Source organism: Diospyros lotus, chromosome 8 (genome assembly GCF_014633365.1).
Source record: "Diospyros lotus cultivar Yz01 chromosome 8, ASM1463336v1, whole genome shotgun sequence".
Classification (NCBI taxonomy): Eukaryota; Viridiplantae; Streptophyta; class Magnoliopsida; order Ericales; family Ebenaceae; genus Diospyros; species Diospyros lotus.
Genome location: NC_068345.1, coordinates 3,343,901 through 3,487,732, shown reverse-complemented (window position 1 = coordinate 3,487,732; position 143,832 = coordinate 3,343,901). Strand labels below are relative to the sequence as shown.

General features: G+C 36.2%; 12 protein-coding genes and 2 pseudogenes across 20 annotated transcripts in view; 7 read left to right on the top strand and 7 right to left on the bottom strand.

Moving 5' to 3' along the window:
• Positions 1-12,716, top strand: part of LOC127808960 (carboxypeptidase SOL1) — a 90,221-nt gene extending 77,505 nt beyond the window's left edge. For all 3 annotated transcript variants that reach the window (XM_052347713.1, XM_052347712.1, XM_052347714.1), the window contains one exon: positions 12,335-12,716. In XM_052347713.1, coding sequence (XP_052203673.1) covers positions 12,335-12,651 — 317 coding nt within the window. In that variant the 3' untranslated portion in view covers positions 12,652-12,716. The remainder of the gene's footprint in view (positions 1-12,334) is intronic.
• A 2,313-nt stretch (positions 12,717-15,029) lies between these two features.
• Positions 15,030-20,949, bottom strand: LOC127808768 (tryptophan aminotransferase-related protein 4-like). The gene is made up of 5 exons (XM_052347374.1): positions 20,596-20,949; positions 19,954-20,248; positions 19,521-19,816; positions 16,009-16,289; positions 15,030-15,553 (listed from the first exon to the last, which is right to left on the bottom strand). Exons 1-5 carry the CDS (start codon positions 20,877-20,879, stop codon positions 15,339-15,341), a joined length of 1,371 nt encoding a protein of 456 aa, XP_052203334.1. The 5' UTR covers positions 20,880-20,949; the 3' UTR covers positions 15,030-15,338.
• A 4,204-nt stretch (positions 20,950-25,153) lies between these two features.
• Positions 25,154-28,153, bottom strand: LOC127807717 (tryptophan aminotransferase-related protein 4-like; annotated as a pseudogene).
• Positions 28,154-36,798: 8,645 nt separating this feature from the next.
• LOC127807923 (probable choline kinase 3) lies at positions 36,799-42,053 on the top strand (annotated as a pseudogene).
• Positions 42,054-42,286: 233 nt separating this feature from the next.
• On the bottom strand, positions 42,287-63,168 carry LOC127807921 (uncharacterized). 4 transcript variants are annotated; one of them, XM_052346154.1, is made up of 10 exons: positions 62,984-63,167; positions 62,845-62,906; positions 62,235-62,354; positions 62,018-62,117; positions 61,808-61,888; positions 61,536-61,585; positions 61,294-61,444; positions 61,153-61,209; positions 47,325-47,446; positions 42,287-42,512 (listed from the first exon to the last, which is right to left on the bottom strand). In XM_052346154.1, the coding sequence occupies exons 1-10, from the start codon at positions 63,074-63,076 to the stop codon at positions 42,449-42,451; spliced, it is 900 nt and encodes a 299-aa protein (XP_052202114.1). In that variant the 5' UTR covers positions 63,077-63,167; the 3' UTR covers positions 42,287-42,448. The 4 variants fall into 4 exon arrangements, with proteins under 4 accessions (XP_052202114.1, XP_052202112.1, XP_052202111.1 ...); XM_052346152.1 differs by lacking the exon at positions 42,287-42,512 and adding an exon at positions 46,895-47,221 and having other exon boundaries at positions 61,294-61,412; positions 61,808-61,895; positions 62,041-62,117; positions 62,984-63,168; XM_052346151.1 differs by lacking the exon at positions 42,287-42,512 and adding an exon at positions 46,895-47,221 and having other exon boundaries at positions 62,984-63,164.
• An 891-nt stretch (positions 63,169-64,059) lies between these two features.
• On the bottom strand, positions 64,060-85,348 carry LOC127807480 (type IV inositol polyphosphate 5-phosphatase 3-like). 3 transcript variants are annotated; one of them, XM_052345349.1, is made up of 11 exons: positions 85,127-85,337; positions 84,846-85,002; positions 84,628-84,702; positions 83,619-83,691; positions 83,394-83,498; positions 82,241-83,111; positions 78,659-78,843; positions 70,969-71,077; positions 66,795-66,937; positions 65,767-65,977; positions 64,060-64,722 (listed from the first exon to the last, which is right to left on the bottom strand). In XM_052345349.1, the coding sequence occupies exons 1-10, from the start codon at positions 85,163-85,165 to the stop codon at positions 65,779-65,781; spliced, it is 1,956 nt and encodes a 651-aa protein (XP_052201309.1). In that variant the 5' UTR covers positions 85,166-85,337; the 3' UTR covers positions 64,060-64,722; positions 65,767-65,778. The 3 variants fall into 3 exon arrangements, 2 of the variants coding, with proteins under 2 accessions (XP_052201309.1, XP_052201310.1); XM_052345350.1 differs by having other exon boundaries at positions 84,846-84,957; positions 85,127-85,335; XR_008024693.1 differs by lacking the exons at positions 64,060-64,722; positions 65,767-65,977 and adding an exon at positions 77,279-77,483 and having other exon boundaries at positions 66,921-66,937; positions 85,127-85,348.
• Positions 85,349-98,355: 13,007 nt separating this feature from the next.
• Positions 98,356-102,415, top strand: LOC127807179 (LRR receptor-like serine/threonine-protein kinase RGI5). The gene is made up of 2 exons (XM_052344840.1): positions 98,356-101,588; positions 101,702-102,415. Exons 1-2 carry the CDS (start codon positions 98,750-98,752, stop codon positions 102,082-102,084), a joined length of 3,222 nt encoding a protein of 1,073 aa, XP_052200800.1. The 5' UTR covers positions 98,356-98,749; the 3' UTR covers positions 102,085-102,415.
• Positions 102,416-107,914: 5,499 nt separating this feature from the next.
• LOC127808150 (embryogenesis-like protein) lies at positions 107,915-108,986 on the bottom strand. Its single transcript, XM_052346555.1, has one exon. It carries the CDS (start codon positions 108,908-108,910, stop codon positions 108,419-108,421), a length of 492 nt encoding a protein of 163 aa, XP_052202515.1. The 5' UTR covers positions 108,911-108,986; the 3' UTR covers positions 107,915-108,418.
• A 588-nt stretch (positions 108,987-109,574) lies between these two features.
• On the bottom strand, positions 109,575-121,513 carry LOC127808321 (DEAD-box ATP-dependent RNA helicase 39). 2 transcript variants are annotated; one of them, XM_052346818.1, is made up of 10 exons: positions 120,874-121,513; positions 119,928-120,023; positions 119,657-119,845; positions 119,401-119,541; positions 114,371-114,511; positions 113,038-113,180; positions 112,392-112,521; positions 112,234-112,282; positions 110,426-110,953; positions 109,575-110,215 (listed from the first exon to the last, which is right to left on the bottom strand). In XM_052346818.1, the coding sequence occupies exons 1-9, from the start codon at positions 121,444-121,446 to the stop codon at positions 110,466-110,468; spliced, it is 1,950 nt and encodes a 649-aa protein (XP_052202778.1). In that variant the 5' UTR covers positions 121,447-121,513; the 3' UTR covers positions 109,575-110,215; positions 110,426-110,465. The 2 variants fall into 2 exon arrangements, with proteins under 2 accessions (XP_052202778.1, XP_052202777.1); XM_052346817.1 differs by lacking the exon at positions 109,575-110,215 and having other exon boundaries at positions 110,293-110,953.
• Positions 109,842-110,225, top strand: LOC127807716 (uncharacterized). Its single transcript, XM_052345755.1, has one exon. The coding sequence runs from the start codon at positions 109,842-109,844 to the stop codon at positions 110,223-110,225; it is 384 nt and encodes a 127-aa protein (XP_052201715.1).
• Positions 121,514-122,864: 1,351 nt separating the features above from the next.
• LOC127807715 (subtilisin-like protease 4) lies at positions 122,865-125,144 on the top strand. Its single transcript, XM_052345754.1, has one exon. The coding sequence runs from the start codon at positions 122,865-122,867 to the stop codon at positions 125,142-125,144; it is 2,280 nt and encodes a 759-aa protein (XP_052201714.1).
• A 2,504-nt stretch (positions 125,145-127,648) lies between these two features.
• On the top strand, positions 127,649-130,629 carry LOC127808341 (uncharacterized). The gene is made up of 4 exons (XM_052346849.1): positions 127,649-127,768; positions 127,856-128,150; positions 128,229-128,390; positions 129,978-130,629. The coding sequence occupies exons 1-4, from the start codon at positions 127,715-127,717 to the stop codon at positions 130,430-130,432; spliced, it is 966 nt and encodes a 321-aa protein (XP_052202809.1). The 5' UTR covers positions 127,649-127,714; the 3' UTR covers positions 130,433-130,629.
• A 1,961-nt stretch (positions 130,630-132,590) lies between these two features.
• Positions 132,591-137,855, bottom strand: LOC127808762 (uncharacterized). The gene is made up of 2 exons (XM_052347362.1): positions 137,432-137,855; positions 132,591-133,040 (listed from the first exon to the last, which is right to left on the bottom strand). Exons 1-2 carry the CDS (start codon positions 137,816-137,818, stop codon positions 132,828-132,830), a joined length of 600 nt encoding a protein of 199 aa, XP_052203322.1. The 5' UTR covers positions 137,819-137,855; the 3' UTR covers positions 132,591-132,827.
• A 1,609-nt stretch (positions 137,856-139,464) lies between these two features.
• Positions 139,465-143,447, top strand: LOC127808684 (MA3 DOMAIN-CONTAINING TRANSLATION REGULATORY FACTOR 2-like). The gene is made up of 4 exons (XM_052347252.1): positions 139,465-139,650; positions 139,973-140,433; positions 140,771-140,865; positions 141,087-143,447. Exons 2-4 carry the CDS (start codon positions 140,205-140,207, stop codon positions 142,902-142,904), a joined length of 2,142 nt encoding a protein of 713 aa, XP_052203212.1. The 5' UTR covers positions 139,465-139,650; positions 139,973-140,204; the 3' UTR covers positions 142,905-143,447.
• The last annotated feature ends 385 nt before the right edge of the window (positions 143,448-143,832 follow it).

Sequence of the window (143,832 nt, the reverse complement as noted above, 5' to 3'; positions counted from 1 at the left end):
TAGAGCATGGAAGAAAAAGAAGCTGAGAAAAGACTAGAAGACTGCCATCTACTAATATTTTGCTGAATCAGGTAAATGTAGTTAAGCAAGTGAAAGGATGGAATGAAAGAAGTTTTATAGTAAAACAGGTAGGCGAAGAACAAAAAAAATTGGTAAAACATTCTCAGAGTTGACATGAGATATAATGACCTTATAGAAGATGTGATCATGAATTCAGATGGTCAAAGAGTTAGAACTTATGGAGTCAGCTATACTCAATAGGACTAAGGTTTCTAGTTCTTGTAGGTAACCACAGTCAAGCCTAGAAGCTTGGAAGATAATTCCATACTCTTACAAGTTACAGCCATAAGGCATGCAGAGACCAGTGGCATCACATTCGATTCACATAATAAACCTTTGCATGTAGCAGATGTGGCTGTGGGATTGAGAGGAAGGAGAAGAGGGAATCCTTTTGAATTTCATTCAGCAGCCACTACTCTGTTGCTTGTGAATCTAGAAGATGACAAGTGATGGGTGCAGCACTCATTTTTTTTTTTCCTTTGGCTTTCTACCATCATAGTAAGTTCTCCAAGATTTACTAAGCTCTTGTAGAGGCCATGAAGAACCTTCTTGCAACTTTCTTTCTCAATAGGACACAATCTCTCATGGACTACTCGTGGATATGTGGCGATTTGAACTCCTCTAGGCTTGATTTTCAAAGGTGTTCGAAGGTTTATCCAATCTTCTTATAGATTTGGATTCCATCATAGCTTTTTTCCCAAATCTCAGATTTATCCTATTTGTTATCAAATTCCCTTCAAATAATATTTGTTTATCTTTCTGATTTATCTTCGTAATATGTTTTTGATTTTAATCCTAATACTTTCAAAAACTCCTCTATAATTATCATTATCCAAAAGCTAGCTTCTGAACTCAATTTTTTCTTCATTCAAATTTGGACCTCTTGGTGAATAATCATACTCTGGTTAGGACTCTAATGGAACATAATTAATAAAAGTTAAGTAGAATATAAACCATAATTATTGGGTTCTCTCTTATCCCCTGGACTTGCGATTCGGTTACACATTCCAAATCATGGTTGTTTTACATCTCGGGATTGCAAGGAGCGTTATTCGAATCCCCAAGAATGGGGATCCCAAGTTGTGCATGAGTTTAGTGTCAAGTCTTCGAGGAGAGACTTGGAGTTACTGTGAGTTTAGAAGACTCGAGAGAGAAAGAGAGAGAATTTGGAGGGAAAAGGAAAAGAGAGAAGAATTGATTTTAGAGAGAGAGATTATCATTCAAACCGGATAACTCCCATCCTCCAATACATGGTCTTATATAGGCTCTTCCCACGGCATATGATCAAAACTGTGAAGCTCCTCTCTAACTACTTACATGCAAGTGGCCATGTGGCTACTTTTATTACAAAAAATTCAATAATACCCTCTGTTCCTAACATTTCCCCACCCCTAGAAACAATTCTTGTCCCCAAGAATTTAAAGTAACCCTGTAGCTTGTGGGAACTGATTGAGTGACTCCGGCAGGTACTCCCATGTCGTGTGGTTGGGATCTTTCTATGTCCATCTCACCAGCACTTGAGTCAATGGCACTGAGCCTTGATATAATACCCTTTTATCCATAATAGTTTGGGGTTCTACTACTTCTCCTTCCTCTTCATTCATCTATGGTAGGTCAGGACTGATATTATCATGGGGCTCAATAAACTTCTTTAGGAGGGATACGTGGAACACCGGGTGCACGTTGACTCCTTCAGGTAATCTCAGTTTGTAGGCACCCTTCCTAATCTTTGACTCCACCTCATAGGGCCTGAAGTACTTGGGGCTTTGTTTAGATGTTGGGATGGTTGTAAAAGGCTGTTGTAAGAACCTTTTCAACCTTAAGAAGACCCTATCCCCCACCTGTTTCATCCGGTTTTGAGCTATGCTCAGCTCCTTCTTGAGTATCCTCAGAACTTCCTGCCTCTACTGGAGATACTGTCCCACTGTGGTCATGGTGGCTATGGCACTAGATAGGGCTGGAATTAGAGGGGGCTTGTACCCAAATACTGCTTCGAGAGGGCTGGAATTAGAGGGGGCTTGTACCCAAATACTGCTTCGAGAGGGCTTCTGTTAATGGCACTATGGTGGCTTAAATTGTACCACCATCGGGCTAAAGACAACCATTTATGCCAGCTCTTAGGTTTAGTTTGACACATGCATCTCAAGTAGCCCTCCAAACATTGGTTGACTCTCAGTTTGGCCATGTGTAATCCCACTCCCAATCCCTTAAACAGCTCATGCCAGAAAGTACTCATAAAAATCTTGTCGCTATCAGAGATAATTGACTTTGGCATGCCATGGATCTTCACCACCGAGTCCATAAACACCCTTGCTACCTCCTGTGCATTAAAGGGACGGGTTAGATTGATGAAGTGTGCGAACTTGGTTAGTCTATCCACCACTATCATTACCACATTCCGCCCTTCTAATTTTGGTAACCCTTCAACAAAGTCCATGGATACTCCCTCCCATGCTTGCTCTAGAATTTCTAGGGGTTGTAGAAGACTTGGGTAGGATACATTGTCATGCTTGCACCTCTGACAGATTGAACATGATAAAGACAAAGTTCACTACTTCCTTTTTCTGTCTTGGCCAAAAAAATAAGTCTCACTTTGTGGTAGGTTGCCCTGATGCCTGAATGTCCTCCCATTAGTGATTCATGTAAGGTCGTTAGTATCTTCTTCCTTAATGCTTTGTTATCACCCACCATCACTCTTCCCTTGAATTGCATTCCATTAGTAAGGGTGTACCCTGAAGGTCCTAATGACTGCACTACTAGACTTGCCATTAGGTCTCTGATCCATGGTGTCTGCTCATAGCTTCCAACCACTTCTTTCATCCACTTTGGAATTACTGCTGATATTGCTTAACATTGTCCAACCTCTTCCTTCCTTGATAGAGCATCTGCCACTACATTTTCCTTTCCTCTTCGGTACTCAATGGAATAGTCCAACCCCATCAGCTTTGAGATCCCTTTCCTCTGTAGCTGAGTGTGCAGTTTTTGCTGGGATAAAAATTGCAGACTCTCGTTGTCAGTTTTAATTATAAAAGGGTTGGCTTCCAGGTAGTGCCTTCATTTCTCAGTAACCCCCAATATTGCCAGTAACTCCTTATCATACACTCAAACCCAAATGCTTGGGAGCTAGTGCCCGATTAATGTAAGCTAGGGGTCTTCCCTCCTGCATTAACACAACCCCTATTCCCTTGTCACTTGTGTCTGTCTCCACCACGAACTTCTTGGAGAAATCTAGGAGGGCTAGCCCAAGGGCCTCTGTCATGGCTTACTTGAGGGTCAGAAATGCATCCTCTGCCCAGGAATTCCACTGAAAACTGTCTTTCATGAGAGCTCTGTAAGGGGCTTGCTAATGAGCCCATAATTGTACACAAACTTCTTGTAATATCCCGTCAAACCCAGGAATCCCCCTTAGCTCCCTTATTGACTGTGGTCTAGGCCACTCAACCATAGCTACAATTTTTTGAGGTTGGTCCTCACCCCTTCCCCTGAAATAAATAATGTGGCCTAAGTACTCCATCTCTTTTTGAGCAAATGTACACTTGGATAGCATAACATACAGTTTGTTAGAATTCAAGACCTCAAATGTCATTTTTAGGTGGGTTAAGTGCTAGTCAAATTCTTGGCTATATACAAGGATATTATCAAAGAAAACTAGGATGAATTTCCTTAGGTAAGGCTGAAATACTTGGTTCATCAAGGCCTGAAAGGTAGCTGGTGCATTGGTGAGCCCAAAAGGCATCACCATAAATTCGTATAGTCCTTGATGAGTACGGAAGGCTATCTTATGTATATTAGGGGGTGACATCCGGATTTGATGATATCCAGATCTTAGGTCCAATTTAGAACAGATTTTGGCCCCATGTAACTCATCTAAACAGTCATCAATGAGGGGTATGTCACGACCCTAGGGGTGAATCAATAAATGGCCGTTAATAAATACTTGTATGTGTTGTTAGTTGCTAACTAGATGGGGGTTAAGTGGTTAGGGAATTAGTTTACTGTTTTGGCTATTATGTTAGTTAGTTGTTATATTGTTAAGAATGCTGATTGCTGGAAGCTCTATAAGAGACCTACAGCAGTATGAGGAAGGGCATCAAAGAATAATGACAAGTCCTTTTCTTTCAATCCTCTCTCTCTTTCTCTCTTTTTTCCCTTAATCTGTTCTCTCTCTCCCTCTAATTCTGTTCTTCTTCTTCTAAATTCCAATTCAAACCTTAGGACATCCTAGGGTCTTGACAAGTGGTATCAGAGCCAATGTTCTTGGCTGTGGATCCCACTAATTCCAGTAGTGATTTTGACGATTCCGGCGACAAAGAATCCAGTAGTGGACCCAAATTTTAGCGGGTTCAGTTGGGGCGCGACATTGGAATTTATGAGTGAGCAAGTCCGGCTCAATTACAGGAGCAAAACGGACAGACAAAAGCAAGTGACCTAGGTTGACAGACGTAAGCAAGGCGCGACCCAAGACGAGGCAGTACGACAGACGCGAAGCTGGTGCAATTGCAAGAGGCGGTCTTGATTAAAGCTTACAGACAGAAGTGAAGCGGGTGAAGCAATCTGAGTTTGGGGTGGAATTGACCAAGTTGCTGGAGATAATTCAAGAAGCGGCAAGTTCGGTGACTCTGAAACAATTAATTCCATCAGAGTTAGAGGCTTGCAGCCTTTGGATGGTGATTGGGTGAGTGAAGGCATGGCGTGGAAGCAGGCCCGGGTGATCTTGAATTCCTTGGTGCAATTCTTGGCAATGATTCCAACAAATTCTGACTTCTAATCAGGCGATTGTGGGTTCTAGTCTTGAAGACGGAGTGGAGCAGCGGACCAGAATTTCCTATTTGACTTTGGAAAACGACTTGGCCTTCCAACGGTGTGCTTCCGACGACTCTTAAGAGCGAGTTTGAAGCTATCAAAACCCAGCCCAAATTCCGCAGGACTCTAGTTCGAATTGTGGAGGGCGATTCTTACCGTAGTGAGAAAACAAAGCAGACCCAAGGAATTCCGGCCGAATTCCTTTGACCCAAGAACTGGGCGATTGCAATTGGGTCCAACACAGTGAGACGAGCGAGCCCAGCAGTGTTCTTGGCATCAGACGAGGTCCAAGAAAGGATCTTGGAGGTGGACAAGAGCGCGCAAGCGACTCGGTGCAGTAGGCGAGCCAAAACAACGGTGATATTGGGCGAATTCAGAGCCAAGCTATCCTCGGCCACTGACTTGGATCTGGACGATTCAGGAAGGGGGTTACCGAAGTGGAATTCTTGGCTATCTGTCCTGGGCGATTGCTGTGAGGCAATTTCGGATGAAATTTCAGTGAAGCTGATAATAGCTCAACTTGAAGGCAGTACAAACTCGACCAAACTTGGGAAGGGAAGTTACGCACCAAAAAGCGGTTTTAGAAGCAAGCCATGGACACAAGATTTGAAGAAACATGCGCTAAAATCAACAGACAATTGGATGAGATTATGATCATGGTGGCTAAACGATTTCAGATTTGCCTTCCAGCTGAGTTACTTTCTAAGGAGTCTGGGGATCCGATTATTCAAAGGAAGAGGTTAGAACCGGCGACAGGTGGAGATCTTGACATTACTCGTCCATGGAGTCAGCTTTCAGAGATAAAGGAAAGCTCTATATCCATAGTAGGGCCAGTTCGAGCAAGCAATGGAAGCATACCTATTGCTTCCAGTTGGTAGACAGTAGGTGGAGTAAAATTAAACCAGGTTAGAGATGAGAGATACAGTGAAGAACTCAATAATCTAAAACAAGAAGGCTCTGTAACAAATTACAAGGTCAGGTTTGAGGAATGGAAAGTGCTGATGCTCAACTCCCATCCAACCTTGAATGAGTCTTACTTTGTGTCGAAATTTACTAATGGTCTTGACGATGCGCTAAGAATTAATGTGCAAATATGCTGTCCTACTACAGTGGAACAAGCGGCGGAGAAGGCAAGGCTGCATGAATTGGCATTAGAATCCATTTACAGAAAACATGGACTGCAACCGGAAAATTATCATAAGAGCAGCTCGCAAATTTGTAATAGACCACATGAAGCTAAAGGAGTTTTGACGGAACAATCTAGATCGGAACAACTTTACATTAGCTCCAAGGAAGCTGATACTGAAGTTGTTGAGGGTGGACAAGCAACCGATGAGGATTCAGACCAAAGACAAAAACTAAAGGCTAAGGGCATGAATGGTTCTAAGGAAGCAGAGTCAAAGAGTATGGTTTCTTTGCCTTTGGTTTTGGAAAAGACTGAGGAGTCACAGATTCGGAAGATGAAGGAACAAAAGGGTGCTGCCATTTGGTTCATGAGTTTTGATATTGTGGAAGAGGGGGTTGCTGGCATCTAGTTCGGGAGATGGGACATTGGAGAAGGGAGCCTTGACATGGCAATCCTTGGAGTCTACATTTTATTTTTGCAAGAAAAACAAAAGCAACAAAGCGTGAGAGAAGACAGGCCAAAGCTTCGAAGGAGAAAGAAAGCAAGGAGAAAGAGGAGAGGACTAAACCAGATTGTTAAGGTTGGAATTGGCTGAAGAACAACGTAAGTAGTTGTCAATTCTTGGGGACAAGAATTGTTTGAAGGGGAGGGGATTGTCACGACCCTAGGGGTGAATCAATAAATGGTTGTTAATAAATACTTGTATGTGTTGTTAGTTGCTAACTAGATGGGGGTTAAGTGGTTAGAGAATTAGTTTACTGTTTTGGCTATTATGTTAGTTAGTTGTTATATTGTTAAGAATGCTGATTGCTGGAAGCTCTATAAGAGACCTACAGCAGTATGAGGAAGGGCATCAAAGAATAATGACAAGTCCTTTTCTTTCAATCCTCTCTCTCTTTCTCTCTTTTTTCCCTTAATCTGTTCTCTCTCTCCCTCTAATTCTGTTCTTCTTCTTCTAAATTCCAATTCAAACCTTAGGACATCCTAGGGTCTTGACAGGGTATAAGGAATTTGTTTTTGATGGTATTGGAGTTGAGTTGACGGTAGTCAACACAAAACTTCCATGTCCCATCTTTTTTCATGAGTAAGACGAGGGATGCAAAGAGGCATTGGCTAGGGCGTATGATGGTTGAGGAGAGCATGCTAGCCACTTGTTTTTCAATCTCCGCTTTTTGTATGGGAGAGTATCTATAGGCTCTCAAGTTCACTAGTTTAGAGTGAGGTTTAAAGAATATCGAATGGTCTAAGGTTCTTTGGGGTGGTAGGGTGTGAGGTTCAACAAAGAGATCATGAAATTCCTTTAACATTAAAGTTAAGCTATTCGGAAGTGGTACCTGAGTGGTGGATTGGAGTAGTGCCCAGCTTCCTTTCCATCGAAGATTATTTTCTGTATCCCTGCCCTCTGGTTCATGCTCTTCCAATGCATGGATTGAATACAATTGGGCTATCTGATGCCTTTACTCTTCATCCATCTCTGTAGTTTCTCTCCCCTTATCCATTTGCATTCTCCTTGCTCCGTGGTCCCTTTCAAAATGAGCTTAGAATTTCCCCTTTCCACTGTGACCTCTAGTTTATTGAAGTCAAAGGTGAGAGGACTAATAGTCTTCATCCAATCCACCCCCAACACTATGTCACAACCGCCTAATTCTAGCACCCTCAGGTCAGCTTGGAATGCATGTCCTTGCATCTCTCAACAAAACCCTTCATACCTTTTATGGCTATGCATCTTACTCCAGTTGGCCATTGTCACCGAGAGAGCAGTTGTAGCTGTTCATCTGCACTTCAATTCCATGGCAGTAGCTTCATTTAAGAAGCTATGTGTTGTAACATTTGTATTAGATTAGATTAAATGTAATCATGTACTTTGTATTGCTGCATATTTTAATTCCTGATTTAGTGTTAGATTTAATTGTTCTTCTAGAAGGTCTGTTTCTAGAAGAAGGTTGCCAGCTTTATGTGTTAGTTATTCGGTTAGGCGGTCGGTTAGTTTTATTCCTTGTGCTCCGCCACCCCTATATCCTATAAATAGGGGTCGTGGATAGGTTTGTATGAGAGAGAGTCTTAGTGTGCCAGAAATCGTGAAGGATTGTTTCCGATTTACTGTCTTGAGTTGGGATTGAGTGCGAGAGGCTGGGAGTGGCTGGTTCTTAGCTTGTATTCCCTATTTTCCCTATAGCTTTCAGTGTATATGGGCGGGAGGGATTAAGTTCTCGTTGTAATCATCCTTGGTGGTTTCAAGATAGTGGATTTCAGTGGCTCCTAAGCAATCTGGATGTAGGTCTTGGATTTCAAGACTGAACCAGGATAAATCTTGTTGTTTTCTCGTGTGGATGAGTTGCTTGCTTTTCTGTTCTTTGTTATCAGTATATTCTTGAGTTAGGAAGCTGGTTGGGTTGAGAGAATAGAGTGGAAAGCTGTGAGATACTCTAACACTATGGATGCTATCACTGTCGATCAATACTAATAACCTCTTTTGTCCCACCTGCCCTTGCATCTTTATGATTTGACTCGTAGGTCCTCCTTTCAAAGCATGGAAGGAAATTTCTCCTCCCTCATGCTCTTTTTCTTCCTCCCTCACTAGTCCAACTACCACTTGAGTCACCTCCTCCTCCTCCTCTAGACTGTCTGCATTAGGCTCCTCCTCCCCTTCCATGTTAAGGAGTTGCCTCCTGCACTGGTGCCCGGCATGATTACTTCTCATCACATTTAAAACACAGCGCCATAAGTCGCCTTTGCTCCATGGTTGTAGCATAGGGAGGTAGAGAGCTAACCTTAGGACCCCCAAAAGGCCCTCCCAATAATAACGGTATGTTATTCCCTCCTGCAGGGTAATTAAGAATTGGCATTGGTCTAGTAGCCACACTATTCCTTTTGAATATTGCCTCCAGCGTCAATTCTTACAACCTAGCCTTTTTTGTCGCTTGTCTAACCGTTGTCGGCATCATCATTTTTACTATGGACCTCAACTCATCCTTGAGGCCACTAATGAAGCTGGATACGAAGTATTGATTGGTGAGAATTGGTTGAGCACTCCACATCATGGCTCCTAACTCCTCAAACTTCTCCTGATATTCGGCCACCGACCCTTCTTGTTTGAGTTTATTAAACTCCTCTATCACATCTGCCATATTTCGTTCCCTGAAGCGAATACACGATTTTTTTGCAAAATCGACCCATTTAGCCTCCATTCCCCTTAATCTATAGCACCCTTGAAACCAAGCATCAGTCGTATCATTTAGATAGGCTGTGGCCAAATTGATCCGCTGATTTTCAGCGATTTGATAGAACTGAAAGAACTTCTCACACCTCTGGAACCACCACCTAGGCTTGGATCCTTCGAAGAGAGGAATTCCCCATTTCTGTGACTCCTTGGGGTTGGGGAAGAATTCCCGCTCACGCCATGCCAGCTTTCGAAATTGAATGGGGAGGAAATTTTGGCGGCAACTGAAATTGAGGGAGAACGGACAACATGCTGACCACACTGCCTATCCGTTACCCGAACTGATCTAACACCTCCCTTTGTCTCACCAATTCTCTCTAAACTCCTTCTCGGGAAGACGTCATCTCCTCCCTCCCTTAATTCATCGCAGATCGCCCTGGTCTCTTCCTTGCTTTGTGCTACTACTTCCTGCGTTTGAGTCATTTTGAACTCCATTACTTCCAGGCGATTCTCCAGTTATTTCAATTGAGTTCCTTTTGCCATCTTTGTCTCTGATCACTTCGCCTCAATCCTACCAATTATACTAACTACCGCGCTCGGAATCACAGCCGAGGATGACCTGCTCTGATACCAATTGTCAAGTCTCCGAGGAGAGACTTGAAGTTACCGTGAGTTTAAAAGATGAGAGAGAGAGAGAGAGAGAGAGAGAGAGAGAGAGAATTTGGGGGGAAAAGGAAAAGAGAGAAGAATTGAATGCAGAGGGAAAGAGATTATCATTCAAAGCAGATAACTCCCATCCTCCAATACATGGCCTTATATAGGCTCTTCTCACGGCATATGATCATAATTGTGAGGCTCCTCTCTAACTACTTACATGCAAGTGGCCATGTGGCTACTTTTATTACAAAAATTTCAATAATACCCTCGGTTCCTAACATTTAGTTAAAACAATTAAAAACTAAGGAAGAGACTTAAAGTTAGAATAATTTTAAGGAAAAGTAATTATGAGATAAACCCAAAAAATAAGGTAATATTTACGTTTAGAGTAATATTTTCCAAATATTTTCTTTTTTGCCCTCCGTTACATACAATAAAGCATATTGCTTAAAGGGTTACAAAGTTTTAGCCAAAATAAAAGGGAGGATCCAAGGCTTTTCAATATAGCATAGTGTTAGAATTTTATCTCATCATTCGCTCACTAGAGGGTTTGCCTCAAAAAAGGGCATATGGCATAAAACTTAGCCACAATATTCTTCTGCATGGATTTGCATTGTCGATGTGACTTAGAAGTCAATTGGCATAATGAATGTTGTGCCACCGATTCTAACTTTGTTAGGATAAGGTGTAGTAGATGATAAATTTTATATTTAACATGATTAGAAGTCTTCATTTAGATATAGGAATGAGGAATTTTTTACCATAATAGCATTCATTTATTTAGATATAGGAATGGGTTGTTCTCTTATATAAATTAAAATCACCATCCTCAATTTGATTTTTATTCAAAAGTACTAAATAGTCACAAATTTTAAAGATTTATTTTCTTTAATAGAGAAGCAAATTAGTCGTTGTGAAGAAAAAGTAAGAGAAAACAAAAAAGAAGGGGAAAGTGACGTTTGAAAGTTTGAAACAGCCTGGAAGATGGAAAGCCATCTCCCTAACCTCCTTGCTAAAGGTAATCTCCAATCCTCCATCCAGCCACATAGCCTTGCAGAAATGGTCTCACGTGTTTGCTAAAGGTCTGTGGAAGGGGATTACTGAAAAACCTTAAAGCTATGGAACAGTAGTCCTTATTTTAATTTTTAAAGCTTAAGTGAATAAATGAATTATTTTATTAAAAGTTTATATAAACTTCTATTTATGAACTCTGATGATGAGATCTGAAAATCTTAATTACTTTTTTGTGTTTTAATTAGTTTTGCAATGATGAAATTTGAACCATTTAGTTAGTGATTCGTGCTTTTATGTTATTTTACTATTTTTTGAATGCAATTTTAATTAGTGTTCACAAAGCCTGAACAGTTGTGATTCTTGTGAACAGTGGCATCATTAATTTATTATATTTCACATATGAATTTCTGAACCAAGTACGACCAATGACCACCAATTGAACTAGTGAAAAAGTATGCTGACCGATTTGATGACCAGTCCCATTTTAACAACTACTCATCAAAGGAGGATGTGTTAGTTGATCATTGATAGGGGAAACACCATGAATGTGGTTTGGGTATGCCTTTACTAGATTGAACTTTTTTTTGTGTGTGTGTAAATTACTAGGTTGAACTTTAAGTTAGAGCCCTGTCTTAAGTTGCCTTGGGTACGTATGAATAAACCAAACATGGAATTGAATGGGAAAAAAGTACTTGCAGCGAGTGAGAGGAAGTACCAAGAACATATGGAGTGAGTTTTCCACCCTTGGTTAGTATAGAAAGCTGAAGAAAGGAAAATGGAGAGAGAGAGAGAGATTAAACTTCTTGAAATCATTTTCTACACAAATGCACACTGTCTAGTTATGAAGTTGTACACAGTTAACCCTAATTCTCAGCCAGTGAGGTATAAAACAATCATTTTCTTCTCAAAATTTTCAGTTTGAAAGTATTTTCACTTGAAGAGTATATTTTACCTGTTTTCCTTATGTATGATAATGTACTAAACTCAACTAAGCCTTTCTCTCACCTATTTTGGTTGGCCTACTGGATCCTTTTCCTCTATTCCCATCTGTCAAGGGCTATAATGTCATTTAGATCACGATGCGTGTTGTCTTGCTTTACTTTCCTAGTATTATCTCAATGCAACTTAGTTTTGCACTCCCATATTCTCTAGGATTACCCTGAAAAGGAGATAGTCATTTCTCTAAATAGGGACATCTATTGGTCTTGTCACAAAATTGATTATCTTTTTGTGTTTGTTTCATAGTACTTTTGCATCAAATAAATGTGTCCTGCAAGTTGCAGAACATCAAGCAATGGAAGACTTGATGTCATATGATAAAAAGAAATTGATTTTGATTGGTCTTGGTTGATCGCTATTTATGTGGCCAGCCATTGCATGTGCATGTCTTTGTACTTGACCTTGGGGCATATCTAAAGGCAGTTTGTATGTCTCTACCTTATGTTGCTTTAAATTCTGAGGCCTGGTTTGATGGATTGAACTTTAATTTGGATCCTAATGATTTTAACCTGCAGTGGTAGCCACAATGCCTGGTTACAGATCAAAGAGCACATCCATTTTATTGGGAAATGAAGCGGCAGGAGCAGTAGATTTTATTCTTGATCCAGAAGTTGCTTCAGTGGGGAATCAACTACGTTGTGGCTGTGACTGCAGCTGTGACAACATGAGCAGGCACAAATTGTTACTCTTTTGGTCAGGTCCCCAATTGGAACTTTCATTTATTGGAATTTTTCTTCTAATGTTCCTTTGTTTTTTGTTGAAGAGGAGAACAATATTTAGTTATTTCAAACATAGACAGTCAATAGGACCCAGAAGGTCTAGTGCAGCCTGAGTCTGTCTGTACATGACGCTTAACAAAGATGATTATTTTTATTTAATGGCCATTAGTTTCCTCAATACTTTGGTTATCTTCTTCCCTGTAGCTGCTATTCAATTGTTTATGCTGAATGTGGAGTTGGATAGGGGTAGATGCCCTGATATGGAGTGCTGCATATTTTTGTATACCAAGTCCTTTTTCTTGGTAATCTAAGGGGGAAAAAAAAGGCTTTTTCTCTAGACTGTTTGGATTATGCCAACCCTGTTCGGCCATTATGCTCCTCATGGGTCCAACTGCTGGACCATTCCCTCATGTTTCCAAGGGCTGCCAGAAACCTGGAAATTAATGCTCGCACTGGTAGATCTCTTGTGAGTTTTGGTATTTTTTTGTTTTTTTGTTTTTTTTTTTTGGCTGTAAATAATATGCATAGTTAGCAAAAAGTTGTATTTGGTTGGTTAGTTACTCGTAAAAATTTGATGTGCATGATGCTTTAATTTAGGGACGGATGCAAAGTGGGGGCAAAAACTTTAATATTAGATGAATTTTTAGATTTGTTATTTATTTGATCTCTTAGATTCTACTATCCTATCTCAAAAAAAAAAAAAAAAACATAACAGTTTTCTTAATTTCAAATATGCCATTAAGAAAGCTTCTAAAAGAAGCTTTTGGTTTTTTACTCCTCTCTACTCATTGGGTTACTTACTGTATCTCTTCATCTTCAACTTTCAGACTTTTGTATTATTTTTTTATTTTTCATTTCTTTTCAATCCAGTTTGACAGTCTCCTACTCTTCACTCTTCTTTTCATCAACAATATCAACAACTTCACTACTATTGATATTGTTTTAACAAATTCTGATAAATTAATAGTATGTTCATAGATATTTATTATAAAAGTTTGCACTCAATAGAAAAAATTTCTACATCCATCCCTGCTTTAACTATTACAAGCATTGATCAGTATCATTATCTTTGCACATCTATTACGTGTAACCAGAGCCGGCCCTGGGCCAGGGCCACAGCCAGGGCCCACAATTGAGGGGGCCAATTTTTTTTTAAAACTTATGTGTATATGTGTATAAAAAATTAAAAAAAGAAGTTGCCACTTGTACGGTGTCAAAAGAAGATTTCATTGCTATTTTTATTTTATTGGCACATGTGATGATTGTTTTTGCTTTGATTAATTGTGGATGATGAAAGTAGGGGTGTTAATGGTTTGGATTGGTCCGATTCTATAAGAATCCAGTAACCAAACTATTTTTAACGGTTTTGAAAAAATAAGAACCGTAACCGAACTATTACATATATAAAATCAAATTATGACCAATCCGTCACATTGGACAGGTTTCGGTTCGATTTTGGTTCTATCCAATTAACATTTAGTTTCTAAACATTTTCATAAAATATAAAATTACAAACAAATTTGTTAATTAAAATAAACCCATAACTTCATTAATGCTTCAAGTCTTGAAGTAAAAATAGAACAAAATAATTCATAAACTATCTCATCAAATGAGATTACATCGACCATTTAGTATAGCAATAACGTATAAAAGCCTAAAAATAAAAAAGTTTGCGAATCTCGCTAGTTTCCTAAGAAGTGATATTATTTATGCATATGTATATATATATATTCAAAAAATTATAATATATATAAGTATAATATCGGTTCTGGTTCGATTTGAACCATAGTTTGAAAAAAAAAAATCAGTAACCAAACCAAATATATCGGTTCTTAATTTTAGAACTAGAACCTAACCATTGAACTATAAAACTAATCCAAAAGGCACGGTTTGGTCCAATTCACTGATTTTTGAATATTTTTTGATAATCTTAGGTGAAAGGAAGATTGATAAAATCAAGAAATGCTTACGGAGATTCGGGAGGAAGTATGTAGACTCAAATATGTAGTTTTCGTTTTTTAATGTAATATTTACAATGTAGAGTACTCTTTTTCCTTCGTTTGGGATTTTGTCCCATTAAATTTTCCCCAAACAAAGTTTTAATGAGGCCCCAAATTATTATTCTTTATCTTTTGTAAATTCTTATAATTTTAATAAAATTAATTAATTAATATTTTTTATTTTTTTATTTAATTTATATAAAGAGGCACACTCGAAAAAATTTGCCCCGGGCCTCTGAAAACCCAGGACCGGCTCTGCATGTAACGTGTCCAATTCAAGTTCTATTAAAGGAGGGATAGTAGAGAACCATTTTGAATTACACGAGTACTAAGTAGTTGAGAGAGGCACAAGAACTGATCATCAGAAAATCAAATTGAAACTCTTTTTCTTTCTTCTCTGTCTGGGATGGTATATATAATAATGGCTGTCTGATTCGAGATGAACATACCTCAGTTCCTGGAAAATGATATATTTACAGAAGCTGGGAATGTAGAAAATGTCCCCAAATTGATTTCATATGTTACAAGCAAGCTGGGAATTTTATTTTGATATATAATTGATGGGTGGATGCCACCCTAGACATGATGACAATACAATACAGTACATTGCATCGAGTTGACAAACAAGGTTATTTGAGCTGCTTCCAATCAACAGATGGTTGATTAAGATCTTCATTTCTTCACATACTAGTTTAGCAGCCATCTTTCCATCGGAGGCTGATTTGTTGAGTTGAAAACAAAGTTATTTGGGCTGCTTGCAATCAACGGATGAATGATTAAGAGCAACCATCTTCATTTCTTCACATACTGGATTTAGCACCGTCTTCCCCAGAGACTAAGTTGGTTAATCGGCTCAATAACAGGTCGAAATCATCTTGGCTCCTGAGGAGGCTGAGGCGTGTATGTCTATTTTCGACACCGTACTTTTTACCTTCCCGGCCCAAGATATTGGCCGCATGGAGGACTGCACTGCAGTCATCCTCCTCTTCCCTTTCACACTTCAACCATGCATAAGCTGCCATAAGCTCAGAATTCTTAGCTTTAGAATTTTGAACGATATATAGGAGCTTGCTTGGCTGTATCTTGAAAGGACCTAGAGCTAAGGTTGAAGGACCAAGTAAACTATGTATCTCTGTCAAAACTCCTAAGGTCGGGAATGGTTAAGATTGAAGAACTAGGTTGCTCAAGTAATGAATGCATTTTGTGGTTCCACAGAGCATTTAAGTTGTTGGGTACAAATTTTCTTCGTATGTTGAAAGATCCTAGGTCCAAGTGGAAGGTAAGTGAGTAAAAGTGTCAAATGGGGTCATGCCAGGCATGGCCTGGCTCATTGGGTCGTGCTAGGTGGGGCTGTTCAAAAGCCGGCATGGCCCAGGGGCTATGATGGCATGGGGCAGCCGTTCAAGTGGTAGCAGGACTGCTACACACTCGGCATGGCTTGTTTGACATCTTTGTAAGTGTGAGTATTACCTGGAGACGGCCCCCGGACTTCTTGGAAGAAAGTGCAGTACTGAGGTGCAGTGGGCTGCAGGGAAAAACGCGTTGAAGTGGACAATGCTCTTCTAAGCTTCTCCCATCGAGTGCTCATTTTTCTGTAAGCAAATTCAAATATTTCCCTTCCATCCCCTTCTAGTACTGCTTTCAGAAGCTTCAGAGCCCTTAACTGAGTATCCCTTGAAACCCCCAGTTCAGACGTTTCTATGTACTGCAGCATCCTCTGGTAAACTGCCTCATCCTTAATCACTGCCCATCTGAACAAGGATTAACAGTTCTTGATGACTTCTATTTTATTGTCACTATAGCTGCAAACTAGTGTAGTTAGTTGAGCATACAATCACATAAAGGAACAGAAATCTTAGGGACAAAAGACATATGAACAAATTAGGGGTGTTCATGGTGCGGTTTGGCCGGTCTAAATCATTTTTAACAAGCCAAACCGCTAATGCGATTTTCTGATCAAACCAGACCGCGGTCTGGTTTGGTGCAATTTATCGCGGTTTGAAAATAACTATTAACAACATATAATATAGTATAAAAATATTAGAAAGAATAATTATATATTATTATAAACTATTATAATTTGTTAACAATTATAATAGTTATATATTATTATAAACTTGTTATATATTATTATAAAATTTTTATAATAATAGGGGTTGTTAGGGTGATTTTTATAATAATATATTTTTTTTTTATATTTTCTTGGACGGTTTGGTTTTAAACCAAACCGCCAACCATACAAACCGCAAACCGTGCGGTTTGTATAACCACCAAACCGTTTTGGACCGCAAAAAAAAAAAATCGACCGGTTCGATTCGGTTTGGTTTGGTTTGGCCGGTTCCCGCGGTATACTGGTTTTTTTGAACACCCCTAGAACAAACAACACTGATTTCACAAAAGAAAGATGTGGGATCTTCTTGAAGAGACCGGTTCTGTTGGGCGAAATTATGTTGAACGGTTGGAAATCATTTGCCATTGAAGAATTGTGGGCAAGTTTGTGAGAGCTGTTGGGATTTTCAGCTCATTCTTAATTAGTCTTGATGATTTCCTAATAAGTTACTTTCCTATTCCTAATATTGGTTTCTTGTTTAGTTTGTGATCTATTTTCTAGTTAGTTTTCACTATTTGTTAGGCAAGAAAACTTAGCCTTGGTGAGCAAGGAAACAAACTATAAATATATGATGTTTTATTGTTATTCAAGTGTGAGCAAGAGACTAGTGAGAGTTAGGAATTGAGTGTAATTGGGATTTGCATTTAGAGAGAGAATATTGAGCTTTATTACATAATGATATTTTTTTCTGTCATCTTAGGCCGCGGTTTTTCCCTTTTTTATTAGGGTTTTTCACAAAAAAATCTCGTGTTTGAGTGCAATTGGATATTTTATTTTTCATTTTATTTTTCTCTATTTTCTTGACATTATCTGACTAGGAATGCCTTTCTTTTCCCAACAAGTAGTATCAAAGATTTGGTTATTGGTATGCAAAAGATATGTTAAGCATTATGAAGTTTGATTTTAAAAAGTTTGATGGGAAGATCAATTTTGGCTTGTGGCAATTACAAATCAAGGATATCTTGATCCAATATGGGTTACACAAGGTGTTGAAGGGCAAACTAACTCCTAAAGGCTTTGAAAAATTTGGTAAAAAAACGGCTGGTGCTAGTTTTGGAAAATCAATGATGAGCGATAGTGATTGGGAGGAACTTGATTTGAAGGCTGCAAGTACAATCGATTATGCCTAGCCAATAATGTTTTTGCTAATGTTCAAGGAATATTTGATGCGAAGGAACTTTGGGTGAGGCTTGAAGAATTGTGTCAAATAAAAAGCATCTGCAATTGATTTTATCGGAAGGAGTGGTTTCACAAATTGTGAATGACTCAAGATATGAAAATTTATGATCATTTGAGGGCGCTTAATGGAATTGTTGCTAAACTAGAATCAATGGGAGTTACAATAGATGATGAGAACAAAGCATTGAAACTCATCTAGTCATTTCCATCTTCCTATGCACACATGAAGTCTATCTTGATGCATGGGGTTCAACTATAAGTTTTGAGGAGATGGCAAATAAATTAATTTATGAGAAAATGAGTCTGAGAAGTAAAGATAAAACTTTTGAGGATTTAGCATTTGTTAGAAATTGGAAGGAGAACTCCAAGAAAAAAGCGATCTGCTAGAAGTGCAAACAATCTGATCATATAAAAAGGGATTGTTGTGCTGATGGAACAAGTTTGGCAAAGGGCTCCAAAGATTGTGACACTGGAAGTTCATTATTGTGGGAGACCTCTAAAGATATGGCATATACATCTTCATGGTATGTTGCTAGACTACAAAAGTTGTCATGAAAGAGGATGTGATACTTCTAGTAGGTCCATAAGTTTGCACACGAGCATTGGCTTGGCAGTGATGTAAGGTGTGTGGTGGAAATGATGTCAATGGTTGAAGAACTCCCAAGAAAGCCAAGCATGGGGGTTACACCATAGTTTTTAGCAAGGTATTTTTTGACATTGTATTGTGAAAATCTTAGGGCGGTATGTGCCTAACTGGTTGTACCTTTTATGGTGAGATACGATAATCTTGGTGATAAAGGTTATGGTGATTATCGGTAATAGATAGTCATAGTTGTCATCAGAGAATGAACGGATGTTTTTTAAGAATTCTTGTTGAGGTGGTGGTTTGTTGGGATTTTCAACACACAATCCTAATTAGTCTTGATGATTTCCTAATAAGTTATTTTCCTATTCTTAATGTTAGTTTCTTATTTAGTTTGTGATTCTATTTCCTAATTAGTTTCCATTACTTAGCCTTTTTAAGTAAGGAAACAAACTATAAATATGATGCTTATTGTTATTGAAGTGTGAGCAAATTACTTGTGAGAGATTAGTAAGAGATAGGAATTGAGTGTAATTGAGATTTGGGTTTAGAAAAAAAAAAATTTGAGTTTTGTAGTTGTAAATTTTATTACATAGTAATATTCTTCTTTGTCGTTTTAATAGTCATAATTTTTTTTTTTTTTTAGAGTTTTTCATGAAAAAATCTCTTATATTTGAGTGTGATTGAATTTTTTATTTTTCATCTTATTTTTCTTTATTTTCTTAACATTATCTGAAAGGCCTATTTTTTTTTTTTTTTTTCCGATCTATGGATTGACATTACCATGATCATAGGATCCTTGGGTTCAAAGGGTGGGGCCCTAATAGGGATTTAATTTAGAGTCATATTTTATGTATATTTTGGGCTATACAAGGTATATAAATGACATAAATACCTCTCGCCTCATTGCCCTCACCATCTTGGGTGAGGGCATTTTAGACATTGGTATATCATTGTGTAGTCCAAGGTGTACATGATGATATACCAATAACATTTTTTTTAATTTAGTTAGGAGTAATGAACAGTCAGGTGTCTTGACTTAAATTCTGTGTAGGCGATCATATAAGAACACATCCACTGGGCAGTCGAAGAAGAAGAAGAAGTTAATACCCAAGTCTGCTGCCAGCATGGCCGGTGAGCTTAGAGGTGGTAAAAATCATGAGGTCTTCATCTGCCGGAGCTGGAATTGCTGTGAAATGGGGCCAGTAATAGGCATGATCATGAATTGTCTTCACTAGTGGGCCTTGCAGAACAGCCTTGTTCAACTGGCAGTCAGGGTTATTTGGCGAAGTCACAAACTCAATCACGTTTGCAGCTGCCATGTCTGATGAGTTCTTCCACAAATTTGCGTCTCCCTCGAACCTAAAATCAACCGATCTGAAGTACTCTGTTTGGATTTCATAAAGCTGTGAAAGAAACCATAACTGTCGGATTGGACCATTTTGGCAATTAATGAAAGGTTCTTAACACTTCTCCAAGAGTGATTACGCGTCTAGAAGCCATAATTTGGATCATTTTGACAAAAGATTACTAGTTAACATACCGGGTAATAAGGGGCTGCAGCCACAACTCTTGCAGGAGAAGATGAATTCTCAGGGGAAAGGGCATAAACTGCAGCACTGAGAAGTTGGGTTGAGCCAACCCCAAAGACGATGTGTCTTCCTTCTGTGACAGCGTTCTTGGCTATTGCATGCACTCTGCGAATGAGCTTCTCGAGCTCGCTCGAAATCGTAGAGAGATCGCCAAACGAATAGCTCATACGGTGCCATCCTGACACCAACACCGCACTGCTGGCTGCGTGCTGCACCCAGAAGGGCTCCAAGAACAGGGGGTCTCCCCTGCAATCAGCAAACAATTGTGAATGGAAAGGCAGTTTTAATGGAAGTTGATGGGTTATTTGTTGACTCTGCAATATGATCTGCCTGTTAGGCATCGAATAGAAGAAGAATAATGTTTTTTTGTCTAGAAGAATACATTGAATCACTAGAACAACTCCAGGTTGAGGTTTGAGCTCTTCCAACATTTTTTATCTTGATCTTGTCCTTGTCCTGGTTAAATCCTCGTTGCAAATTGGAAAGATTTTGTGTGTACCACATGGGTCTAGATTCTAGAATACAAAATTAAGCCCACTTCTTCGTAAAAGGGGAAACATCAGGCTAGAGAGAGAGAGAGAGAGAGAGAGTACCCATCTGCATTTGCAAGGCATTCAGGCAAGAAGAGAGAGCAATCAGGGCCTCCATAGCAAGAGTTACACTCACAGACATGCTTGCCATCAACCACCGGCCCATCTAAGAAGGCTCTTCCATGGCCGGAGCATGAAACTCCGGCCACCACCTCCGCCTCCGCCGCCGCCCTCTGGCTCCAGCCTGGCTGCTTCCGGCTGGCGCCCACATACAGATTCACCAAGAAGAAGAGATTAACAGCCACAGAACAGGCCAGGCCCGCCCCGTAGATGGAGCTCTTCTTCATATTCGGCCACCCTCAGTGTCTTCTTGTCGGATTCCTGAGATTCAGAAAGAGAGAGAAGAAAAGAAAATGCACTGGCATCATACATACATACATATATATATATATAATAATGAAAGTAGAATGCAAATTGCTTTCCTCATCTGTGCAATTGACAATTCATTCATAAATATCAGCAATTCAACACTTACCGCCAAGAGGTTGAAGAATCATCTAGTGAATAGTGAGGATGAAATCGACTCACAAGACAAGGATCCCCACCCCCACCCCCACCCCACGAGGATTTGGAATGATATTTTGGAGCATTGATAGTGAGCTACGAGTGTGTGTTAGATGAAGTCTCACGCAACGCAATCGGATCCAATCCCATTTTTCAAGCCAAATACCATTCTATTCCTCAACCGGGAAAGGACATGGTAGTTGGGGCACCTCTTGTAGCTGTCGCATCCCTTGATTCGTATGGGGGACGGAATCTTTGTATTGAATGTGGCTGCGGTTCAGGATTAACTGTCAATAGACTTGTCTTCAATATCCACCCAGGCGACGGATTGAATTATCATGAGTTAATATTTATATAAATAAATTATAAATTTAATTATTTATTCTGCACGGTAAAATAAAATCTCCACTTACGCTTTATCTCCTATGTCAAAATCAAAAGTACGAGTGATGGGGACTGCATAAGAACGATAATGCCAAAAATTGACTTTAACAAACACTAAGTCATCATTGCACCATCTATTTGGAGTGGGAGCATTTTGATTTTATATAAATTCTATCAAATCCTTTTATTCTTTATTTATGGCATTGTTTTTTAAACATTAAATATGAAATTATTTGATGTTTAAGTTATATAGAGATAGAAAATGAATACGATACGAAATAAAAATTAAAAAAAATATATTATTTCTTAAAAAAGTAAGAGGTAAATACATTGAGTAAACGTGTGAATAAAAAATATGAATTTTTTTTACAAATATAATTTTTAATAAAAAATAATTACAAATTCCATTATCTATGAATAATGATATAATAATTAAAAAATAAATAATAAATCTAAAAAAATAAAATAATCAAGTCTTTCTTTATTTGAGTAAACATAGAGAGTTAATGTAGGAAACACGTTTCAATTTTTTTTTTTTTTTTAATTTTCAAAATAGCTTCAAAACATATTTTTGGAGTTTCTTGAGGCTTTGGGATACGAAACATTTTTGAAATAGTTTCAGCATTATTTTGGCATTCCGTGCATCAGAGGTTGATGTAGACTTGGCGTTTATTTATATTTTCATATTTGTTTTTAACTTTAAATTTCAATATTTCCCCTTAAACTTTATGTTTGAATTTTAAAAGCATATGCATAAATACAAACTAGATATAAATATTTAAATGCCAATGGACAAGCCTCTTTTTCAAATAGATATAAATGTTAATATGAGAATTAAAATTCAAAAATAAATTTTAAGGTTAAAGATATTTTGAAAATATATATATATATATAATCTAATATAATAAATAAAATGAGCCCATCAATGTATCAAGTTTGAAGGGTTGTTGGTAAGGTCGTAAATGAATCAAACTATTCATGAGCGACTCAATGTTCGACTCGATAAAATATCATTTGAGTTCATTCGTTAAGATAAACGGATCGAATTTAAATATAACTTTGAAACTCAATTTGTAAACAATTTGATTTTGAACTCAGTAAAATTCAGATTGTTAAAATTCTCGAACATGCTCGATTAGAGACTTTTGAATACTAATAGGTTCAATTAAAAGTTCATAATTACGCTCGATTAGAAGTTCACAAATAGTTTTTGAACAAGTTTGTTTATAAATACATTAATATATTTATATATAATTTTATAAATATATTATTTAACATAAAGTTATCAAACTCTAAATTATTATAATAATAAAGTTAACTTGAATATATTTAAAGTTATTTTATATATTGATTTAATTATTTAATATAATATAATATATGTATATGTAATAAATAAAATAAATAAATTTAAATAAAATAGTAAGTTCTGGCGAGTCCAAACCTACTGGTGAGCCCGATCTCAGCTTGTCAACTTTTTGACAAGTCGAGTTTGACCTCGAGTTTAAGCCTAGAAATTATCTTGCAAGCTGAATCTAAACTCAACAAAACTTGATTCAATTTGACTCGAATCAATTCAATTATAACCCTACCGGTAGAGGCCACGCGAGAATGACTTGAGCTATTTAACATCCCTAAATTAAGCTAACTTCTAAGATCCCTTTTTAGCTTTGGGTTAGCCTTCCCAATTTGGGCTAATTCTTTTCCCCTGGCCAGCTCGGGTTAAAATTTGGGCTAAATCCTAAATTTTAACCTTTTGGGCCTTGTCATCTAAGACTTGGGCCTAAGCTTAAATTAATTTGTGAACTTCCATTTAGACCTAATTTAAGGTCTACTTTTTATTTGAACTTGGGCTCCAAATAGCCCAGTACATTTATTACTTTGGGCTTCCGTTAAGCGCACTTTCAAATTATTTTTCTAATCCAATTTTAAGTCCAAAATTGCCTCAACTTTTTTCTTTTTCTATCCAAATTCACTTGACTTAGCCACTAAATACACTTAATTATGATATTTTTTAGTTACATTGTATTTTTATATTTTATACATTTATATTAGCGTGATATAAAGTATAATACATTAATACATGAGTCACTAAATATATCACAACTGAATATATTCAAATAACATTCCAATATAACAATCCACTAAATGATATGTTTTTTTAGCCTATTTAGCTTACATTACAGTCTAATGTAAACCTTTTTTATTTTTTTTATTAACGAGGGTTTGAGGACTAATTACCATCTAATTTGTGCAACAATTGTGCTCTCTTCTAATTCTTTTCAATTCTAAGATAATCTTAGCAATTCTTGAGCTTGAGCTTTACGGACTATTTTTCTTGGCTGCCATACTTAAGTCAATCACTATGTTCGAAAAGGATGCATTAGCGATGCAATAAATATTATACTTGACTCTTAAAAAATAATACCCTTATATAAGTAAAAATTGAAGAGTCAAAGAATAAGATAATATTACGTAAATGGTCGAATTTAATCCATCCTAGGCAAGCCAACTATGGGTTTGGACTTGAGCCATGCCCTCTTTTGTACTCCTTGCTTGGGTAGCCTTAGGTTTGGTTTTCCGATAGGTTCAATCCTTATCTCGTTTTATTAAGTTTTCAGATTAAATTTGAGTTATTCTATGCTTTGAAATTTATTCCCAATAATTGGAGAATATCATCTTTACTTGCATTATACCTCAAAAACATGCCTTTTTTTTGTGTGTGTGTGAGATTGGTTTATTAGAATTATTTTCAGAATTTGTATTTTCATAAATAATTGCAAATATTAATTAAAGATTAATATATTTACAAAATAAAATTATATTATATCATATGAAATTAGATAAATTCTAATTACTATATGAAGAAAAGGCAAAGACAAATATTCATGTTATGTGATTAATTTATGGGCGCTATTATTAACACACCAATTCAATTTGGGCATTAGGAGGCACTAAAATGTTTGAAAATACAAAAATAACCTTCTTTTAAAGAGAAAATTTTGGCTAAAGTGCATCGAATGGATGAGGAGAAGGGTATTTTTGTATTTTTAAATATTTTATTTTTATATTTTATATTTTGTAATAAATGAATTATTGTAATTTAATTTTTGTTACTATAACCACTAGATTTTAATTTTGGTTATAATTGAATCATTTTTTTTTATTTTCTCTCAAATTCTATTAATAAAAATTGACATAATATGCATTGATATAATTAACCTAAAAAATTACTCAATATTAGAATTAACATAAACCTCATAATCTAGTAATTTTAAAGTTTATATTAATGTATATTGTGTGTTAGGGATCGTAAACAAAATTTGATAAAAAATCAAAATAAAAATTAGTTATAACAAAAATTAAAGTTTAGTGACTAATTTGTTACAAAACCTAAAATGTTAGCAACTAATAGTATAATTTATTCTTATTTTAAGCCAAAATATTTAAAAATATAATGCATTTATGCCCCCGAAAATGAGAATACTCGGGGACTGAACAATAGGTAATAAATGTAAGATTAGCGGCGAAGCTAAAACCTTATAATAAGTTTAATAATTATTATTAGACAAACTAAAGTGTAAAAGACAAATTTGTCACAAAACATAAAGTTTATTAACAAATATTGTCTATTTAAGATTTAAAATTTAGAATTTAGGATCCGTTGTCATTTATACTAAACCGGAGTAATTTTAACAACGTGAGTTTTGCCAATTGTTTCAAGTATTCCATCAGAAACGACGGCCGCCATTGTTGAGTTGAACATTAATTTCTTCGAGAGCAAAGCCCCAAGCCTGCGGAGCAATAAATCGAAGTCATCTTGGCTCTTCACCAGGCTCAATCGCACGAACCGGCTCTCGACGCCGAACGCCGGGCCTGCTCGGCCGGCGACGTTGCCGGCCTTCAGCTCTGCATGACAATCCTCTTCTTCCGGCCTTTCACACTTGATCCATGCAAAAGCTGCATCATTGCACACACACACACATATATATATATATATAATAATTAGGTTAAGCTAATAGGCAAGTTGGTGCAATCAATTAAGGATCGGATTACCTGGAGAGGGTGTTCTGGTTTTCCCGGAAAATGTACAGTGCTGGGGGGGCAGTTGGTGCAAAGAGAAGTGTTTGGAAGACGAGAAAATCTTGACCAACTTTTCCCAGCGATGCTTCATCGTTTCATATCCGAATTCGAATATTTCTCTGCCATTTCCTTGGAGCAGTACTAGTTCCAGAAGCTTGAAAGCTCGCAGCTGGGTTTCCCGGGCAGTGCCATAGGTGTTCAGTTCCATATACGATACCATTCTCTCATACACTGTCTTATCCCTTACAATTGCCCACCTATACATGGACACAGATAATTTATACATGCATAACAGTAATTTTGCACCTATAATAAATCAGTTTTACTCTAGTTATGGACTCCCTTGCGTTAAAAAAGAGGAGATTATTGACTTTATGAACCTCTAGGTTTCTTTTTTAGGGTGGGTCGAGGTAATATGCAAGGGTTTGGGGTTTTGTTCGACTTATCCCTTATGAATATCCATGCACAAGGACTTACAAATATATGAATCGGGTTAAGACTCTATCTAAAGGTTGGCCATCGTAGCCTCAAGAAATGACCTTAACTTTGGTCTTTTCATAGGCTGAACCTTAATTAGATCAATTCAAAGTTTTTTTTTCTACTTTTAACACTAGTTGAGACACCCTTTGGGGTTAAGGCACGTAGAATGGTTAAGAAGTAGAGAAGAATATAGGTCTAAAATTTTATGTGATGGTATAAAATCTCCTTAAGGTTAAAAGAAAAATTCAATAAACAACTACAATACTATATATGTCTTTGTTGTATGGCTTTAACACATTGAATAATGTTATTTGTACATATAGGATTTTTACTAGTGAGTTTACAGGTAACTTGAAGGACCATTTTGCCCATTTCTCTCCCCCTCTCAATGACTATTTTGTCCCTTCCCCCTCCAACAACCTCTCATCTCTCTCTCATTTTTCTCATTGTCATCGTCGCAACTGACCATCTGCCGCCAACCCTCTTGTTGTCGTTCTTCGCCTCAACTGCCTCGCCTCTTCTAGCCAATGCAACCTCGTCGCTTTACCACCTCGCCTCCTTATTGCTGCATCATCTAGCAACTAGCTTGCCTCTCGTTGTTGCCTCGCCGCTACATCAAGGTTCTGATGCAACGACGAGAGGCGAGCTGGTTGTTGGAGGATGCAGCAGCGAGGAGGCAAGGCAGCAACGACGAGGTAACAAGGTTGTAGCGGTGAGAGAAGATGAGGTAGCTAAGGCGATGAATGACAGCGAGAGGGGCGACAACAAGTGGTCGGTTGCAACAGCGAGGGAAAATGAGAGAGATGGGGGAGAGAAAGAGAAGGGGTGAATAAAAATCGCGATATATCACGATATTTTGATGTCAAAATATCGCAATATATTGCCATGTACACTCATCTGTCAAACTCTCTCTGTACAAATAGCATTACTCTAATACATTATATATGTAGTTAATTAAAAATAAAATATGCCATACAAATAGAACATCTGCAAAATGCAAAATATAAGAACTGAGTGTTATAGAGAATGTACAACTAAATAAAAAAAATATTTAATTGAAAACTAAATTATACTGTAATAATGTTGGAGTTATTATTAGAAATAATATTTACACTACATTATTAAGATGATTTCAACGTAATATAGAAGAGGATTAATATATTTGAAAAAGTTGGTAGTGGGTATGTAAGTGTGTGTGGGTAAAATAATCCAACATGTAGTATGATACTTTTTGTTTTTCAACCTTAACTTTTCTAAGTGCAATCACCGATCATGAGTTCTCGGGACATCATTGTTCTTAGGTTATAAAGTCGATCGATTCGATTGATATACCAAGTTTTCATTCTAAAAAGTGGTCGATAAATAGAATTGATTCTGACCCAAATCTGCTACCGGCGTGACCGGTGATCTTAGAGAGTGTAAATAACATGAGATCTTCATCCGACGGCGCCGGAATCGGAGTATAATGCGGCCAATAGTAGGCAAGGTCATGGATTCTCTTCACAGATGGCCCTAATTCAGGAACTGCCTTCTTCAATTCACCGTCAGGATTGTTTGGTGAAGTCACGAACTCGATGAAATTCACCAACGGATCTGCCTCCTTCTTCTTCCATGAAGCTGCATCTCCGGCGAACTCATACTTGCCGGATTCAAGAGCTCCGTCTGTGATTTATACACCTGAAATGCATGTGTGTAAATAGAAGAAAACCCTAACATTTGCCTCGGACCCTTGTAAATCCCGAACAAGATCTAGTACCCAGCTAGGATCAAGATAGTAGCTAGCGCCTTACCCTTTTTACCAAGCAAAACAAGGAATCTGGGTGGTGAAATTTCTTACTGGGTAATAGGGGGCTGAAGCGACAACCTTCGCCGGCGCCGGAGAAGATGACGAAAGAGCATGCACGGCTGCGTTAAGGAGTTGCGTGGAGCCCGCACCAAAGATGATAAATCTTCCTTCTGTAACTGCATTTCCCACAGTAGCATGCAGCTCGCGAATCTGTCCTTCGAGTTGCTTCGAGATGAGAGAGCCATCGGCGAAGTCGTAATCCATCCGATGCCACCCAGATATAACAATGGCGCTGCCGGCGGCGTGCTTCATCCAGAAGGGCTCCAAGAACATCGGGTTCCCACTGACGACGAAGAAAAAACTAGATTAATTGATTAATGATCAGTTTTTCCCAGAGATCAACTAATGGATGATGGAACAACGAAGTAGAGTTAAATCAATTAAGTTATATTCACCTGTCGGCGTCTGCGATGCAGCCGGGAAGTAGCTGGGAGCAGTCCGGGCCGCCGAAGCAGGCGTTGCACTCGCAAACGGGTTTTCCGTGAAGTAGGAGGCCGTCCAAGAAGGCCCTGCCGTGGCCGGAGCATGAAATGGAGGCCACGGCTTCCGCCTCCGCCGCAGCTCTTCTGGTCCAGTGGTGCCCGCCGTGAGTGACGGAGAGTTTCAGAAAGAAGAAGAGGTTGAGCAGCATGGAGCAGCTCACAAACAGTGGCAACCACTTGTTGGGGCTTTGAAATACTACTGCATTATCCATCTTCTTCCTTCATCTGCTCTCTCTCTCTCTCTCTCTATCTGCATCTCAATTTATATCATTGCACAACACCACCTACAGTTGATTAATTTAAGGGCAAATTGCAAATAAAAACTCTAATCTTTTCTTGAATTTATAAATTTATCTAAACATTGCTAATTATATCCTAATTAACTTAATTAAGTGTAATTTTATTTAATATCCAAAATCAATTTGAGAGGTGTGTGTCATTATTGACATAACAGACCATTTATCATAAAAAAATATATATGAATGTGCCTCATATGTAAAAAAAATAAAATAAAATAAAATTGTATATGTGGGTCCCACAGATATATATACATGTGGGTTATACTCATATTTTTTTTTTATGACAAGTGGTGTGTAATATCAGCAATGACACACGTCTTCTAAATTAATTTTAAGTATTGGATAAAATTACATCCAATTGAGATAAAATTATCAAAATTAAAACAGTTAGATAAATTTATAAATGCGCAAAAAAAATTGAGTTTTTTAACTATTTGCCCGCAATTTAAGGGTTGTCTTGATTAATTTATATAGTATCATGAATAATTTTAGAAAATTTAAAATTTATTAGGCTAATTTTAAATTTCAAAAAGTGTAAGGCCACGTGACCAAATTACTTTTCAAAGTTGTCACTCTTAGTGTGACATCCTTGTATTTATATTTTAAATACATTAGAGGGTGTCTATTGTGCTTGTATTAGTAAAAACAAATATAAAATTTTACACGAAATCCAGGAGGTATTGTTTGGTGGTTATAATTTAATTTTTATTTTTTAAATAAATCAATCCTAATTGGTGACTATATAAGCTAATCAACATTTATTTAAATTTCAGAATACAATGTTGGACTTGGTTTAAATTTATTATAATATCTAATAAATAACTAATAAAGGGTATTTTTTAAATAAAATTTTGGAAAAGGGAATTTTAAGTAGTTTAGGGCTTCAATATATAAAAAATGATTGTTTATTTGAGATGATCATTCTTGTATGTCTCTCGATACTCGTGTTCTTGATTATGTATGGGAGATAAATCGTAAATGTGAGATTTCATCTCACTGCACAGATTATGATCGAACTCATGACCCATCGAACTGACACTGATATATTATTTACCCAACTACTCCATTTATGTCCCGAGAGCAAAAATGACTGTTTACTTAAATAATAGAATATATAAACATAGTAAGAGATAAATTGACCATATATCTCTAAATTTTTGTCTTTTAGTCCCACCACACTTTGAATTTTAAAATTTTCAAAATTAGTGCCGACACTTTCTCAAATGGCCAAGTTCAGATGTCTCGGTTGATTTGGCTAATTTTAAAAAAAGTCACGACTAAATAAAGTTAATTTTAAAATTTACAAAATATCAAAGCTACGTAATCAAAATTAAAAAGTTTTCTAGTCAATTTACCCAGTACGTATAGTATTATACAAAAAATCACACATAAACTTTCAAAATTACATAATTTTGATTGCAATTTAATTACCCTTTAGAGTTAATTTGGGTATTCTAATTATAGATTATTATTATTATTATGAAAGAGAAATCAAAGACACTTTAACAATGAATTGGGTCTGTCTGTGCTCTATGAATAATAAAATGATGAGGAGACAAAGACCTTAAGGAGCAGGTCCACTGATTAATATACTTATTAGCTGCTATATATTTAATTACATGTGATCATTTGAACATCAATGGGAAAAGAACATTTTCTCTTTTATTATTATTTTCTATAGGAGGAGGAGAGATGGGATCACTCACATGGCAATTTCTTCACCATAATCATAAGAGTTTTGTTCATACTTTAGTTGAAGTGTAAATTAAGATTAACAGTTCGTAACAATTATGATTTAATTAAACTCATCAAGATTATTTCTTTAATTTTAGGGCAGCCCAAACAAAGACTTGGCAAGTCATTATATATTGAGGGAAATGAAGGTCAAGATCTCAATCACCAAACCCTTAATTATCCAACCATGCTTTTAAACCAAGTAGTTACCTGTGTTAGTTAATTAAGGACACTAAGAAAACATCATATATAGAGTTACAAAAAAAAATAAAAAAAATCATATAATTACAAGTAAGATAGGGAAAATTTGGTTAGATTTTAAAAATCTCAAAGCCGTACGTTGCTTAAGGAATCCACATGGTCTGAAACTTTGGTTAGATTTGATCGAATAAATCAATTGTTTTTCAAGTTCGATGCTAATTAGTCCCACCTATATATGGTTAGCTTAGCTGGTCGCAACCCCTTTTAGATTAGTTTTATTATATGTCACAATTACGTATGTTGAACTATGTCACTCTTTGCTAATTAAGGAATTTAATACTATATATATAGTTTTATGCTAGCTAATAATTAATTTACACTTCAACAACTTTCCTCTCCAACTTAATTAGTCACCTTCTATTTTTAGTTTGTCACCTTTCTTGTTTATTTATTTTGCATTACTTTTAACCGCTAAAATGGTAATTGAAGCGATTAATATTATGGTTGATAATTTTTTTAAGGTCAAGGGTTTAGTTTGATAATGCGATGAACTTGGTAGTTTTTAAATTCACGGTGTTTACACAATTGTCTCATAAAATATATTAGCAGTGTTTACATAACCCTGTTTTGATGATTAAAAATTCGAATGATTTAAAAATTTTTGACATTTATCTGACATATAATATATATAGTATGACTTCATTCAAATGTCAAAATATATGCACCTGCAAGAATTATGGGTACTTTAGGGGCATATAAACGTTGGAGTGCCCTTAATTCTTGTATTCCTTCTTTTAATTAAAAGAAAAAAAAAAAAAAACATGACTTGTGCCGGTAAGTTACTTTATTTGCATGAACTATATAAAACTACCAACTGGCCATGCAAGTTGGTTGGACGGTGTCATGGAACAAAGACTTGGTTTATAAACTCCAAACTAAGGGTTGTTGAAACTATATTTTGTTCCTAAATTACATTGCAAATTAAACCTACCTTAATTAAATCATAGTTTAGTGGGATATTATATATAAGGTGATTAGGTCCTTCCATCGACTTAAGACTCGCATGTTGCATTTTTTTTTTTTTTTTTGTATATGAGATTAGCCCAATTTGAAAGAATATTTATTAAGATTGTCCGAGTTACTTACATCAAAACTTAAAAAGATCGACTTTAACTTCATTTAGGATGTCTCCTAATTTAATTAATTCTAGAGAGATTATTTAAGAGATTTGAGAAATTCTCACTAGACTTTAATGATAGTATCATTAAATGAATAAATTCATAATAAATTGGTGAGTGACAGGAGCTGACGTCAAGCATCACATGATATCTACCACCTCAGTGGCTCAATATTGCATTTTTTTAGCAAGATTGCACGTAATTAATTGGAATGATGACTGAGTAAATAAATAAATAATGGTTGCTATTGAACCGTTGTGTAAATTGAAAAAATAAGTGAATAATTATAAAATATAATTGGGGTTTGGTATAATATGTTTTATTAAATTTTTTATTAGTTTTTTCATTTTTTATCTTATAATAAAAATCTATCTAGGATTAATTTAGATATTCATAAAAAAAATTCCATAAAAATATTTAACCCATTCCCATAATGTAGATCTTAAAATAAAATTGTTTGAAAGGTTTTAGGTATTTAAAACTATCACGGGTCATTAACTTTTTAATACTTAAAACTCATCTGATTTGTTTTGGACTTAAAATCAACAAAAAAATTAATGAAAAATAAATATTGTGCCAAACCTTAAACAAAATGCATCTCTACTACTCACAACCAAAGTGGTAATCTTGGGATGACCCTCCTTGTGAGGTCCCAAGGCTTGATTCCTTAATTTTGTTGGAGAAAATAAATTATGGGATGTGTCTCAATGAGGTAAAGATTCAAACTTGCGATTGACTAAAATAACACCGACATATCACGATCCATCCTTTGACATTGGAACCATGTCCTAGGGAGCACCAAAGTGGTAATCTTAGTCGGTAGGAAGATTTTTAAATGATTGAATATTCTTAATTACGAAATTTATTTGTAGGAAGTAGAAATGGACTTATCTTTGCCTAAAATTAGTTATGACTCAAATTAAACATTTACGATACAAAGTCCTTATATATAGTTACTCTCAAGAAGGTTGCTCTACTAATTAATTGCTCGATCTCATCCTTTTGTTTAATAAAAGAATGTGTATATCTATCTACCCTTTTAGACTTGCAGTCCAATCATTATAGGAGTTGTGTATATATCATGTTAATTTTAAGCTGCCATAACCATTTAAGAGTTGGGTTTTATTCTTTAAATTTAGATTTGGCCATTTGCAATGATGTGAGAGGCTTTTCGAATTTGAATTTAGGGTTTGAATTGAGCATTTGTAATTATTCTTCGAATCTCAATTGGAATTGAGGTGAATTTGCTATATAACTGAGGTTAATGTAATTAAAATATTATTGACAGTATTAAGGAAACATCTATCATATATAATATCTAAGGTGTTTTAGATTCGAGAAGTATAATATCTTATATAATCTGTATAATAGTTATTTTAAAGTACACCCTTAAATTTAGTTGACTAAATTTGATTAATTAGGAGTGCTACAAATTTTTCGAATATTTTGATAACAATAATATTATAGGCACAACATAGAATAAATGAATAATAGAAAAATAAGTCATGCATGCTCAAAAAAATAAAAAAATAAAAAACACAGAAAATAGAAAAAAGACTATATTAGTTTGGCAAACCTCACTAATCACTGAAATGAAAATATATATATATATATATATATATCTTTGAAAATATTGACGAGATAACAAATCATAGCCTATCACATGTCTTTATTTGAAGGAATGAGATGTTGACACGCCTTCATTTATCCAACTCTAATTCAAAAGATAAGTCAACATAATTCAATTCTTGAATCTCAATATTAGAAAATAAAACGCTTATCTAAAAGATTTGTTGTTATCTCAATTTGGCTTGGCGAATTTTTCTTTAGCCCAAAATAGCTTAGTTCAAGAATTTCAGAAAAAACTTTTTTGAGTGTCCCATCTCCCTATGCTTACATAAAAATTAGGATCCCCTTAGGTAAAGCATTTAAGTCGATCGTATTGTTCATTATATACTTGTTGCTCACATTCTTTACTAACTTGAGCATCAGAGACTACAACAGGAAATATATTCTCATTTTTTCTTACAAATACTTATATTTAGACAAACTTAATTTGTGATCAATCCCAAACGTTGTCACGTATTAGAAAAAACATGCCCTACAATTTATTGGTAGTGTCATGATGGACTACCTAAGCAATGGTTGATCAAATATTGGAGGTGTTCAAATTAGACAAAAAAACATTACATTGAATCTAAAATTACCTTTCAATTTAGTATTCAATCCCAGCACTTACTTCTTAATTTTGTACTATAAATCGAAATTCAATAGATAACTAAAATTTTTGAATTCTCTTAACATTTAAATTTTTTAAAATACTTTTATATTTTTTAATTTAAAAAATAAAATGTGATTGCTTTTAAACAACTGTCCAAACGATAGTAGAACGCAGGTGGCGGGGGTTGTGGAGGGGTAAGCCTTTTACTTAATTTATGATGGATAATTTCACGTTTCGTTCTTGAAATTTGTTTAAATTATATTAATTATTTTGTATTTTAAAATAATATTATTTTTTGTAATTAATAATCACACAATACATATCCCATTACTAATAATAAAGGTGATTAATTTTGTTAAGAAGCCTAAAATACTCCTACAATTATATAAAAGCAAAAAACAAAAAATATTCAGAATTGCTAGTTTGCTCGAACCTTATTAGAAAATAAAAAATCGTCGAAATCTAGAAATCTAAGTTCTGGTTTTGAACCCATATTTCTATGTTCTTACTTTCGAGGATGAAAGAAAGAAAGAAAGTCAAAGATTTCAAATTTGAAACTTTAAACTTAGATCCCAAATTCAAAATCGAATTGGCCTTTAAAGGTTTAAACTTAGAAATCTAGGTTAGAAGCCTTTAAACATAATTTTTGGATTTTTTCCTTCTTAGATGAGAGAGAGAATGTTGCGAGGCTTCGAGATTCTAAGTTATTAATTCTGACATTTGAAGACAAAAGAGATAACAATATAAAGAGATAGAGAAACAAAGATGGATAGAACAATAGATGGAGAGATTTGTAGCCTTTCTCCATTGGCATATTTGTTATTCTTTATCACTCTCCTATCATGCAAGTTATCGAAAAAGGTTACAAACCTCTCCAATCCCTATGAAAGAAACTATTGTGACCGGGTTCTAGATCTAGAATTTATTGGGGCTTGTGGGTTTAAAATCAAATCTGAAATCTCTCAATAGATCGTGAAGAGATAACAGAAATCATACTGAAAGAGAAAATAAAGATTAAAGAGTTTTTATAGAGAAAATAGAGGAGAAGTGGTAGTGGATGGTCAGTGTCCTCTTCAAAGGAAAAAAAATAAAAAGAGAAAAAAAAAAAGAAAGAAAAAAAAGAGAAAGACATGATAATTTAAATATAAAAACAAAATGATCACTTTATCAAAACTATTAAGTTGAAAGGAAGTGATATTTAAAAAAAATACAGAGATGATTAGTACAACTTAAGTATACTTTAGGAATGCTGTGAAATTTATCCATTTATTAATTAACATTGATTTACTTTAAACACAAAAAAGAAAAAAAAAAGAAAAATACCTATTATAAATATTTTTCTTATTGTATCTTCATACAATAATTAAAAATATAATAAATTATTATTACTGTATTGATATAACAATTTAATAAAAAAAATTCTTATTGTTTTATGTTATACTATATGATTTTTCTTATAAATTAAAGTATCATATATAAATTTATAATAATTTTATTTAAAACTGATAATAAATCTATTTATTATTATGAACTATTATTAATTCTGAATAGAATAATTATGAATTTAGATAAAATTATTATAAATTTTTATATATTACATTAATTTATAAGAATTATTTTATTAAATTTTATTTATATACATAACATTTCTAAGAGTTAAAAAAAATCTAAGGGTTAAAAGATTAATATTTTTAAAATTAGTTTTGGAAATATAATAAAGTGAGAATTTTTTTATAAAAAAAAAAGAGTAAAATTGTCAAAAAAAAACAATGAGAACTACGTCTCTTGCCCGTTTAGGCCGGTAATTCCACCCCTTGGACTTTCCCGGGAAACTTTCCGTCCACACGTGGCGAGCTCTCAATGGATCGAATCACAAGCAACGGCACTCGCTTCAATGCGGGTTGGTTTTTCTCGAACCGCAGAACTTCGGCATTTTTCAGCACAATTATCCCACAGAATCTTTGGGCACTTTATCTGGAGAGAAAGAGAAACGCAGATTCTATTTCTTGGTCTATTTTATTGATAAATCTGCATTGCTTTTGCTTTGGAATTTGATTTCTCTCAGGCTTCGGTGGTCAAGAACTCCGGCGACCGGATTGCTCATCCTCTGCGACTCCGTCTGGTTTTCAGGCGAGTTCCTGAATTTTCGTTCTGTTCAATTCATCTGGGTCTGTTTAATATGCGAAATTCTCAACTGGGTATCTTTTGTTACGTTTATGCATACATGAACAATCCCCCCTTAGTTGCAGCTAAATTAGAAAAATTATAATTTTTAGCTTATCAGATTATAGTTTTTAAAACTTAGAATAAGTTGTGAAAATATTTATTACAACTTTTCAGAAGTTGTAGTTAAACAGTTATGGTGTTTGATACCATAAACTGTAAAATAGTTTATTTTTGTATAATTATCTATAATATCCTCAGTAGTTATAGAATGAAAATAGAGATGGGTGAAGAAGAGAGATGCTTGATTGCGTGAACAAGAGAGTAATTCTTTGTTAAAAATAGAAGCAAAATTGTCACAAAAATATTATTAAAATATGACCGTTTAATCAGAAATTATAAAAGTTGGGGTATCCCTTTTAAAAGTTAGTAGAAACTATAAGTTAGAATTCTACAAACTAGAACAAACACTACATTCTCATTTTTTTTAAGTTAGAAATTAAAAATTACAGCTTTTAAGCTACAACAAACAGGCCCAATGACAAATGAAAATGGTTTTGACCCAGTTTTGTCAGCTTTTGAGTAAGTTAGTGTTGAAACCAACTGAACAATCAACCATTTCTGTTGTCGAGCATTTTAATTTCTTTCTCTTGTTGCTGAAGAATCTGCGATTGAAGTTTGATTTGTGCCCTCAAATTAGGATCTGATGGCAGTCGAGGCAAATGGATTCATCGTTCCAGAAGAATTGATGCAGATATTGTTGGCCCTGGCCTCAAATTGGGGGGACTTGATTGATGAGAGTTCATTGAAGGTGGTTCACTTGAGCGGGGCCATGACTAATGTGGTTTACAGGATCAGTTGGCCTACAAGGAAGTTGAAGAACGATTCCAGAACGGTTTTGGTTCGGATTTATGGGGGAGGTTCTGAGCTTTTCTTCAACCGGGATGAGGAAATCCAGACTTTCGAGTGCCTCTCGAGGCTTGGCCTCGGCCCCCGGGCTTCTCGGGCGATTCCCGGAGGGAAGGGTGGAAGAGTTCGTTCATGCTAGGGTAACAACATATCAAGTATTTATTTCACACAGTCGGTTTAATCAATGGTGTAGAACAAATTCAATTGGAATTATGAGTTCATTTGTTGAATAGATACATGAACTCCTAATTCCAATTGAGTCACTGATGCTTCTGTTATCTGCCATAGAAGTAGACTGCAATTAATGTTGCATGATTTCATTGCTCATAAAAGTTTTTGTTCATCTTTTTGTTACAATAGCTACATTGATAATCACAAAAAAAAAAAAAAAAAAAATTGAGCCCTCCAGTAGTGGAGTTTTGTTATGAACTAGATCTTGTTCATGAGAAGGTTTTTGAATCTACATGAATCAAATTACCTGATTTATTTTTATATTTTTTGCTATCTCGCTTTGGATTTGCAGACTCTATCGGCTGGTGATCTTCGCGACCCTCCCATATCTGCTTCAATAGCAGCTAAGTTGAGGGAGTTTCACAGTCTGGACGTGTCCGGATCTAAGACAGTAGTCCTTTGGAACAGAATGAGGTATATATGTATTCCCTATCAAAGTTATAAGAGCCTTGCAAAAGATAAAGACTGTACATAGAAATAATTGCTTAGAGATCTAGTAGTCCACCACAGAAAATGAAATTAAGACTTGATATATTGTTATTGGAAATATAATTATAATCGATGTAAGATTTTCCATCAGAAAATGGTTGAGTGAGGCCAAGAGCTTGTGCACCATTGAACGTGCAAAGGAGTTCTGCTTGGATGCTTTTGAGGAAGAGATTTGCACATTGGAAAAGGAGGTGTCCAGTAGCCACCAAGATCTTGGATTTTGCCACAATGACTTGCAATATGGTAACATAATGATCCATGAACAAACAAGATCAATCACTTTAATTGTAAGTCCTCCACTCCACTAATTTATGGTTAATTCACTGTTCTATGGCTATTGCATGAAATCATTGACAAGTTTCTTCTTCTTACCCAATTAATTTTCCAGAGATTTCCTTGCTGTGATAGTGAGTCAGAATCTATCATTTCATATGCAGAGCAAATAGCTTCAAAAAATCAAATAATGATTTTGAAAACAAATAGCTATAAGCATAATATAAGCATAAGAGTAAGAGCAACTCTAGGGGGAATGTCATCCGGGGTGTCGACCCTATAACTATCAAAATGGCACTCCAGATTAAAAATTCTCCACTTCAACGGGAGTGGCAAATGGGGTTACAAAATAGCAACAATTTTCTTGCGGTGCCATTTATTTTTCCAACATCTAAAGAGAGAAAAAAGGAGAGGTTTAATTTCCAACGGTAAAATCCAACGACTATATTTTAACTTCTATACATACATATATTACCTGAAACAAGAATTTTTAGGTGAGGTGAGCGACGGAGCGAGAGAGAGCCAGAAAGGCAGCGATCGACCAACTAGCGATGGAGGGCCGAAGGGGCTAGCTAGCGAGGGTGAGGCCGAGGCCGAGGCTGCGACGTCGGCGAGCAATGGAGTGAGAGAGTTGAGAAAGGCAACAAGCGAGAGCAAGGCAAGTGACCAAGGGAGAGAGCCGATGAGGGCGAGGCAACGACTAGTGAGAGTGAGCAACGATCGACCGAGGGCGAGAGGCGGCAAGTCGTCGAGGGGAAGGAAAATATAGAGAGAGAGGTGCAAAAGAGAAAGGGGAAGGGGAAGGGGAAGGGGAACGGGAAGGAGATAGAGGTATATATATAATTAATTTTAATTTAAAATAAATATTTTTATTTTAGTTAATTGTTAGAATTTAAATATTTTTATTTCAGTTTTTGTAATTTAATTTGAATTTTTAATTTGATTTAATTTTTAAATTTAAATTTTTTTTAATTAAGGGTTATTTTATTTATTTTTTAATTGATTATTTTATATTCATTCTTTAAATTGATTATAACTTTTTATTTTTAAGATGAATTCATAATTTGACAGTTCTATTGCTGATTTGCTTATAAGCGACATCAAATTTTTTTTTTTTTTTTTTTTATAGATGGATTCTCAATTTGAAATTTTGACTGTAAAAATATATTCGTTAAATTATGACCGTTATCGGTTAAAATATAATAGTTAAGTTTAATTACATTTTTAATAAAAAATATTAAAATAATACCCCTATTTTGACGCCTGTCATTAGAGTAGATTTATAATTTAGGAATACCATAACACTATTCAAAGTTATAAATGGGTAATTTAGCACCTCAAAATGACACTCCCCCTTAGTTGCTCTAAGACTGAAAAGAACCTGCTAGGGTTTTAAAGGATTTCAGCCATCTGATCTGAGCCTTGCAGTTCTTCTGAATATAATCAATTTCCCTTTTTACATCTGATGAAGTTCCCTCTGTAAAAACTGATTTATTCTTCTTTGCAGGATTATGAGTATGCCAGTTACAACCCTATAGCCTATGACCTTGCAAATCACTTCTGTGAAATGGTAGCAAACTATCACTCTGATAAACCTCATCTTCTGAACTACAGTGCATACCCTGGTAAGTTATTGTCGTAACCACAACTGTCGCACTGTGGGTAGTATGACCGGAGGAGAATTCCAAGTCAAAACTTAAGGAACATAAATCCCAAAATCAATCCATCTATTACATGTAGAATACATATTATGGGTCTTAAGCTCACCACTCCACCTAATCGTTCAGGTGATCAACAAGACTCTTAGAGTTGGATTTAGATCGGGGGATTCTCAATGAACTCAATAGGGCCATTTGATTGTGGGACACTTCCTTGATTATATTGGCATTGATAAATCATTATTGGCTCTTAAATGACCCGTGTTGGATGGATTTTAGGCTTTATATTCCTTGAATTTCGGCTTGGAGTTCACTTGTCCGACGTTTCTATCTGCAAGAGGGGGTGTGACAACATCTGTTACTAACTACTTTTCCTTACAATAGAATTGGATTATTCTGCAGACTTTAGCCTAATTAAATTTCTCTTCATATTCAGGTTTGGAAGAGCGCCGTAGATTCGTTCGAGCATATCTCAGTTCTTCAGGTTAGTCAATTTCTTCATGTGTTCATAATTTGGGTGTTTAGGAGAGACAGATAGAGATCGATTCCAAAATTGTATCAAGTCAAGGATGAATCAATGGCTTCTTCTGGTGTATAGATGGAACTCTTGTTTGATTTCTTGTGAGAATGATGACAGAGAGGATGAGGATTTAGATATCTTTTTTTGACACGTAAGATTACACCATTTGAGATTTAGTTGGAGAATAACTAAGCTCACGGGATTTGAACTTAAGACTACACACCCACCAACACTATGATCTACCGCTAAGGGGTTGATCAATTTGATTGAAGGCAACCCTCAGAGTGTAGGCATCTAATTGTCTTCTGAACTGGTAGATATTTGATTCACAGAGGTTCCTTTTGAAATTATTGTGATTGTTATGAGAAGGCCCATCATCTCAAATCTCCATCACTCTTTTCCAGGTCATCAACCCAGTGACACTGAAGTGGAGCAGCTCGTGGATGATGCGGAGTACTATACATTGCCAAACCATTTGTTTTGGGGTTTGTGGGGAATTATCTCTGTGAGTGATTGCTGCTTTTTTCTTTTGTTTTGGTTAATAATAGTTTTGGGCAGTTATCAAAAATTATAATAACAATAATATAATAATACTAAATTTGGGAAAATTGTTTTTTAATGAATTTGTATTATTAACATGACTTTTAAAAGTTAATTGGTATATTATAATGTCATGTTGCCGACTCTAACTTAGTAAAGATGATAACCTCATCTTTAATTAAGAATTTATAGTAAGTATCCTTGAGATGAGGAGGCATCTTAAGGTAATGATTTGGGTAATATTAGTCGTAGTTATTAACCTTGTCAAGATTGTCTATCTTTTAGAGATTCATATATCACATTCGAAGATGAGTAAAAACAAGATTTACAATTTAGTTTTACGAACAAAAACATCAATTCTAAACATAAACATCAATCCTAAGACTTACTAGTTTTGAAGAACTTATTGATGCATACGGACAGCTCAGTAGATATTCACTTAATCACATAGGAAAACAAAACCAAGGATGAGTTTTGGTTAGTTTATAATTATTCCTTTTTTATTTATTTTTATATGGTTTCAGCAATTAAAGCAAAACCAAGGATGAGTTGCCGATATGCATCAATAAGTTCTTCAAATTGGCAAGCTTCGGAATTGCCTGCCTGGTGTTTTTGTTTACACAGGATGGAAAGATGATAAATTGTATTTACGACTCTAAAAAATATTGAAACTCCCTCCAAGGACCTGAAAGGAGGGAGCCTTGATAGTAATGATAAGATTGCTCATTTGTGTAAAATCTCGAATTTTGAGTGATAAAAGTAGCCTCTTTGCAAAGCAAAGGGTAAGGCTGCATACAAAAATCAATCCTCCCCCAACTCTCACAAAGTAAATAGCCATTACACATGCAAATAATCAACTACTTCCTAAACCATTATCTGCTATGCAGGCTTATGTGAACAACATAGAGTTTGACTACATGGAGTATGCAAGGCAGAGGTTTCAGCAGTACTGGTTGAGGAAGACTCATCTCTTGGGAGCCTAACCTGAAGATGTTCTAAATGGCCTTTTTTTTCTGGTCAGTCAATTGTATGATTTATGTAGATACGGCATCCCTAGTGTTCTAGTAATTGATGATGCATTTTGTACTCTTCCTATGATCCATTGGCCTTTTAAGCCATAGAAAGGTAAATTTTGTCATTCATCTGCCATAGAATTTACATGTATCCAACAAATAAAACCGTTACAATTTCAATTGAATCATTCATATTCTGTATGAAACTACTGCCCTCTCCTGTAAATTTGTATAAAAAATAAAATGTTTCCTTATCACTTCAGTTTATGAAGGAAGAGAGGACGAAGAACAAAGATCCTTAACAAATGGGATCGACAGCAACATGACAGCCTCCGGTGGTTGCAAATGGCAAGTGGTTAGGGGCTTCAACTCAATCGAAATAAAATGCACCACAGTTTGTCTTTTGGATCATTGTTCCGCTAGGGGATGTTATCCACTGTCGGTCCCAAACCCAGATAAAGGGGGAGGGTTGCGTTAGATAGCCGACAACAAGCGTAAAACTTAGTCGGATCCAAATATAAATTCTAAATAAATTATCTGTTGGGGCGTAACCCATATAGAAGTCTAGAATTCATGTAACCAACCCCACATAGTGGGATAAATAATGGATATGTTATTGCTGTTGTTGTTGTTATACAGTTGGTCTTTGGGCTACAAAGCCAACCAGATTATGGTATCTGCACCCTGCTCACTTGTTCTAAGTTTTCCTGAAAACCTGGAACAGCAGTTATGCCAAGTGAACTGCAGCCCATTTTTCAGTCAGTGCCACCTATCAAATAAATATAAATGTTATATGCACAATCGGTAGCTCTCATCTTTAAGCCCTGACAAATGGTTCAAGTAAGTGGGATTAAGAATGAGGACAAATGGTTTAAGTAAACCTGAATCTTGTATTCTGCCACTTTATGAACTGAGAACATATTTCCATTTTCTTCTAGGATTTATCCAATATCTAGAAAAGAAGCACCATTTTTAACTAACCCCCCCTGCCTACACTCTGTGTAGGGCAAAAGAAGAAGAAGAAGAAGAAAGAGTAAGAAAGAAGTTTATCCCTCTGGCACAAAGATTAAGGCACTTGGGCGTCCTGGGTGGAAGAAAGCCATGAAGTACCAACTCAAATATTGTTTATAAGGCTGTAGGTCTATAATGCAGTTGGTTAGGATAAAAACATAATAGTACAAATCGCGCTAAATTGGCAGGGTGCAGGTTGAGTTGAGAGAGGTTTGGTTTATTTCACTAGGGAGTAGGGAGCCTGGTATATTAACTGTGAATAGAACTTTGTATCTTCAAATATATATATTGATAAGTTTTATGTCTTTGAAGTAGAGCCCCCTCAACTAGTTACTTCTGTTACACTTACCTACTTGCTATTTTACAACCCCCATTCACAATCATGCCCAAAAAGCCAATGAAAGAAAACAAAGAAAAAGGAGGGCCAACAAAACATGCCACATTGTATGTGGTTAAAACATTTACTAGTACACTGTTTCTTCTATGTACTGTACCTACTTCTCAATAGAGAAGCATATATATGATATCACTAATGCAAGCAAATGAAACTATAAAAGCCATCATAGCTCAAGATTCGAGATGCAGTGAAAAAGAATTAACTTATTTACCATGCATAGGAGTGTTGATAGAAGATGCAAAAAGATCACATAGAAGTTTGTTTCCCACTGTTGATAAGAAGATTATGCTAATATATGCATGTAGAAAAGTATAACCAGCACGGATCCCAGTCATTTCATACAACAATCACAAATCTTAATGCCACTAGGTGGTGTTGGCTGCGTGGATTCAAGACCTCTTGCCATCTCCATCCATGGCCATGTTTTGTAGTAGCCATTTCATATTGGTATTTAATGTCAGGCCACTTTATTTGACAATTATAATTATTTTTCCTAATATCTATTTCTATTTTCAGAGAAAAGTTGAGCCATGTTTTTGAATGTCAAGCCATTTCATACCCCCCCCCCCCCTCTTTTTTTGTGATAAGGAAAGCAGCAACAACAAAGGCCCAACATTATTTAGTGAATCTCTCACAGCAAATGAGAGTTTCCTACATGCAAGAGTGTAGAAATATTAGGGAACAAAACCAAGAGGATAGAAATGTAACATTTCCATAAATTAAAGATGGATAAAAGCCAATATCCAAGTCCTAATGATAAATCAATTTCATAAAAAATTACTATTGGCTTTTAAGTTAGTTTGGGGAATTCTTTATATTTCTACCCTCTTGATACTTTTTTTCTAATATTGCCATGCATTCTCTTGCACACAAAAAACTCTCATTTCTATAAGAGAATCCCTAATTAATGTTTGCCCTTTAAAAGATTTTTCCCCTAACTAAGGAATAATGTTTATCAAATTGCCACAAAAATTGCTAAGTAGAGTAACTATGAATTTGTTAGTTTAAAATTGTTCCCTTCTTGTTTTTCATTTTTATGTGAATAACTAAATGTTTATCAATTAAGTATAATCGAGAATAAGCCATCGACAAGCATCAATATAAGTTTTCTTCAAACTGGTGATCTTAGGAATTTTGTGTGCGTGTATATTTTTTTGTTCAAATAAGACAAAAAGATAGTAGATTGCTTTACTTCATGAAACTAAATTTTAAATGTTATATAATTTTTACTAAACTTCGATTGTGATGTAGGGATGATTATCATGACCGTAATAACTACACTACCACAAATATTGGCTAAATAACTTCCTTCTGAGGCCACTAGTCACCTCAAGGATACAGAATACTCACGATCTAGTAATCCTCAACTAGGGAAGAAATTACAAGAAAAATCTTATTTTTTTAGACTATAAAATATTGAAACTCCCTAAAACCAGGAAAAATACTTGATTAAAATATTTTCCAAGCACTATTATAATTTCCATTTCAAACCCCTAAAGAGAGCACAAGCCTTGATAGCAACAACAAGGTTGCTCCTTAGTGACTTAAAAGACAAGGGTTTTAGTGGTGAAGACAGCCTCTTACACACAGGAATCGATCCCCACCCCCCAAAAAAAGCTCTCACAAAGTAAAGAGCCTCATACACTAGAGACTCCCTCTTTTATAAGCTTGTCTGCAAATAATCAGCTACAGCCTGAACCAATATCTGCTATGAAGTCTTACGTGAACAAAACATAGAATGAGTACAATGAGTATGCAAGGCAGAAGTTTGAGCAGTATGGGTAGAGGAAGACAGATTTCTTGGAAGCCTAGAGTGCGAGTATTTTGAATCCTTGAGGAGGCCTATCGAGGTTGTGATTTGGCTAATATCTATCGTAGTGTAGTTATTAACCTGGCTAAGATTTACTACTTTCAAGACCCACCCACCTTACAGTTGAAGATAAATAAAACAATAGAACCTTTGCAATTTAGTTCTGAGAACCAAAGCAATCTGTCATCTTCTCATATTATGTAAACAAAACAATATCTATGAGCACACAATTCCAAATCATGTTGGTTTGAAGAACTCATTGATGCATATGGACAGCTCCCATCCCTGGTTCTACTTTAATTCATAGACATGCAATTGTCCACTTAAAAAAAAGGGGAAAAAAAATCGTAAACTAACAAACCCATAATTACTTTGCTTAGCAATTCCCGTGGCATTTGGATCAACATTATTTCTTAAACCATAAACAAAATCTCTCAAAGAACCAACATCATTTAGTGAATCACTCACAGCAAACAATAAGGTTTTCTACATATACACCCAAGAGTATAGAAATATTAGGAAACAAAACCAAGAGGATAGAAATGTAACATTTCCATAAACTAAAGATGGATAAAAGCTAATATCCAAGCCCTAATGATAAATTGATTTCATAAAAAATTAGTCTTGGCTTTTATCTTAATTTAGGGCATTATTTACATTTCTACCCTCTTGATACTTTTTTCTAATATTGTCATGCACTCTCACACACGGAAAACTTTCTCCTTTGCTATAAGAGATTCACGAATTAATGTTGGTCCTTTAAAAGATTTTGCTAGCGGTTTAAAGAATAACGATCACCAAAATGCCACATGAATCACCAAGCAGAGTAAAAATGAGTTTGTTAATTTCAAATTGTTACCCTCTTGTTTTTTATTTTTATGTGGATAACTGAATGTTTGTCATTTAAAGTATAACCAAGAATGCGCTGTCCACAAGCATCATTGTAAGTTTTCTTCAAACTGGCAATCTTACAAATTTTGTGTGCATATATATATTTTTTGTTTACATAAGAGGAAAAGATAGTAGATTGTTTTATTTCATGAAACTAAATTTTAAATGTTATATAATTTTTACTTAACTTCAAGTGTGATGCAGGGATGTCATAAAAATTGTCAATCATAATTTACTTAATAACTAGGCTACGACAAATATTGGCCAAATAACTCCTTTCTGAGGCCAATAGCCACCTCAATAATACAGTATACTCTCACTCTAGTAATCCTAATTAGAGAAGATATTACCAGGAAAACCTTATTTTTTGTGACTGCAAATTATTGGAACTCCCTCAACAAGGAAAAATACTTGATTAAAATATTTTCCAAGTTCTATTATAGTTTCCATTTCAAACCCCTAAAGAAAGGACAAGCCTTGATGGCAATGACAAGGTTGCTCCTTTGTGATTTAAAAGACCCAAGTTTTAATGGCGAAGACAGCCTCTTTGCAAAGCAAAGCATAAGGCCGTGTGCAAAAACGATTGTCCCCCAACTCTCATAAAGTGAATAGCCTCATACACTCGAGACGACCTGTTTAATAAGCTTTTCTGAAAATAATCAGCTACTGCCAAAACCAATATCTGCTATGCAGGCTTTATGGAAACAACATATAGTATGCATGGCAGAGGTTTTAGCAGTACTGGTTCAGGAAGACAGATCATTTGGGAGCCTGTCCTAAAGATGGTGTAAAAGGCCAAGTTAAAAGCATGAAATAATGTTTCGTTTTCTTGCCAAGTCAAGAGTATTGTTTATGTAGATATGTCATCCCCATTGTTTTTAGTAAATCATGAAATGGTAGTGATTGATGATGCATTTGTACTACCCTTGTACAAATGCCATAGAAAGACAGGTAAATTTTGTCATTTATCTGCCTTACAATATACATGTATGCAATAAATAATATGATTGCAATTTCTATTATATCATTCACATTCAGTATGAAACTACTGTCTTCTCCTGTAAATTTGTGTCGAAATTAAAATGTTTGCCATATCATTTTGGTTTATGAAGGAAGAGAGGACAAATAATGAAGATTTTTAATAATGGGATCGATAGCAACATGAGAGCCTCCGGTGGCTGCAAACGGCAGGTGTTTAGGAGCTTCAGCTCTATCAAAATAAAATGCACCAGACACCAGTTTGTCTTTTGCCTGCAAAGCCAACCAGATCAGAGTATCTGCACCTTGCTCACTTGTTCTAAGTTTTCCTGAAAACCTGGAACAGTAGTTATGCCATGTGAACTCTTTCTGTACCATCATCATATTGTACAATTATGAGAAATCGGTTTTTCTTAAAATCCAGATGACAAGCTTCTTACGATTTTGAAAAGCCAGGCAGGCTCCTAGCTACCCCTGGTGTCTCAGCCCATCCCGGGTGCATTGAGTAGAATCCAATCCCTTTGTCCTTGTACAGTTCGGCCCATTTTTCAGTCAGTGCGACCTATTAAATAAATATCAATGTTAATATATACAATTGGTTGCTCTCATCTTTAAGCCTCACAAATGGTTCACGTAAGTGGGATTAAGGATGAGGACAAGTAGTTTGAGTAAACCTAAATCTTGCATCCTGACATTTTATTAACTTAGGAAAGATATTTCCATTTTCTGCTAGGATTTATCCAACATCTAGAAAAGAAGCACCCTTTTTTAACTACCCCCTGCCTACACTCTGCGTGGGACAAAAGAAGAAGAAGAAAGTAAAAAAGAAGTTTATCCTTCTCACACTAGGATAAAAACACTTGGGCAGTGGAAGAAAGCCAACAAAAACCAACTCAAGTTTTTTTTATTAACGAGGCTGCAGGCCTATAATGCAATTGGTTAGGATAAAAACACAATAGAGAAATCGCAATAAATTGGCAAGATGCAGGTCGAGTTAGGGAGCCTGGTGCTGCAAGTAGAACTTTGTATCTTCAAATTTATATCTTATGTCTTTGACTTAGAGCCCTGCCCTGGTTATTTTTGTTACACTTCCCTATTTGCTATTTTACAACCCCCACTCACAACCATGCCCAAAAAGCCAATGAGAGAAAACATAGGGGGAAAAAGGCCAAATGAAAAGTTATTACACATAACTAGTATATTGTTTCTTCTATCTACTTTACCTACTTCTCCAAAGAGAGGCATATATGATACAACAAAGTCAAACGTGTGAAACTGCAAAAGCCATCATAGCCCAAGATTTCAATACGGTGAAAGGTATAGCTTAGTAGCCATGCATATCAGTATCAGGCTTGATAGAAAATGAAGAGACGGCATAGAGGTCTGTCTTTTGCTGTTGCTAAGAGATTATGCTAATACATGCACAGAGCAAAGAATAACCAGCATGGGTGCTAGCCATTTAATACGACAACAATCACAACCTGTAATCGCACTAGGTGGGGTCAGTTACATGAATTCTATACCTCCAGCCATTTCTATCCAATGGCCACATCCAGGAAGTTTCTTAACACCAGTTTTTTTTTTTTGTTTTTGTTGAAGTTAGGATCAGATGTTAGTTTTTACCAAGCTAGCATCTGATGTTACCAAGCCTGGTCCAAGCAAGACCGGAAAGGTCAACTGGCTAGTCTATGCCAAAACTTAGCAAAATTCTGCTAAAGTGCTGGGCTTCCAGGTCTTAGGTTGGCCAAAACCAGTGGCGGAGCCACATGCAGCCAAGGGTGGGCAGTTGCCCACCCTGGATTTTTAAAAAAATTATTATATATAATAATTTAATATATATATTTTAAATGCCCACCCTGAATTTTTAGAAAATTCTAAATTTTGGATATATTAGTCGATGAAAATAAGGGTATCGGGTGATTGCCTCTTATTGCCAAAAACCACCGGCCACGATGGCTGGTGGCAATTCCCAGTCTATTTATGCGCATTGGGTTTGGCCAAAAGTTTAAGCTTAGATTTATGAAATTTGGCCGTTAGATTTTATTGGTTTTTTGTGTATGTTGATTGATGGGATTAAGGGTGTTGAGTGATTGCCTCTGATCGTCGAAAACCATCGGTCATGGTGGCTGGTGGCGACTACTAGTGCTTTTTTCAGTATTGGCTGAAAATTAAAAATAAGATACATGAAAATTTGACCCACTTTTCTTTTGTATATGTTAACCTCCCTTGATCATTTCTTTAACTATGTTTTAATTAAAGGGATCAATTTTTTTTATTTTTTGTTTTAAATTTGTCAATTACATATTTGAAACTATGGCAGAAAACATATTTTCTATCATAAAGTTTGTTAAGATTCGACTACGTAATTGAATTGGAGATTAATGATTGAATGATAGTCTCTCATGAAGTTTATCAAGACTTGGCTACGCAATTAAATTAGAGATTAATGATTGAACGACAACTTAGTTGTGTATATTAAAAAATAAATATTTAATAAAATTAATAATGATATTATTATGCGACATTATTAAAATATGAAAATACGTCGATTGTATAATTTATTGATATATATATTTTAATATTATATTATTTTTAATTTTTTTATATTATTTAATTTTAGACATAATTTAGAGTTTTAAGGTTTAATTTTTGCCCATCCTACCTAAAATTTCTGGCTCCGCCACTGGCCAAAACACAGCAAAATTTTGCTAATTGTTGGCATAAACTAGCCAGTTGAACTAGTGGCTCTGTGCCATAGGAAGACCACTTAGTTCAACTAGTGGATCTTCTTCTAGCCTGGACCCACCAGTTCAACTAGCAGGTCTTGCTCAGCTTACACTCAGGTAACACAGAATCCTAGTATGGTAAAAAAACTAGCATCCCATGCTAGCATCATAAATAAAAAATAATGTTAATTTAAAACAAAATTTCACATCCTGGTACCAGTATTTCATATTGGTATTTAAATGTCGAGCCACTTTATTTGACAATTTAATTATTTTCCCTAATATCTATTTCCCCTTTCAGGGAAAAGCTGAGCCATGCTTTGAACATACCCATTTTTTAGAATAAAGGAAAGCACAAAGGATAAAATACAATACAAAATTTGTAGCACCCAAATTTTGGAAGGGTACAAAAAATCCAAAAGGAAATAGGATCTCTAAAGTCATTGTAGATTAGAATAATTTAATCATAGTTTCAAAGAAATAGGGATTTAGTCCAAATTCTACTGAGATTGAGATGAGAGGGATTATCATAGTTTCTTGGTTATATTAGGCAGGGCAGCTTGTTATATTGGATGGCAGTGTTACATGCATGTTGCAGCAGTTAAATGCTTGTATTTATATAGTGGTAGTATGTATCTAAAGTGAGAATGGTTGTAGAGGATCAGGGATATGATGTATATAATGTAAATAGGCGTGATAGATTGTACTTACCAGATTTACGAATTAGAGAGAAGTTATTCATTCATTCAGTTTTCTTCTTCTCTGTTAATCTAGTTTCTGGTTTCTTGGCTTCTCCAAACCCTGATTTTGCACATGGTATCAGAGCAGAGATCCATGGAATTTATCTGATATGAAGGCCGATTTTTCATCAGTATTGCCGGATTAATAGTCGGAGCAATCGTAAGTTCTCGTTTCCAATTCTCTTCATTGAATCAGATTCTTATGGCTTTGATCAGAAACAACATAGCAGCAGGGGATCTGCAACTGCATCCTTCGGATCATCCAGATATGATCTAGTTTCTGCTCTGTTAACTGGACTCAATTACAGATCTTGGAGTAGGGGGATTCAAATTGCCCTAGGAGCTAAGAATAAACTAGGGTTTATAAATGGTGAAATTTCAGTTCCGAATGAGAACAAGGAGGAGTTTCATATTTGGAAAAGATGTGACTACATGGTCACTTCTTGGTTGTTGAATTCCGTTTCTAAGGAACTCATAGATGCTTTTATATACACTACGAATTCTAGACAACTCTGGCATGAATTAGAGGAGAGATTTGGGGAGAGTAATGGAGCTCTTGTATACCAGCTCCACCGTCGGATTAGTTCCATTAGTCAAGAAAATTTTTCTGTATGTGTGTACTACACTTAGTTGAAACAGCTGTGGGATGAGTTAGCGGCAGTTAGGCCATTGCCAAATTGTAGTTGTGATGCCCCTAAGGCAGTAACAGAGTTTGCTGAAGAAAATAAGTTGATGCAGTTCCTTATGGGACTGCATGATGGATATGATCAGGTGAGAAGCCAAATTTTATTACTTGACCCACTGCCGAGTGTTAACAAGGCCTACTCGATGATTTTAAAGGTAGAGTCACAAAGGCAAGTAACTTCAACTCTAAATGAAACAAATGAAGGAGCTGCATTTTTTTCTAAGCAGAATGTGAGTGATAGAAAAGATTCAAAGAAGTTTAAGAACAAGGTCTTTTGTAAGAATTGCAAAAAAAGTGGACATTTGAAGGAATCTTGCTTCAAATTAGTTGGATATCCTGACTGGTATAAGGAGAGGATAAATAAGGATTCAACACAAAGGATAATTGCAAATGTTACAAATAAAGCTGATTCAGTTTCAGAGACACCACTTGATGCAGCAATAATAGCAAATCAAGACTTGGGGAGTTCGATTGCAGCTGCTCTTCTCAAAATGCTCAAGCCATCTGCTGGAGCTGGAAGTGCTAGTCTTAACACAGCCTTGATTGACTTTGCTGGTAACCCAAATTCTATCAATTCTTGTTATTTTGGTATGCTTGATGAAGGTACATGGATACTTGATAGTGGTGCCGCTGACTACATTACCTGTCATAAAAGGTCGTTTCGTTCTCTACATACCTTGTCACACCGTGTTTCAATTCACTTGCCAAATAACACAATCACTTTTGTTTCACAAGCAGGATCAGTTTGTTTAAATCCTGCTATTGAGCTCAAGGACGTTTTGTTCATACCTTCATTTCAATTTAATCTCTTGTCTGTTAGCAAGTTGCTTTTTGATCATCAACTGCTAGTAACCTTTCTTCCTATGGGCTGCTTTATTCAAGACCTGTAGAGGCATGAAGTGTTGGCCGTGGGCAAGGTTAAAGGGAGATGGTATAAGCTGGATAAGTCAAGCTTCCACGTGGACACTATTACCAAATTCTTTTCCCAGCTAAGGTCTCTCAATCTACATTTTGTAGCTGATTTTTTCCTTTCCAATAATAAAACTGCTGGTGGCTCTTCTTGTACTGTTCCTATTACTTTGCAATGTCGAAATACTTCTTTTGCTGCTATTTCTAGTTCTAATTTGTAGCATAATAGATTGGGGCATATGCCTGTTAGAAACTTGAAACACATACCTGCATTGAGGCATTTGTTTAGTGATATTTCTTCTTGTGAAACTTGTCCCTTGGCAAAGCAAACTAGGTTGCCATTTCCTATTCATAAACCTAAAGTCACTAGTCCTTTGGAACTTTTACATGTTGATTTCTGGGGCCCATATTCAACTCCTTCTTTGACTAGTGCAAAATTTTTTCCTTACTATTGTGGATGATTATTCCAAAGCCACTTGGACCTATATGGCTCAACATAAGAGTCAAAGTCTTTCTCTTCTTCAAGCCTTTCTTCAGCTAGTTGAAAACCAATTCCAAACTTCAGTCAAGACAATTCGAATAGACAATGGGTCTGAATTTGTCAACCATTCAGTCTCTACCTTCTTGCAATCCAAAAGTATTTTGCACCAACGAACATGTACATATACCCCTAAACAAAATGGGGTTGTCGAGCGTAAACATAAGCATTTGCTTGAAGTGGCCAAAGCTTTACAGTTACATTCCACTTACCTAAATCATTTTGGTCCGAATGTGTATTAACAACCACTTACCTCATTAACCGAATGCCCCTTTCCATTCTCAAATGGGAAACGCCTTATTTTTGCTTATTTCATAAAGACCCCAATTATGGCTCCTTGAAAACATTTGGATGTCTCTGTTATGCCACAAATACCTTTCCCCACAAAGATAAATTTTTTCCAAGAGCCATTAAATATGTCTTTATTGGCTACTCCCACTGTCAAAAATGATACAAGTTATTTGATCTTTCAGCTAGGAAGATTTTTGTTAGCAGGGACGTTACCTTCTTTGAATCCACGTTTCCTTTTCAAGATAGTGTTTCTACTGATCCTTCACTTAACACTCCATTACCTCAAGTTCCTATCAGCTTGCCTACCCCAGATTTTGTTCCTGCACCTGTATCTACTCCATCTCCTTTGGCTGATAGGACCTTAGATATATCTTCTACCTCTCCAAGCTTACCATCAACTACTTCTCATAATCTAATCTCACCTTTACTTAATCCTCACTAGAGTACCCGTGTTCCACAAAGACCCATTTAACTTAATGACTTTGTCAGTTTGGTTCAAATTTCACCTAAAGTTGGAAAATGGGCAGGCCAGAACGGGCCGGCCCTCCTCCCGCTTGGCCCACCCATTTCGTGGGTTGGGCTGAATTTGGCCCGTGAGAGAGGCGGGCTAGGCCGAGCCAAGCAATAGAAAATGGGGGCCCGGCATGACCCTATGGCCCTTAATAAAAGGGCCAAGGTGGGCCGAGCCAAGCCATTTTGGTGGGCCACCCCTATATTTGGTGGGTCGAGCCAGGCCGCAGGCCACAAAGCACTAGCCCGACCCGACCCGTTTGCTATAGCACCGGGCCAGTCCAACCCGTTTGCTACAGTACCAGGCCGGGCTAGGTGGGGTTGGGAGGCGGGCCCATGGGCCGCCCATCCCATTTGCCAAGTCTAGCTTCACCTGCCACTGCTACTACTTCTACGTCATCAAGTAACCCCTCTCTTACTAATTCTGACTCATTTTTCTTTTCTTCTACTCATGCTTCTTTCTTGAATAATATTTCTTCCACTCCTGAGCCTTGTACCTTTCATCAAGCCTCTCAACATCCTAATTGGGTTACAATAATGGAGAATGAGTTGCAGGCCTTGTGTAATACCCGAAAAACTTTCGGGTAAGAAATATGAGGTTTCAAAGGAAATCAGTATCATAAGAGCCCGAGAAAATATCCGAATCGATTAAAGGGAACACTCGGGGGCTCATATACCTAAAGAAATAGGCATATACCTATTAAGAATTTCAAGAAATGATTTTTAGCATCGAAAGAAATTGGATCAAGAATGATTTTCGGTACAGCTAAAAATACAACTATGATTTTGACTGAAAAATCGAATCAATGCAAGAGACCTTTGAGGGGTCAACGGAACTGCAAGAAAGTTCATATTTAGTATGTAGAACAACCCTTCAATGGTTTCAGGAAGAAACGAAAAGGTTTAAGGCCAAAACGAAGATTCGGGCCTAAGTGCAGTTTTCCGAAATTGCCTGAGGGAGGTCAAAACGATAATTTCTTGGAATCTTCGAGGGTCAAATGAAAGTTTTAGGACTTGAGGAACTTAAATGCAATTGTGAAAGGTTGAGGGGTTATGTAAAAATTGGTCAAAATGGGAAAACCAAAGTTGAGGGGCCAAAGTGCAATTTCAAGAAAACCTCCAAAGCATCCATGGCCAACCAACCTTCCAATCACCGAAATCAGCCATGGGAGACCCAAGGCAGTGGTTGGGGGGCCTTTGGGCAAGGCCAAGACAAGCTTCTTGGCCAACAAATGGCCAAAATGGCGTCAAAATCGGGCCAACTTTCGGTCGAAAGTGGCCGAAAGTTTGGCCACTGAAATGGCAAGATTGGAGCTCTTTTGGTGGATTTTGGACTTGTTAAGGGCAAGAGAGGACATCAGAGGTCTTGAATGAAGCGAGATCCGTCGTTTAGGGGCCTAGAGTTTTGCAAGATTTGAGCTTCAAATCGACCTCATTTTTGAACAAATTGAGGCACCAAACCATAGGGCTTTTGTTGCCCATGAGGTGAGGATCATTTCTGGAAAGTTTGAGAAATTTTGGAGTTTATTTGAGGGGTGATCGGAGTTTCGCCGGAAAAATCGAATCTCGTCGAAACTGGACTGATTTTTGCTCGGAGGGAGGTCTTCCAAGTGTTGTTTCAACCTCAAATTTGGCCAGAGTGATCAACTCAAGGTAAGCTATCTTTTGGTATAGTCAGTTTAATTTTCCGGTGTGCCGGTGCCGGAGAAGATAACCGGAGATAATTTTTATTATTTTTAAATACGAAAAATAAAGAAAAATAGAGTAAAAATAGAAATAAGATGGATAAAATTCTGGAAAAATGTCCAGAAATACAGGAAAAATGAATAGTTTACTTTTATGAATTTTTATTTTGGAAATTTCATGATAAAATAATTATTTTGAATTTTCAAAAGAAAACTTAATTAGAAAAAAAATAGGAAGAGGTTTTGAAAATTTTCAAAAAAATTTATGGAGATTAGAAATGTTATTGTAGGAATTTTCATGAAGAAAATAATTTATTAGGAATTTTGAAAGAATTTATGGCTTTAAAAAAATAGAGGAAAAATAAGAAAAATAGAGAAAAAAATAAGGAAAAGTCTAGAAAAATTAGATTATTAATTTTTCTTGGAAATTATTGGCCAAGAAGTGATTTGGTCAAGGATCTTAACAATTTGTAATATTTTCGAGGTTGACACGCAAATCAAGGCAAGTCGAATTTCTATTTTAAGGTGAGTGGTTTTGTCCCTATAACTCATATATGATATGATTACCTTTCTATGCATGATATCTACGTATGTTATGATCATCTTCATATACTGTTGCATGAAAAGTCGTGAGGTATACATGACATAATATTATTGTCATATTAAAACTTGTACATGAGATTGGGATGTCACCCTAAGAGTGTAGCCGTAATTCCCCAATGGCAATTGATGGAACAGCGTTAGGATTATCCTGCAGAGGTTCGGGATTCTGCCTAGAGTTCCGTGTCGGGCTGGTGGGCCAGGAAAGTTACACTAGGGTATTTGTTTATAAATGTCCATGCATCATTCATTCATTCATACTTATATAACCCTCACTTAAAAGATTTCATCTTCTAATATTGGACTATGTCCCTGGAATATTCCACGTTCCAGGCGAGACAAGCGGCCGGAAGGGCAAAGAAGTGATAGAGGCATGAGCTTAACGGAAATTTGTGGCCCCTATGTGGGGCTAGGACCATCTATTACATTCAGTTGTATTGTTTAAGGTTTTAGCAATATTTGTAATATTATGTTGGGTGAACGATGTGTATGTACCCACGTATGTATGTTTTCAAGGTTTCTTACAGGTTCTGATCTTGCTTTCGCTTATGTTTAAAGTGTATCACTCTTTCACCATGTTTGGGAGTGTTAATGTATAAAGGTTATGTTGAGGATTTATTGTTAGTTTATGTTTGATGTAAAAAAAAAAAATCCTAGCATACATTAATGCCCTATAAGGCGGGGTGTTACACCTTGGAACTTAATCATATTTGGGAAGTTGTTGATTTACCTAAGGGTAAGAAGCCTATTGGTTCTAAATGGGTGTATCGTGTGAAGTAAGCCTAATGGTGAGAAGAGATTGATAGATATAAGGCACGTTTAGTTGCCAAAAGATACAATCAAATAGAGGGTCTTGATTACAAAGATAGGTTTTCTCATGTGGCTAAGTTAGTCACTGTCCGGTTATTCATAGCTGTTGCTACTTCCAGAAATTGGCCTATCTATCAAATTGACATCAATAATGCCTTCCTTCATGGTCATCTAGATGAGAAAGTGTACATGACCCCACCTGCTGGTTATTCTATGGATCTGGGTAAAGTGTGTTTACTAAAACGGTCTCTCTATGGCTTAAAACAAGCCTCATGCCAATGGAACTTGGAATTCAATGGTTTTCTAATTTAGTTAGGGTTTGTTTAGTCTCCCTATGATCACTGTTTGTTTACCCACAAGACCAGTTCTCATTTTGTGGCTCTTTTGGTCTATGTTGATGATGTTCTTATTGCTGGAGATGATATTGGTGTTATTAATTCTACCAAGGCTGCCCTTGATGCCAAGTTCACTATTAAGGATCTCAATTATCTCAAATATTTTCTTGGGTTGGAGGTTGCTAGGTTCTCTACTAGAACGTTTTTGTCACAGCACAAGTTTATCAAGGACCTTATTCTCGAACCCGGCTTGCAAGATGCCAAGAGTTCTTCCTTCCCTATGTCTTAAGGGTCTGTTTTTGGAACCAAATCAGGGTCCTCCTCTTTCCAACCCTGATCAGTACAGAAGATTAATTGGCCGGTTGTTATATGTCAATCTCACCCGGCCTGATATCAGTCATGCAGTGCAACATCTTAGCCAATTTATGTCCTCTCCTTGCCAGCCTCTTAAAGGTACAGCATCTCATGGCCTCTTTTATCCTACTACTGCTGAACTTTCACTTTCAGCCTATTGTGATGCTGATTGGGCGACTTGCAAGTTTACACGCTGGTCCTTAACAGGTTTTTGTGTTTCCTTGGTGGTGCCCTGATTTCCTAGAAAACTAAGAAGCAACCTACAGTCTCAAGATCCTCTGTTGAGGCTGAATATCGGCGTATGGCCTCCACTATTTGTGAACTTGTTTGGATTTCTAATATTCTCAAGGATTTTGGTGTTTCTATCCCTCTGCCTATTCCTCTTCATTGTGACAACAAAGTTGCCTTACATATTGCCACTAATCCCGTTTTCCATGAATGTACGAAGCATCTTGATATTGATTGCAATCTTGTACATGATCATCTTAAACAAGGTTTTATTGCTTCTCAGTTTGTTCCATCTCACTTGCAGCTGGCAGATTTATTCACTAAACCTTTAACTGCAGTTCATCATCACTCTATGGTTGCCAAGTTGGGCTTGTGTTCTCCACAATCGTCAACTTGAGGGGGGGCTGTTGGTTATATTAGGCAGGGCAGCTTGTTATATTAGATGGCAGTGTTATATGCATGTTGCAGCAGTTAAATGCTTGTATTTATATAGCAGTAGTATGTATCTAAAGTGAGAACAGTTGTAGAGGATCAGGGATATGATGTATATAATGTAAATAGGCATGATAGATTGTACTAACCAGATTTACGAATTAGAGAGAAGTTATTCATTCATTCAGTTTTCTTCTTCTCTGTTAATCTGGTTTCTGGTTTCTGGTTTCTTGGCTTCTCCAAACCCTGATTTTGCACATAGTTGTGGAAGGATTTTTTGGATTGGGCTGGACATTTGAATTGAGAATAAACTTGATTTCAGAAATTAAGTCTTGGATAAATTGGCATAAATTAGATTGATATGTGTGTGTGTGTGTGTATTATTGGAAGAAAATTAGAGAAGGATAGGGTTTATTACAGAATTGGAAACAAAACAATACCAAGAATGTTTGATAAAAATTCTTGATTATGTTATTTGAAATAATACACCTGAACTGTGGATTTGAAAAGAAATTGAGAAAGTGTAATTATGAAATTGTTCTCAAAAGTATGAAAAGAATTTTGAGAATGTGCTAGCATATGGAAATCCAATGTTGTGAACCTTTGTATATTACTGCAAATCCAGGAATTAGGGGTACCAGCTAGATTCATGGAGATTTACTGGATACGTATAATGGCGAAAATTCAGGAATCTAGGCTAGAAACAGGTATCATACTGGATTACCTTGTACATTAAGGGACTTCAAAGTTTTAGGTCCCATTGCAATCATAAATCTAGAGTTGTACTGCTTATCAGAATTTTTTGTTGTAATAATGAATTAATGAACAACTTGGTGAAAATTTGGAAATTGAAATCTGACTTTATTGTATGTATATGAAATCTTTTAGTTTTAATATAGATCTGTTATGGGGAGTATCCTTCATTGGGCTTTAAGCTCACCACTCTACGTAACATTTTTCAGGTGAGCAAGATTAGTGGGGCTAGGATCAAGGGATTACCATTGGACTCAGTATAGGATGTCTTATGTTCAGTTACTTTCAATTAATTCAGTTATGTAAATCTTGAGGAAATTGGACATTATTGTTTGTCTTTCTTTTTGGAGATTTTCAATGGATATCAGATGGAAGAATTTTAGGCTACATGAACTTGAAGTTTTTTCTTAGGGTTCATGGCCTGTCATATAGCCCGTAGAGGGGGGAGTGACTTGCTTAGTATTTTATAAGCAAAAAAGTTTACTTATATACCATCTTCAAATGGCCTTGCCATCCATATGTACCACTCAATGAAATAATTCATCAAAAAAGATTCTGCATTCTAGTCTCCAACAAGAAGTCAAATATTAATCCTAAATTCCTAATGAAGTTCAATTCAAAAACTAACACAAAGCAAGATCCAGTGACTATACAGCTCTAGCCCTCTTAACAATTCCTTCTGCATTCTATGGTGCTTAAAAAAAATAGTGTAGACTAGGTCGAACAGATATGGACCACTCGACTAGACCACCGAGCCTGTCTAACAAATTATTTACACTAAAAAATCACCCAAAAGAGAAAAAAAGGAGTCAAAGGATAAGGGAGTTTCCTCCCTTACCTAAAAGGGGAAAACCTAAGAATGGTTCTGACCAAGACTTATGCAGCAAAATTAACCCCTGACAATATCCCTTGACAATATCCAAACATGTTGTCATTCATTTCCAAATAGTAATAGAATTACAACTTCATCTGATTGCCAAAACAAAATAAACCCAAATACTCATTTGCTAGAACAAAAAAATGAACCAAATGAATTATCTCATGTCCTAGATAATGAAAGAAAGCTAATTATTTATCCCAAAGTTACCTCTCCATATTTCAGATAACACATTCTTATGTACTTTCTTTTTTCTCATCCATTAAAATAATAGTCAGTAAATAGTTTACTACACAGTACCTAGTCTGGTACAATTTTAGATAGTTCGTCTATAACAATCTCAAAACAGTTAAAGGCCTTAAAGCAGTTCTCGATGCACACATACAATAACAGGAAAATCACTAGTCCCTCATATGGCTGTCCGTACTATGGTCATAACTCCCCTCTACATACATGGCATATGAACATGAACCTTCCTTTTAAAATAATGCAACATAAAGTGTTGCTTTTAGGCATTGTTAGTGAAAAGAAAACTTGTATGGCAATTTCATCCTTGTGAATATATTTTAGGTATTGTTAGCAAAAAAGAAAAAAATACTATTGCAAATATATTCTTGTGAATTAAAATTAACCATACATGTGTATTAATGTGACTACTTCTCAAAATTAAAAATATGTGTATATAACATCATGTCAAGCCTTCATTCCCACTATATGAGGTCGGCTACATAAAATTCTAGTTCGCCAATCATTTCTACGGTTCTACCTACGGCCTCATCTTTAGTAAAACCTTTATAATTCATATCACACCTAGGTGTCTCCCACCAATTTTTTCCTTAGTCTTCCTCTACCTCTTTTGCTAGATACTTGTTCCATTCCATCTACTTCCCTCATAGGAGCCTCTATTGTTCTTCTTTTCGCATGATTAAACCATCTTAATCGTGTATAACACATCTTATCTTCAATAACAACCATTCTAACTTTATTACAAATAACCTCAACTCTAATTTTATCTTTCTTGTATGGTTGCATATCTATCTTAACATCCTCATATCTCTTATGCTTATATTTTGCACATGTTGGTACTTTATCATCCAACATTTTGTGCCATACAATAAATTTGGTCTTATAATTGTCTTACAAAATTTGTCATTTAGCTTTAACCGAACCTTATTATCATATAAAATGCCGGATGTAGTTTTCCATTTTAACTATTGCCTTCATTCTATAGGTAACGTCCTCATTAATCTTCTCCCCATCTCTTTGGATGATTGATCCAAGATATCTGAATTGACCATTTCTTGTTATGACTTGATCTTCTAGTTTTCCCATAATATTATCCAATACTCATATTTTACTAAACTTACAATCCATGTATTCTGTTTTTAATATGCTTAACTTAAAACCTCTAGACCCTAAAGTGTTCCTTCATATTTCAAGTTTAGTATTCACACATTCTTTTGTCTCATCCACCAACACGATGTCATATGCAAAATAGCATGCACGAAGACACCTCTACCTAGATATGTTTAGTGAGTTCATCCATTACTAGGAGAAATAAGTAAGGGCTTAAAGAAGATCCTTGTTGTAATCCAATTGTAATTGGAAAGGCTCAGTGTGTCCTCTATATGTTCAATCCAATTGTAATTGGAAAAGGCTCAGTGCGTCCTCTATATGTTCTAACACGTGTTTTTGCTCTATGATGCATGTCATTATAAATATGTGTATACATAAAGAGAAAATATTAATAAAAAGAATCCTGAGAATCCATGGATTGTAGAGTAGTTTCTCTAACCTGCACTCGCTTGTTTCGAGCATACTGTTCCACTCCATCAAATTTGCCACTGCTAAACTGCAACAATGCATCTAGTCAGAACATTCATAAGTATTGAACAGAAAATGTACATTATGCCAAAAATTACACAAAATTGTTTACCTGTAAATCTTCCATCAACGGGGCTGTGTACATTCCTCCTGATGAAACTGTGATAACTCGAGCATCAGGAGCAGCTTTCTCCAGCAATGGTAACATTATTTCTGTCATGGTGAAAGGGCCTAGTACATTTACAGCAAAATTCAACTCATATCTGGTGAAAAATAAGAAATCGCATTCTATGAATTTCTATAGAGATGAAAATGAAAAGTAAACACCCTCTGAACAAAATGACAATAATTCACCCTTCAGAAGTGGTAACACGTTTATTCTCAAGTAAGCCAGCATTGTTGACCTACAGGCAAAAACCTTTGTCAATCACAGCTATACATCAATTATGCAAGAGCAAAATTGAAAATCTATCAGGTGGATGAAAGAGTATTATGCTAAAACAATTCTGAAGAAAATATAAAGTCGCAAAGATGCAGATATCATGCATATCGTATCTCTCTGACTATAAGGTTGCAGAATTGAAACATCCTTTTGGGAGGGGGGGGGGGGGGGGGGGGAACTTTACCAAGACATGAATTGGAATATCCTTTGAAGAAAATCTGGAAGTAAATGACTTGATCTCATTGACAGATGAAAGATCACATACCTGCAAACTACATATCTAATAAGCCACTTGAGATCAAAACTCAAGCTAGCACATGTGGATATCAAGAAAGCCAAATTATGAGTGCACTGGTAGACAAGGTTGTCCTGAACAGAAAAAGATAGCAAATACCTCCAAATAAATATTTTGATTACCAGTCACTGACTGAATTTGGGAACAAGCAGCCTCGCCCCTCTCTTTATTACGGCATACCATAAAGACATTTGCTCCTCTGTAAAACATTATATACCATACAAATGCTTACTACAAAATATTGATAGATAAGTATTTCCTGTATATTTACACACGTGATGTAGAAATAAACAAAGGCTAAAACTAAGATCAACACCTGGAAGCAAGACCCTCAGCAGTTGCATAGCCAATGCCAGAATTTGCTCCAGTAACTATGCAGTTCTTCCCACTGATTGATGCTTGCATATCATCTGGGTTGAATTTTTTGGAGTGTTCCCTGGAGTTCAATAAGCCAAAGAATGCAAATAGGAATTTAATTAACAACCACCCAACATTAACCTTCAGTAGGTAAGTCATTGAAAACCTTAACAAACATTCAAAGATCAATGCTTCTGATAAGATGGAAAAATTCTCAACTATTAAAACATATTTTCTTCTTTGATCTCTTTACATTTTGGGCCTTGTCATTTTCATTTCCTATTTATTTTCTTCCTTTTTTGTTTCTTTTTTTCTTTTTTGTCTGTTTATTGTTTTTTTTACCATTCACATTCCCCTTTCCTTGTGAGTTAAGAACAAATAGAAACCAACATAAATGGTGATGACCCCATACCAAACTAATCCAAAATTTCCCAATTCGTTTCCCAGACGTGTATATTCGTGTTTACAAACTCAGCTGTTTAGCAACCAAATAACAAGAATCAAGGAAACTACCAACTCTGCACAACAGATAAATGAATATACATGAGATACAATGAACTGACACTCACAGATAACCAGCCCTAGTGAAATTAAGGTACCCATAAGCACCAAAAGCAGTTGATCTCCATGCCTGTCGAATACAGAGAAAATCTGATTAAACAAGACGAGAGAGGCGTCGAGTCGGCGAGCGTTGAGAGTGATTGCTACCTTGAGAAGAAACATCGCGACTGCCCTGCCTGAGATCTCGATTTCAATACTGCCCAAGATTTTGATCCGAATGAAGAGCGTTCTGGTTGGCATTTGCTGCGGGTAGCTGTTTGCTGGAAAGTTGATCCGTTGCAGTGTTAACGTGCGCCCATGGTGTAGGATAGTGTCCTGTACTAGGGGATGGGCTTCTTCCACGTACAAGATGATATTACCACTCCTTGCTTTACTTTCTTCGTTGTATAAAGTGACGTGCCCCCCAATAATTTTGATTATTTGTTATAAGATTTATGTGATTTAAATTTTAATTTATTTATTTATATACTCATTTATTTATAAATATTTAAATATGTCTTATATTTAAATCTTTTAAATATGAATTTTTTTAAATTTATCTCAATTTTAAATAAATAATTAAGGTTTATTTTAATAAATTTTTATATAAATTTCATTTTTATGACTCAAAATATGAGTTTTTCATAATTATTTTAATTTTTAAATGGATAAATAGAATCATTGCCATCCCTTACTAGTGTTTTTTCTAAAGGATAAATAACTAATACTCATGTTTCTTATTTATTTTGTTGACAAATTACATATTTAAATAAGTTAAAATTTTAAAAAAAAATTATTAAATTAGTGTGCAGATAATTAATTAATTTTATAAAAGTATATGTCAATCTATATTCATATAATTTTATAAATTTAAATAATAAATATATATATACATGCACATAAATATATGTATACATGCACCCAATATGGTGATAGAATTTGAATTAATCTGGTGCAAATGAATAGTCCCAACTAAGAAAGAGGTCCTCCTCAAAAAAAAATCAATAAAAATTCAAATATGCAATGACCCTCAGTTTTCATGGTCTCATACCACAATATTTGTAAAAACTTTTGTTACAACAATCTAAGGAAACATTACTAACTCCCTACCCTTAAACTCGTAAAATATATCATAAAATTACCCAAATATCAAGGGAGACATTACCCCAATTTAAAAGATTTCACATGCAATACTACCCAGCTGAGACAAGCCCTACATTAGGCCCTACAATAGGACCAAGATAGGTTACAAGAGAAATGAGTTTACAAGTCAATGGATATCATTATTGCACGGACCATGATAGCAGTGCTGAAACTTTTGACATTAATATCACATTACATTTTCACCAGTCTAGAACTATAAACATTACAAAAATTCACCATCCAGGAAGTCTTTTCTTCTTGCTTGTTCATCTTCTTCTCCCTCTATTTTCTGACATCTTTTCTAAACAGAGCAAAGACAAAAACACCTCAGGGAAATTAATAAAAATTATTGTAATATAAATCCTTATAAAACCATCTCAAGCCTGCCATTGAGCTACTTATTCAAACCCCTACAACCAAGGCTGAAGTACAAGTCCTCATGGAACACTGAAGATGCAAAATCCCTTGAACAACTGCTGCTGTCACATGCATAATGTCCCTCGTTAACAAAGTCTACATTAATGTACACTGACTGGAAAAGAGACTAATTATTCCTTGAGGCTACAAGCCAAAGACACATACAGAGACATTTAGGCACATCAATGTACAACCTCGATTACTGAGAAGTTCCAGATTCAAAAGAATGGAAGGCATGGTATAGTAGCAATAGAGAGAGTTCCAGAAATCATATAATTCCTCAATCACAGGATCTTCAAAGTTTGCTAGAAATTAAGGCCTCCTAATGCTTCCCAATCAGATGCATCCTGAAGCAACAGATAGAAGTCACATTTCAATAGAAGATTACTTAAAGGAAGCCTAATGACATATTCTCAAAGCATAATCATTTGTTAATTGGAAGCGATTGCTAGTGTGTGTGTGTGGGGAGGGCGGGGGGGGGGGGGGGGGGGGGGCATGGAACTGTTAGGATACAAGGCCAAACAGCACAGATCAATCTCTCTTAGGACATGAATGTATAAATTTCCATTGATTCCAAGAAGATTTGCATTTGAAAATGATAAGAAATGATTTTTCACACCATGTATTGAAAAATAAGTAAGACAACTAATGGCATTTTCGATTAAGAAATCTCTGTTTTGAAACTAACTAGATGATGCAATTTTAATATTTTTTTTTGACAGATAAGAGTGCAAAATATGTAAATTAAAAGACAGAAAGGGTGCCATTCATGTAGGAGTACAACCAACAATTCATCGAACCCAAGACAAGAATTTCACATTTAGGTTTCTTTTGTTCAAAGGTAAAATATTTTACATTGGAAAATGATTTTCACATAAACATTTTATAAAAAAATTATTTTTCATCTAATTTTCTGGTATTTGGTTTGTATTTAGAAAATAAAAAAAAAAGCCCTCAAATGCATACAAATGTTAGTTTTGCATTCATATGTAAACATATGTATCCAGAGAATATATTTCACATATTTACTGGGAAAATGTTTATACTACAAAAATATTTATGCAAAAAAAATTATGCTAAAAAAGGCAAATATTTGTGTATATTAGTGTGATTCCTCTTCAGAATAGACAGGCTTTAGTTTCAAAAATGATTTATAAATGTCATAGGTGAGTTATTTTTTACATTTGGATGTAAAATATTTTACTTATTCTTTTTGTCCAGAACCAGAAAATAAGTAGAATATTTTACCAGAAATGTTTTTAAACTAAAACAAACAGAGCCTTATTGTGAAGACTCTTTTCTTTGAAGAATCAATGTTACCGTTTTGGTTCAAATTTTGGTTGGCTACGTCTACTATTGCACATATGAAATATTCTTGGCAATGTGCTCACCCCTCCAAAACATCAATCCCTGTCTGCTACATCTTGATTTTCAATTTCTGCATCAGTAAATGTGAGGGCACGTTGAAGCTTCCTAGTAGAAAACACCTCAACTTCCACCACATACGAGGCCATAACAGGTCGATGATCAGAATTCCTAAGCTCTGATCTCCTGTAGCTTAATAATTTCATTCCCTTCCCAAAAGAAAGAATACGATCGCACCTGAACAAAGAAGATGAATGAACTTGTCCACAAATGTCAACAAGGACTCGATATAACAACAGGAAAGCAAAATACTCAACATAGACTGCCAAATGAATTCTAGCACCCTTGTTGCTTTCTACACTTGATGTTAGCCAACAGAAATGGCACTTTCTTGCGGACTATGATGATAAGACCATGTATAAAAGCAAGCTATAAGGAGTTAATATTTTTGTCTCATTACTCCTACTTGCTCAAGACCAGTGATGCAAACTTCCAATGCATGATCGAACACATGCCAATGCTTGTCAGGAAACTAAGGAAGATATGGAATCAACATGCTATTGGTCTAAAATTAAGAAATTCGACACACAAACATAGATTTTTGGCAAGTTTAACATCTCAAGTATCTCGAGAACAACAATGGTGAATAAAGCTAAGTCTCTAGTAGCCACAGTAAAAGAGATGTATCATTTTGCACAGATTGGTGTTAAAACCTAATATAGCATATACCCATAGGGTATTTATATATTTAGATGTAAAATATAGGGAGATAGCTGAAAACGCCACCTATATTCTGTCTTACTACTTTTGTGAGGCCCTTACAACTCAAAAAGGGGGAAAATAGAGTAGAAAAGATAAGGAACTACAAAATCTCAACTCAAAGCTAGTAGGTATAACCTTAAAAGGAGGATTCTTATAGGAAGTTGAAAAAGAGAGTACAAGAAATAAGCAAAAACAACTAATGCATCCACAGGACATGGCACAATCAAATGGAATGCGATGATCAAATGTGAGACTAAACCCTAGGAATAAGTAAAAGCTTGTAGATTTATACCATGCTGGAGTACGCCTCCCAACCTTTGGATCCTCCCCATAGTACTTCTCTGAGTTTATCTCATATTTGTATGTTGGTGGAAAACTTAAAGTGCCTTCAGACCATCCATCAAATGCATGACCTTTCCTAAGCTCTCTTATAAGCTGCCAGAAGAAGAATATATCCATGTAATCAGCAAGGAGACATTAGATTATCCTGGTGCAAGGAACAAAGTACTGCTTATTTGTTTATTTATTCTTTTAAGTCTAAAAGGATGAAACATTTTAATGTCCTAGTAGACCAACACGAGCAAACAGTGGAAAAACAAAATTCTGCAATTTCCTATCAAATGCAATGAAATTTAACGGGACTCATTAAAACTCTTGGAAGCATTTCCAAAACAAGTCATTTCGACACTCGTCTAGAGTATCCAACAACATTTGTTTCTATTACATTTTTATAAGAAAAATTTAAAGTGTTTATTTGTCAGATCAGCAGAATTAGGAGATAGGAGATAATAGAAAACAGTTGAAGTTGTTTCAACTGCATTTATTACAGTTACAATAGTTGTAACAAACTATTTCAACTCTAATAAATTGTTAGTAGAATCTGTTACAATATAACCAATTAATTACTATGGATAGCCATATGTAAGGCTATACCAAGACATTATGAATGAATTGATTTCAAGTTCTCTCATTTTCTCTCTAACCATTCTCTGTTTCCCTCTATTTTTCTCTATGTTCTTTCCCTAATTTCTCTCATCTCTTTCTCTCTTTCTTCTTCCACGACTGTCAACTAGAAACCCTAGATTTGAAACCTAGGGTCCTGACATTATTTTAAAGGACTAAAGAGCCAAAAAAGTATTGATATTATTAAAGATACTTATCCTCTTGTTTTATTTCTATTAGAATAATCTTTTCGAAAATACTACAATTGGTGAATTTTTTCTTATTTCCTACTGTTATTTGAATCTAGCATTTTTTATAAGTTTATTTCCCAACTATCTAAACCTTTTATATAATTTAAGATTGACTTCTAATACACCTAATGTTTATTCTTGCTATAGAAACAAAAAAAAAAGAAAGAAAGAAAGAAAATAACAGGTTTGCAAGAAGGATCTCCTAAACATTGTGATTGTTTCTGGTAATGGTAAAATATCAGCTTAAAGTTAAAGGAAACTAAATACCATCATCAATTATGCATGATAAGATTTATTTGTTTGGCATCATTTTCTATTTCGCATTAATTATTTTCAAATTGATTGCTTCTGTGCTTTTGGAAAAGGACGGATAGTGTTCAGTTTCAAAACATTTTTATTAATTTCTGAAATTCTTTGTTATTCCCTTATTTTATATGGTTCCCAATCATTTCCATTCTTAAGCTAACCAAAATAATATGCCAAAATGATATTCCGTTTCTTCCTTGGTCCAAAATGCTAAGCAACAACGTTACTGGGCATCATTTAGTCAAAATATAACCCAAAGATGGAAATGACCATATTGAATTTCCATCCTAGATAAGTACTATGACAATGACACATTAATACTATGACACACTATGATTAGTGATGTCAATAAAATTCCCTCCTTCCCTCAGCATGGACAGAGACAACATATGAATATGCTGTACTACAGCTATGCAACAAAGTTCAAAAAAATCAAATAAAACTGACATCATGTGGCAAGGAAAATATGGTTTTCATTATGTACAGGTGATTATTGACATTAAACAGATTAAAAATAAAGACAAAATTTCCTTGATTTTTCTTGCAAAGAAAAACAAAGAAAACAGGACAAAAAAGAGAGAAACTGACAAAGAAAGTTTAGTTATTAATTAAACAGGCTGACACTTGTAATGGAACTTGAGAGCATTTTCCACATTAAAAAAATAAAGATCTATGAGGAACAAAATAATGAATATGTTCCCTAATGAAAAAATAAAAGCAGTGGTGAAGGTGGTGATCCCTATATATATATCATCCTTATTCTCTCTTCAACCGGAGGACACAAGCACTCTTCAGAAGTATCTTTAAGAACCAAAAACAAGATGAGAGCAAGGTTGCCTGCCCATGGGTATTGCCGTCAATATGCCTTGTTTCCACTTTCATGCTGACTGTTCCTCATCCACTCTCTTCCTGAACTTCTCAGTTCTCATCCTTTTTACCTTACTGATGCATCCTTAATGAAAGAAGAATATCAAGGCATAGTTTACCACACACACATCTCAGACCCCATAGCTCTTCTAAACCAAATTCTAAATACAACATACCAAACCTTTATCCCACTATGTTGGGTCAGCTACATTAATTATAGCTTTCCATTCATTCTAAACCAAACTTTCAACGTTAAACTATTTTCTCAAATTGTAACATGACCCTGGTTGTATCTCTAGTTTGTCATAGATTGAAGACATGCAAATCTACAAGAAGTTCATGATGACTCAGGAAGTTGAAACTTCAAACAAAAAATAAATAAATAAAAAGCCAAATGGGACCATTTTTACCAACTATACAACTCAGACAACAACATGGCACCATTTTTACCAAGTTTGTGAATCCTACCGTAAATTCAGATACTTTATGGCCAAAAGAATCAGACATATAAACAGTTTAGAGATATGAGCATTAGTTGGAATTTATGCCCTTAAATCCCCTTACTTTTCCACCCTTGTTACAAAATCACTCTTTGCTTTTAGCAGGACACAGAAGAACCAAGTGCAAACAGTTGCAATGCATATTAGGCATGTCAATAATTTGTAGAGCCGATTATGACCACAGTATTCTGGACACATTATGTTCAGTAATACACAAAATTAGCTAATCATCCAATTTAGTAAAGTAGGCCAGAACATAAACAGAGCATGTCATGGATTTGTTTTAGTTGCATTACATATAAAAGGAGCAGATAATATTTAATAACAAACCAAAATCATGAAACAGTTCGTGTAAAATATGATTGATTGAGACATCACCAGATGGATTTACTACCTAGAAAGTCTATTTGACAAAATATCATGTATTGAACATGCCAAACTCAGACAAGAACTAAATTATTTCAATCAGTTGTACATAGAAGCCAACTCCAGGAATGGAAAGTTAAGTACATATCCAAATAAATAAATTAAGTACAAGAGAAAAATCAATTGAAATCCATTATAGGATGCGTTGCCATTCAAGAAAAGACAGAATTAGAATGAGATTATCCATAATAAAATCGGTAAGATGCACAAAACATGATTAGTAGACATACTCACAAGATAAGTGGAAAGAAGGAAGATGTTTGAAATAAATAAGGTAGAGGAATGTCTATTTAGGGTACATAATGTCATGTCTTGTTGAGAAACCTTTACACATGACATGGTATATAATAGTGTTGAAGATGATATGGCCATAGATAGAAATGACTGAATAGCTAAAATTCATGTAACCAAATCCATCAAGTGGGTTAAGGCTTGTAATGATGATGATGACATATTTACTCCAAGAGAAGGTACTTTATATGTAGATAAAAGGGAAAAATATTCAAAATAATCAGTTGACCTTGAAGATCATAGTTGTTACAGTATCAATGTAATTTAAAGAGAGACTAGAAGGGTGCCATTTTTTTAATGAATCATACTTTTTGTGTCCTCGCATATTAGGATAAAAGCTTGACATATTGTTCTTGTTGTAATCACACAATTACACTTTTTTGCCCCACCTAGTGGTATTAAGGCATGAGATTGTTTTTGTTGTTGTTGAATCATACGTTTTTTATCCATATGAATAATTTGGCTCTGAATGGGTTTAGGGAACATTATGCATATAATAATTTTGAAGAACCCAAACACAAGAACTCGGGTCAAATAATAATTTCTAGCCACTGGCATCATGGGAATATCTCCACCAAGTTCATGAAACACAAGAAAATACTGTGATTCTGACAAACAACTATGCTAAAGTTCAGAAGCATTCATACAGACAATACTAGTTATTTGACAGGTGAAGCTTTTTAGTGCCTGATGTGACTTACAATAAATTTAAGAAACAAAAACATTAGAAGGACCTTTAAGATGCAGGTCATGCAAAGTATTTCACTAGCAAAATTCAGCAATTAGTAGTTTAAAATGAAAAGTGATACTAATTGAGATTGGTTTTCTAATAAACAAAACTATTCTGGGAAAAAGAATAATGCAAGTAATGATGACAACCAACCTGGTCACTCTCAACCAACTTTGCCCAATCTTTTCTGGAGATCAGCTCTTGAGTTTTCTCATATGACAAACTGATGCGGTAATTTAGATCACCAAACCAGATAACTCTCCTGCAAAAGTATAACAACCATTTGACAGTTCCAATTCTATTGGGAAAATAGAAAAAAATGAAGTTTCCTAGCCATCTTACCGAAGGAAAAACAAATAATCAGACATACATATCTTATTCCTTAAAGTGGATGGAACGGATAAATGGTCCACTAGAATTAGAGGTATCTGTCGGAGATCATAAAGATGGCAGATTGGATGTTTATGTTTAAAAGGAAAAGATAGGGTGGTTGAAAGAATTCAAGATTTAAAAGATGAGACAGCCTAGAAGATAAGATAAACTCCAAAATTCAAGGGAATGATGAAAGCTTGAAAGAGGAAGATAATTCAGCATTTCAAATATCAGTTACAGCATTTCAAATATCAGTTATTGTTATCTAAATTTGAATTTATTCCTGTTTTCTAGGGGATAGCATAGATATTTTGTACTTGTATAAATACACCTACTTGGATTCGATAAAATTTCAATTAGGCCTTCTCCCTAATTGCTAACATGGTATTAGAGCTTTAGGGAACTCTCCATGGGCAATCCTTCTCCGGCCTTCATTGCCGATTATTTCCCTAACCTCCAGCCTTCATTGCCATTCAGTTTTCCAGCCTAACATCCAGCCTTAATTGTTGTTCAATTTTCCGGCCTTACTTCCAGCCTTCATTTCTGTTCAGTTTTTCCGGCCTCCATCGCCCTATCACCAGTTGCCCTAAATTTTTTAGCAGCCTGAAAGGATGTCATCTATGTCTGCCGAAGTTGTCTCTCACAGCACCGGAGAAGTACCTGCAAACCCAGTCTCTGACGAACTGCAACAAATCAGTGCTGCATACCGACTCACTGGGAAGAACTATCTAAAATGGTCACAGTTGATCAAAACCATTTTAAAGGGCAAAGGAAAACTCAACCATATCATCAGAACTGGTCCTAAGGAAGGAGATCCCAGTTTTGTCTCATGGGATGAGTAGGACTCGAAGATTATGGCTTGGCTTTGGAGTTCTATGTCTCCAGAAATAAGTGACACATGTATGTTCCTACCAACTGCAAGGGAGGTATGGGAGTCAATCCGACAAACTTATTCCAAAGTCAAGGATGCAGCTCAGATCTTTGAGTTGTGGATCAAAACTATGTCAACAAAGCAAGGAGAAAAGACTGTCATTGAGTATGTAAACCTACTAAAAGGGTTGTGGCAGGAAATTGATCAATATTGGGTGATAAAGATGGAGGACAGTAAGGATGCTGCATTGCTGAAGGCATTCATTGAAAAGGATCATACATATAATTTTTTGGCAGGACTGAATGCAGATAGGTGGTTGAAAGAATTCAAGATTTAAAAGATGAGGCAGCCTAGAAGATAAGCTCCAAAATTCAAGGAAATGATAAAGCCTAAAAGAGGAAGATAATTCAATATTTCAAATATCAGTTACAACATTTCAAGTATCAGTTATTGTTATCTAAATTTGAATTTATTCCTGTTTTATAGAAGATAGCATAGATATTTTGTACTTGTATAAATACCCCTATTCGGATTCAATAAAATTTCAGTTAGGCCTTCTCCCTAATTGCTAAGAGTATGTATTCTGTATACCAGAGTGTCCCCCCAATGGTGATCCATGTAACGGCTGAAGAATCCTATTCTTTAATGCCTCACACTCGCCAATTACTAGTCTGCCTTTATATCTTATCAATCCATTGATTAGAGCATAGTCCGGTCTACTATCACTATCAATGCTTAACTGCTCTAGTAATTCCCTTGCCCACGCCCCCTTATGATAATTATCTGTTACTTCTTGAAACCAATCAGGAACTACTATTGTGATTGCTACTACCATACCTTCCTCTTAGTAGCAAGACAATGCGTCTGCTACCACATTGTCCTTGCCTCTCCTGAAATGTATCATATAGTCCAACCCCATTAATTTGGCCATCCCCTTTTTTTGTAGGTGTGTATGTAGCCTTTATTGCAGAAGAAATTTGAGGCTCTCGTGATCTGTTTTGATAATGAACAACTCTCCCTCTAAGTAGTGCCTCCACTTATCCACAACCATTAGGACTGCCAAAAGTTCCTTATCATAGATGCTACGCCCTTGGTGCCTTGAGGCTAGGGCTTGGCTAAGGAAAGCCAATGGCCTACTCTCCTATGACAAAACTGCCCCTATTTCAGCAATGCAAGCATCCATCTCTAGCGTGAAAAGCTTGCTGAAATCTAGCAATCCAAGCATAGAGACCTTACTCATTGCTTCCTTAAGCTATTCAAATGCCTTATCTGCCCTTTGATCCCATTTGAACCCATCCTTCTTCAACTGTTTCGTTAAGGGTTTGTTGATCAACCCATAGTTCTTCACAAACTTTTTGTTGTACCCTGTAAGCCCTAAGAATCCTCTTAGTGCTTTGATATTAGTGGGCTTCAGCCATGCTGTTGTGGCCTCAATTTTCTTGGGGTTCATGTCAACTCCTGCACTGGAGATTATATGCCCCAGGTATTCTATTTGTTTTTGTGCAAAAACACATTTTGACCTATTGAGGCATAACTGATTGAATCGTAAGACCTTAAAAGTAGTCCTAAGATGCTCTAGGTGTTGGTTAAATGAGGAGCTATAGATTAGGATATCATCAAAGAAGACCAGTACGGATTTTATGAGATAAGGCTAAAAAATGTGGTTCATAAGGGCTTGAAACGTTGCAAGGGCATTAGTAAGGCCAAAAGGCATTACAGTGAACTCATAGTGGCCATGGTGTGTTTTAAATGTGATTTTTGGTATATCAGTTGGGTTCATTCGTATCTGGTGATAGCCTGGCCGTAGGTCTAATTTAGAGAATATTGAGGCATGTTTGAGTTCATCAAGCAAGTCTTCAATGATAGGAATTGGCAATTTATCCTTGATGGTGATGGCATTTAGTTGTCTCTAATCAACACAAAAGCGCCATGAACTATCCTTCTTTTTTACCATAAAGACGGGTGAGGCAAAAAGGGTTATGGCTAGGTCTGATCATTGATTGGGACAGCATGTCCCTAACCAATTTTTCAATTTCTAATTTAAGCTTGGGAGGGTATCTATAGGATCAGATATTTACTGGTTCAACATTTGGTTGAAGGGGTATGGAATGGTCCAAGGGTCTCTCGAGTGGAAGAGACTTAGGCTCTACAAATAGGTCTTGATATTCAACTAGTAATAGATCAAGTAAGGTCAATTCATGTACCTGCCATGGGACTTGAGGCTGTCTGTGGCTAGTCATTGTACTCCTTCCTTCTTATTCTCCATAATTCTCAAGTTCTTCCCTCATTTCAATTGAGAATAATTGTGCCACTTGAGACATCTACTTCCTGAATAGTTGTTGCAACCTCTTCCCTTTAATCATTTTGCAAATCCCCGTCCCCATATTTCCCTAAAGAACCACCCTCTTTCCTTCCTTTTAAAGGGATACTTCCATCTTATTGAAATCAAAACTTATCGGACTCACTCCCTTCATCTAATCTACCCCCAACACTATGTGGCAACCCCGGAGTTTCAATAGTCTCAAATTAGCTTCATAAATCTCTCCCTGCATTTCCAAATAAAATCTCAAACAAGCGGATTTGCTTATCACCCTATTTCCATTGGCCACGATTACTGATAGTGGTTGTGTACTCGACAGTTGGCACTTCATCTTCTTCAATTCCCTCATCAATGAAACTGTGGGTACTTCTACTGTCAATTAGAACCATCAATGTGCTATACTACACCCTCCCTTTCACCTTAATTATCTTACTACTAGCCATTCCCTTGATTGCATGTAATGAAATTACCCCATTGTTTTCTTCCCCCAACTCTTCCACTACTACTAAGCCTTCCTCTTCATCCTCCTCTAATAGGAGCAACTACTTCTTGTACTAATGCCTCAGTGAGTATTTATCCCCACATCTAAAACACAACCCTGCTTGTCTCCTCTGCTCTATGAGTTTGTCCCTTGCCTGTAGGGTTGGAGTGGATGATGGGGCTACTTGATATCGAACCCCTGTTCCTGTCTTCAGGGATTCCCTCCCTTGTATCTTCCCACCATACTACATTAACCCTTGATTCCCTTCTTTATTCTGCACCCTTTGTTTCCTCATTAGTGCCTCTATCGTTAGTTCTTGCAAAGAGGCCCACTCTGCCACCTCCTGAACAATCTTTGGTTTCAACATCTTAACTACGAATCTCAGCTCATCACTTAATCCCCCACGAAGCTAGATACAAAATACTCCTCTATCATGTAAGGATTCCGACTCAACATAAGGGATTTCAACTCTTCAAATTTCATTTGATATTCTTGCATTGTTCCCTCCTGCCTCAACCTATTAAATTCCTTCACTATGTCCATCATACCTCTTTCACCAAACCTCCCACACAACCCCTTGGTAAAATCACCCAATTATACGTATCTCTCACCTTGAACCATCCTTGGAACCAGACATCACCAACATCATTAAGATAGGCTAAGGCCAAGGCCACTCTCTGGTTCTCAGCTACCTAGTTGATACTAAATAATTTCTCACATCGCCTTATCCACCATCGAGGTTTTTGTCTCTCGAATACGAGTAATTCCAGTTTTGTCCCTGGAAAATCGAATTGGTGTGGGAGAGTTTGAATCTCCTATCTCCTTTCCACCACATTCTCCCCCACTGTAGCTGGATCCACCTCAAATTCTAATGATTCGGCATTCTAGTTATTAGTTCCAATCCCTAGTAGAATTGGTTCCAGCCTATCTTTAGGAAGAAATTCAGGTGAAATTCTTACTTGATTTTGGCTGGAGAACATAAGCATGAATTGTTGCAATTGATAGTGCAACAAATTTCCTTGCTCCCACATCTCCTCCCGTATGTGATTGCATATATCTCCACGTAACCTCTCCGTAACAACCTCCAACTTCCGATACACCACCGATTAGATCTTTTCTTCCATGGATCCCCCTCAGTTTTGTATTTCCGCCATCGTTGTTGTCACCCGTTGTAACTTTGTCTCCATCTGTCTCATTCGAGTATCATCGGCTAAGACCTTGCTCTAATACCAAAATGTTAGATCCTAGATCTAACAGGGATGATTCTCAGCAATTTGAGAAGGAATTAGGTGAGAAATTGAGAGAGAAGGGTAAGAATTAGAGAATTGAGGGGGAAAATTCGAGAGAGAGAGGGAAAGGGAGAGAAGAGAGAATTTGAATTTGCTTTTATATTATTTCCTATTTGAAATGGCTGGGTCAGTTTCTTTTTATACTGCCTCAGCTATAGATTGGCGCCATAGACGGTTACCAATCTCAAATACCGGTTACAACTTGCATATACCAGGTACAACTTGCATCACTGGAACATTCCTCCAGTTATGCTAATTCCTTTTACAAAATAAAAGCCTAGTAGCCTAAGTACATGACAATGTTGTGGCAAGATCAAGTGTTGAATCTAAATTTTGAGCTATAGCACAGGGTATATGTGAATTACTATGGCTAAAGATTATCTTGAAAGACTTAAGAATTAAGTGGGGCAGTCCTATGAAGCTCTACTATGACAATAAGTCAGCTATCAGTATAGTATATAATCCCATACAATATGATTGAACAAAACACATAGAAGTTGACAGACACTTTATCAAGGAAAAACTGGACAACAGTCTCATTTGTACTTCATATGTGCCTTCAGGATCACAATTACCAGATGTGTTTACCGAAGGAATTTTCCTAATTTCAGGTATTAATTTCCAAGCTGGGAATGGATAATATCTACTCACTAGCTTGAGAGGGAGTGTTAGAGATCATAAAGATGGAAGATTGGATGCTTAAGTTTAAAAAGAAAAGATAGGGGGTGGTTGAAAGAATTCAAGATTTAAAAGATGAGGCAGCTTAGAAGATAAGATAAGCTCCAAAATCAAGGGAATGATAAAGCTTAAAAGAGGAATATAATTCAACATTTAAAATATCAGTTATTGTTATCTAAATTTGAATTTATTCCTATTTTCTAGGAGATAGGATAGATATTTTGTACTTGTATAAATATCCCTACTCGGATTCAATAAAATTTCAATTAAGCCTTCTCCCTAATTGCTAACAGTATCAATGGTAGAAAAACTTTATACATGTGATATGCTACTTCTTTAAGACATTACTAAGATGATATGATTAGGTGAGAAGAAGACCAATAGGTGGCCCTATAAGGAGAATAAATGGAAGAAGCTTTTAACAAAAGAGATAGACAAAGACCAAGACAAACCTGGCTGGAAATTCTTAGGGTTGATATGTCTTATAATGGCCTCATAGAAGATATTGTCATAGACAGAGATCCTTGGCAAGCTAGAATCCATGTAGCCAACCTCACCTAGTAGGATAAAGGATTTATATGTTGTTGCTTGTGCTGCTTGTTCAAAGCTTTGTACTCTTTTCTTATAGATAGCCATTGTAGAGACTTTTCAAGCTTTCTAACAAAATTCACGGTTGACAATCATGTAAGGATGTAAGATCACAATAATTTCCATGTAGGAAGCTTCTCAAATCTATATAATAGAAAGGAACAGAGAGGATGAGGGACAGAGGAATCTACTTCTTAGTTTCGTAAGAGCTTCATTCAGTTATAATACTTTTATCAAGAGGGAAAATAAATACTCATTTTTCAGAATAAATTGTATCTTAATATGTTCTCTCTTCCCAAAGGTGCATACATTAATAAATTGTATCTTAATATGTTCTCTCTTCCCAAAGGTGCATACAATAATCAAGTCAAGGAATATTTTACTTTCAGAAAATGACACACCAAGTAAAAATAGTTTATAGTCTATACTCTAATAAAATGGAGTGGGTGTGTCCTGAATTTATGCTATCATTTTATCATATATTACACAAGACAAAAACAAATCTATGTTAGAATGGAATGTGCTATTTGGAAGATCACTTAACTCTAGAAACACAGACCTGTTTAGAGATTCAAAGAGAACTTATCTTTGCAGCAGTCTGGTGAGTTCTTGTTTGGATATTATGTAAAATGCACTAGGGAAAACATTCAAGCTTCACTCAAAATTTGTCACATAGACTCAGGTACTGGCACGGATGTGAGAGTGCATCTAAATGTTAGTCAGATTCCCATGCCCAAGGGCATTCGCACAAAACTGAATTTAATGTTTCTTTTATTTTGTCAAGGTAAAATGCGTTAACAAAATAGTATAGAGTTCTGCAAACATAGAATGAGTGTTCCATGCATAGTTCCATGGGAAATTCCAACATATAAACAGATTGTTGAGCTATATATTGCCTCCAAAGAAACTCATTAGGAAAGAATGCCAATTCCCTTGAAGGAAATTATTGAAATAAAGTTCTACACAAGATTCATTCAAGATATAATGTAAACTATGAGCCCGCTCTGACTCCCAAAAATATCAAATGAATTAACTTAGTCAAGTATATGCTTTGTTAGTTTCTTTCTATTTTTCTTTTACCCAGTTGGCAATGGAAAAAATGCCAAGTAAACAAGGCCTCCATATGAGCCAACAAGCATAGCAAACCAACAAACAGATGTTTCTTCAACTGGGCAGAAGAGAGATAGAGAGATTGATATAAGAAAATAAAGGCAAGATGTTTCCCTAATGTGCACTATACTCACTCGTGATCATTAATACTTTTGGGAAGTCCAATTGTTGAAAGTGAATGAAACTGAGTCCTTCGACGTATTTCATGAACATCTGTATTTCTTTTAGCTGCATCAGCATCTTTTTCACCTGATGTTAGGTGAGTACATATAAAACAACATAGTGTCTGATATATAGACATGCTCACAGATATGGAGCCCTGGAAGGTTGAAAAATCACCGTTACTACCACATGCAGAAATGCTTAATGCAATTCAGAAACCAACAGAAAATAAAGCTAGCAATCTCAGTAAAATTATAGTTCATGCCATACTTTTTACAAACTGAATTTCAACTACATATACGACCAAATGAAGTTAATTGACAACAAGACATGCCATTATGAGAAAATTGTATGCACGAGACTCATGTTTTGTGAAAAGGGGCCTCTCAGCCAGGAGAATACCAAAAGAAACTGCAAGTTGGTAAAAAAGAATACAGAAAAACCATATATTATTGCAGTCCTTCCACTACAAGTCCAGCCTCCATATTGAGGAGGTTTTCAAAAGATGAACCAAAAATTTGTTATATACTGTTGGCTCATTCCCTGACCTTAAAGGAGGCAATTGATTGCCCAACATAGCATCACAAAGTTTGATTCCAGTAACCCTTAGGTTCAAGCCTCTAAATGTGACAGTGTTACACGTTTTCAAAATTTCAAGCATCTAGACACCTTGCTTTGCTCAGTGTATTAGTAAATCTGCCTCTGCTTTTGGATAAGCTCATGAGGAAGTGTGTGGGACCTTGATAGACATGTCAGGCCCATTTCCTAGCTTAATCTTTAGAAACAATTATGTGCAAGCATGAAAAGACAAATTTGGAAGATCACATGGGCATGCCTTCAATATGATAAAATCATGCTTAGGGTTATTTATTTATTTATTTTGACAAGTGACCAATAGGGTTACTTTGAAGTCTTCATTTATGCTTCTTGTGAGCAAGCTTGCTGCTGGACCAATTTATCTAAAGTTAGTAGGCTTTAGTTATGACGGCTAAATGTACATTAATTCCACTGGATAAGGATTGTAGGATAGGTCATCCTAAGTGCTATATTATCAGATTATTACATCTTGTTTTGATTAAGTCGAAAATCTTTAAGATGGGCAATGTTCTAAGTTTTCAAGGCATGCATCTCTTGGTCCCACTACAACTAGGAAAGTTTCATAGTCTAGAAACTGACCATCTAATGACTTTAATAAATAGACAGCTGGACTTCAAGGATTTAAATAAAGCTTTTAAGGTTTTGCACAGATCAGGCTAGTTACTTGGTGGGATTCCAGAGGCCACCTTCTTGTCCTTCTCTAATCGTATATTCGTATTATCATATTACTACATCTAGGAAAGTTTAACAGCCTAGAAGTGGCCATCTAATGACTTTAATAAATAGAGAGTTGGACTTTGAGGATTTGAATAAATCTTTGAAGGTTTTTGCATGGATCATGCTAGTTAGTGCAATTCCTGAAACCTTCCCCTTCTCCTTCTTTAAGCTTCAATCCTTTTCCTATTCAGCCTAAATAAACCAAACATCTCTTTATTTATACCTTTTGGCCCTTATTTTCACAAGGAAAAATAATGGCCACTTGTAGAACAGCAAACTTGTGGAAATCCACCAAGACTTGTTTTTCAAAAGCCAAACCAAGTCTCCATTTTTTTGTCCACAAACCCTACTTACTTATTTTCCACATTAAAATGATAACATAGAGCTCCATAGTATAAAGGAATTAGAGCAGTTGGTTCAAAATCAAGAAATAGCAGATTTTTTTTACTAAATTAGCATTATTTTTTCTTTTTTTCTTTTCTTTTTTTTTTTTGGTCAAAGTGACATTGGATTGGGAATTTTTACCAAGGAGCATTGGATGCTATCCAAGCCTCAATTAAGACAAACCTGCCAGTTCAACTGGTGAGTCTATTGCCCAGAGACAACAACCAATTGGACTGGCAGGTCTCTGCCAAAGAGAGACCCACTAGTTTAATTGGTGGGTGGGCCAACACTTAACATATTATGGCCATCCTTCTCCCTCCTCAGTGGTTAACTATGAGGCCAATCACTATGTGCAACCACCATCACCATCACCATTACCATCTTTGGAGCTTCTACCACCAACTCTGTGTTTGAAGCTAGGCTATTTGTTCTTTCCCTTCAATAGATTGATAGCTCTAGCACACCACATGAGTCAAAGAATGGATCTTAAATTTATCTAAAATCAAGATGCACATAGGAGTTATTGATTTTTTTTAGAAGCTTTTTGGGTACCTGCTGGAATTTTTTCAATCTCTTTATAGATTGTGTCTTCTTACTTGATTTTATCTGTAATTGAATGTCTCTGTCGGTGGGAATTTGTGTCTCTAGGTGGTCACACATTTATTTGCCACAGTTAACTGCTGATGAAGGAGGAGGAGAAAAATATGCTAAGTGTTGGCCTAAAACCCACCATTAAAGAACTAGAGGGTCTCCATGAAAGTGAGACTAGCAGTTTAATTGGTGAGTCTTCTCAGCACTAGACCCACCAGTTCACCTGTCTCAGTCAAGGCTTGGATAACATCCGACGCTACTTTGGTAAAAATCCAATTTGATAAAAAGAAAAAATAGTGCTAATTTAATAAAAAAAATCAAAATAGGATGCATGTGATAGGTCACCCAGCCAAATTCCTATATAGCAATTTCTTTGATGGTATATTGAGTTTCCATGTATGTAAGTACATCTCAACAACAGCTACATTAAAGTCAATGCATTGCCTATCGGTAGTCTACAGTTTTCAGTCAATCTTCAATTTTGGCAAAGGGTAGACCAAAATATAACGAACATGCAATTTTTTCATGGCAAGATGCGGGCTATATCCTTCATTCAGAGGATTCCAACCCATGTGAATAAATCTTTTGACATAACAAAATGGCTTCTCAAACTGCAATTGCTATTCTATCAAAATTTACAGCAGGGTTATCCTTCAACTGCAACAAAATTTGTTTAAGGCAAGTACTGAAGAAGTTAGAGGCAATGTCAGCAAGTTCCTTGAATGAAGAAATGCATGCCAACATAAATTGAAGTCAATGAAGCAGCAATATAAAAAGAAGAAAGTCAGCATAAATTATGCTCATTAAGTCTTATCTTAAATCCATTCTGCAGGAACTAGCAGCTGAATTAATAAGTTTATAAACAAGAGAAAAAAAGAAGGTACCAATCACACTATTGAAGAACTTGTACATCAGGGACCAGTTCAAGGATATAGTGCACTTAACAAATATCCTAGAGTAGATTTCAGAATATCTAGCTTTACCTTTAGTTGATCCTTTCCATTATCATGTGTGCAACTAGTGCAGAAGCTGTAATAGCATGACTGCCATTGCAGTAAAATGGGATTTAACCAGTCCATAACAGAATATATTGGGAGAATCGATATTCCGAAATCTCTAAATAATGAAAAGCAAAAAATGGAAATATGAATTTAAAAAAAAAATCAGTTAGTACATGTAAATTCTGTACAAGTAACCAGCGATACTGACAAGGATAATCAGTAATATAATTAGGGAACAAAGAAAAAATCCAAATAGGAACAAACCTTGTTGCCTATGAAGCCCATAACACCAACACCAACAGTAGACACCCTTAAATTTTCAATATGCCGACGCAAGCTCCTGCGAACCCATATTGTGAGAAAAATTCCAACCATTTGCTTGCTAACTATTTTTACAAATTGGGGTCTTCTTTTCCGGTACATGAGTGATTCAAGGTCAAGTTCTGCAGGTAATGCTGCCTCTGATTGTACTTTTCTATCATTGGCTGTAGACAACTTAAAGGAATTATACGCTCCAAAAGATTTGGAAGCTTTAAAAGATCTAACTGACTTAAATGAATTGGGCCTCTCTAAATCATGCTTGGACAGCAGATCCAATGGTGGCTCTGGCCAACTCAAACCAATCCTTTCTGTCCCACTGAGAGTTTTCAGTAATTTGCAATTACATTGAGAAAGTAGTATTTCTCTCTTTCCTCTACAATCTTCAGTTCTAAGGCAGTTCAACCTGCCCAGCCTCTTTGTAGAAGAAAATTGTATCTCCAAATCTTGCCGAAGTGGCATGCCCATAGGTGCATCATAACAAGAGACTGAAGCATCAGTATTCATAAACACATTTTTTCCTGTAAATGTTTCCTCCATTATTTCATCTAAACCATTGGGTTCTCCAGTCAATGGATAGATTTCCTCCTCAACGTCACTGCCAGATTCAAGAACTATTTCATCTTCTATATCTGGGGCATCTTCAGATGGTTTAAACCTTGATGGAGAAGGAGGATCACTGTAGCATTTAAACTTTGGCCTCGCAGGTCGAATTCTATTAAGGGCTTCACGGATAATGTTTTCCCATTTCGGCACTGGGCTGCTATCTTCAGCACCAAAAATATTTCCAGCATTTAACGGTATAATCTCCTGAAAACTGTAAGAGATTATAGCAGTTATAACAACACGCATAGACTCATGATTATCTAAGGACACAGTATACATACATATGTACATGCACACAGATGACAAAACGAAAACTGGAAAAGAGAATTGTCTTTCAATAAATGTCAATGGCAGTAAAATAAAGTGGAGTGGACCAAAAGAAAATGATATAAGAACAGTTTTTTCAGATGAGAAATAATCTACCCAAGAATGATGCTTTAGCAGAAATAGCACAACCAGAGGACTTTCATAAAGGAAACTAGGAAGTACATACCCGATCACATACATATCAGCAGGTTCACTGATATCCAACCAACTTTCAATATCTAGGTCATCGGGTGGAAGTTTTCCCCCAACATTCCATGTTCCAACACATACTCTATAAGCACAAAGGACAGCAGGAAAAACAATAAAGGCATCACTAGAAAGTAGTGCTTAGAGTTAGCAAAATGAGGACGGTGAACTGCTACTTCAGTATATATAAAAAAGGCTTGTTTACCTGATTTCTTTTCTGCTTATATATTGTGCCCTAAATGTCTCTGACTTCCGTCTTCTCAATCTGGGAACAGCGTCTGAGTCCAGAAGAAACAAAGAAATTATCACTGGATCCAAGCCCTTACTTGACCCTCCAAACTCAAAACTTTCCCATGACCAAGTCCCACAAAAACTAAAGGCGAAAATAGACGTGTAGAAAACAGCACTCTATTGCTACTAAGAGATAATGAACCAAATATGTATATATATAAGTTATATATAGACAAGTCATGATCTTAAATATGATTGTTTATGAACTTGCACGGAAATGAGTTGATTAAACACCAAATTCCTTAAATCTTTAAAACAAACTACCTACATAATCAAAGTGATTATCCCACGATATGTAAGAAGAAAGAAATAAAGAAAGAAAGAAGTGGAGCAGGGCCTTCCATTTTCGCCTAGCTTTCATCATTCAAGTTAAGAGTAGTGTCCTTCATAATATAGAAAATCCAATGTCGCCTTGTTTAAGATTCCAATACTCAGATAAAGAAAGTAACTTTATGCACTAAGGCATAACGAATTTCCAATTTAATGATAGAGAACTACATGCATTCCAGAAAGGGGAAAGAAGCATCGACTAATCAAGGATCATGACAACAACCTAGATTCCATTCAAGTTAAGAGTAGCACCCTTTACAATCAAGAAAAGGCAATTCCCTTTGCTTAAGATTCCGATACTCAGATAAAGAAAGTAACATTAACCACTTAGGCCCAACTATTTTCCACTTTAATAATATAGAATATTGAAGAGAACTAGGTGCCTTCCAGGAAAAGGAAATCAACATCAACAAACCAGGGATCATGACAACCACCTTCTAGAACTAAATTTTGAAGATCGAGCCCAAGATCAGAAATATGCTTCGTTTACTTATCAAAGTTACCACACCAAAAGTTTATGAAACGTAAACAGTTATCTAACTTCAGGAAAATAAATAGATAAATAGAACTTGAACTTTTAAAATGCGCATTACCAGTACGGTCAAAGTCAGCTCCATCCACTTTGTTGCCAGCCCCAAACCGCGATTCAGAGTCCAACTCGCCAAATTCTGCAGAAAATCGTAAAAATCCGGAATCAGACCGACACCCTAACACGCATTCTCCAAAAACCATTTCACTACCAGTAAACAGATATGAGATAGGATAATTGAGGAAGAAATGAAATGAAAGTTGATCGGACGGGGTGGGCGACCTTCAGAATCGGATTCGGAACCGGAGTCGGAATCCTCGGTGTCGGCGCTGTAATCGGACTCCTTGGCGCTGATGTTGAGCCATTTGCGTATCACCAGTTTGGGCCAGAAAAGCTGCAGGCACGCGCAACCGAAACAACATTTTTCAGCCCAACTGCTCTGCAATTCCCCCCCAGTAATCGCAAAAAGATAAACAGCGAAGCAAACCCCTTCGGAATTCGAGACAGAAATGCAGAACGACAGAGAATCAAACACATAAGCGTGGAGAGAGCGAAGAGAGTACCTCTGCCTGGCGGCGCTTGTGATTCGATCGTTTCTTCATGAAAGGGAGAGGCTAGGGTAAAATGATCGGAACAACGAACAGTTGGAGGATTGAGATGGCGGCGGCGTTGCTCTAGCCTCTAGCTGTTGCTGCAGCTCGATGAGGAGTGCGCGGGTTAAGAACCAACCACCTTAGTCGCAAGCCGCAACCACCTTAGTACTTCGGCAGTACCATAATAAACAATTGATTTGATAAGAGCTCAAATCTCGGTCTCAATTGCGAGTTTTTTTTAGGCCTTGGGTTATATTTAATAATAATAATATTATTATTATTAGAATTATTATTCTTATATAATCTTTTATCGCTCGTGTCCTTAATTTTAACAGAAAAGATAAATCATAGGTAAAGACTTTGCCTTATTATACAGAATAAGAAATTGAACTTACGATCTACTAATTCAAATCTCAACTTATTATAGTCATTATTTAACTTGTGATTATAATTATAATTAATTATAATATTATTAATTACTATCACATTTTTATTAAAAACTGTATTAAATAAAAAGGACAACAACAGAGAATCTCTTTAATTATTTTTCGTCACTTTCAATATTATTCTAATAATTAGGATGGATGGCCCATCGGGTAATCGGGCGACCCATGAGAATGGCTACAAATGGCAGCGAAAGATGTAATTGGGGCCCACGGGGCATGATCGGGTATCGATGATAGCCATGTGCTTCGTCGCATTAAAGCCGCGTAGCTTCTTGAGACCATCCAATGTTGGATTGGATTCCTCCTGGCCATTGTTTTTTTTTTCTATTTTAATGAAAATTCATAATTTGATGAATTTTAATTTATTATTATTACTTCTTAAGACTACATGTTTGACTCAAAAGAGTAATAAACATAGTAACGATGGGCACTCAACTGCATAAACAATTACAAAAATGTGTCTCTTGTGGGTGACACCTAAACTTATTAACCCAAATTTAATTAAAGTATTCCGATTAAGTGTGAAGAATTGGGTTTTCTTATAATAGATTTAAGACTTAATCCAAAGTTATTTAAATTATTGTGTGATAAATAAAAATTTGTTAAAAAAATTAAAAAAGTCCAAAAATATAAAATATTTTTTTAGGTTAAAAGATGTAAATTTTTTTATATGCAGGAAGAAGAGATTCTACGCAATGTGCAAATTAAATAACTTCGAGAGTCAAAAATTTATTCAAAAAGACAAACGTCATTTGTAAAAAAAAATAGACGTCATGTGAAAGAAACTTAATTCAGCAAAGTTAAAAAAAGTCAACATAAACGTTATTCGTAAATTTTTTAATTCTAATAGGTTTTAGAATGTTCAGATAAATATTATTTATACAAATCTTAATATTGGATTAATTCAGATTATTTCATACCTTTCTATAAATAAATAGATACTCATTTCATAAAATATATATCTCTAATATTGATTTTAATACTGTACTCATCATTTTCAATGTCTAACTGAAGTATTGAAGTGATTTTCTTTTTTACAAAGTCAGATAATTTGATGACAATATTTTTAGTTAAATAAATTAATTATTATATTTTGATAAAATACAAATTATATGTATATATATAAATATATTGACGAAATATATGAAGAGAAATACCTTTTGAAGGCTTAGATTTGGTCCGTCTTTCAGGAGGATCTTCAAAAGCCTCTGAAACAGAAGGAGGGGGGAAGCCAGCGGCTTTCTTCTGAGGCAAGGGAAAAGATATGGGGCCTACGTGATCTAACTATGGTCAGCGGATATTGTTGGAACATTAATTCAGGTTTTATATAAACAGTTGATATTCTAAGTTGCACGTAGACATCACGACAATGGAATGGTGGCTCAACTCAAGCTGGAGAAAGCAACAACCATGCATACAGTCGCTAAAAGGCCCAATCGACAAGACATACTGTTGGAGAGGGGCAACAGTCGAAAGGACGCACAACTGAGAGAGAAGCATCATCAATCAAAGAGCTGTTTTGACAGTAGCGGCAGAGCAGTCCTCCTCAGCTTCAATGATTTGTGTTAAGAGTGGTAATGATTTAAGAGTAACAGTGGGCAACTGCAGTCAGTCATTTTTCTTCTTCTTCCATTCTGTCTAGTCTACTGGGTGATGATCGATCGACGGTGAAGCTGACAGACTTCCTCCTTTCAAAATGGTGGACTGCAATTGCTGCGATTGTAAGGGTCAGACCCCTCTCTCTCTCTCTCTCTTTGTTTTGTTGGTGACCCAATCATTAACTTTTTAGTCACAGCAATTAACTTATCTTTTTATATTATATTTTCTACTCAAAATAAATAAGAAGATAATGTATCATTTAATGTAAAAAATATTTATTCTTCTATTTCTGTCACAACTTACAAGAAATGAGTGTAATTTTATTCACCCCTTTAATGGGGTGACCATCACCCTCACAATTTTCGTGAGGGTGAAATATAATGGAACGGTAATTTTGTTTACCTCATGTCGTTTCGTTATTTTTCACTTTCACACAAATTATGAGAGTGATGGTCATCCCGTTAAAGAGGATGAACAAAATCGCACTCACAAGAAGGTGGGAGGGCGATTTTGTTCACCCTCTTTAACGAGGGTGAACGCAACCCCCAATGCTTTGGGGTTACAAATAACAGAAGGGAGGGGTCTCTCTGTTATTTTACGGTTTAGGGTTATTTTTAAAGCACTGGGAGTTACGTTCACCCTCGTTAAAGAGGGTGAACAAAATCGCACTCGCAAGGGCGTAAAGGCAATCATCTCAAGGTAGAGAAGTTGGGGATAAGAAGATAATATATTATTTAATGTGAAAAATAATTATTCTGTTATTCGTGTCAAAACATACAGAAAGATGGAGAAGTTGGGGGCGTAAAAGCAATCATCTCGAGGTAGAGAGATTGGGGGGAGGGGGGTGATACCTCTCTGATTTTACTCATGTTTGACAAATGTTATATTATTTGACGTAAACAACATAATAATTATATAACGTAAAAACTCGCCTAACTAACTATGATTAAATCCCTATTCAAGATCTCTAGTTTAGGTTTTGCATTCAATGTTTAATAGATTGGTTGCCCATCATGCAAGTCATAAGTTTAAAGATAACGACACTATGTTTGATGACATAGGTTTTTCTAAATATTCTAATAATGGTGTATAAATTTTGCCGACTTAGAAGGCAAGGGACCACTTAAGGTGAAATTAACTCAATTAGTAGGTAGTGCTCAAATTAAGGTTCAACGTCACATAGATCATCTTAGTATGCACTCCATATTTAACAATTTCTTCTTTAACAAAAACTTCTATGGATATGTTTTTATTTCGATAGTATTTATTAGTCAAGATATAAATAAAAAATGTGATAAATGTGATATATAAAAAGCATTTTAGACATTTATTTTTTTCAATATATTTGTTAAATTTATCTGACAATCATTGGAAAAGAAATCGCATGACTTCTTATCTGACATTTTCTTGATATGCTTATTTTTTTTCTCTGAGATAAACATATCTTGAACCTTACAGATAAAAAAAATAATAATAATAACGCATATGTCCTCCAGTATATTTTAAAAAATTTAACAAATAATTTGATAAAAATTTAAAATAATTTTCAGATTTATCTTAACCATTTCATATCTTGATCAAGAAAGTATTCTAATTTTATCTTACTCATTTTAACAAACACTACCTTAGGATAAATTTCACGACCATTCTTAAGTTTTGTTAAAATTGTATTGACCATTTTTACAATTTTTTAAAATAACACTAATTTCTCTTGAGTTTTTAAATTGTGTAACACTAAATTTTTTTGACAATTATTTCTATCCAAATCTCCAAAATACCCCTCTAAAAACATCTCATTGTAATTATTCAAAAATAAACACAAAAATTGCAATGAGTTCTTCTAAAGGACTCAGTTGACAGTGATGAGTTTCTTTCTCTAGAAAGAAAGAATGAGTCTTGCTCGCATGGACAGCTCAACTAGTCACAGTTAGGGGCACAAAGTGCTTCCAAGGTGAAGTTTGGGACAAGAACCAAGAATCGAGTCTCGCCAGCGACAGTGTGAAATCAATCTCTCAAAATGAGGGGGGCTCCTTGTGCGTAGTGAGTATTAGTCTAGCCACTGTGTCCAGCTGAGTCACCATAATTAACTCCCTCACATTTTATCGGGTAGGTGTGGGGGTGCCTGGGGTGAGCGATTCACCTTTTTGAAACAAAGAATGAGTCTTTGTAATAGGCAAGGTTTCATCTAAAATCTTGTAAATGCAAAATTGACCAAGAGAAATACAAAGTCTTCATGATTGTTGAATTTTTGGTGAAAACTTTATTGGTCGCAAAATAATTAGAAAGGGAGAGAAATTTAACTAACAACTACCATAATCTTCACCACCAACCACCCCCCACCCAAACTATTGTATCCATACGAATAATCTACCATCGATTCAATCTATCTTAGAAAAATCTTTTGAAGAGAAAGAGATAAATAATGTGTGTGCATGGACGCATGTGGATCAACCACTAAAGATGAGAATCGAATGAGCTGACGACTTGACATAAAAGAGGGACAAGAGAGAATAGATAAGGTAAAATAGTCAATTTTTATACTCAATTAATTATATAACATGTCTACATCATTTTAGAAAAAAAAAATAATATAATTTAAAAAAATCTCAAAAATAATAAATTTAGCCTTGTCTTTATAACAGCTGTTATGAAAATTAGTCAAAGATTCTCAAAGCTGTATTTTGTCATAAGCTATCATAATATTCTTTTAATTTATTGGTCGTATTACATGTACCGTCCCGGTGGCACAGTCAAGGGTGGGCAATTGCCCACCTTGAATTTTTTAAAATTTATTATATATAATAATTTATTTATTTATTTTCTAAATGCCCACCTTGCATTTTGGGTATATTAGTTGATGAAAATGAAGGTATCAGGTGATTGCCTATGATTGTTGAAAACCATCGACCACGATGGTCAATGACAACTGCCAATGCATTTACATGCGTTGGGTTTGGTTAGGAGTTTAAACTTAAATATACGAAATTAGGCCGTTAGAGATTTTACTAGTTTTTTGGTATATTAATCAATGAAAATAAGAGTGTCAGGTGGTTGTCCCTGATTGGAAAAAATCACTAGCTACAGTGGCTGGTGGCGACTGTCAATACTTTTTTTTATATTGGCCAAAAATTAAAAATAAGATATATAAAAATTTGACTTATTTTTCTTTTATGTATGTTAATCTCTCTTAATCATTTCTTTAACCATGTTTTAATTAAAAGAATTATTTTTATTTTATTTTTGTTACAAATTTATCAATTACATATTTGAAACTATAATATAAAATATATATTTTTTGTTATGAAATTTATCAAGACTCTGGTTATATAATTGAATTAAAGATCAATGATTGAACCATAATTTAGTTGTATATATTTAAAATTAGATATTTAATGAAATTAATAATGATATTATTATCTAATGTTATTAAAATATAAAAATATGTCGATTGAATAATTTATTAATATTATATTATTTTAATTTTTTATATTATTTAATCTTAAACAAAGTTTAGAGTTTTGGATTTAATTTCTCCGCCCCTGCCGTCACCCATCTTCGTGTCACCATCCGCACATTTATAAGATTAATTATAAATGAATGGATTTATGTTATAATGAATGATTGATGTCAACCTCGTTACAGTGTTGATTGATCAAATATATAATTGACACGTGGAATGGCGGAGATGGCATTATTAATTAATTAATCAATATTCGGTCGGTGGACATGTGGCATGGTTGAATTTGGTCATTAGGGAAAGATGAAAATTATATTAAGGGTAAATTTTATATTATTTGATTTATTTTTTGTATTTTATATGGTTTCAATTTGTTTTGTGCACACTTCTCCATCAACTTTAAGAGGGCATTTTATATGGGAGAAATTTTTATATTTTTGAAATTCATTATTTTTTATAATATTTTTGGAAATATTTGATTTTTAAAATTTATGTAATTTTATATTTAGTTAAATTTAAATATTATTAAAAATATTAATTTTTTTTAAATCTTACATTCTTATATTTGGTTTAAATGCAACATTTTTGAGAATCTATATTTTTTTTTTAAATTATCCTTATTTAATTTTTTATTTAAAAGTGATAAATTATTTCTAGTACATAAAATATCGAGACTCATAACTTTTTAGAAAGTAAAAAAGGTCATATTTTTTTACATATTATGTATATATATGTGTGTGTATATACATATTTTATATGTTTGTAAAAAGGAAGTTTTAGCAAAAGTAATCGTGAAAGAGTTATGGGATTATAAGAAGCTAAGAGATGTTTTAGTATTTTTATTTGTTAAAAATTTTCCCGAGTTCATAGGAAATCTTTTTGTAAGATAGTTGATTAAAAATAAATCCTAATAATGTTATTTTTCCATGATTCTTTTTTTAAAAAGTTGTATTAAATATGAGAATATAAATTCTTAGTTTAATATTCTCAAAAAATTAAATATTTCTCGAGTACCAACCACTCTTTAAGACTAATCTATTCATAGGAAGACAGATTGAAGAAGAAAAAGAAGAATCAAACTAAAATGGTTAGATTACATTACTGAAATGAACCTGAATAATCGTATTGCATCATTGATAAGTTATTCTTTTGAAATAGAAATAAAAAGAGAGGAAAGTGAAAAAAAATAATATTCAGCTGTTAATACATTCTAATCCTAACTCGTGAAGAAGAAAAAAAAAATGGTTATCGATCGAAAATGGCTTATTGCTAATGACTATTTCATCGTCTTTATTTTATTTTATTTTTTTATCAAATTTAATTTTATATATTTAATTAAATATATAAAAAAACAAAATTACACCATTTTAACTCGAAATAAACGGTGTCAATTAAAACTAAAGAGGGGTTGTGCACGAAAAAATTTAGAAACTAGAGGGACTTTCAAGGCCAATTTTAAAGTATAAGGACGTGATTGAAATTGAATCATATCATGGGCGACATCTTTAAAAATAAATAAATTAAACCATAGGATGGAGCAGTAACAGTCAGACTCCATATGTAGATATTTGGGCTTCTGGACTTGTATGTTTGTTTGGGCTTGGTTACGGCCCAGATATGCAGATTGTTGAATGTTGTAGCTTGTATGCTATATCATGTGTATAACAAAATAAAATATATATATATATATACATTATAATACGTGCCGGGTGGAGGTACCGTATTAGGGTACCATCCCCGACCCGTATCCCTCCTCATGAGCATTTTTGTCTGTTTACTTTTGTTTCGTCAAGTAAAATTTATCATTATTAAGAGTGAGATCTATCGTTAGAACTTAAAAGTATATTGACTTTTAGTATCATATTGAATTGTTAATTTGTGTAAATTACAGACATGCAGATTGGGTTTTCATGAATTAGGGTTTAATTAGGGTTTTGGGTTTTCATTAATTTTCTAAGATGATTTTGAGCAAACCTTAAATGGGTTTGGCACTATCTTGCCCTCATTTGGGCTAAATTTCAAAGCCCAAAAGACATCAGCTGCCAGTAGCCCATGTTAAGGGAAAGAATGAATAATAATTACTAAATAAGAGATGACATATAAATGTAATTTTAATTTTTATTTAAATAAAAATTTCGTACAACACCATGCAAGTCGTTGAAATCTTTACAAGTGACTTGTAAAATTAATTCATACTGTATTTCTTAAAAAATTCTAAACCCCATACTTAAAAATTAATTGTGACTTATCAACTCTCCTTAATCTAAAGAAAATTAATTATGTATTGTGACAATTATACTTGAGGTGTTATAGGCAAGAGTCAATTAAAAGAACAAAAGAGTTTAAAATCTTAAAATAATTTTTTAAGCTAAAAAGATAAAAATTTTCTCTTAATTATGGAGTCTTTAATAAAGTGCAGAGTAACTCTGATATCTGAAAATCCCTCCAAGAGTTATATAAAAAAGATAGACATTATTCATAAGAATTCTAATACTAGTGGATATCAAAATATTATGATAAATACTATTCATAAAAATCCTAATTCTAGTAGTTTTTGAAATGTTAGAATAAATATTATCTCCATGTAAAAATCCTAATCTTAGTAGATCTCGAAAAACTCCACACTTCTTCATAAATAAATGAGCTTTCATTCCAAAAGAGATATATCTCTAATACTGATTTCAGTACAACATTCAAATCTTTAATAACTAATTTAAGTATTAAGGGTGTGTTTGATTGCATATTTTTTCCATGAAAAATGACAAATTTCTACCCAAATTCTAACTTTTGTAGTGTTTGATTAACCAATTTTTTCATGAAAAATATTTTTACTTTGGCTCATGTGACCTCGTTTCCCACTTTTATTGGAATTCATTTTCCCATGGGGAGGGTTGGAATAGATTTTCCAAACAAGGAAAGATAGAGCGATCTGACAGAGGCAAAGGAGAAGAAGAATGGCTGAATGAGAAGGCGAGCAAGAGGCAATGGCCGAGGGGACAACAATGATGGCGACAGGAGAAGCTCGGCAATGGCGGGGATGGCGACGAACTGAGCGAGAGAGAGGGCAAACCAGAGTGAGGGCAGCAACGGAGGCCATGGGGGCAGCGACGACCATGGCATCCTCAAATTGTATGTATATATATATATATTTGATTTTTTAAATATTTTGTGTAATATATTTGATTTATTTTTAAACAATTTATTAGAATTCAATTAAGCCAATCAAATACATTCAATTGATATTTTGCCTAAAATTTAATTTTACGTAATTCAATTCTCTGGAATTTATTTTTTTCACTCAAATTCTACCTTTACAATCAAATGCATTTTAAGTATTAAAATATTTACACAAGATTTCCTAACACCATTTGATCTTTCTTTTTATTACAAATTTCAAGCGACTTGATGACGATATTTTCAATCAATAAATCCATTATTGTGAGCGAGCAACAACAATGGCAGCCATAATTTTAGTATAAGTCATGACCATGATATTCCACAATAAAATATTAAAATCATATATAGTAGCTGTAATGTGAGCATGCTAGTCGTAAAAAATAACTTTTTCTTTACTTTAGTAACACACAATGAAACAAAACGAAGACCCAAACCACTGAGAGGCCTAAACATAACACGTTCAGACATGTTACTGTCATAGTGATCAGACACTAGTTTAGCTTAGCTAGTAGTAAGCCTTGTATTTTCTTGGCTCAAAGCAGGATTCTGGGAAAATGACCCAGAAAATGTGGCCACTGTTTGTCTAAAGAGAAAAGTTGAGTTTAGTTAGGCCTTGCCTTATGGACCAACCCTTGACCTAAACTCACTTATATAATATATGTATATATGTTGTGGCTTGTTTCCAGGGGGCATCTCTCTTTTTGTCTTCTTCATGTCCTTTCTATAGACTAATTATGTGTTCTTTTGCCTTTGTTTATATGTTAGAGATCACTCAAGAACGTAGAATCATTGTGAACCCAGCTGCCCTATTCTAGTTAGGGTTAGGGTTTGGGTTCGGGGCTCCATGAATCTATATATGTATGTGTGTGTATTTATATTTGTATCTAAATGAAGGAAAAGATAAAAGAAAGAAGATTATTTTAACATGGAACTTGGAATACACAAGAAGATTATTTTAACATAAAAATTAAAAGAATGTGTACACATAACATTAAAATATTTATTGACACAATTAGTTCAAATGAAAGCTTGATTGTTTACTATAAACCAATTTCTTTGTATTTGATTATTTAGTGTATGTGAATTAATTAATATCAGTATAAAGGACTCAATATTAAGGGTGTTTAAAGGTTAAATTGATTCGAATTTTATATTAATTTGGGTTCGAATAATTTATGATTAAGCATGAAAAATTAGACTCAAAATTGACTAATTATAGCAAATCAAAACCAAGCCAATGAAATTAATTAAATTTAAGTTGGGTTCCGATTCCATAACTTATATATATATATATATATATATGATGAAACTAAAATTTCGTAACATTAGATTAATAATGACACGTCAAAAAATAATATGTATGTAACTTGGTTAGCATAAGATTTGAAATTAACATTTTAAAAAATAAACTACTGTTATGTGATGAGGTTGGCTCCTATTTTAGTCTTAACGAAATGTTATTTAGATACTCAGAGTGATATTTGATGTGATGTTTTTATATTAGTATATTATATATTTATATTGTTTAGACCCATATAATACAATGTGGTAATGTAAGGGTGTCACATTATTATTGAGTGTCAAAGAAATATTTTTGAGAAAATTAAACCTTGAATATATGTTGAATTGAATTAAAAAAACTAAATCGAATAATTCAACTATATTAATTTGGACAAATTCTCTAGTAGTTGGACACCTCAACTCATTTTATAGTAGACTCTAACCATGTTTTAATATCTTAAAAGAATAAACTATAACAAGACCTCATTAATTTGAATATATCATTGTAAATAAAGATGTAAATCGGGCCCTAATTAACCTCATTTACTTCGTTTTGATAAATTTTTAAATGAATCTTATACTTATATTTATTATTATTATAAGTGACATCAAAGAGTGTAACTTTTCATTGGTCTAAGGTAGTTGACATCAATGCAACATGCATGAACTCATATGAAACATTACTTCAACCTTAAGAAATGGAAGAAATTAATCCAAAGTTAAATTGATCTTCATGCATACCTTATATAATAAGTTAAAATTTGATTTGATGATCAAAGCCCCCCACCCCCATGATCAGTTCCAGATATGGCTTTGTTTAAATAGGGTTTTAGGGTTTTGACTTATTGCTGATTGAGTGTCTTAGACTCATCCAACTATGCCAAGAATTATTAGATTTTATCAAATTCTACTTAATGTGGGTATCTATTCAACATACCACTCTCAAGATGGGAGATTTTATTTTATTTTATTTTTTTATTGATTAAAAATATTATGTCGAAACTTATAAAAAAAAAACAATATAATCATTCAAAATAAAAAGTATTACAACGATAGAAGACAAGTTCGATGACTTGTGACGGGCAATAACTCAAAAGCTAAACTCTAAATTTAAAGCAATCGAATATAAAATTTTATTAAGTCGGATATAGATATAGGATAATAATATTAGTATGATTTAAAATAATAAATCTCCTAAACTTATTACAAGACTAAGTATGTGAACAATGTTCACCTAATTATAAATAAATTTAAATTTAAATAAAGAAAGAGAATTAAGTTAAAAAAAAATTAACGATAACAAACGTAGAGCTCGTGAATAACCCACCAAATTAATTGCTTCTACAGTATCTAGGGTTTACAGAAAATAACCCTTGTTTTGAACAACTGTTGCGTGTTTCCGAAAACGCCACTGAATCCCTAGCAAAAGAATCATCAATCTGATGAAGGTGAAATGAAGCAAGCTCAAAAAGAACATTAATGGCGGAGCAAAACCCTAAATTGTTTCATGTGCCCTAATATATGTATATATATATATATACATATTCCCTCTCTTCTCTGTCTCTCTCTTCTCTGAGCATGTGAGTGTGGATTTTTCTTTTCATTTCTTTAGCCCAGTTCCCAAAACAGGCTCACTGGCCTCTCCTCGGAATCCAAATCGCCATGGCCTTAATAAATTTTCACCCTCGTCGCTCACTCACTGGATTGACACAGTAATAAAAAGGGTATTATTTTACCCAGTTGTATATATATATATATATATATATATCTAGCACGCCCTCCATGGTAACCCTAGTAGCTGTATGTATTATATGTATATATATATTTTATGGCAGAAAAAAGCCCTGAATGATGCAGCTCGAGGAAGAAAAAAGACATTGAGTTGCTTGCTTCATCCAATCCCTTCTTTCTTCTTCTTCTTCTTCTTTTTTTTTTTTTACCCTTTTACAGTTCCCCAAGTCTCTCTCTCTCTCTCTCTCTGTCCTCTTCCCTAGGTTTCCGCCAGCTCCGCCACCCGCCACCGCCCTCGCCAGACTCTGAAACTTTTACTTTTACGTGAGTTTCTGAAAAAAAAAAATGTCGGTAAAAATATATCCATGAATGATGACGTGTTAATGATCTCTTTCACCTAACAAAGAAAAATATATCATTTTGTTTGCATAAAATTTTTGTGCCATAAGTCTTTTATTTTTAGATAATATATATTTATTATATTTTATTTTTAATTTTTAAATAATTATATTAATTAATTCAATAATTCAAAACACGATATATTTATCATCAGTTAATAATTTTTTTTTATAATGTGAAAAATATAAGAAATCTTTCAATTCTAATTAGTTTTCGATCCAAAATCTATTTATACTCTCCAAAATTTATAATCTATTTACTCCATGACCCAAAATAAACAAATAGATTCATCATTAACCAAAGACTAAGAAGTTATGACCCTAGTTGAAGGGATAAATTTGTCTTGAGCTGAGAACTAAGGACTTGTTTTATCGAATATACAAAATTAATATAAACTTATCATATTTTATATTTAAACTTATCATCTCTTATATTTAATATAAAATTAATTATGTCGTTGCATTTAAATTCATAATCGTACAAAAATTGTTTAGAAAATTAAAAAAATAAATTTTAATTTTCAAATATATTTTGTTAATGTCTTAAAAGTTCATAAAATTATAAATATTTCTTCAAGATATTAACACTAATTTTTCATAAAATTATGAATCCCTTGTAGTAAATAAAATTTAATTAATCGATGTTGTATTAAACAAGATTATTATATCTTATTTTTACTATTTAAATAATTTAATTAATTGATGGTAAATATATAGTTATTGAAAATATTGAATTGATTAATTAAATTGTTAGAATGCTTAAAATAAGATATAATAAATAAATATTATTTAAAAATAAAATAATTAATATTACCCATAAATTAAATCTTTTAATTTTTGAATTTAATTGATAACTAATTCGGAAAACATGAAATGCCACTTCATTGAAATTCCATCAAAACGGGAAGGACCCTTTCGGTATTTCACCTGCCCCAAAGCCCGCAGCGGTGGCGCCCAAATCATAATCATAATTTTGCATTAAAATAAAACTGGCCGTATTTAAATGCAGGCCATTGGTTTCAGACTCCCACGCAGCATCCCCAAGCTCACTTCTCAGCCGTCGCTCAAAGCTCTGCTACCACAGCCACCGCTCCGCCGCCGCCGCCGCCGCCGCCGCCCACTAAACGAACCCAAGAAACGGAATGGGTTCCGACGGAAGAGCCACTGCAAGAGCTCGCAATATTTGATCGTCGGTTGTCATCTCCATTTCCCGCCGGCCGCCACCAGCACCGCCGCCTTGCACGGCGGACTGGCAACAGGGCTCCTTCCGGTAAGCCAGTTTTTGTCCCCACATTGTAGTTTCCACAAAAGAAGAAGACACTCAAAGACTGAACCTTTTTGTTCACATGCATGGCTCTTTTCATAAGTGAGCGTCGTGTGAGTTCTAAGCTTCCCCACATGCACGTTGTCCCCTAGAGCCTACTTCCTTTCTCCGCCACCGCCACCGCCACCGCCACCGTCGCCACCACCATCATCAAAACTACTCTCTCACCTCTGGTTCGATATGGCAAAACCCACCCTTTGTTTCTTCTTTTTCCTGTTCTTTGGACTGGTTTCTTCTCTTTCTCCTGACGGACAAGCCCTTCTCTCGCTTCTCTCCGGCGCCGGTTCCTCCTCCAAATCATCGTCTCCTGCCTCCGTTCTCCCCTCCTGGAACCCCTCAAGCTCCACGCCCTGTTCATGGCAGGGCATTACATGCTCGCCGCAGAACAGAGTCATCTCCATCTCCCTCCCGAATACATTCCTCAACCTCTCATCCCTTCCATTGCAACTCGCTTCCCTTTCCTATCTCCAACTCCTCAATCTCTCATCCACCAACATCTCCGGCTCCATCCCTCCCTCGTTCGGCTCCTTTTCCCATCTCCGGCTTCTCGACCTCTCTTCCAACTCTCTCTACGGCGCCATTCCGTCGGAGCTCGGCCGCCTCGGCTCGCTCCAGTTCCTTTTCCTGAATTCGAACCGTTTGTCCGGCCGGATTCCTCAAGAACTGGCCAATCTCTCCTCTCTGCAAGTCCTCTGTCTGCAGGACAATCTGCTCAACGGCTCGATTCCTTCGAAATTAGGCTCCTTGGTGGCCCTCCAGGAGCTCAGAATCGGGGGAAACCCTTTTCTGAGCGGTGAAATTCCGTCAGAATTGGGATTTCTCACCAATCTCACCACGCTAGGCTTAGCCGCAACGGGACTTTCAGGAGTCATTCCGGCCAAATTTGGGAACTTGATCAATCTCCAAACTCTAGCCCTTTATGATACTGAGGTATTTGGTTCGATTCCGGCCGAGCTCGGCCTCTGTTCGGAGCTACGGAACCTGTATTTGCACATGAACAAGCTCACCGGCTCAGTCCCTGCTCAGCTTGGAAAGCTGCAAAAACTTACTAGTTTGCTTGTATGGGGCAATTCACTCACTGGACCTATCCCGGCTGAGCTCTCCAACTGTTCTTCGCTTGTCGTTTTCGATGCCTCTGCCAATGATCTAAGCAGTGAGATACCGGGTGATTTGGGGAAGCTAGGGGTTCTTGAACAGCTTCATTTGTCTGACAATTCGCTGACGGGCCTAATACCGTGGCAGCTTAGTAATTGCACTAGCCTTACAGCTCTTCAGCTGGATAAGAACCAGCTATCAGGGCCAATTCCATGGCAGGTTGGGTATTTGAAGCTGTTGCAGAGTTTCTTCTTGTGGGGTAACTCAGTTTCGGGTACCATTCCAGCTTCATTCGGGAACTGTACCGAGCTCTACGCGCTCGACCTTTCAAGGAACAGGATTACAGGATCAATCCCAGAAGAGATATTTGGGTTAGAGAAGCTGAGCAAACTGCTTCTGTTGGGGAATTCACTATCAGGGGGGTTACCTAAAAGCATTGCTAAGTGCCAATCTTTAGTGAGGCTGAGACTGGGAGAGAATCAGCTTTCGGGTCAGATCCCCAAGGAGATAGGGCAGTTGCAAAATCTCGTGTTTCTTGATCTGTACATGAACCATTTCTCCGGCGGTTTGCCTTCGGAGATCGCTAATGTCACAGTTCTTGAGCTCTTGGATGTGCACAACAACTACTTAACCGGGGAGATACCGTCTAAGCTGGGAGAGCTCGTGAACTTGGAGCAGCTTGATCTCAGCAGAAACAGCTTCACCGGAGGAATCCCCTCCAGTTTTGGTAACTTTAGTTACTTGAACAAACTCATCCTGAACAACAATTTGCTCGCCGGGTCTATCCCGAAATCGATCAGATATCTGCAGAAGCTAACTCTTCTTGACTTGAGCTTCAACAGTCTTTCCGGGGCAATCCCACCTGAGATTGGCTATGTGACAAGCTTAACCATTAGTTTGGACCTGAGCTCGAATCAGTTCACCAGTGAAATCCCTGAGGCTGTGTCCGGTTTGACACAATTACAATCGCTTGATCTCTCTCGCAATATGCTTTACGGGAAGATCACAATTCTCAGTCTCCTTACTAGTCTCACTTCTCTGAATATCTCATACAATAATTTCTCAGGCCCTATTCCTGTAACACCCTTTTTCAGAACCCTATCTTCAAACTCATTCCTCGAGAACCCCAACCTTTGTGAATCTCTTGATGGCTCCACATGTTCATCGCGGCTAATTCACAGGAATGGATTGAAATCTGAAAAAACTATAGCTTTGGTAGCTATAATTCTAGCTTCCGTGATCATGGCAATCATCGCATCATGGATTGTTCTGACCCGAAACCACAAGTACATGTTAGAGAAATCCTTGGCTACTGCAGCTTCTTCTTCAGGAGCCGAGGACTTTTCCTATCCATGGACTTTTATTCCATTCCAAAAGCTTAGTTTCACAATCAACAACATCTTGGAATGCCTCAAAGACGAGAATGTGATTGGGAAAGGGTGTTCTGGGGTCGTATACAGGGCAGAAATGCCCAATGGTGACTTGATTGCTGTAAAAAAGCTGTGGAAGACAAAGAAGGATGAAGAACCGGTTGACTCTTTTGCTGCAGAAATTCAGATCCTTGGACACATAAGGCACCGTAACATAGTGAAACTCCTAGGCTACTGTTCCAACAAGAGTGTTAAGCTCCTTCTCTACAACTACATTTCCAATGGAAATCTGCAACAGCTCCTTCTGGGTAACCGGCATTTGGACTGGGAAACCCGATATAAGATTGCAGTTGGATCAGCTCAGGGACTAGCTTATCTTCATCATGACTGTGTTCCTGCAATCCTCCACAGAGATGTCAAGTGCAATAATATACTCCTAGATTCAAAGTTTGAGGCTTATCTAGCTGATTTCGGACTTGCAAAGCTAATGAACTCTCCTAATTACCACCATGCAATCTCTAGAGTAGCCGGGTCTTACGGATATATAGCTCCAGGCAAGTCCTCCATAAGTCTCTTCCTTACTTTTTAGCATATATATACCATCACTTGTCTTATATATGTATGATTGTAAGTTCGATGACTGAAGGTATTGTATCGATTGTTTCAGAATATGGATACACCATGAACATAACAGAGAAGAGCGATGTCTACAGTTATGGAGTGGTTCTGTTGGAGATCTTGACCGGGCGTAGTGCTGTTGAGCCCCAGGTCGGGGATGGACTTCACATCGTCGAGTGGGTGAAGAAGAAGATGGGAAGCTTTGAACCGGCTGTTACTATACTTGATTCGAAGCTACAGGGACTACCGGATCAGATAGTTCAAGAAATGCTTCAAACGCTTGGAATCGCAATGTTTTGTGTCAATTCCTCGCCAACTGAACGGCCTACCATGAAGGAAGTGGTGGCACTGCTAATGGAAGTGAAGAGTCCACCGGAAGAATGGGGAAAAACCTCTCAGCCCCTAATAAAACAGTCCTCAAACCAAAGCTGACACCCCCTCCCCCCCCCCCCCCCCCCCCCCCCCCCCCCCCAATGGTTTTAACCATTTCCATCATTTCTTCTATTTCCCGAGAAAGTGAAAGGAAGTTTGTGTTCTTGGCGTGGGGAAATAAGAGGAGAAGAACTTCGGTTCCTGGACCTTATTGTACAGTTTTTAGAAACATGAGTTTGGTTGATTCTGCTTCAAGTTTAATCATTGTTCTTTGTCTCTTTGGAACTCTTCTGCAAAGTGGACACGCAAAATGTGGGATTGTTTACTTGGTCTCTATGCAACTGATTATTGTAAATTTCTCTGATTTGATTCATCCCTACTTACTACAATTTTCCAGCAAAGTTTGGGATAATTTTGCCTGAATTTGTTTCCCCTGATTGTGAGGGAACATACACATCACTTTAGAGAGCAGGAACATTGATTAGGACAATGTCCCAGCTGCCCATGAACTTTGATTTCTGTTTTGTTGCTTGTGCTAAAATCCAGACATGGATTTGATTCATGCATGCTGTGTGGTGCTCTGAGGTCAGTAAGACACAGACCTTCATGCACCATGCACCTCCCCCACATGGTTTGTAATGAAAAGCACAAATGGACCCAAAACTAAACCTATGCATCCAAAGAAAGAGGGCCCCCCCTTGGATATTGTGTTCTGGGTCCGGATTTCCAGCCTTGAAAAGCCTTGAGTCATCGCATTTTATGAACTGATAACAAAAAAATGTCTTCAATGCACAAAACTTTGTTGGCTTCTATAGTTTAAATTTGTGACTTATTTTTATTATAAAAAAAATAATTTTACCATTATCATCAACAGCCACTCTTGTAGGTGAAGAAGGACAAGTAGAGCCAATGATGGAATTGAGTGAAGAGACAAGACAGGAACAGGCCATGTTTCCCCCACATGCCTCAATAGACAGTTGACCTGTGTTTGCCCCCACTCAACTCCACTTTTGCTCCATACCCTGTTTGGAATTGGTTTTTCAGAAAAGTTGGCCAAAAAAGCAATTTCAAAGAAGAAAGACACCACCACTCTAATATAAATATTCTAATAATTTACTTAGATTATAGTTCGGTATATCAATCATTTCTCATCAACTAATGCACCACATCAATTCAATACATAAGATTCCATTCGAATAAGGTTATTCCACTCTTATCATTTGAAAATTATAATTTAAAAAATACAAAATTTTAGAATGAAATGAAATGATAAATCTGCTTATAAGCTATTATTAATTTTAATAATATTCTGTAAGACTACTATGAACTATTGTTAATTTAAAATAAAACCATTATAAATTTTATATGCTATGTTAATTTATGAGGGTAGTTTGTTAAAATTGTTTACAAACTACCATGCATGTAACTGGGATTCAGCCATGAAGGAAATTATGATCTTTTTGTCATGCAAGTGATAATGAAATTGCCATTGAACGAAGCAAAATAATTTTTTCCCGCAGTCAAAGCAATAGAAAAAAGAAATAAAAAAACTTTATCACATCAATTGCAAGAACTGTGTGGCAAACGTGCAAAAGGTCCGTATCTAACATGCACGCAGCATGAAACTTCTCGTTTTGTAAGAGTTAGAAAGGATTCTACATACAATCTTATTCTTCTTTTGTAAAAAAAAATTAAAGTTTAGGGTATTTGATCTTACACTTGCTATTGTAACTCAAATCTATGACCTATCGTAAAGGAACAGCCTTAAATCTTTCGATTGCAAGTGAGGCTTGGCTTCGAAAAAATGAATAAATGGTATAATAGAAAAATAAAAATAGAGGAAAGAAGGACAACTAAAAGACATAACAAGAGACTAGGGATCCTAGCAAGCTAAATAATACAGCCTCCTGGAATCCCTAACTTTTCAGGGATTGTGAAGAAAGGTGGCATATTATTTCTCCACAGATACACCACAAATTGAAGTAAAATGTCCTCCAAAACCCAGATGAATTCCTCATCTGCCTAACAGCCAAAGGCCAGAGAATAGGAAAATTTTATCCGCAGCCCACAAAATTACTCTTCACAGTCCACACTCTCACTAAATTCTCCAATAATTTTAAAATACCTATTTTACCCCCCACAGCCCACAATCCACTCTCTCCTATGATCACCCCTGATCGTCGACCGCTGCCTCGCGTCTCTCTTTCTCTCCCACACCGTATACACATACACACACACAAACACACACAAACATATATATATATATATATATATTTGTGTGTGTAGATCGGCCATAACGACCCAACAATAGCGTATATATATATATATGTATGTATGTGTTTCTGTGTGTATGTGTGTATATGGTGCGGGAGAGAAAGAGAGATGTGAGGCGGCGACCAACAATCAGGGGTGATCGGAGGAGAGAGTGGGCGGTGGGGATAAAATAAGTATTTTAAAATTATTGAAAGATTTGGTGGGGGTGTGAGCTGTGAAGAGCAATTTTGTGGATCGTAAATAGAATTTCCCCGGACAATGAAGTACTTGCCAGATAAGCAGCTGTTATGCAGTTACCCTTTAATCATGTGCATATTTCCAATCAAATGAATAACCTGATGCATAAACTGTAAAAGAATATTTTGAACTTCCATGACCAAAAAAAGGCACACGTCTAAGAGCAAACAAAGAGGAATAGTCATTCCATGCTTCAACCATAAACAAGACTAAGAAATTCGAAACAATGAGTGGGAGACTGCAAAAATCAAACGCTGCGCCGTTCCAGTATTCATCCAGAGATTCTGAGTTAGTTGTCCATACGAGTGACATAGCTGAAGAAAACTAGCATCTAGTAGGGTCAGTTCGAGTGGATTTCAAGAAACTGTGCATGCAAGACAAGTGAAAAACGCTGAAACATTCAAATCAAAAAGATGATCACAAAAAAGAAAGAACAGGAAAAACTGAATAATGGCCATGATTTAAAAATGCTAGGTGCGTGTGGATGGAGGAAAATAGCAAGAGAATGATATCCAGGATGGTTTAGATCCAGGGGAGCTAATCAAATAAGTTCTTGCATTAAGTCATAACAAATATTGGTCAAAACAGATCCAGTGTAGAAAAGAAAGAACTAACTGCTCTTTCCTAAACAGAGTTTTCTATTACTTCAAATTCATATATATATATATATATATATATAAAGAAAGGCCTAAGAAAACTTGGTGAGAACCCTTAGAAATTACATAAGATCTAATTACTTTATAGAAGCTATAGTCATAGATAAAGACGGTTGCAGTGATGTCAAACAGGCTGGGCCGGGCCCGACTTGTTCATGGACGAGCCAAGCCTAGGCCTGACCCATCAAAGCAAAACAGGGTCAGGCCCACACTCGCAAGCCTTAACGTTCTGAACTCAACAAAAGTCTACCAGACCAACCCATTTTAAAAACAGTTTCAAATTAATTTTAAAAATATATTTATTTAAATAATATCTAAGATATAAAAATATTTTTAAAAATACAAATTCTACTTGTAAAATAAAAATTTAGAATGTAGAAGTTAAAAGTTTGAAAATTGAAACTTTGTTAATATTTTATTAATTTTATAAATATTTAAGAGTTATAAAAATTACTTCATATTGAATTCAAACTCCAACAGCTATGTATGAGGTACATATTTATTTATATATTTAGAATTTTTTTAAAGTGATTATAGCTTTTGTGTATGAAATATAAATTTTCCTGTAAAAAAGTGTAAAATTGTGTATGAGATATAAATTATTTAAGATTTATTGATTTTTATTGTGAACTTGTGACATTGCTTATTTAATTTTTAAAGTATTAGAGTTATCAAATTAACTATCAAAAATTCAAATTCAAATTGAATTATTTACAATTTGATTTTTTTATAAAATCAAAGTTCAGTCGGCCCCAACGGGTCAAGCCCACAAGTCGAGCTTTGCCCTTAGTTGGGTCAGCCTATAGACCCAAAAATGTTGGGCTCAACCTGACCCTTTATAAATGGCGAGCTGAGTTAAGTAGCCTAGCTCATTGTAGTAACGAGTTGGACCGGGCCAAGCTCATCACAAGTTAGGCTGAGCCAAGTTCATCACAAGTTGGGCTAGGTGGGCCCACTGGCATCTCTAGATGGTTGGGCATCTAATATTCATGTACTTGACCTGACCTCACCTAATAGATTTAAGACATGTGATTGTCTGTCATTTTTATATGAAAGATATTTGAAGATTTAGCAGAAGTTTGATGGGATTAAGGCATGTAATTGTCATCACCTAACGGGATTAAGACATGTGATTGTCATCATTCTTATACGGCAGAAGTTGGAATATTCAGCAGAAAGTTTGAGGGGCTTTCATTTTGAGTCTTGTCTTTTTTTTTTTTTCATAATGATAATTAGGAGTAGTTTAGCAGACCCCACAGTGGGCTGAAGGCTTGGTATGTTTTCCTTCTGGTTGCTGATCAGGAGTAGTTTGTGGTCCGGTCAACTTGAAATTTAGAGAGAAGGTTCAATAGAAGTAACTTTACATTCTGAATGACGGGGATTGAATTTGGAGTTCCATAGGTTCAAAATCTGGAGTCCAAACAGCAGCCTCTATTTTGGCGATATCACTTCATCTCTTCTCCTAATTGTTTCATCTAATTGATGATGTTTGCCAGGGTTTATTAGCCTTGATATTTGTTGACAGTTTATGCTTTTAGTTTAGTCCAGATAAGACTTCTTAAATTACCCTTTATTGATGGATACTGGAAGATTTGGATGGACTTCAGTCTCATGGTTTACTTTTTTCTTCCCATATTGACAAGGTTTTCCACGAAAATTCTTGTGCTCATTGTCTGCAATTGATTTACTGATTTTGGCAAGAGCTAAGAAGCATCCATCACTACACGTAATGCAGGCAAGTTCCTATAATGGCATTACTAATGCAGTTGAAAATGACAACATTGTTATGGCACAACCAACATGTTCACATGAGTGGGAAGAGAATCACAATGGTATCACATAAAAAAATAAAAAATAAAAACTACTATCCAAATTATATAGTACATTTGAAAGAGTATTCTCACTGCTTAGCAGGAAAACAAAATAGATTGTGTTTCAAAAATCATCCTTCTTTCAAAAAGCATGGCTTACTTGATTAGTACATTATGATGCGTGTAGACCAATGAAAACAAGACACATGGAAGTTCTAGCTATTTTTTTGTCATATTCATTGATGATCACCCAAGGGAGATAGGATCTTATGCCTTGAAGAAAAAGAATTGAGTGTTGGATGTGTTAAAACAGTTTTAGATCTCATTTGAGAGACAACTTGGAAAGAAGCTCAAATTTATAAGAACAGATAATGGGGATGAATATTCAGGACTATTTGTGAATAGTATAGGAGGCTGTACATTCGACATCAAAGGACACCTCCAGATACACCTCAATTGGATGACATAGTTAAAAAAACGAATGGGACATGGTTGAAAGAATTAGATGTATACTTCCAAAAGCAAGGTTGCCAAGGTCTTTTTTGGATGGAGGTTTTAAGTGCTAAATATGTGCAATATGGAGAATTATACAACAATATACAATTGATATGGTCAGCAATTCTTCCACCTCATTGAGCCTATCAAGAGGTAATCAAGCCAAAAGATGGAGCAATATAACTAACAATAAAACGATGACAACTTCCTGAATCAGAGAATTAATCATACGCAATGAACACAAGAATTTACATGAAAAACCTCAATGTGAGAAGGAAAAACCATCAGACTGACGTCTACTTAACTTTTTCACTATCAATCAATAACGAATAATAATACAAGAAGTCTTCTCTTAATAAAAGTAGTGGCACAAACCATCAACAAGTATCAAGTATAACAAGCTCATGGAAAACAACATTAACAAGATGAAACAATTAGGAGAAGTTAAGGATATCACCAAAACAGAGGCTATTGTTCAGACACCACATTTTGAACCTACAATGCTTCAAATCCAATCCCCACCATTTTTAGAATGGTGAAGCTATGCCCTTTGAACCTTCCCTAAAAAATTCAGGTCGATTGACCAGAGACCACCCAAATCATCTTCTTGATGAAAATTGGGCAGCACTCATAATAGGAGAGAATAACCCCCAAATTCTCTGCCAAATCTCCCACTATCTCTCATACAAAACAGTGCCGAAGAAAACCTTTATTTGGTCCATATATAGTAGCCATGAAATTAGCTTATGGCATAAAATTTGTTTCCACTACCGATGAGCGAAGATCAACAATTACTCATCATCTTCTCTAGTACATTATCTCTAAATTACCATTTTCGTAAACAACTACTTAATATCGATCTCAAGTTCTCAACTACGCAAACTTACAAAACAAAACAGAACCAATAAATCGAAAGGCTCACTAATCATTCAACTGTTCAAGTTCAGCCTTCAACTGCTCGATTTTCAGCCCCATGGACCTCTGTATTGCCGCCTTTTCATTCTCAGGCAACTTCGACAACAACCCTTCGTACATTTCCAACACCTCTTTAACTGCGTCCCGAGCACACACAGCTTCTTCATCGAAATACACGGTTTCTTTGGAGTCCATGGCTGCCTCGATCTCTTCTCTAGCCTCTGCGAACTTCAGGTTGATCGTGTCCACCTCCTTGCTCGTATCGACACTGTATTGCCTCGGAGTTTGGCCAATCCTGCACTGGGTCGACGGGTTTGAGCTTGTTGGTGGAACAAAATGGAGGGCTTTCTTGGCGTTTGGATGTGAAAAGGAATCTGAAAGAAATTGATTTGGAGTAGTGATCGGTTTCGAGGAAAACGAAGATCTGGGTATTGGGGATCGACGAAAATGGCGGGCTGGGAGCCATTTGCAGAGCGAATTTGCTGAAAGACGAAGCATTTTGAGAGGAGGGAGAGAACGAACAAACGGAAAACAGTGCCGCAACGAACTGAAACCCTCGATGGTCCGTAAGGCCAGATGGCAGTTAAGAAGGTTATGAAGGTGAGCTTGCAATGTGGAAAATGGGCCACGTTGGGCCCAAATAAAGGCCCATTTATTATCAAACTGGGCCAATGACAACTTAGGATACTGTCGAAGGTGTCAAAGCCAGGGACAACTTATGAGTAATCGAATCTCGCTTAACTTAGGAAACTCAAAGGTCAAAGCCAATGACAACTTCCCACGCTAATTAGTAAACACAAGAACCATATAGAAGGAGACCATTGGAGAAAATAGCATGGTTTGCCAAAGTGCAAAATCTCAAACCCATAACCTTAAAATGGCAAGGTTATAAAATGAGATTTATATTTTCACAAATAATATTTTGTTTAAAAATTAAGTCAAATAAATTTACAATATATATAAGGCCCTTCTTTTTGTTTGGACCAAAAAAATTTGAAAAAACAATAACCATAAATAGAATCCCAAGTTATCGCATTAACATAATATTATAATCTAATCATATGTTACTATATATACTCAGATAGTAAAAACATTCCCATTTCAACTGAGCGTTGATGCCACCTTTAACATCGTTCATTCAAGATCTAAATATAAGTACATGATACCATATAATTGAGCCACGTCAACACAATAATATGGTACCACGGTACGGTTGAGCACTCCAGCATCAGCATATTTCATGTGTGGGGGTAGAGTAGAGAGAGAGAGGTTCTTCCTCAACAAAACCACTAAACCACTGTACTTGTACAAACCTATACCTTAACAAATCCGCCATATCCAACCACCCCATTTACCATTTGCTCTTATAAGATTGCAAAAATCAGATTTCTATCCACAAAAGAATCCCTCTGCCTTGCAGAATTTCTCCATGGCTCGTCCATTTTTTGTGCATCGCCACCTATCAGGCATCCCCCAAGCAGTCGCCTATGCCGCAGCAAGCCTCCTCCTGTGCGCCTTCGCGCTCTTCCTGTGCGCTTCTCACTCGCTCAAGTGGCGTCGCTGGAGACCCTGCTACGGCCGTGGCTGCAACCACGATCCCGTCATACAACTCAACAACGAAGCGATGGTTGCCGGGTTCCACTTTGGCAATGGCGAAGGAAGCATGCCGAGCAGCGAGCTGTCGGTTTGGCAGAGGAACATTCTCATGGGTGGCAAGTGCCAGCTCCCGGATTTTTCTGGGGTCATCATATATGATGCTGCCGGGAATGTTGCTTCACCGGCCAAGCCTTCCAGGGCTCTCACCTGGAAATGAAGAAGACAGCAGAGTGATCGAATTTCAAGATATGTAATGATGATTTACAGTTCCCGAGGGTTCGATGTCAGAATCTCTGTTTGGTGAATTAAATTCATGACTTTCTGAAAATGTATCTCACAACTAATCCATTACAATGGAATGCACAATCTCTACAGCTACCAATCTAAAGATGAAATACTGTGTAAGCGTGATCTTACTAGGCTTTTTATAGCGAATAGTCCAAATCTGCAGCCACACCTAAATTGAAGCTCTGCGAGTCTTGTTGGATGAAGAACTCCGGCCCCTGAACCCAACCACATTTAGTTTTGAAGTTGTCGTCTTTGCTACACCAGGCTTTCTGCTGTTGGTCGTTCTTTTTGAACCGGAAGAAGCCCTTTTTGAACTACTTGAACTGGAAGATTTCAGTGGCTTGACTGGTTTAACACCTGCTTTTGCAGATTTGGATGGTGCAGACACTTTCCCCGATTTTGTCCCTGACAATTTTTTGGCAGATGAACCTTTGCCATGGGCGCTGGATGATTTCACCGGTGCAGCTTTAACCTTGCTTTTCCAGTTTGAAACTTTTACGGCTTTCAAATTCTTCTGCTGAGTTATGTGGGCCCTGGCAATGTCCCTCTTGACATTGTCTACAGTAACGGATTCCAAGCTCTCATTCTTCATTATGGCCTCCTCAATCCGGCTCGCCAGAATCAGGTCCTTCTTGGCAACCAAACTTGTTACTTTACCTGTTAAAATAAGGGATCTTGATTCACGAACATAACGGTGATAAATGAACACATCTTCTGATAAAAAGTAGCGTGAACTTTTGATAAGGTAAAAACGTTATGTGGATTGTAATAATCTAAAGGAATGGTCAAAAGGAGCAAAAAAACAAATTGCCATAGAAGTCACAAAGGCCAAAAGTAGGGTCCCAAATGAACCGAGCCGTTCATGAACGGCTAGGTGTTCGACTCGATAAAAACTCGTTCGAGTTTGTTCAATAAGATAAACGAGCCGAGCTTTAAATGAGCCGAGTTTGAGTTCAGTAAAGCTTGGTTCGTTAACTTGCGAGCTAGCTCAATTAGAGGCTCGCGAGTAGACCCAATTAGAAGTTTGTGATTAGCTCATGAAAACATGCTTGTTTATAAATACATTAATAAATTTATTCATAATTTTATAAATATATTATTTTATGGCTAGATAATATATGTATATATTAGATATATATTTTATAAATATATTATTTAACATATGTACATACATATCATCATTAATATCATTTATTAAGTGGGTCTCTCTCTCCAAGAAACCCATCTTTGCTTGTTCCTCTCTCTTGTCTTCCCTTGGCCGTCTATTCCTCTTCTTCTCCAACAATCTACATTTGCTTGTTCCTCTTCCCTTCGCCTCTTGCCGCTGACCCTCTCGCTGCTGCCTCGCCTCTTGCCGCCGACCCTCTCGCTGCTGCCTTGCCTCTTGCTGTCGACCACTGCTGCATCCTCCCTCTCTGCCGCCGCTGCACACCCCTTCCTCCGTTGCTGCCGCTGCACAGCCTCCTCTTTTAGTGGTGGTGAGCCCGAGCTCGGCTCATCAACCGAATTGACGAGCCAAGCTTGAGCTCGAGCTGAGCTTTCAGGCTCGACTCAAGCTTGAGCTTGAGCTCTAGTTTGTCGAGCCAAGCTGAGCTGCTCAGCTCGATTGCAACCCTAGCCAAAAGCAAGGATCATTTGGCCAAGCTGTATTTGTTGGACAAAAATCCTTAAGAGTTGAAATATGAGTTGCAAATTCCAATTTGTGCTTAAAATGGGGGTAGCAATCAGCATACAGATTAACATACTTAGCCTGACATGAAGGATTCAACTAGATTAAGAGGCCATCATTCGGCACTTCTGGCTAAACATACAAGAGGTAAAATCAATTAACCAAGATCAAATTTATCTTTTATCATTTATAAAGAATCCTCTAATCACCAAATGTCTCCCTTTTTCCACTTTATTTATCAAAGTAAACAAATGCAGCAGATACATACCTTTGGCACCCATACGAGCAGTTCTCCCAGTCCGATGGAGGTAATCAATCTACAAGTAAAAACATAAAGCGGGATCAATTTTCAATTCTAGGAAAAGGACATTGGCATCCAAGATGATACAAATATGCACAAGAAAAGTGACCGTAGACAATGCTTACAGAGTTTAAAGGAAAATCGAACATAATGACATGATCCACATCCAAGTCCAGTCCTCTAGCAGCCAAGTCTGTGCAGACTAACGTGGGGCAATCTCCAGCCTCACTCTTGAACTTCTGGAGGTTTTCAACCCTGCTCAGGAGAATAGAGCAATTTTGAAGAATGAAGGAAAACAATTAAACTAAGTGAATATCTATAGAGTGAGCTCTGATATATATTCCTAAGCCATCAATTGTTTGCATCACATAAAAGGTGGAGAGAGCCTAGGAGCCCAAAAGTAGGGTTTGTTCTTTATTGGGTTTGACATAGCCTAGGAGCCCAAAAGTAGGGTTTGTTCTTTATTGGGTTTGACATATTACGAAAAAAGGGGGCCGTCAATTATCTGGAGCTTCTTCCACTTTTTTGTTTATTTATATAATTTTTTTTTTGCCTTTCCTCTTTTTTTAAGAGAGAATACATGTGCTTTCACATGTGAACTCATAATTCTATAGGCTGATATCATTTTTGACCTTAAAATACAAAACAAGTAATTCACAAATGCCATCCACAAATTGCAGCAATCCACTTGAAGCCTGAAACATAAATTATACACTGGAAAATATGTCTATAAAAGATACAAAACAGAAGATAATATCTTAGACATCTCACCTCTTTTCTGCTGGAACATCTCCATGATAATTAGCAGTAGAGATTTGATTTTCACTCAGGAAGTGGTCCACAGCACGACTGGAATTCAATGTGTTGCAGAACACCATCACTTTGTTTCCCTTTGCTAAACTTGGCTCAAGGACCTGTACTGGGAATTATTAAATTCCAGAATGAAAGTAATTATTTCTCAGAATAACTGGAAGTTACACCAACACAACCCAATAATATAATCTGGCCATATTTGCAGTAGAATTTTGTATTGCTACTTATGTCCAAAAGTTCTCTAAACTCAATAGGGAAAAATAAGATATATTTTCTTTTGGACAAGTAAAACTAGGAAATCCAGGAATTGTAATGTTCACTTAATGCATTGGGTAACCAGAGTTGGAAGGGCCTCAAGGCCAACAGATTTTAGATTGAAGAAGCTAATAACATGGTCTCTATACCTACTTGTGGCCATATCTTCCAGCTTCAAATTTAATGTTTTCTCCCCCATCCCAACTTTCTTGATTAGCAATAATACAACAGCACGGGTAATTTTACAATAATAATAACAGTCTCCCTTATCAGGCTTAGGACTGAACATTCAGATATTTACAAATTTATGACGAGTAGATTAGTCCTCAGGCTGATGAATCAGTTGCATCAAATTACTCTGTTACTACAACTTCTACATGATGCAGCAAGAAAAATTCAGGCTAAACACTGTTAAAATCATGATTGAAGAATTATACTACAATAAAGCATTCTTGTAGACTTTACATTTATGTTTGTAGGTTCAAGGTATCCATCCTACAAAAAGCAATCAAGCAGAGGACCAAATGTGAGAGTATATACTTCTTCACAATTGAACTTCACTTCTACAACACACCACCACTACTAATAACATTAACAACATACCAAGCCTATAATCCAACTATGTGGGGTTGGCTACATAATTTTCTAGCTCTCCAAGCTTCACTTCTATAAATATACAAAATATTAGAACTTACAGCATTCTGCTTGCAAGGTTTTACAAGGCAGTTAGAAGTCATTCTACTCCAAAATTGCTTACACGGACAGATATTGAATTTTTATCTGCTCTTGTGGTTAGATCAAATAACTATCAAAAGCGGAAAAAATCTAAATTCCAACTTCCACGGAATACTCCACTTGACTGAGTACTAAGCAGACTCAGAAATAAATTCAAGTCAGCATCAAGTTCAAATTAAAAAGATATTTATCTGTATTTCTACCTATAAACTGTTGTTTCCTACCAGCGAGTATAAAAAGAATGGTTACTGGTTACTGTTGATTAGGAATAGCACAATTGCAGAGCTTAACAGAAATAGACCTGAAGCAATGCCTCCAGCTTGTTCTCAGAACCTGACAGTTTGATAAAATCATGGCGAGCAGAAGCAATCTTCTTATGCAATGTTGAAGTGCGCAGATGTACAATTCCTTCAAACTCCTCATCAATCAGCTTTTGCACTGCCTGCAAAACATTGAATGCATTAATGTTCCAACACCAATGTAACCAAAACCAGAGAGAAGCAAGTAATTAGATGACAACCATGAACAGATGTAAACAGGAAAACACATGTAATCAGATTATGTTTCTAAAAACTGGCTGCATCCCAGAAGGGGCAGCTATTATCTAATATCCTCATCTGAGAAAAGGTATCAATCTGTCAGATATAACTTATATGGTTGCTTAGATGGAGCTACGACAGATATGATCATATGCCTTTATCTAGTAGCAGATCCTCTGACCTCAAACAACTTGTAAACAGTTAGGCTTCAAAACCATGCATTCTTTTTACTGCATTGGGCAGTTTTGACAATGAAAATTTTTTATTTTGGTTTGGCCCCAGTGTTACTTATCCTTGAGTTAATATCCATAGTTACTCCAGCAAAACACCAGTTCCTCTTTAGGATGATTGAGAAATCAAAGAATTTGGCGTTCCTAAAGAAAATTACTAATGAAGTTGTTAGGATTTGCATTAGTTAGCATTCAATACTCGGGAGAGGGTTTTAAAATGTAGTTTTGAATAATTTTGTATTTTATATTTTATGAGTTTAAAATGTAACGGAAACTAACTTTTATAAGTTAGTACCGCCAGTCCATTATTTCTTTTACTTGCATTTTAGTCCCCTGTTGTAACCGCCTCTATCTCTAATAAATAGTGGAGGATAGGTCTCAGTTAGGGGGAATTCATTCATTCTTTTTCGTTTAATCTTGCACGGGCTCTAGAGAGAATTGAGAGAGAGCAAAGCGCTCGCTCCCTCTTGCACACTATTGTCCATAGCCAAGAGTGTGCAAGAGGGAGTGTTGTATCCTATTGCTTTCTAGTAGATTCTGTTAGGTCTTCGGCAATCTGGATGTAGGGCATTTTATGCCTGAACTATGATAAGTTTCCTGCCTCATTTACTTTCTATTATTGTATTTGATTTCCTCTAATATCAGCTAGTCTATTTCTATTCTATTGGTTGTAATAAGGTTGTGAGAAGTGGGGTTCTTGTGTGTATAATCGATCCTATAGTCAACAGAAGTTTTAGGCATCATTGCCGCCATCAATTGGAGTAAATATAAAACATATATATATATAATGCAAATGTATGTGGCTCTCCTAGAGATTTCAAAATCAATCCCTATACACTCAAGACTAATTGTTAACAACAGTTAGCCTAAATAAACATGCATTCCTCTACTATATTAGACAGTATTTACAATTAAAATTCTGCCACAAATATTTTGGATTGGTCTATTTGTTAGTGTATGCCCTATGAGCCAAGTGTGGTGAACTCATAAATGATATACTAAGACCTAAGTCAGTGTAGGCTTCATGAACCAAGTGTGGTGGCTTGGTGACAAATGCACAATGATTGTTGCAATGACAAAATAAATTAGGTACAATTCATCCTTTGTACTTAATTGTATATAAATGCCTAAGGATGAAATCCCGTGGACTAACCTTGTGGAGAGTGGTTAAAGTGTTACTTTAATTGTAAGAGCACTCCACACATACACCAAAAGATTAGCACCTTAAAGGATTGTCCCTAGTCAAGGTATCATTGAGAAGGAATATCAATGATGCATGCGAGATTGTTATACATGTTGCCTCTGTCTTAAGGAAGACAACAACCAATCTTACAAGGTTGTGTCATGAACCTAGAGTTCATAACAGGTTTAGGAGGTAATTGGGGAGTTAGATCGGAAGAGATGGGAGGAAGTTAGGGAGAACAAAACAGAGAGGGAAAGAAAGAGAGAGATTAGAGAGAAATTGGAGGGAGATTGAGAGACTGCAAGAGAGGAAAATAAGAGATTTCAATTCATCAATTCAAGTATGCCTACTCTCTTACAGCAATGGCTTATTTATATCCTCTAGCCATCATCTGCCCATGTGCAATACAACTATAAGCCTAACAAGTACTATATCCTTATTACAATATTGCCCTTATACTACTATTAGGGACATGACAGGTTGGTGGTGTGGGATCCAAGGCAAGTGTATGGGTGTTTGTTGGAGAACAAGTTCACTGGACATGACCCAACATGAGATTCCATAAGGTTTACAAGTGTTTATGGAAACCTTGGTAGCGACTGTGCAAAGTCATCCTTTGACTTGTGGTCACCATAGTATCTTGTATGTGGATTCGCATACTTTGACTGTTATGAAAGCATCCAATAAAGGGCATGAACTTCGCGGCGATTGAGTATGTCATGAAGCATACGAAGGTTGTGAGTGATCTAGAGAGGATTCATCGACTCTTAATGGGAGAATTTCTCTTGGGCCCCTTTGATGAAAAGGTAACCGTTAAATCTGTGCACGGTGGAAATTTGATTTGAGATTGGATTTGAAATTAAATACTCTTAAAGTTATCATTTTGATATATCAAAGATAGCAAGACCAAACTTAGAAAAGGTGACACCTAATCCAATCCTATGTTTGGTTGAGACACTTTAAATCGATAAAGGGATACCATTACACATGCATGGTGGTAGCCTCCACTGAAAGGTTAGTGATCGCTTTTGATCCTTCTACTAATTGGGGGACTTGATGGATTGCTAGATCCCACTCAAGGTTTATAATTCTTTTAGGAAAAAGAATCATTACCAATATATGTAGAAGCCTAATGGGTCGCACACAATAGGACAACATGATGAGGTAATTGCAAGATCGATAGGTTTTGTGAGTAAACCTTAAGTGTAAGAGCTAGAATTTCCTAAATGTTAATGAGATTAATGTAAATAATGATCCTAATAATATGAGAATAAAGTCATTTAATGTCCCCGAGAATGATGCAAACCCTAATTTGGATATGGATCCTTATTGGGCTTTAGGGTTTGGTGGCTTATTAGCCCTAATTATTAGTTAATGGGCTGGATTAAGGAGTTTAATATGGGTTATAAGTGGCTAGTTTAAAATGTTTAAATAAAGCCAAGCCCAATGGAAGAGGAGCCACACACATGGGCTTAAGCCCACACAAGCTAGGGTTTCATCAAGAGTCTATTTATACTCTTGTGTCAAATTGGAAGAGAATGAAAAAAAGAGAAAAAAAAAACCCTAGAAGAGTGAGACTCATGGCCATACACAAGGTGTGCCCTCTACCCTCTAAATCCCACCATTTCATTGAGCTAGCACTCCACGATATCCTAGAGAAGCTGCTCCCGTGGTGGGTCCAAGTGTTGTTCGCATGGATTATACGTTAGAGGCTGGGCATTTGTGCAGCTAGAGGCGATCATTCTCCTTCAGTGACTTCCACTACAAAAGGTAACGTCTTAACCTTCCTCCATAACTCTATCAGCAAAGCACAATTTCCTCTTCAGGTTCATATGGAACACAAACAGTTTGAAGTTCCTAAAGAAAATTTCTAAAGAAGTTCTAAGCAGAACCATTTGCCGCCATCAATTGGTGTAAATATATGATATAGATACTACAAATATAGGTATTTTTTTTTCTACAGCTTAAAAAATGAATCCCTAGTATATATAAAAAGTAAAACTAAAATACTAAAAAGCCACATATCCATATTCCCTTCCCTCCACCTTATATCATCCATGCCCCTGAACTTATTAGCAAGATTCTCGCTTTCTTCAATACTATCAATTTTATTTTCACATGATCAAACTGTCTTAATCTTGTTTCATGCATCTCATCATCAATAAGAACCATTCCAATTAAGAATAACCTCATTTTTAATTTTATCTTTTCTTATATGGCAACAGCAACACATCCATTGTAAAATCTTCATTACATTCACCCCAATGCACAAGCCCCCATGTTCTGTGAGGGTAAGGGGAAGGCTGTCCTTGTACATAACCTTAGCCTTGCATTTCAAATAAGCTATTTCCACAACTCGAACCAGTGATCTTTTAGTCACAAAGAGGCAACCTTATTGTTGCTACCAAGTCTCCCGCTTGGGGGGGAAAAAAATGCATACTATCAAAATAAATCTTATAAAATTATTCTAACATAAATAAAATGAATATTAGAAGGTTCTCTTTAGTGTTCATTCATAATATTTTATTTTAAAAATAAAATTAAACTATACAATTTACATAGATATAATAGTTTATAATTTAAAAATATAAAACAATGAAAAAAGAATATTAAGACCATGGATAGAATGGGTTTACTGCTGTATAATTAAAAACAAATGTGAAATCCTTCAAAAATGCTTTACAGTAGAAGACTCCCTAAAATAAAATAAGCAACATTCCATTAGATTTCATCACTTTCAAGGATCACCTCTAAATCAACTAGACCCACCATAATGTTTTGCTCAGGCTAAATAGTCTAAATATTAGGCAGCAATGTCCTAGAGGTAGTTTGTGTTAAATTCTTTATAAGCAAGCAGGTGGCAGAAGCTAAGTAGGATCTTAAAGGATTGTGGGAGAACTTGGAAAGTGTAAGGAAACCAACCAGCCCCATAGAACTCTCAAATTGGGTCTCGGTAACAAAACCTCAGGGAAAAAAAAAAACATGTAACTTGTGTGATTGCACAGCCCATGGTTTTTAAACAAGTAAATACGGGTGAATAATCAGAACTGCAATGATTATCAAGCAATTTCACAAAATAATTAGGAAGTTGTTCCTCGTAACAACAGGAAATAATTGAACATGAACTTCACATCATCTCAGCAAACAAGTACATTCTCTATAACCCAAATGTTTGCTACACAATGTTCAAAACAAAAAGAATCACAGAACTGCACATTTTTTAAAAACCCATGGTGGCCAGTGGTCACCAATGGAGTCATCTAGATGCCATTAGAAAATAAAATGGCACTTATCACATAACATGAAACCAAAGGAGAATGCAAAGAAATATGACGAGAGAATCTCAAAAACCCATTTATGATGGTGTAGCGTGGTATACCTTTGTCATTGTTGCAGAGACCAAAATAGTCTGAAATCCTTTATCATCCAGTTTTAATTTACGATTTTTCAAGGGGCCAAGAAACTTGTGAATATCAGGGCCAAAGCCACGATCAAACATGGTATCTGCCTCATCCAAAACCTGTAAAATATTAGTGCTGTAGTGTTATAAGAGTTACTGTCATGTGAATATGACATGGTAGTGGGGAAAATTTAAAATTAAAAAAAGAAGAAGATAGTATTAGTAAGATGCCCACCAGGTACTTGATGTCACCATAAACCATGTTCCCCTCCTCAATATGTTGAAGAACTCGACCAGGGGTACCCACTACCATGTCAATTGGGGAGTTCAGTGAATCTTCCTGAGGTCTTAAACGGCCGCCACCACTTATCATGGTAGACCTGAATCGTGCATGATGGCTGATAGACTTTGCCACACGAAACACCTGTAGCACCCAATTTTGTATTTTTAATCGTGAATGAGATTTTAAAGTATATAGGAGGCCAAAATCCTCAAAAGACAAAAACCTGCTCAGACAGCTCCCTCGTTGGGCATAGCACAACAGCTCGAGGACGTCTGGGCTTGATTATCATACCGTGTAATGCTTCATCCTGTCTCAGTAACTGCAAATTCAACACATTATTAGACTTTTCTTCATCTCAATCAAAAATATAAGGGTAAAAACAGTGTCAACAAAGCTATTAAGTTGCTGCACTCCTACATATCCACAATTGTAACCTGATACAATGAATACAAAATTAGATGAATTGCCAAAATCAAACAAACAGTCAAAAGGAAAACGGAAAGCAATTCAATTTCCCTAATCCTTATGGTTATGGATGATGTTGATACATCTGAGAAGATTGTTGCTTGAACATGTGTACCCAGACTTACAGACCTATCTGCAGCATTCCCAGAATTCAGACAACAATTTATCAAATGAACAGTTGAATTATGTTAGATAACCCCTTAAATTCAAATCTAATGGAGATGAAGTCTCTGAAATAAAATTCAAGCTTATTGTGAGTAGGGATAGAGGTAGGTATTGAAGACTCTACCCAATTAGAGTCGTCACCCATAAATAAACCCCTTATAGTATGGTTGTTGATTGCTCACACCAATAACCTGTGAGATGCTATAGCCAGATTATTGAATTTGTGTGTCTAGAATAGGGGCACAACCAAATAAAAAAAGTTTCCAGAGTGTGTTTGGCCTCCACAGTAGTGAGGATAGGGATGATTTCAAGTTTTATCCAGGCAAAAACAGTGTTTTGAGAAAGTTTTATAGTTTCTTCATACAAAACTACGGTTTCATTAGATTATTCCCTTGTTGTGGAATCGTAGTAGATATAGGCATTGAGCCGAAACTCGTTAAATTTCTGCCTTCATTTTTTCTCTTGAATTTTGTGTAATGGTTACGATGCGGTCCTAACAATTGACATTAAATGAACGAATTGAAAGCAATCAGAATAACCTGAACAAGTGGCAACATATAGGCTAAGGTCTTGCCAGAGCCAGTGTGAGAACCCAACACCACACTCTGGCCCTGCAGCACAGCAGGAACCCCAATGCTCTGAATCTCAGTAGGAACCGAAATACCCATTTCCTCCAACGCCCCCATCACCTCCTCAGTCAACCCCAGTTCCTCAAAACTCGACGCCAGGGCCCCACCTTTCTTCTTCTTCCTCCTCGACCCATCACCGGCCTCCGCAGCCGCCTCCGGCGGAGGCCTGGTTTGTGTGGATTTCGAAGACTCCCTGAGGTGCCTGGTTCTCAGCCTCTCCAGAAGGATAGAGTGCTTTATAGGCTCCAATGCTTCCTCTGTCGCGCCGGCGGCGGAGCATAGGGGCTTAAAGCCTATGAAAGGTTTTGTCGGCGGCGGAGGCGGCGGCGGCGGCGCCGGAGATGGCAGTTTGAAGAGAGGGAAACGTTTGGGTGTAGAGAGAAGAGAGAAGGAGACGGAGAATCGGGCTGGGACTGAAACTGAAGGCGAGAGCGAGAGGCTTAGAAGAGCTCTTCCGGTTCCCCCACCATATCTGAATCCCATTTTCCTGCAGCTTCCCCCTGCTTGGTTTCCTTGCTGAGTTTGGAGCCGTCGAGCCCTCTGATCCTTTAGGGTTTATGATTCGATTTTTGGGAAAAAAAAATTAAAATCATTCTGTTTTTTAATTGTTAAACAGAAATCGAATAAAAGGCGTAAACAAATTTAAAAATCCTTTTAATTTAATAAAAATTCGAGATATGTTATTTTTTAGACAAAAATAAAATATCATAATTATAACGGTAAGTCTATAATATAAAATAATAAATATAATTTATAATAATGCTAATCTTAATTAATTTCAAAATACTATAATGCTCATTATAAATTCTTATACTCTTTTGTAATATAGATAGTTTTGTTCTAAAAAAATAGGCGTTTGATAGTAATTTTAATATTATTTTTAAATCTTAAATAAATTTAAATATCTGACTTAAATATTGAAATATTCACCTAGCGATTGTTCTACGCTCTCTAAACAGTTTGATGATGATATTTTTAATATATAAATTTATCATTGTCTTTTAATTACAACAAGAATATTGATTATTTTTAAATCTCTTGTGATTTATATTTTTTATTTAAACATCACTGGTGGCTTTCTTAGAAGCTTTTGCGTCCTTTTATAGGATGCACTCTTTTATGCTAATTAAAATAAATAAGTTAAATTTAAGTAATATTTTTTTAGCTCTCTATCTAATTAAAAATGTCAAAAATAAAGAAATAAAGATCAATTTTAATGCATTAGTAAAGTTGTTCTTAAATCAAATAAAACTTTACTCAAAGAGTAATGGTGGTGCCCTAAAAAATTACTTTTACTCAATTAATTCACAGTTTAAACCTTAAACAAATTCAAAGTTGTTTTTGTTTATTATTTTTATTTTATTTTCAAGTGTTATGTGCCAAACTTCACCAAATTAATTACAGAAATGGTTTTTAGACACTGACCATGAACACTTAAAAAGTGTTGAAACCCAGTGCCCAAATAGCATTTTGGAACTAATAAACCAGCAGTTCCCATAGGACCAGGTCACGAGGGCCTACCACTGTGAAGGAGTGCCTGTTGTTTCCACATCAAACGTGGCAGCTTAAGAAGAAGAATTCAACTCTGCTTCCAAACCCTACACCCATAAAATCCCACAAAAAAGAGTACAAATTAATGGGTCCACAAAATAATTAATCCATTGCTATAATATTCCTTTTTCCATTTCAAGACAATACAAGCAGTAACAGTTTAAACTGGGCTTTCCTTCCCAGATGCTCTTTTGGCAACACCTCAAGCAACTACTTGCAGCAGCTGTTATGAAGTTGCCATTGCCGGCTCTCGTTCCATAGATCTCCTTGTATGTGTGTGCGTGCGTGCGTGTATATGTATGTTAAAGAAGCACCGTGAAGTTGATCAAAATATAGCCTAAGTAATTGACATGGCTTTCACCCCACAAATCACCCTCTTTTTCCTGTTAATTAGCTTGTCCGCAGAGCTTGCAAAGGGAAGCGAAGCTCCATCTGAGGTTGGTTCGAGTCACAAGAGAGAGGTGCAGACTTACATTGTCCATGTCAAGAAGCTGGAGAGCCATGTTTCCAGCCACCGGGACGACGAGGTGAAGAGCTATCATCAGTCTTTTCTTCCAGCTGGAACTGCAGTAGCGGCTTCAGGCAGCAAGGAGGAGCGGTTGATTTATTCCTACCGGCATGTGATCAGTGGCTTTGCGGCGAGGCTGAGTGAGGAGGAGGTCGAGGCCATGAAACAGAAAGACGGGTTCCTTTCTGCCCGGCCAGAGAGGATGTACCGGCTGCAGACAACTCACAGCCCCACATTCCTAGGATTGCACCGAGGACTGGGGTTGTGGGAAGACTCGAATTTTGGGGAAGGGGTGATTGTTGGAGTACTAGATGGCGGAGTGTTTCCCAATCATCCTTCATTCGGCGATGAAGGGATGCCGCCGCCGCCTGCTAGATGGAAAGGGAAGTGCGAGTTCAACGCATCAGACTGCAACAAGAAGCTCATTGGAGCGAGGTCATTTGATCTCGCAGCCAGGGCAAAGGGATTGGGGGCTGAGCCACCGGTAGATGATGATGGCCATGGCACGCACACGGCGAGTACAGCTGCAGGGGCGTTTGTTCAGAATGCCAATGCACTTGGGAATGCCAACGGCACAGCAGGTGGGATAGCGCCCCGAGCTCACCTGGCGATTTATAAAGTGTGCTTCGGACCAGATTGTCCAGATGCTAATGTATTAGCGGGGCTGGACGCTGCTGTTAGTGATGGGGTTGATGTGCTCTCCATCTCACTGGTGGATGCTTCACAGCCTCTGTTTCAGGACAACATTGCGATAGGCTCGTTCGAAGCAATTCGACGTGGGATATTTGTAAGCTGTTCGGCTGGGAACTCTGGCCCTTTTGAAGGCACTCTATCAAACGAAGCACCATGGATTTTAACTGTGGGAGCAAGCACCATTGATAGAAGGATTGTCGCCACAGTGAAGCTAGGAAACGGGGAGGAATTCGATGGGGAGTCCTTGTTCCAGCCACACGACTTCCCCGAAAGATTACTGCCCCTGGTTTACTCTGGCTCCAATGGGAAACCGGACTCTGCCTTCTGCGGTGAGGGAGCCTTGAATGGCACTGACGTCAAAGGAAAGGTAGTATTGTGCGAGCGCGGTGGAGGGATAGCCAGGATATCTAAAGGAGTTGAAGTGAAAGACGCTGGTGGCGCCGCGATGATCCTGATCAACGGCGAATCTGATGGTTTCAGTACCTCAGCCGATGCTCATGTTCTTCCTGCAAGTCATGTGAGTTATGCAGCTGGCTTGAGAATCACATCGTATTTGAATTCAACAAGAACACCTGCGGCAACAGTTTTATTCAAAGGAACTGCAATTGGAGACTCGCTGGCTCCTGTCGTTGCTTCATTTTCGTCTAGAGGACCCAACTTGGCGAGCCCCGGGATTCTGAAACCCGATATTATTGGACCAGGAGTGAGCATTATAGCAGCCTGGAATTCCCCTCTTGACAGCAACGACAATACCCTTTCGAATTCCTTCTTCAATGTTATGAGTGGCACGTCGATGTCATGCCCCCATCTAAGCGGTGTTGCAGCTCTGCTCAAGAGCTCTCATCCTCACTGGTCTCCTGCAGCCATTAAATCAGCTTTAATGACTTCAGCCGATTTACTGAATCTTCAAGGCAAGCCAATTCTTGATCAAACACTCCATACAGCAAACGCATTCGCAACTGGCGCTGGCCATGTCAATCCATCAAAGGCTAACGATCCTGGGCTGGTTTACGACATCCAGCCGGATGACTATATACCTTACTTGTGTGGCCTCGGCTACACGGACCAGCAAGTCACCGTCATTGCCCACACACCAATCAACTGCACAGAAGTAACAACCATACCTCAAGGACAACTGAACTACCCTTCATTTTCTGTTTCATTGGGGCCGCCTCAAACGTTCACTAGGACTGTGACGAATGTTGGCGAGGCATATTCATCTTACTCTGCCAAGGTTGTAGCACCGCGTGGAGTCAATGTGATTGTCAAGCCTGATAAGCTTGTATTATCAAAGGTGAACCAGAAGGCGACCTATTCGGTTACCTTCAGCTCCAAAGGCGAGGGAACTGACAAGTATGCCCAAGGGTACCTCGAATGGACATCTTCCAAACACCTTGTTAGGAGTGTGATTGCTGTTAGCTTCGAGTGATGATGAAAGACACCTCTCTTTCATTATTCACTTGGTTTCTTTCTTTGATTCAAGTGCGTTTTTGTACTACGTATGCTGCCGCCTTCTTGTGCCATTTGTAATCGTACTTATGTATCCTGTGGAAACTTGATGCAATGCAGTCCATGTGGAAAATATTTATAATGATAGTAAATGAGATTAATCGTCTACCTTGCACTTGTAATAAGGAGTTAATTCTCTTAATAGCCTTCTCAAATTAGTAAAATTGAGTAGTAAATTATATACCTAAGAGTTATTTAATTTACCTGTGGGAAGGGGGGTTTGACCTTTATGTAGATAGTTTGAGGTGGGATACTTGGAAGGGAAATTTGCAAAAATAGGAAGGCTGGCAAAGAACTTTGCAAAAATAGGACTCTTAATTTTTTTTTACAAAATTAAGAATTTTGAAAGTTAAATGGACTAAAATGCCCCCAATTTAAATCAACCTACGATCCCCTTCGTCTTCTTCTTTTTCAATAGATCTTTTTTCTTCTCTCTCTATTACTCTATATATATAAGGTACATATATATATATATCCATCTATCATTTTTTTGTTCTTTTACCATTCTCTGTAATCTAAATATATGTGTATATATTGTTTATGATTCAAGAGATGTGGATCTCTCTCATTCTCTCTCCATTATTTATCATATATTATACATGTACTGTGTGTATTTGCGTTGATGGGAGAGGAAAAGAGACAAATGACAGCCATGTACAAGAAAATGAGAAAAACGATTGCAGTAGGGCCATGGCATCGTTGATTACGGTCGTGACTGATATATTCACTGCGACTGTTTTAATTTCTTATCGTGGTCATGACATATATCTTTAATAGATAAGTGTTAAAGATATATGTTAAGGATATCTGATATTTGTTAAAGATATCTGTTAAGGATATCGGTAACAGATACCGATATCTGATTTAAATCGGGGGCATTTTAGTCCATTTAACTCTCAAAAGTCCTAATTTTACAAAAAAAATTAAGAGTCCTATTTTTACAAAGTTCTTTGCCAGCAGTCCTATTTTTGCAAATTTTCCTACTTGGAAACAGAAGAAAAGTAAGAAACTTTTACCTAGCAAAAAAAATAAAAATAGAAAATGAAATAAAACATGTTTATCCATACAAATGTAGATAAAATAAATCACGCATATCATTTTGGGTTTAATTTAATTACATTCAGTATGTTATATTTTAAAAATGACAGTGACTTTCCTTGATTTACAAATCTTTTTATCATTTTTCTTCTCAGCTAACATCATGTAAATTAAATGTATAACTATGTTGGTTGACATAGTAAAACTACATATATTACCCTTACTATTTAATATTGTTGATCTTGGGAATCAGTCGACCGTGATTCGTTTATCCATACTGAAAAATTAAACACGATTTCAATGAAAAAGAAAAGAAGAGGGGTACACAAAAAAGTTTTTAAGTAGTTCGGTCTGAATAATGCATAGTCCACGACTGTTCCTCTAGTTATTTCGGCAGAGTAACAATATATTATTACTCGTATTCATACAATGGTTTTCGAATCCTATAGTATGAGGTGTTTACAATTGAGTTTCAATTCAAAACAAGAAGATAATATCACGTTGATAATGTTTTCCTCATCTGCTCTCCCTTAATTAGGAACAGGTTCTGCATTTGCAGGGATTCAATTTGCCTTAGATTATGAATGTTGACTTATTCTCTAATCATTTTCGATTAATTCGTCATCTCTTCGTGATGCGAGCTGAGTAGCTAGAAGGTGTGTCTCACAACTTAAGACATTTCGCGATCTAAACCTAATCGAAACGAGTTGCGACCTCGCCCTGATGTCCTTAACCTGGGACTTATTGGGCTTCGAAGCATTTGGGCTGATCTACTGGATCGTTTCTAGCTCATGTAGTATGGTTTAGAAAATACTTATAACAAATATCAACTGTTTTTTTAGCAATAAGGGTAAACATATAAATTCACAAAATTTAGTGACATAGTCTATAAATGTATTATTATCCTTTTTTTTTTTTTTAAGTGTCAAAATAACTATCATTTACTTATTTTCCTTTATCTTTCTGTTCCTTTTCCATTAGGGATAATTCAATTATGATAGAACTAATTTTTTGATTCAATGTCATAAATAGTATTTACAAAGAGAAAGGTAATTGACATTTGAGTTCATTATTGAATTAGAGAAAGAAAGAAGATAATTCGACCATGAATACATTTAGTTATGGGCAAATCTTATAAGTTTAACTATGATTTTTGATGAGATACAAAAAATTAATTTTTTAAAAAATAGAGATAAAATTATTACTTTATCCATTTTTCTTTAATTATAAAAAAATCACCATCATTTCCAAAATATGGAGAGTACCAATTATATTTAGATTAAATCACGGGTCCTCGGTGTAATTTAGTTATTCCGTATAATTTGTAGATTAATTTCATATTTCAAGAGGAGCCCTTCATTCTTCATTTTAAATGATCCACATTTTGGCGCCAAATAACCAAAATCAAACAGAGGCCAACCTCGTCAGACTTCGCCCGGAGAGGACACAACAATGGCCCCCTCAATCTTCATCGCCGTTCAATGTTGCCAATGCTCTACGATGCAGGCAATCTCTCTCTCTCTCTCTCCACACACACATGTATGCAAGTATTCAGTTGTTGATCTGGATGTGTTGTGTTTGCCGATTTGACAGGTGAAACAACAGAAGAAGAGCAGCAACAAGTGGAGCTGCGTGGTCTGCAACCAGAAGCAATCGCTCCGGAAGGTGTTTGCCCAGGGTTTCATGGCCAAGGACGTCCGCAAATTCGTCCAGAATTTTAACATGTCCCGCCAATGCCTTGAACAATCCGTAGATCAAACCCTAGTTTCCGTCCCTGAAGACGCCGCCAATCGCCCCTCTCCCGGCGATTACAAAAGGAAGAGGACTGACTGGAGCGAGTACATCGATCTGGAGGATAATTACGATGACCGAATCGCCGACGACCGAGGTAGACAGTGACATACTGTGCTGGATGTTTGAACTATTTTTTGATTACGGAGAGTTGTAAGTAAAATTTGATGCGCAGAGGATGTGCTCGAGCATAAGATTGTGACGGAGTCGCCCAAGGCATTGTTCAAACAGCCCAAGTTGAGCGCTTATTCAAGCGGTTTGGGCACTGAAGATGGTGACAAGGGATTCAAGCCTGTCTTCTCAAAGAGAAATTCCAATAGGCCTGTGGTTTCTTTAGGTAATTGTTGCTCTTGGATTTCATTATTTCTATTTCTTTTGCAATGCATGCGATTTGCAAATCTGTTCTTCGTTTTTAATTGTATAGACAGATATGTAAAGGATGAAAACGAAATAAATAAAAATAAGACTCCTGTTGTTTAAAATTGAGTGAATATGTGAGACATATAGTTTATGATAAGGTATACGTGTTATGGGTGAGGAGAAAGATGCTTTCTGAAGAAGAAAAATTAATTGGGGATGGAATATCAAGTAAAAAAAGCCAAAGTGCAAGACTATTGTGATCTGTAGTAATAATTTGTACTAAGACAATGCCTCATTGACCGCGGTGGCAGTTGTAAGACTATAACCACAGGAGAAAGCAACCCTGCGGTGTGTTTGGGAAGGCTTTTCGATGCTAAGTCAGAGTTAGATGCGGGGAGAACGGAAGCATGTAATTGATAGCATGGACAGTATAATGTGCAGGGAATACGAATGTAGAGTAAGATGACAGTAAATACTGAGAGCATAAGTAAGAGCACAAGAAAAATATCATTTGTATTTGAGGTAAATGTCTTTTATACCTAAAGAAGTATGTTCATAATATAATTATAAAAGTTTGCGCAGCAGAGAGTTTTTGGTAGAGAAGCCTCTATCTTGGATAGACATTTCCATTTATTATCCTACTTTTTGGGTTGGGGGATGGCGGTGAGAGTATAATTAACTTATTTTGAGTAATTTATTTTCGAGATAGATGATCCCTTTTGGTAACTGATTTAATATTACTTATATTTTGAGGAGAATCTACAAGTGGTGGTGCCAAATAACCACCCTGGCAACTTATTTATCTAGATTGACATGTGTATGCACTTACGTGTCAATGGCCCAACTTAACACTTATTCTTTCATCTTCATTAAATAATTTTAGAAAATATTCTTACAATTTCTCTTTGATCGCCACTTCTAATTTTTGTTGTTTATATATTTCACTTGGCTCAAATCTTTTATTTTTCTCATGTCAAGCCCGTGGTAAAAAATTGTAGTAAGTTCTTGACTTTGTTTCACTAACTAACTGCCTTGTTATTTTTGCCAAAATATACCTCTTTAGGCTTTATTTGTTATGGCATGTATGTGAAGTCTTGTAGAAAAATTGAAAGAAGCAGAAAACTTAAAAAAGTAAATAAAAGAAAAATAAATCACGAAAATGACAAAGAAATAGAAGTTCAAACATATGTTAATATAGTGGCAAGCAACTTTTTTATCTTTTAAATTTCTTAAAAGGCATTTCAATATTTGAAGGCATTAGAACCATATTAAATCATATATCAGGCAGGGCTAAATTATAATGGTTCGTTACAGCTTGAGATGTAAACAATGTAATTATAACCAAAAACGGATCATCTAAAAAGAATGTTTATATTGCTTGTTACTAGTGCACAGCCTTAATATGACATTTGGTATGAGCTTTTACAAATTCCTTTGGTGAAAAACTAGTAAAGTAGCATAAAAATGTGCCTGTAAATTTGTTTACAAAATATACGATGTTGAAATAATTTGCTCACCATAAGGAACATCCTCCCCTCATATTATCTTAATTAATTTGTTGCAGACAGGAAACCAAGAAACTGTCAGCCAACAGTTAATGGGACTCTCAAGTGGAGTGATTATAAAGCACAAAATGAAGACCTTAACTGTGTAGACAAAGAACGAAGAAATTCTCCACCTAGCGTCAATGGGACTCTAAAATGGAGAATTCACATGACACAAGAAGACAGGGATAGCAGGATGAAGCCAATGCTATGTCAGTCATCATCAGCCAAAGTAACATCAGAATGGTGTGGCTGTATAACTGCAGATAATAGTCAAGGCCGTGCAGATTATTATCAGCCAGGAACAATAAAAGGAGCTTCAAAATGGGACAGCTACATTACAAAGGATGATGATGAATGGGAGCTGGAAGGGAGGAGAGGATTTGCAGATCACAGAGGCCTAGGTGATGGTGAATTTGAAGCCATGCCCTATGATGAACGGGTAGAAGACGACATCCACCCTGATTTCCTGTGAGCCATATCTCATGCTTGTGGCCTGGTGTTCTGCCCTGTCCTTCCAAATTATGTGCATTTGATTAGAAACCAAGTCGCTGTTTGGGACACATGGAAAATATGCATAATCATCACATAGTCTTCTTGTATATGTGTAGACACCATGGACCTCATCGAAACATGTTAGTTAAAGGATCTAAACATGATAGTTAAAGGTGATTTATGAGTTCATTGGTCAATCAAGAAATCCTATATTTCAATATAACTTATAATCAATTTCAAAAATCTTTTCTTATTTGCACTCACGTGGTAGTGATTTTGTGTCGGCTCTAATAAGAGGCGGATCCAGTTCACAGGCAAGGTGGGTTGGAGCCTAATTAATTTTTTTTTTTAAAAAAGCGAAATAACTTTTTGACCAAAAAAAAATGATGAATTTTTTGCCCAAGTCCAAGCCAACCACCCTAAGCCCAAACCCAAATCCAAAGCTAAACCCAAACCTAAACCTAATCTCTAATTCTCAATTTCAGATTTCGCAATTCAACATCCAAGAGTTTGAATTCACCACTATTTAATTTGCCTAATGTTTACTCTTTCAATTTCTACAACAACAACAACCAAAACAAAATAGGTTTTTTTATAGATGAAATTCATCAAAACAGTACTTTGCAATAAAACGGAGAATGATTTTCTAACAAATACCATGATTATCTATATTGAGAGGGAGATTGCTCTTGGTATTGATATAGATTTACTTATTGACAAGTTTGATCGTTTGGAGAATTACAAGGTGCAGCTTAAGTAATTTTATAAGATATTTGTATTGCATGTTTTTTTTGTTATTTTTTACTTTCTCTTTTTAGGTTAATGAATTATGTTAAATATTCATAGCATATAAAACTTGTTGAACTCTCATTTTTGTCTTTTTATTTTTCTCTTATTGGTGAAACTCACAGTAGAAAAAAAAATTGAAGCTCTTTAAGGTAATAAATTCTAGATCCGCCTCTACCTCTAATATTACTTGTAATACCACATGTCTTTACCCAAAAGTGTTAATTGAAGGTAATTTATAGAACTAAATAGTATTCTTTAAGATATCCCTAATAGGCTACTATGGTAGAATTGTATTGTTACAATATGCCTCGTGTTTTGCAGAATAGTTTTCTACTCGTCCAGTAACCATCGCAACCTTGGACCAGAATCAGCAGATGGCATCAGCAGTGACAGGCACAAGGACTCAAGGTCCTTTTTCGGAAGTCTAGACAGGTTTGAGTCCTCTATCCTCCCTCCCCTTTGTGTCTCCATTCCCCAAGAAGGAATAAAATGTTGCCATGTTTATTTTTAACTATTATACCCTTATGTATTTGGTAAAATAAAATTTGATGATAATAAATTTATTTGAATAACATATCTAATCCATTCACGATGGTACGAGGTCTTTATTGCAATTATGAATTACTGCAGAAGATTTCGATCCAATAGGAAGTTCCCCAATTCTCGCTTTTCTACGTCCATTTTTCGCTTCAAATTATGAGGGAATGTTTTACCTTGACAAATTATATACTTAGTTTGATTCTTTTAATTTCATGAAGGGATTATTACAACAACCCCAATCTTAATCCTACTAAGCGAAACTAGTTATTTGAATTCGAACTTTACAATTGTTTTTCTTCATGGCATTGTTACCAATAGAGGGAGAGAATAGAACTTTTTATGAGAGAAATTAATAGAAGAACTGTTATCACCTTTCAGGAATTCACATACAATTCCTAGAATGGTTCCTTCATTTCCTTTTAACTTCTTTATTTTAAAAAGACAAATGGCATTCACCCCATCCTAAACCTAAAAAATTTGAAAGGTCCTGCAATCAATCAAACCGAAGAAAAAAAATGATGCATGAGGAGAGAATAGGACAAACTGAATTTCTAGGTTTAGGGTTAGAGAATTGGAGGTTAAGTTTTGCGTTTCTTTTTACTTTTAATTTTCAAGGGATATTGAAGATTAGGCCACTGGAGCCAAACAGAAGAAAAAGTGGGGAGAAGAAGGACAGGTAGATTTTTTAAGTATGTGTAATCACGAAATTATTCTTTTGCCATGCATGTTTCCCAAAATTTATTTGAGAAATAATACAAGCCCATATTGAAGATAAATTTGAAAAGTTAAGAGCTTGACAGACCTTCAACTTTAGGAATCACCACTCTCCTTTGCTTAATACAAATACTCAATCTATATTGTATGTTCATCAATGCACGCATATGTTTATATCTATGAAAACAACAACAACAACAACACCAACAACAACAAAAAAAGCATGAGTTTGCTTGAGTGCATATAGTTGCTGCTTCCGCCTTCACAAACATCTGAATTTCAGAATGGACATTCGAATAGAAAATGAAAGCTCCTGGGGCATTGGCATACACTCACCAACTCCAGTTTTTCATGAAGTCCTTAGTTCTCTTCTTCATGCGAGTGAAAACAATAGCCACACAAGCAAGAATCCAAGGAGGAATTCTCCCACCGGATATATTTAATTTTCGCATCCAATCTGGGTATTCCTTTGTAACCAATGCTATCATACAGGTTATAAATGCAACCCCTAGCAAGATCTTGGTAATAGGTTTGAGTAGAGAATCCTGAACTCAAAAATGGTAAATAGGATGAGAAATTAACTCAAGGAATGTAGAGTACTTTGAACATTCTTAAAAAGTCTCAAAAAGTTTGTGGATAGAAGAGAAAGGTATAATGGAATGTATTTAGTCTTAAAGAGATGTTAGATCCTATATGGACAATTTGACATAATGTGTTATGGGGCAATGCAGATATTTAAGAAACAAGCAAATGTGAGCTGTGAAGTAGTGGACCAGTGGTCGTGAAGAAGTTAGGAAGCCCTAGTTAAGTGGGAATCAGTTTCGATAAGCTTTAAGGCTTATTTGCAGCGTTAAAGTATGTATATCAGCAATGATAGTTAGGCTGTTCAAAACCCAAACCAACCTGAGCAACCCAATCCAATTTGTTGGGTTGGTTTGGTTTTTATTTTAATTTGGGTTGGGTTGATACTAATAAAATTTTTAACCCAAACCAACCCAACCCATACATTTATTAAAACTAATATTTATAATATATTAATTATTTAATAGAAGTTGAACTGTTCGTTTTTTTTTAAAAATATATTATGAACTTTATATTGAACTTTTTTCCCCACTTAATTATGCATAATATAGTTATTTCATAAAATTAAATTATAGGCAATCTTTTTTTTCACTTCAACACAACTTGATAATTATATTATAAGCAATAATTAAAAAGGGCTTTACAAAATGGCCAACCGAGAAACCAACCCAACCCAACCCAGTTTTTTATGATTTGGGTTAGTTGGGTTGTAAGTCTTTGCTTTGGATTGGTTTGGGTTAAGACTCATAAAAGAATTATTGGGTTGGGTTTGGGTTTGGGTTGAACCTCAACCCAAACCAACCCAGGCCATGCACACTCTAACTTAGAATGCATGTGAATCAACAGATGAAGCAGCAGCTGCAGTTGCAGATGCGCTTGAATGCAAAAGTTTTCACAGCACACATGGCATGACTCCAGGTAAATAAAAAGGACAAAAAATGGGACAATGAAAAGCTTCTTTTTACCCTGCACCAAAAAATAAATAAATAAAACTCAGACAAGTTAAACATTTAAATAAATAATAAATTATGCAACTACAGGTTGGCTAACATGCAGGTTTGGTGCATTAGCATGTCCAAATGTGCCGCATTAAGAAATTTTATAGTCATACTCCCAACTATTTATAAGATATTTACAGCCATACTTCCAACTATTTTAGAAGATATGGCCATGGATAGAGATAATTGGAGAGGTAGAATTCATGTGGCCAACCTACCTAGTAGTATTAAGGTTTGTGATGTTGCATCTTATCTATTGTAGATTATTAAGTTCAACATAAAATAACTCGTTGACATAATTTGACAGAAGACACCAGCATGTTGTCAAGCCCAACACATTTTCCTGTTATGCAGCTTATGCTACAAGAGAAAGGGGGAAATCATGAGAGGATGGTAAAAGATTCTAGATTCTCTAATTCTTTGGTGGCTTTTCTAGAAGGTTCTAGAGATTTTAGATTAGTCTACATCTTGTACATATCTAGAATCTCCACATGAATATGTTAGGCATTTTGGTAGAATATTCCAGATTATAGTCATTGATTAGATTCAATCTCCACAGTTGCCTCATATGGTCAAACCATCTAAGAAATCCAAGAAAGAATTGTACTCTCTCTCTGGTAATACAAAGTCTCCTATTCACTCAAAATTTTTAAATTTTCTAGTCTAGTGTGCCTATCTTAGGAGGTTGAGGGCAGACTTAACATGCACTAATGGGGTGATAAAGGCCAAGTTTGGGCACAATTGATTTTGAAAGGCCAAGGCCATGATAAATTTGTATTAGAGCAAGTTTGTGAAGGGCACGAACAAGGCACAATGTCAAATGTGACAGCAGAAGCACACCATGAGGAGAACATAAGTACCCCCTCAAGGAGGAAGGAAGTCTTGCAGCATCGGTAAGCCAAGGGGAAAAGAGATAATGTCTGTAGAGTGAAGGATGCCCACCATGGCAAATGCTTTGAGGCACTTGAGGCAATGCATGGAGAAGGTCAAGTATGATGTGGATACCTTATGAATCTCACACAGTGGAGCAGCTTGACCATTCAAGAGAGACCTTGAGTCTACCATCAACGGCAAGGAAGGGAGCGCTGACCACATAAAAATCTTAGAATGCAAGGTTGCAAATGCCAGCAATGGAAATGCCAAACAACCCAGCTTAACAGTCTTAAGGCATTTCTTAGGGAAACTCAAGAATAGGAGCCATGCATTGTGAGCACTAGCTGGATGTGGGTGATCACAAGAGCTAATTTCCTCAAACCAAAGGAGTTTGAGTGCATTAGGGATGCCAAAGAAATAGAACTTCTTATGGAAAATGAATCATAATTGTCAGTACTGTACTGGACAAACTATAGAATTTGCCACTGGAGCAGTATGATATCAATACCTACAGTTTTGATATACCGATACATAAAAATCAATACTGTAAAAATTATCTATCAGTATAATAATTTTTATATAAAAACATGTACAAATGAAAAAAAAAATTCTACACACAGAAGGTGGTTTGGAGCAAAAGAAAAGGGGAATCCACCAAAAAGCCTCCCTTCTATAAAGCCTTCTTAGTAGAGAGAAGGCTGTAGGGTAATATGGTTCTCTAGATGGAGAACCATAGTGCTGGTTCTCTTGCATAGAGAATGAGATGGAATATATATATATACATATAAACTTACCAAGAGGCAATAGAGAGTGAGATTATGGATCAGAGAATGGTAGAGAGGCTGTAAGAAAGTGAGCAATAGAATGACAGATGAATTATGGATCTGTGGAGTTGTGTTGGATTGGCAATAATATCGGCTAGCACCTTTGATACAAGGTTGAACAAAAACCTTAGTTGGTGAACTGGAAGACATTTGGTACAATACATGCTAATTGGTATCAACCAATACTGTACTGGATTAATAACTTTGGAAGTACAGGTGGAACAATACTTCAAAGGCTTAGGCATGGAGGATGAGTTTCTTTCTATTTTCTTACTGACAATGCCACTCTATGGTGGCGAGGGAAGTATGCAGACATGGAATGAGTCCTTTGCACCATGAGAGGGAGTTGAAGAGGCAGTTATTCCCATCCCCCACCCTCCACACCACCCCCCAAAAAGAGGGGGGGGGGGGGGGGGGTGATTCTATGAGGTAAGGAAGAAGTTGTAAGAACATAAGCATAAGATCACAAATTGATGATTGTGAAAAAGTTCACAGCATTCACGCTACAGATCCCGAACTTAGCCCCTAATAATCTCCTTTTTTTTTTTTTTTTTAAATTTCTTTTGCAATGGACTCCAAACTGAGGCTAAACTAGAGGCTCCAAGACATGGGGTCAAAGACATGGATGAAGCTATTGTCATGGTTGAATCCATTGTAGAGTACCAACTAGACAAGCCTCACCCCAAGACCAAGCACTTTTTAAAGAACCATCCAGTTAAAGGTGGGGGAGATAGGATGAGAGTGCCCGCAATTATGAAAATGAATCCCATCATGAAGGCAAGTTCAAGAAAAGGGCCTTGGGAGAAGAGGAAAGCCTTTTGTGCCTAACAATTGATGCACTGTATGCAAAGGACCACACCAGATGAGAAAGTGTTTGAAGCATGGCTCATTGATAGCCTTGGTGAAGGGCAAGAGACCCATGGGACTCATGAACAGAGGATGGAGCATAGGGGCTTCCTGTTATTAAATGCTTCGAAATACTAGGCTCATGTCTCAAGCAGCAAATGACAAGGGGTTCGTGTACATTGAGACATCAATGAATGGGAAGACCATTCAAGCCATGCCCAATACTAGAGTCAGCTAGAATTTTATCACTATGGATAAAGCCAAGATAGTTGACTTGGAAGTGATAATGAACGGAAGGGGTTGGCTAAAAACCACTAACACTAATGCCAAGTCACTCGTAAGGACAACTCGCAAGGTAGAGATATGACTTCTCACATGGATGGGAACATGAGATTGCTCAGTGGCACCCATGGATGACTTTAAAACATTGTTGGACATGGAGTTCTTTGGACGCTAGACGCAGTACCAATGCCTTAAAATTCATGAGATTTCTCGAAATTTCATTTCCTTTTTCCTTCAAAATTTCTCCAACAACTAAACAAAGAAAGAAATACCCTCTCTTTCACTCTCTAACTCCGAATGTTGGATTGTCAGTTGGTTACTAACGAGTAACGATGCTCCCCGTGCATTTCAATCTCAAAATTCATAATTCAGGAAGACAAATTGCCACTCATAAACAAACTTGTTCCTAAATCCTAATTGTTCTTCCATCGCTTAAAAATCCTACCTAAATTTCAATTAATATGCAAAATCACAACAAATCCAAACTTCTAAACACATTTGATACGTAACTAAATACGTTCATACGCATACCTTGGGCTCGCCATCGATGCAAATTACGCCTCCGTCTTTGTAAGGGAGCAAAGATCGGCCATTTCTCGGGTTGAACCGGATCGGGGCACCGCGCCCTGACTCGGGTTTGAAGGCGAAGACCGATTTGAATCCGTACTTGTCGAGGATGTCTCGGACTTCCAGCTGGTCCTGGCCCCACCCGCCCAGCGCCGACTTGAAGACGTCGATCGGACCTTTACCGAGCCGATAGAGGTGGACCTCGACCTCCGGGACCTTGGTCTGCGCCTGCTTCGCCGTCGACGGCTTCGGTAGCAGCGGCGCTGACTCTTCGCCGGCGACGGCGTAGCCGCCCTCGCCGGTGGCTGATTCTTCGATCTCTCCGTCTGTCCGGGTCTCTGACTCTCTCATGGTACGGCACTCGGTGTTTCGTTGCTAGGTTGGGCTTTCCATGTATATAATTTTTTTTTTCAAAAATGTTTTTATTTTACATTAAGTTTGTATTTTTTATGCATTTAAAAATTAGTAATAATATAATTAAAAATAAAGTAATATTTTTTAATAAAATTATAATTATTTTAAACACTCCCCTTTACATGCCTCCACACTCTACGCCGTGGCTATCGTCAGTGAGTGCGATTTTGTTCACCCTTTTAATGGGAGTGACCATCACCCTCACTATTTTTGTGAGAGTGAAAAATAATGAAACGACAATAAAAAATTATTTTATGACGTTTCGTTATTTTTCATTCTTACAAAAATAATGAGGGTGATAATCACTCCGTTAAAGGTACGAACAAAATCACTCTCTTGTCGGCCACCAACACCCTCTTGATCAAAGTTTAATTTTATTATTTTAAATAATTTTTTATATTAAACAATTAAACAATCGCTTCATGTGTTGCCATTGATAGCGTTTTATCAGAGATAATAAAATATTATTTCTTACAAGAATTGATGCCGCAACGCTCAATGACAGTGCGGCGTGATTGGGCAAGAATTAAATTTTTAAAGTAAACAAAAATAAATTTAATGAGTAAGAAATTTTTTGGTATTATATAAATTTAAAAAAAAAAATACGTATATTGATTCATTAGTATCATCACAACTTATATTTGATCGTAATTAGACATATTTGTGTCATAGATATTTTATGAACTATACAATATATCATAAGTGATAAAAATATCCTTTACGTTTCATTATTTCTTCTCTTGCTGTCTTATTTTTTGAATGAAAGATATTTTAATAACGCGTATTACTGTTTCACATCGTCTCGATTCATCACCTTAGATTATGAGTATTTTATATATTTTATTTATATTATGTCATCCATGATATAATTCATGGAATATCAATAACATTTTTTTATGGGTAAAGTATTTGGACCCCATTAAAAGTAACATTTTGTTGCAAACTCACTCTTAAAGTGTTAATATGGTTAATCCCGCAATTAGATCCACTAATTACCAACATAATTATAGGCTAAAAAGAATTTGATTGAAAGCCATGCCATGTATTTAGGACTTTGTTTTTTATGTGTTTTTGAGTAGAATCATCTTACATGTATATCATTTTTGTACATTCTGGACTACACAAAGGGTATTATAATCAAAATATCCTGCGCCTCTCTATGTGTCTCTATGTGCCTCATGAAGGATATTTTTGTCATTGATACACCTTTATGTAGTCAAAAATGTATATAAAAATATACCAATAGAATTATTCATTTGGGTATTAAAGTTCGTTAATAGAAGTGTACATAATTAAATTAGAATGGGTAAATTATGTAAAAAAAAATAACAAATTATGGCTGATTGTAATATTTTGAATGTGCAGGGAGATTTTTTGATACAATAAAAAATACAGAAGATAAGTTACACATGATCCTAAGTATAAGGGGTTTCATATAATTTACCCAATTAAAATTGAAATTTAATTTATGAAATTGGCAAAGGCCTAGGCAGTGGCACCGGGCAATAACAGCGACTTGTTCCAAAATCCCACGCCTTTCGCGGGCTTTCCGTTTCTGAAGGCACCGCCAACGTGCGCTCCTGTCCGTCCGATGAGCAACTCCCCCCAGGATCACCGTCCATTCCCCAACGGAAGAAAACGACCATTTCCAAACCACCACTTCTAATTCTTCTTGTTTCTTCCCCTCCCCAAAAGCGAAATCCAATCCAGCTGAGTCTGAGAGTTCAACTCCTGTCATCACAGCCAGTGGGTCTCCGGCAAAAATTTTGGTATGGATTGGTTCTGGTTTCTTTTTTCTAGGGTTTGTTTGATTAATTTGCATTGGGCTTGATGTTTTTGATGAAATAGTACTTGCAATGCCATCGATAGTTAGTTTTGTGCGCTGAGGACGCCCTTTAGTGCGTGCTTACACATTGAATAATGCAATGTTTATATTGGAGCCAAATGGGCTTGAACAGTGGTTTCTCTATTACTTCATATTAATTGTCTGAGCATCCCAAAAGTTTAATTGATTCCTTGATATGTTGGGTTTTGAAAATTGTTTGAGATCTATTTGCTCTGATTCTTCTTCATTTTCCTTTTCTTTCTCAGGGTCTTATCTGCTGGAGGGCGTTGGCATGAGATCTAGGGTTTCTCATTGTGCTTGGCAAAAATGGAGGATGTATTTTTGACGCCGAAGAAAATATATTGAACAGTGGCTGATTCACGATAACATGAAAAATTAACAGAGTTGCAGCTCTTATGCCTGGTTTATTTCATAGCCAAAGTAGCAGATTAAGTTTATGTTGTGTCATTTTCCAGTTACTTTCAAAATTTGTGTGTGATGGATCTGACTGATGGGCATTTGTCGAATGAGCGCCAGGAACTACTTAGATCTGCTCCAGAAACTGCAGATCTACTAGAAGGTCCCCCTAGGTCGCCAAAGTCTCCTAGATCTCCAAAGTCCCCAAGGTCCCCAAAGGGCCATCCCAGTAAACATGGCACTCCCAAGGGTAGTCCACTCAAAAATGACAGGCATCCTCATTCTAGAAGAGATGGCTGTCCTAAAAAAGGTAATCTGTTACCCGGTGCAGCTAATTTGAGATGTGTGGTGTTATATTGTTAACTGCTATCTCATCTAAGAACTTAAATTGCTAGATAGAGGGTTGACTTATCTTTATATTATTATTTTTATTACCAACACAAGGTTTGGGATTTTTCATTGTGTTTTCACTTTTTGCTCAGAATAAGTTCATAAACAAACTTAAACTTTGATGCTGAAAGTATTGATTGAAGAGAGCAGTTCTCAATGATCAACTCTGAATGGTTGATTCAAGTTTCTTTGCAGATAAAAGAAAAGGCTTGAAGTTTATCCTTTGGCTTTCAGCTTCATAATGCTATGTTATACAGGTGGTTCCGGAGGAAAAGGAACTTGGGGAGGATTACTTGATGCAAATGACAATTATACTCTTGATCCTAATGACCCAAACTACAATAGCAATGAGGTAACTATCTTAATTCTTTTATTTTGACCTTTTTTCTCTTGTTCAGGTTATTACCACTCTACCCTGGCATTCTGTCAAGAACTTTACTGTAAATTATCATCATGAATCACCTTATTAAGGGAAGAGAAAGATTGTTTAATGGTATGTTCTAAGTTTGTCGGGGTCTTAATATTGCCCTTGCTGATGGTTGAAATTGCAAGAATAAATGTTTGTGGTTGCAGGAAAATGCACTATTAAGTCCAAGAACATCAAGCTCTCGGTTTGATGAGTACAAAAGAAAAGTTTCAGTCCTTGTAGAGGAATATTTTGCGAATGATAGTGTTACCTCAACTGCAAATGAACTAAAAGAACTCGGAACTCCAAGCTATCATTACTACTTGGTGAAAAAGCTCATATCCATGGCTATGGATAGACACGACAAAGAGAAGGAAATGGCGGCTGTTTTATTGTCTTCGCTGTATGGTGATGTCATCAGTCCCGAACAGGTTTACAAAGGGTTCAGTAAATTGGTTGAATCTGCGGATGATTTGATTGTGGATATACCCGACACAGTTGATGTTCTTGCATTGTTCATAGCTCGAGCCGTGGTTGATGACATACTTCCCCCGGCATTCTTGACAAAAGAAATAGCCTACTTAGCTGAGGAGTCTAAGGGAGCTGATGCCATTAAAAGGGCCAACAAAACCTACCTATCAGCCCCTCTCCATGCAGAAACAATCGAACGGCGTTGGGGGGGCAGTAGACATAAAACAGTTGAGAATGTCAAGGGCCAGATAAATAACTTGCTGATAGAATATGTGGTAAGTGGCGATAAGAAAGAGGCTTGCAGATGCATGAAGGATTTAAAAGTTCCATTTTTCCACCACGAGATAGTTAAGCGGGCTATTGTAATGGCTATGGAAAGGCGGCAAGCTGAAGATCGGCTCCTGGATTTGTTGAAGACGGCTTCTGAAGAAGGTTTGATCAATTCTAGTCAAATATCAAAGGGATTCAGTCGGATTATTGACACTGTTGACGACTTATCGCTTGACATACCGAATGCAAAGCGGATACTGCAGTCATTGATCTCCAAAGCAGCATCAGAGGGATGGCTGTGCGTCTCATCTTTGAAGTTGCTTTTGTTGGAACCCGAAAAGCAATCTTTAGCGGATAGTGCTGCCAGGGCCTTCAAACTAAAAGCTCAATCAATTATTCAGGAGTATTTTTTCTCTGGTGATATTTCAGAGGTGTGCAGTTGCCTAGAATCAGAGACCAGTTCTTCTTCTTCTGAGCTCAATGCCATATTTGTCAAGAAACTAATTACCATGGCAATGGACAGAAAAAATAGAGAGAAAGAAATGGCTTCTGTTTTGCTCTCTTCCTTGTGTTTCCCAGCCGATGATGTGGTAAATGGCTTTGTTTTGTTGATCGAATCTGCAGATGATACAGCCCTTGACATTCCAGTCGTTGTTGAGGACCTGGCAATGTTTTTAGCCAGAGCAGTGGTGGATGAAGTTCTAGCTCCTCTACACTTGGAGGATATAGGAAGCCATTGTATGGGACCAGATTCAGTCGGCAACAAAGTTCTCCGAATCTCAAGCTCATTGCTAAAGGCTCGACTCTCAGGCGAGAGGATACTGAGGTGCTGGGGCGGTGGAGGAAGCAGTCACAATGGATGGGCCATCGAGGATGTCAAAGACAAGATTGGAAAGCTGTTGGAGGAGTATGAGTCTGGAGGCGACAAATGGGAAGCCTGCCGGTGCATAAAGGAGCTAGGCATGCCATTTTTTCACCATGAAGTTGTTAAGAAATCACTGGTGACAATTATGGAGAAGAAGAATGAGAGATTGTGGGGGTTGCTGGCAGAGTGTTTTGGCACAGGACTCATAACTATGAATCAGATGATGAAGGGGTTTGGAAGAGTGGCTGAATCTCTGGATGACCTGGCTTTGGATGTACCAGATGCTAAGCAGCAATTTGCATTTTACGTAGAAAGGGCCAAGACCCAAGGCTGGTTGGATACCTCCTGCTGTTTAAGCATGTCAGGACACAGTAGATAATGGCAATTACAACAGCACTATGCCGAGGGAAAAACAAGCTTGCAAGACAAACATGTTTGCTGCAACAATACAGGCGAAGCAGCCCAACAATTCACACGAAAGGTATGGTGCAAAAATTCTATATCTTTTAGGGTCCCAAATAACAAAATCTCCGTGTTTTGGTAATTCTTGATTTCTAGATTTGTTGTCCTAAACAAATTCAACTTTCTAGCTAGGTTCTTTTTTTCCCCATCCTCCTCTGAGATTTAGACCATTGATCTAGACTTAGATTCAATCTTTCTTTTCTGTTTTTTTCCCTTTTTAACTTTCTGCAATTTTTTTTTTTTGTCCTGGGAAGATTTTGTGTTGTAGTTATATATTAAGGGTGTAATTTTTATTTAACAGTTAAAATCAATAATGTTTCATCTTATTGAATATTATGTTCTATTCTTGAAGATTCAAGTATTTTCATTGCCGTTAAGTTTGAATTTGAGCTTAGGTACATCACTTTTGTATAAAAGAGCATGACTATTTACTTTGTGAGGGTTGGGAAGAGATGTCTTTGTATGCAACCTTATATTTTTCTTTTAAAGAAACTATTTTTACAACTTAGAAGTCAACGAAGACTCAACCTCTTATAACTACTATATGTGAAAATGTTATTTTATATAAACAAGGTCATGCATGTCTAATTATTGATATAAATAAATATGTCAAGTAATGTGTGAATACAGTGAAACAAATATTTAGCAAAATAGATTGAGAAATACCAAGAAAAATTTGATATGAGACTCTTAGATATAATATAAGAATTTTGCAGAAAATGGTATGCTAGAATTTGATGTAATCGATCACACACATAATAAAATTAAAACTTGATGTGTTCATGTTGCCTCTTAAACAATGCCAACTGTGAAGCTATAGGAAACTTGCACGACACTAATATTGA

Coding starts and splice junctions, on each gene's coding strand:
- LOC127808341 (XM_052346849.1), top strand. CDS start 127,715: ATGGCCCCCTCAATCTTCATCGCCGTTCAATGTTGCCAATGCTCTACG. Junction 127,769..127,855: donor GCCAATGCTCTACGATGCAG/GCAATCTCTCTC, acceptor CCGATTTGACAG/GTGAAACAACAGAAGAAGAG. Junction 128,151..128,228: donor CCGAATCGCCGACGACCGAG/GTAGACAGTGAC, acceptor TTTGATGCGCAG/AGGATGTGCTCGAGCATAAG.
- LOC127807716 (XM_052345755.1), top strand. CDS start 109,842: ATGGCTCGTCCATTTTTTGTGCATCGCCACCTATCAGGCATCCCCCAA.
- LOC127808150 (XM_052346555.1), bottom strand. CDS start 108,910: ATGCTTCGTCTTTCAGCAAATTCGCTCTGCAAATGGCTCCCAGCCCGC.
- LOC127808768 (XM_052347374.1), bottom strand. CDS start 20,879: ATGAAGAAGAGCTCCATCTACGGGGCGGGCCTGGCCTGTTCTGTGGCT. Junction 20,249..20,595: donor TGCCTTGCAAATGCAGATGG/GTACTCTCTCTC, acceptor TGCTGATTGCAG/GGGAGACCCCCTGTTCTTGG. Junction 15,554..16,008: donor AGTCCGGGGGCCGTCTCCAG/GTAATACTCACA, acceptor AGCTTATGGCAG/CTTATGCATGGTTGAAGTGT.
- LOC127807179 (XM_052344840.1), top strand. CDS start 98,750: ATGGCAAAACCCACCCTTTGTTTCTTCTTTTTCCTGTTCTTTGGACTG. Junction 101,589..101,701: donor TTACGGATATATAGCTCCAG/GCAAGTCCTCCA, acceptor CGATTGTTTCAG/AATATGGATACACCATGAAC.
- LOC127808684 (XM_052347252.1), top strand. CDS start 140,205: ATGGATCTGACTGATGGGCATTTGTCGAATGAGCGCCAGGAACTACTT. Junction 140,434..140,770: donor AGATGGCTGTCCTAAAAAAG/GTAATCTGTTAC, acceptor TATGTTATACAG/GTGGTTCCGGAGGAAAAGGA. Junction 140,866..141,086: donor CAAACTACAATAGCAATGAG/GTAACTATCTTA, acceptor TTGTGGTTGCAG/GAAAATGCACTATTAAGTCC.
- LOC127807480 (XM_052345349.1), bottom strand. CDS start 85,165: ATGAAGAAACGATCGAATCACAAGCGCCGCCAGGCAGAG. Junction 78,844..82,240: donor TGGGCTTCATAGGCAACAAG/GTTTGTTCCTAT, acceptor TCAACCTTCCAG/GGCTCCATATCTGTGAGCAT. Junction 65,978..66,794: donor GGGAGGCGTACTCCAGCATG/GTATAAATCTAC, acceptor TTCTTTGTTCAG/GTGCGATCGTATTCTTTCTT.
- LOC127807921 (XM_052346151.1), bottom strand. CDS start 63,076: ATGCCAACCAGAACGCTCTTCATTCGGATCAAAATCTTGGGCAGTATT. Junction 61,586..61,807: donor ATATTCCAATTCATGTCTTG/GTAAAGTTCCCC, acceptor TTTTGCCTGTAG/GTCAACAATGCTGGCTTACT. Junction 61,210..61,293: donor CGTTGATGGAAGATTTACAG/GTAAACAATTTT, acceptor GCATTGTTGCAG/TTTAGCAGTGGCAAATTTGA.
- LOC127807715 (XM_052345754.1), top strand. CDS start 122,865: ATGGCTTTCACCCCACAAATCACCCTCTTTTTCCTGTTAATTAGCTTG.
- LOC127808762 (XM_052347362.1), bottom strand. CDS start 137,818: ATGAGAGAGTCAGAGACCCGGACAGACGGAGAGATCGAAGAATCAGCC. Junction 133,041..137,431: donor GCATCGATGGCGAGCCCAAG/GTATGCGTATGA, acceptor TTTTGAGTTCAG/GATTCTCTACTCAAACCTAT.
- LOC127808321 (XM_052346818.1), bottom strand. CDS start 121,446: ATGGGATTCAGATATGGTGGGGGAACCGGAAGAGCTCTTCTAAGCCTC. Junction 120,024..120,873: donor ATATGTTGCCACTTGTTCAG/GTTATTCTGATT, acceptor TTGAATTTGCAG/TTACTGAGACAGGATGAAGC. Junction 113,181..114,370: donor AGCTGGAGGCATTGCTTCAG/GTCTATTTCTGT, acceptor TTCCCAGTACAG/GTCCTTGAGCCAAGTTTAGC.